Source organism: Hevea brasiliensis, chromosome 14 (assembly GCF_030052815.1).
Source record: "Hevea brasiliensis isolate MT/VB/25A 57/8 chromosome 14, ASM3005281v1, whole genome shotgun sequence".
Lineage (NCBI taxonomy): Eukaryota > Viridiplantae > Streptophyta > Magnoliopsida > Malpighiales > Euphorbiaceae > Hevea > Hevea brasiliensis.
This window is the reverse complement of record NC_079506.1, coordinates 86,901,637-87,036,592: the sequence shown is the minus strand read 5'-3', so window position 1 is coordinate 87,036,592 and position 134,956 is coordinate 86,901,637. Positions and strand designations below refer to the sequence as shown.

The 134,956-nt window shown below is 31.6% G+C and overlaps 13 protein-coding genes and 2 long non-coding RNA genes across 30 annotated transcripts; 7 read left to right on the top strand and 8 right to left on the bottom strand.

Moving 5' to 3' along the window:
* The first annotated feature begins 12,911 nt into the window (after window positions 1-12,911).
* Window positions 12,912-18,275, top strand: LOC110640941 (uncharacterized). The gene is made up of 4 exons (XM_021792499.2): window positions 12,912-13,505; window positions 13,671-13,786; window positions 16,108-16,351; window positions 16,693-18,275. Exons 1-4 carry the CDS (start codon window positions 13,140-13,142, stop codon window positions 18,043-18,045), a joined length of 2,079 nt encoding a protein of 692 aa, XP_021648191.2. The 5' UTR covers window positions 12,912-13,139; the 3' UTR covers window positions 18,046-18,275.
* Window positions 18,276-27,431: 9,156 nt separating this feature from the next.
* Window positions 27,432-31,998, top strand: LOC110640939 (coronatine-insensitive protein 1). Its single transcript, XM_021792497.2, has 3 exons — window positions 27,432-28,542; window positions 29,762-30,233; window positions 30,839-31,998. The coding sequence occupies exons 1-3, from the start codon at window positions 28,043-28,045 to the stop codon at window positions 31,658-31,660; spliced, it is 1,794 nt and encodes a 597-aa protein (XP_021648189.2). The 5' UTR covers window positions 27,432-28,042; the 3' UTR covers window positions 31,661-31,998.
* Window positions 31,999-37,277: 5,279 nt separating this feature from the next.
* On the bottom strand, window positions 37,278-39,028 carry LOC110640966 (transcription factor DIVARICATA). The gene is made up of 2 exons (XM_021792547.2): window positions 38,120-39,028; window positions 37,278-37,976 (listed from the first exon to the last, which is right to left on the bottom strand). Exons 1-2 carry the CDS (start codon window positions 38,500-38,502, stop codon window positions 37,508-37,510), a joined length of 852 nt encoding a protein of 283 aa, XP_021648239.2. The 5' UTR covers window positions 38,503-39,028; the 3' UTR covers window positions 37,278-37,507.
* Window positions 39,029-44,839: 5,811 nt separating this feature from the next.
* On the top strand, window positions 44,840-53,275 carry LOC131172581 (uncharacterized). Its single transcript, XR_009143108.1, has 4 exons — window positions 44,840-44,975; window positions 51,824-51,886; window positions 52,327-52,384; window positions 52,958-53,275. It is a non-coding gene; the product is annotated as an uncharacterized LOC131172581 (long non-coding RNA).
* A 6,735-nt stretch (window positions 53,276-60,010) lies between these two features.
* On the bottom strand, window positions 60,011-64,501 carry LOC110640958 (laccase-4-like). Its single transcript, XM_058133694.1, has 6 exons — window positions 64,409-64,501; window positions 62,997-63,148; window positions 62,020-62,264; window positions 61,784-61,912; window positions 60,760-61,680; window positions 60,011-60,238 (listed from the first exon to the last, which is right to left on the bottom strand). The coding sequence occupies exons 1-6, from the start codon at window positions 64,499-64,501 to the stop codon at window positions 60,108-60,110; spliced, it is 1,671 nt and encodes a 556-aa protein (XP_057989677.1). The 3' UTR covers window positions 60,011-60,107.
* Window positions 64,502-70,209: 5,708 nt separating this feature from the next.
* Window positions 70,210-72,997, bottom strand: LOC110640952 (sedoheptulose-1,7-bisphosphatase, chloroplastic). The gene is made up of 8 exons (XM_021792516.2): window positions 72,795-72,997; window positions 72,375-72,494; window positions 72,104-72,289; window positions 71,578-71,659; window positions 71,262-71,483; window positions 70,936-71,036; window positions 70,757-70,828; window positions 70,210-70,664 (listed from the first exon to the last, which is right to left on the bottom strand). The coding sequence occupies exons 1-8, from the start codon at window positions 72,894-72,896 to the stop codon at window positions 70,380-70,382; spliced, it is 1,170 nt and encodes a 389-aa protein (XP_021648208.2). The 5' UTR covers window positions 72,897-72,997; the 3' UTR covers window positions 70,210-70,379.
* Window positions 72,998-74,131: 1,134 nt separating this feature from the next.
* LOC110640951 (uncharacterized) lies at window positions 74,132-79,862 on the bottom strand. Its single transcript, XM_021792515.2, has 10 exons — window positions 79,581-79,862; window positions 79,349-79,483; window positions 78,297-78,512; window positions 77,970-78,152; window positions 77,442-77,663; window positions 76,829-76,945; window positions 76,597-76,740; window positions 75,232-75,333; window positions 75,002-75,070; window positions 74,132-74,814 (listed from the first exon to the last, which is right to left on the bottom strand). The coding sequence occupies exons 1-10, from the start codon at window positions 79,794-79,796 to the stop codon at window positions 74,581-74,583; spliced, it is 1,638 nt and encodes a 545-aa protein (XP_021648207.2). The 5' UTR covers window positions 79,797-79,862; the 3' UTR covers window positions 74,132-74,580.
* Window positions 79,863-81,336: 1,474 nt separating this feature from the next.
* On the top strand, window positions 81,337-85,865 carry LOC110640959 (uncharacterized protein At2g39920). Of its 9 annotated transcripts, none has more exons than XM_021792526.2 (7): window positions 81,337-81,473; window positions 81,567-81,693; window positions 82,307-82,394; window positions 82,479-82,636; window positions 83,138-83,585; window positions 84,318-84,518; window positions 85,452-85,865. In XM_021792526.2, the coding sequence occupies exons 4-7, from the start codon at window positions 82,567-82,569 to the stop codon at window positions 85,663-85,665; spliced, it is 933 nt and encodes a 310-aa protein (XP_021648218.2). In that variant the 5' UTR covers window positions 81,337-81,473; window positions 81,567-81,693; window positions 82,307-82,394; window positions 82,479-82,566; the 3' UTR covers window positions 85,666-85,865. The 9 variants fall into 9 exon arrangements, with proteins under 9 accessions (XP_021648218.2, XP_057989676.1, XP_021648217.2 ...); XM_058133693.1 differs by adding an exon at window positions 82,749-83,007 and having other exon boundaries at window positions 81,340-81,693; XM_021792525.2 differs by adding an exon at window positions 82,094-82,176 and having other exon boundaries at window positions 81,342-81,693.
* A 243-nt stretch (window positions 85,866-86,108) lies between these two features.
* LOC110640940 (uncharacterized protein At2g39910) lies at window positions 86,109-90,498 on the bottom strand. Its single transcript, XM_021792498.2, has 8 exons — window positions 90,377-90,498; window positions 89,754-90,294; window positions 89,563-89,649; window positions 88,734-88,924; window positions 87,894-88,089; window positions 87,355-87,419; window positions 86,787-86,888; window positions 86,109-86,684 (listed from the first exon to the last, which is right to left on the bottom strand). The coding sequence occupies exons 1-8, from the start codon at window positions 90,415-90,417 to the stop codon at window positions 86,585-86,587; spliced, it is 1,323 nt and encodes a 440-aa protein (XP_021648190.2). The 5' UTR covers window positions 90,418-90,498; the 3' UTR covers window positions 86,109-86,584.
* Window positions 90,499-93,895: 3,397 nt separating this feature from the next.
* On the top strand, window positions 93,896-98,832 carry LOC110640965 (LIM domain-containing protein WLIM2b). Of its 4 annotated transcripts, none has more exons than XM_021792546.2 (6): window positions 93,896-94,462; window positions 94,887-95,085; window positions 95,742-95,841; window positions 95,940-95,974; window positions 96,098-96,187; window positions 98,385-98,832. In XM_021792546.2, exons 2-6 carry the CDS (start codon window positions 94,951-94,953, stop codon window positions 98,592-98,594), a joined length of 570 nt encoding a protein of 189 aa, XP_021648238.2. In that variant the 5' UTR covers window positions 93,896-94,462; window positions 94,887-94,950; the 3' UTR covers window positions 98,595-98,832. The 4 variants fall into 4 exon arrangements, with proteins under 4 accessions (XP_021648238.2, XP_021648237.2, XP_057989671.1 ...); XM_021792545.2 differs by having other exon boundaries at window positions 94,884-95,085; XM_058133688.1 differs by lacking the exon at window positions 93,896-94,462 and adding an exon at window positions 94,659-94,696 and having other exon boundaries at window positions 94,884-95,085.
* A 1,103-nt stretch (window positions 98,833-99,935) lies between these two features.
* LOC110640947 (uncharacterized) lies at window positions 99,936-102,244 on the bottom strand. Of its 4 annotated transcripts, none has more exons than XM_021792512.2 (3): window positions 102,099-102,244; window positions 101,313-101,561; window positions 99,936-100,378 (listed from the first exon to the last, which is right to left on the bottom strand). In XM_021792512.2, exon 2 carries the CDS (start codon window positions 101,554-101,556, stop codon window positions 101,323-101,325), a length of 234 nt encoding a protein of 77 aa, XP_021648204.2. In that variant the 5' UTR covers window positions 101,557-101,561; window positions 102,099-102,244; the 3' UTR covers window positions 99,936-100,378; window positions 101,313-101,322. The 4 variants fall into 4 exon arrangements, with proteins under 4 accessions (XP_021648204.2, XP_021648200.2, XP_021648201.2 ...); XM_021792508.2 differs by lacking the exon at window positions 99,936-100,378 and adding an exon at window positions 100,531-100,896; XM_021792509.2 differs by lacking the exon at window positions 99,936-100,378 and adding an exon at window positions 100,531-100,885.
* Window positions 102,245-102,307: 63 nt separating this feature from the next.
* Window positions 102,308-107,373, top strand: LOC110640946 (syntaxin-81). 2 transcript variants are annotated; one of them, XM_021792504.2, is made up of 9 exons: window positions 102,308-102,433; window positions 102,600-102,714; window positions 102,845-102,933; window positions 103,298-103,381; window positions 103,549-103,653; window positions 104,208-104,351; window positions 105,145-105,387; window positions 105,511-105,642; window positions 106,913-107,373. In XM_021792504.2, exons 3-9 carry the CDS (start codon window positions 102,856-102,858, stop codon window positions 107,054-107,056), a joined length of 930 nt encoding a protein of 309 aa, XP_021648196.2. In that variant the 5' UTR covers window positions 102,308-102,433; window positions 102,600-102,714; window positions 102,845-102,855; the 3' UTR covers window positions 107,057-107,373. The 2 variants fall into 2 exon arrangements, with proteins under 2 accessions (XP_021648196.2, XP_021648198.2); XM_021792506.2 differs by having other exon boundaries at window positions 102,823-102,933.
* Window positions 107,374-107,452: 79 nt separating this feature from the next.
* Window positions 107,453-111,847, bottom strand: LOC110640945 (O-fucosyltransferase 19). Its single transcript, XM_058133686.1, has 8 exons — window positions 111,159-111,847; window positions 110,298-110,370; window positions 110,122-110,192; window positions 109,242-109,330; window positions 109,034-109,166; window positions 108,707-108,939; window positions 108,111-108,587; window positions 107,453-108,006 (listed from the first exon to the last, which is right to left on the bottom strand). Exons 1-8 carry the CDS (start codon window positions 111,621-111,623, stop codon window positions 107,778-107,780), a joined length of 1,770 nt encoding a protein of 589 aa, XP_057989669.1. The 5' UTR covers window positions 111,624-111,847; the 3' UTR covers window positions 107,453-107,777.
* Window positions 111,848-116,457: 4,610 nt separating this feature from the next.
* Window positions 116,458-118,310, top strand: LOC110640938 (60S ribosomal protein L35a-1). Its single transcript, XM_021792496.2, has 5 exons — window positions 116,458-116,584; window positions 116,721-116,756; window positions 117,523-117,751; window positions 117,843-117,885; window positions 118,075-118,310. Exons 1-4 carry the CDS (start codon window positions 116,553-116,555, stop codon window positions 117,882-117,884), a joined length of 339 nt encoding a protein of 112 aa, XP_021648188.1. The 5' UTR covers window positions 116,458-116,552; the 3' UTR covers window position 117,885; window positions 118,075-118,310.
* Window positions 118,311-129,000: 10,690 nt separating this feature from the next.
* Window positions 129,001-130,381, bottom strand: LOC131172577 (uncharacterized). Its single transcript, XR_009143096.1, has 3 exons — window positions 130,296-130,381; window positions 129,793-129,850; window positions 129,001-129,220 (listed from the first exon to the last, which is right to left on the bottom strand). It is a non-coding gene; the product is annotated as an uncharacterized LOC131172577 (long non-coding RNA).
* Window positions 130,382-134,956: the final 4,575 nt, after the last annotated feature.

Genomic DNA, 134,956 nt, shown 5'->3' with positions numbered 1-134,956 from the left:
ACTCTGAACTGAAATCGCCCTAGTTGGGTTAGTAGTTTAATGGTAGAAAATGTCAAAGTGAGGGAACAGATTGGTTTAAGGGGAAATATGATAAATAGAAACAGGAATGAGGGGAGAAAAATAATTTGCAAAATTGAAATTATAATTTGAAAAACAAAAATCTAATTGTAAATTTGCAATTGAAAAATGACAGCCAACAAACGTTTTCTTTCCCACTCTTTTCTTTTCCTTGGTATAAAAACTGTTATTTTTCCCGGCTCTCTCCATATTCTGTTAAAAAAAGAAAATAATAAATTACAATTTAATCCTAAGATTTATTGAAATTTATAATTTAATTTTTATAATTTTAAAAATTATTTATTTAAGCCTTATATTTTGAAAAGCTAACATTTTAATAATTCAATCATTTAATCATTGCCATCAAAATTACGGTTAAATTACCGTTAGTGACAAAGAATATACATGAATGCCCACTTCTCTACTCTTCTTCCTCCTCTTCCCCTTCTTTCAAGCCCTTGCTCGTTTGGCCACAATCCACCATTATCAAGCTCATTTTGGCCAGATTCTGGCAAGTTCTTGCACCCATTTTGCTACTCTTTCATTCCGACCTCTACAGCCCCGAATGCAGCTCCTATCTTCCTTGCCTAGCTCCTTCGATGCCTATACTTCCAGTAGCTACTCATAATACATAGAACCCAACCTCTATTTCACCCAAAATCTCAATCTCACAGTTCCCCCATATCTTGGTGGCTCATTCTGGTTCAAACCCACCTCCCTCGAATCCCAACAAGCGCAACGCCATGCTACACCCACCTCACTCTGGTTCAAACCCATAGTGATTTAACCGTAAAATGCCACACAAATGCTAGAGGCTCACTCTGGTTCAGACTCATCTTCCTTGAATCCATTGTTGTCCAATACCCTCCCAAATAAAGAAACAGAAATGGTAAAACACAGAGACCCAGCAATTAGCATGATTATAGGAGATTTGTGTAGCATAATTACAGCAATTAGCATGATTATAGGAGATTTGTGTAGCATAATTATAGCAATTATTATTCTTATCCAAATTAGTTCATATTTTCATGTATAAATAGATGTAATATCTCTGTAAATGAGACACAGACAAATACACAATCTTTTTCTTCATTACTTGTATTCTTTCTTCTAACATGGTATCAGAGCCATAAAACTTTTATTTCTAGTTTTTGGGGTCTCTCTGCTCTCTCTACAACCTGTTCTGGTTCATTCTTTCATACCTATTATTATACCATTTTTTTTTCTCCTCATCTTGTTATCAATGGAGAAATCTGATATTTCAAGACCTATTGCAACAGTTCTAACTGGTTCCAACTATAATCTTTGGGTTCAAGGAATGAAAAGTTTTTTGATAGGTCGTAAGCTTTGGCGTATTGTTACCGGAGATATCATCGCTACCGACAAGAGAGAACGATGAAACCGATGCAAAATTTGTCGACCGTCTTGAGGATTGGGATAGTAAAAATAATCAGATAATCACCTGGTTTTGCAATACCTCTGTCTCATCCATCCACATCCAGTTTGCTAATTATGACTCTGCAAAAGAAATCTGGGATTTTTTGGCTAATCGATATCAGACCACTGGACTTGCCCACTATTATCAGTTGTGGACTACTCTTCATAATCTGAAACAAGAAGCAGGTCAATCTGTGAATGATTTTCTTGCCCAGATCCAACCTATTTGGGATCAAATATCTCAGGCCAAAATCAGTGAAGATCATCTTCATCTCATTCAAGTTCTAATGGCTCTTCGATCACAATATGAGGCCGTTCGAGCGTCCCTGCTACATCGAAATCCACTCCCATCATTGGAAACTGCTATTCAAGATATTATTTTTGAAGAGACTCGTCTCAGTTTGGATAAAACTCCTCAATTTGAAGCTGCTCTTGCAACTACTCGATCCTCACATCAGAAATCTGGCAATCAACTCTGTAAGAATTGTAATCAAATTGGTCATGCTTTTGCATATTGTCCTACTATAAAATGCAAATATTGTCATGGTTACGGTCATATTCTTGAACATTGTCCCACACGTCCTCCAAGACCAAAAGGAGGGCAGTCTAAATTCAAGAATATCTCAAAGCCTGGATCTTCCTCTGTCACTGCTGTTACTGCTACTGAGGGCTCTACTGCCATCACCATGAGTGATCTTGAGGCACTATTCAAACGGGTTCTCTCAGCTATTTTTTGGGTCTTGAAGTTTCTCAAAATTCTGATGGCTATTATCTATCTCAAGCCAAGTATGCATCCGACTTACTTTCTCGGCAGCATCATCGATAGCAAAACAAAGATCAACCCCATTGGAGTTCAATTGCAAACTTACACCTCTTGATGGCACTCCTCTTGATGATCCTACTTTATATCGATGACTTGTCGAGTCTTGTTTATCTCACGATTTACTCGACCGATATTTCATATCTTTTTCATCCGTCACCCGCTTTATGTCTGCTCCTCGCTCAACTCATTTCTCTGCAGTACTTCGAATCCTTCGTTATATCAAAGGCACTCTTTTTCATGGTTTGCACTTTTTCGCTACCTCCTCCCTAGTATTATCTGGCTACTCTGATGCTGATTGGGCTGGTGATCTGACAGATCGTCGCTCTACAACTGGTTATTGTTTCTTCTTGGGTAATTCTCTTATCTCTTGGCGTAGCAAAAAGCAAACTGTTGTTCTAGCACAGAATCTGAATATCGTGCTCTTGCTGATGCTACATCTGAATTACTTTAGTTACGGTGGTTATTAACTGATTTGGGTGTCACTCATTCTTCTGCCACAATGCTTCATTGCGATAATAGAAGTGCCATACAGATTTCTCATAATGATGTATTTCATGAGCGTACCAAACACATCGAAATTGATTGTCATTTTGTACGTCATCATGTTGCTCATGGCACCATATGTTTGATTCCTGTCTCCTCTGTCAGCCAAACCGCTGATATATTCACCAAAACGCATCCTCCCGCTCGCTTTCAGGATTTCTTAAGCAAACTCAAGTTGGCACCTGTGCTACCACCTTGAGTTTGAGGGGGGTGTTAGCATAATTACAGCAATTAGCATGATTATAGGAGATTTGTGTAGCATAATTACAGCAATTAGCATGATTATAGGAGATTTGTGTAGCATAATTATAGCAATTATTATTCTTATCCAAATTAGTTCATATTTTCATGTATAAATAGATGTAATATCTCTGTAAATGAGACACAGACAAATACACAATCTTTTTCTTCATTACTTGTATTCTTTCTTCTAACAATCATGAAGAACGCAGAGAAGCTGGTCAAGAGGAACATGAAATGAAACAACGCCTCTCACGATGCTTCATACGTATGGAAGGCCTATCTTCTAGCCTTGATTCCATGGAAATCGTAGAGCTTGCCGCACTTTTACACGATATAGGTGACTATAAATAATTGAGTGACCCACCTGAAGAGCAAATTGTTGAGATGTTTTTAGAGGAAGAGGGAGTGAATGAAATGAAGAAGATGAAGATCTTAGCAATCATCAGGGTTTTGGCAATACAAATCTTTAATTAAATAATAATAATAATAATAATAATAATAATAATAATAATAATAAAGGGCATTGATTATAGATGAGATGGGCACCATGTTCTCAAAAAATGGAGATTGTTGTATGGGTTTCGTCTGCATGGGGTCTCTACTGGAGATACCGGTAAGGGTGGATGAATTTGAGGGTATTAAAAAAAAAAGTTATGTTAGACTAATTGAAATTCAGTTTCAGTGATTTAGATCATGTTCAATATTAGCCGTTTTAGGGCCTGTTTAATTTAACTATCAAATACAATTGATAGCTGCTAGCTAACAGGTGTTACGGGCCTGTCTAATTTAACTGTTAAATACAATTGATAGCTGCTAGCTAATAGGTGTTACTGATAGCTGATAGCTGATTTATATTAAACGTTTGCTAAAACTATATTTAGTTACTATGAAATAAATATGAAATAAATAATAAGAGTATATATTATATAATCTATTTTATTATTTAAATAAATATAAAATTATAAATTTATTATATTATATTATATTATTTATTATTAAATTAAATATAAAAGTATTAAATTAATATATTATATTATTTATTATATTATTAAAATAAATATATAATTATTAATCTATCATATAATATTATTTATTTTATTATTGAAATTAGAAAATAATTATTTAAAAAAATTAAATAACTTTAAAATTATAAATAAAATAATAAAGTAATTATTATTGTTAATAAAAAAATCTATAATTAATTTTAAGTATTTAAATATAAATAAATATTTTATATTTTATGTTATTAATAAAAAAATATTTTAACAAAATTGAAATACGTTAATTAAAGTGTTAAAATTATAAATAAAAAATATAAAAGTATTAATAATATTAATTTTCAAGTTAAATAAAAAAGAATAATATGGTCAAAATAAAAAATAAAACCAAATCAGCTATCAGCTGATGAGAAACAGCTCTAAAAATAGAGCTGATACAAACTGCAGTTGATAGGTATCATATCAGTTGCCTATCAGCTATCAGCTTTATTTTTTTAAGTTTGCCAAGCACTCTAGTTCATCTGTTTGGGTGTCTATTAGCTATCAGCTGCATCCAACAGGTAAACCAAATACCTCCTTAGTAGTCATTAACTATTTTAGTAGCTATCGGCTGTTTTACTAGCTGTTAGTAATTAGTGGTTAGCTGTTCATATAACTATTTAAAATAAAAATGTTTGGCAAGTTAAATGTAATTATAGTAATAAAATTTTGTTAGCTCTAGTTAAAAGGCTTTCTAATTAAAATTAAGAGGCCTAGTTTTTCATTAATCACTCATTCAACATCTAAACACCAGTATAAATACTATGTCATTGAATAGTATAAATAAAAAGAGTAATGTTTTAACCCTAATCAAAATACTAAATGCTAACTTAAAACTATTATTGAATAAGACCTTAATTATATTTCTAATGGTAGGGACTAAATTGTTGAATGACTAAAATATCAAAAACTAAATAAATGATTTGTAAAAATAGAGATTAAATTGTACACAAAGTTAAAACCCTAAAATGGTGCAGAAACAAAGGTGTAACTCTGTTCATGGAATCCAAGATTCTAATGTCATTTGGACTCATGATTTCGATGAAGTGGTCACTATTGCAAACAATTATTTCCAGAATATTTACTCGTCTTCTAACCCTCAAAATTTTAGTTCTATTATAGCAGGGCTCCAGCCTCAAATCACTAATGCTCTGAATGATGATCTCATCAAGCCTATAACCAGAGAGGAAATTCAACGAGCAATTTTTTCTATCAATCCCACTAAAGCACTACGGATAGATGGTATCATCGCCTTTCCAAAAATTTTGGACATTGTAAGAGATGAAGTGTGTGCGACAATCCAGGACTTCTTTCAACATGGTGTGATGCCCAGGGCCTTTAACCATACATTTATCTCTTTAATTTCGAAAATTCAGTAGGTAAAGTCGATGAAAGACTTGCGGCCAATTGGTTTGTATATTGTCTTCTATAAAATTATTGCAAAGATCTTAACTAACAGAATGCAACCAATTATGCCTTTAATCATTGACAATGAACAAAGTGCATTTATGAAAGGGTGTTTAATTTTTGATAACATCCTTTTATGTCATGAAGTCACGCATCACCTTAAGACTAGAAACAGATCCAAAAGGTATGACATGGCTCTCAAACTCGATATCAGCGAAGCCTATGAATGTGTTGAATGGTTTTACATTTATCACATCATGCAAAAATTTGGTTTTCACTCTACTTGGATTCACTGGATCATATCATGCATTTTAACAGTATCTTACACACTTCAGCTAAATGGGCATCGAGTAAGCTTTTTCCAACCTTCCAAAGGGTTGAGACAAGGGGATCCCCCCTCCCCTTACCTCTTTTTGATTTGTGTAGAGGGTTTCTCATTTATGTTACAGAATGTTAACCTTCAAGGCACCTCCATAGCAAGGCACAACCCAACGGTGACACACCTCATGTTTGCTGACGACTCTATAATCCTTTCTAAGGCAACTATTAGGGAAGCTCAGACGATCAAGAATGTGCTCCGCATCTATTCTCAAGCTAGCGGCCAATATGTCAATTATGCCAAATCTTCCTTATTTTTCAGTTGAAACACACCTCAACATATTATAAAAATTATCGCTCATCATCTGGGAGTGCTCAATATTGGAGGTCTTGACAAATTCTTGGGGTTACCTACTATTGTTACAAAATCTAAGCAATAAACCTTTCCTTCCCTTTTAGATAAGATTCAACACAAATTACTAGTATGGAAAGAACAAACTTTATCCCAAGGGGGTAAGGAAATATTGATCAAATCAAGTGCTACAACCATCCCAGTCTACACCATGGCGTGCTTTAAGCTACACCTCTCCCTTTGTCAATAAATTAATTGTTTAATTTCCAACTTTTGGTGGGGTTAGTCAAATGATGAGAAATGATAACATTGGATTTCATGGAGCAAGTTATGTTATGCAAAATCTTCTAGAGGCTTAGGGTTCCGATATCTTAAAAGCTTTAACCAAGCTTTGCTAGCTAAGCAATGTTGGAAAATTCTGAACATTCCAAATTCCCTTATCTCTCGAGTGATTAAAGGCAAATATTTTCATGCTTCCTCTTTACTTGAGGCGGATGTTGGTGGGAACCCATGTTGGGGCTGGAGGACCCTCCTTTGGGGAAAAGAATTGCTTTTAAAAGGATTGAGATGGCAGGTTAATAATGGGAGATCAATTTTATGCAAAGAGGAGCTGTGGATTCCCAAGTTTTTTCCAGACCATCCAAGAATTACAGGGAATCCCAATCCTCAAATTAATTTGCTTTTCCCAACTCATTTATAGAAATAACTTCTGCTGGAATGTGTTAGCTATCAAAGACGTATTTCATGAGGAAATGATCACAAATATATTAGCTATCTCTATAAGCATTATTGATAGAGAGGATCATCTCTTATGGCATGTCACTCAAAATGGCTCTTATATTGTCAAGTCTGGATATCACTTGGCAAATCATTTCAAACTTGTTAAGTAAGTTGAAGCATCAACAGGACTAGAACCAAACGCTCAGGTCAACTTGAATTCCTTTTGGTGAAGCTTATGGAAATTCACCTACCTCCAAAGTTAAGTATCTTCTTGTGGCGACTCCTTAAAGAATGCCTACCTTCCAAAACCCTCTTGAAAACAAGGTTTCATGATGTTTCATATAATGTGCTTATTGTGGGGATAAAGAAACCTTGAAGCATATTTTCTTCTCATGCCCAAAGGCAATTGAGGTTTGGTTATATTCCACTTTAAGACTGCAGTCATCTCTTCTTAGGGGACTCAAAATTATATACTGCTGAACTAATCTATGCTAGACTAATTTATATTTCCCTTTTCATAACAATCCTCAAGGCAAAAACTTTGATTTCCTAGCTCATGTTCATTATGCGGCAGCTATGGAAAAATAGGAATCGACAAGTTTTCAATGAATAACTTCCTTTTTTTCAACAGGTGTTATTAGCAACATCCTCTCACTTTGATGAATTTTCTAATGCTCAGGGCAGACCGCATCAAGTGGAAGCTTTTTCGAGTTAACCAATCCTGGTCTTCTCTTTCCACTGGCATAATTAAGGTAAATTTTGATGCTGGCACCAATTCTTCGAAAGGAATGGGTTCTATTGCTGCAATTGCTCGCGATCATGCTAGTCATCCTAATCTTGGTCTTGTAAAAGAATTATGGGAAGTTTAGACCCCCTTATCCTAGAGAGCCTTGCATGTAGAGAGGCTATCTTGCTTGCAAAGAGTAAAGAATTCCAGCGCATCATTAATGAAGGTGACTCCCACACTGTGATTAACTATCATAATGGTGCTTCAGTCCTCAGGAGATTCAAGGCATTGTACATGATATTTTATCCTTTGCTAAATCTTTCCTCTTCAACAAATTTCATTTTATTGGAGGGGAGTGGAATGGAGCAGCCCATGCTTTAGCAGTAAAGGCCATTAAGGATGAGTCTTTCATTTTGAACCCTTTAGAGCAATACTACTTTATAATTTCTACCTTACCTTCTTGAGGCTTTGAATGAAATCATCTTTTTAAAAAAAAAAAAAAATGTGATGGCAACTATGATTTATAAAGTGTTTGACATCTCATGGAAAAATTCCTCATTGAAAAGGACAAATATTACATCAGAATGTGATGATCAAATGATATTATTTTTTTAAATAATAATTCATGGCTAATCCACCTTTCAACTTGTAAAATTAATTCAATTTTTTTAATAATCAAATTATGCGATGGAGATTAATTGTTTCTTACCTATATATTTGTATTCATACGTTTACTTTTGCTTTGGTGCTTAGATAGGTCCCAAATATGGGATTTAAGAATATGCCATTGCTATCTCTATTTGCTTCCAATTTTTTTTTTCAAAGTGCTTCCAATTTAATTAAGGCTTAAAATTCAATTTACTTTATATTTATGGGAGAAATTTAATTTATTTTATTTTTAATTTTAATTAATTTAATTTAAAATTTTTAATTAAAGTTTAATTTAATTAAAAAATTAAAGAAATCAAAATATTTAATATTATAATTAAAAAATTATATTTCTTAACTTTTAATTTAAATTTAAAAATTTTGGCCTCTAAATTTTAATTTTTAAATTTATACCGAAACTTAAGCAGACCGACCTCTATTTCACCCAAAATCTAAATCTCACAGTTCCCCCATATCTTGGTCGCTCATTCTTGTTCAGACCCAGCTCCCTCGAATCCCAACAAATGCAATGCCATGCCTGACCCACCTCACTTTGGTTCAGACCTATAGTGATTAAACCGTAAAACGCCACGCAAATGCCAGAGCCTCACTCTGGTTCAGACTCATCTCTCTCGAATCCATTGTTGTCCAATACCCTCCCAAATAAAGAAACAGAAATGGCAAAACACAGAGACCATGAAGAACGCAGAAAAGCTGGTGGAGAGAAACATGAAAGGAAACAAAGCCTCTCATGATGATGCATCGTCCGTATGGAGGATCAGGGATCTTGATTTCTCCCTCGCCTGTGAGGAAGGCCTATCTTTTAGCCCTGATTCTATGAAAATCATAGAGCTTGCCGCACTTCTACATGATATAGGTAACTACAAATACTTGAGAGACCCACCTGAAGCAAATTGTTAAGATATTTTTGGAGGAAGAGGGTGTGGATGAAATAAAGAAGATGAAGATAGGGGAAATGGAAATTTTGGCAATACAAATCAATAATTAAAAAAAAATTAATAATAAAGGGCATTGATTACAGATGAGATGGGCACCATGTTCTCTGACAATGGAGATTGCTGGATGGGTTTCGTCCGCATGAGGTCTTTGCTGGAGATACAGTAGAGGTGGATGAAATCGAGGGTATTTTGGGTATTTTAAAGAAATTAGGTTAGACTAATTGAAATTCAGTTTCACTAACAATGATTTAGGTCCTGTACAGCCACATTAGCTATTTAAATAGTTATTAATTATTTTAATAATTAATAATTATTTTATTAATTATTTATATAATTATTTAAAATAAAAATATTTAATAAATTAAATATAAATATAATAATTAAATTTTATTGATTTTAATTAAAATATTAAAAATTAAAAAATTTAATTTTTTATAAATTTTTCTTTAATTTTTAAATATTATTATAAATATTATATTATTAAATAATATAAATAAAAATAATATTTTAATTTTAATTAAAATATTAAATATTAACTTAAAATTATTATTGAATAAGACTTGATGAAAATTAAATTATTAATTATTAAAATATTAAAAATTAAATAAATGAATAAAAATAGAGATTAAATTGTACACAAAGTTTAAAACCCTAAAAAGAATGATGGCAACTATGATTTGCAGTGTGTTTGACACCTCGTGGAAAAATTCCTCACTGATAAGGACAAACATTATATCCGAATGTGATGATGAAATGATATTAATTTATTTTTTAATAATAATTTATGGCTAATATGAAACCCATAAATTAATTTAATTTTTTTAATAATCAAATTATGTGATGGAGACTAATTGTTCCTCACCCATCAATTTTCATTCAGAATCTCTATGTTTGAAAGTTGAGGTTTTCTTTTCCTTTGGTCCTTAGGTAGGTCCCAAATATGGAATTTAAGAATATGCCTTTGCTTCCCAATTCAATTGAGTCTTAAAATTATAGACAATTTTAATTTAATTTAATTTATTTTTAAATTTTCATCTAATTTAATTTAAAATTTTTAATTTAAATTAAATTTGGCTAAAAAATAAAAAAAATTAAACTTCTTAATTTTTTAGTATCAACAAATCAAAAAATTTAATTTTAAAATTAATAAATTGAATTTCTTATTTTTTATTTAAATTAAAAAAATTTAAAAATAAATTTTAATTTTTAAATTAATATTTTTAAATTAATTTAAACAAAAATTAAAAATAAAATAAATTAAACTTTTCATATATATACGAACACTAAATTAACTATTTAACTATTACATTAATCATACATTCTCTCCCTCTCCATCCAGTACAGAAAGCACTTGTCAAGGGACCCACACACATAAATAATTTCAATTGTACAGAAAAGATGGGCCCACACAAGAGATATTTGTTGTAAGGCTCTGTTTGAGAGAGAGGAAAATAGAGGAGAGAAACTTTGGAAGATAAATTGAGAACCCATCGTTGTGGATGTGAATAAGCAGGGATGATAATGAATTGGGTTTTTGTGGATATCTGATTAGATTAAATTTTAATATGATGAATTTGAGTAGTATATAATTGAGTTTAGAATGAATTTAAATTTAAAATTTAATATCTGAGTCGAGTTTGAATCGTGTTTAAGTTTTATATATTGTATATCTGTTTGTTAACTGAATTTATTTATATAAATATTTAATTAAATATAAAATATATATATATAAATTATTAATAAAAATAATTTTTTATAAAAATTATTAATTAAATATATAAAATTAAAATATATTCAAGTATTTTTTAGATAATAATAATCGAATTTGAAACAATTTCAAATTGTTGATAATAAATTTTAATCGGATTTGGGATGAGTTTGGGTTTTAACTTTTGAGAATATTAATAGAGTTTGGGTTCAGGTAGGGTGATTTTCACATGTACCTTACCCATTACCATCTCTATAAATGAGCCAATTATTTGTGAATTACTCAATTTCAACTAAAAGAAATATTTAAAACTAATTCAATTAACATTGAATTAAGTATAAATTTGTTTAATTAATTTAACGAGCTAAAATTAAATATTATAACTTATAAATTTAATCCAATTTGTTTAAAACTATATTTTTATATATATTAACATTAGAATTAAAAATATTAATTAATTTATAATTTAAACTTATTTAAACTTAAATTTGAAAATCTTAATTTTTAATTATAATTATTAAGCTTTAATATTTGATGTACTTCATCGATTTAAGTTCAAGTTTTTAAAAAAATTAAACTTAATTAAATCAAATTAATTTTAAATTTTATAATTAAACCGAACTCAAATTAACATAGTATTGATGGTTTCGATTCAATTAAACCATTATCTATGATCCATTTTTCTCTATTTCTAAATAAAGCAAGGCCTCGTTTGACTGTGGATAAATAGATTAAAAAAGTAAACTTGTTCAAAGGTGTTAAAAATTTTCTTATTTGGTTTGTATTTGATATTGCCATGATTCTTTGAATTATCAAAGATGAACATTGAATTTTCAAATTATCTAAAACAAAGAACATGAAAAGATTTAGTGGTTATTTAATAGCCCCTCTGACTAATACAAATCAATACTAATACTTTGAGATTGTTTCTTATTTCCTAAAATACTTAGGGGATATTTGGTTCACATGTTAGGTACAACTGATAGTTAATAGATACCCAAACAGATGAATTAAAATATTTGATAAACTTCAAAAAATAAAATTGATAGCTTATAAGTAATTGATCGATTATATCAGCTCTATTTTTTAAGTTGTTTATCGTCAGCTGATAGCTGATTTGATTTTATTTATTATTTTGATCGTATTATTTTTTTTATTTAATTAAAAAATTAGTATGATTAATATTTTTATTTATAATTTTAATATTTTAATTAACATATTTTAATTTTATTAAAATATTTTTTTTATTAATAACATAAAATATAAAATATTAATTTATCTCTAAAAACTTAAAATTAATTATAATTTTTTTTTAATAATAATAATTACCTTATTATTCTATCTATATTTTTTAAAAAAAATTAATTATTTTTTTATTTTAATGATAAAATAAATAATATAATATAATAAATTAATAATTATATATTTATTTTAATAATAAAATAAATTATATAATATATATTTTATTAATTATTTTATGTATAAATAATAATAATTAAATATAATTTTATTAAATACTAAATATAAATTAATTATTATTAATTGACTATCACCGATCAACCGTTATCGATTATATTTAATAATTTAGCTAAATGTCATTAATTAGCAAAACTTACTGCGATTGGCCTAAATCCACCTTCCTTTTATTTTAAACACAAAAATACAAATTTTGCACTTTGGTGCCTCCGCCCTTAACCTTCCCTCCCACTGCGCACGTTAGCATCCACTCCAAAGTCGGCTACCCTGCTGAGGTGTCCGCCTTAAACTTCCAGTGGAAGTGGGCCCCTCATGTTTTGTGTAGACCCCACTATGCGGAAGCTGACGTGGCTCTGTGCAATGACCGAACCCGGACTTGAATGCCAATGCGCAAAATTAGACTTAAACCACCTCTTTCGGGTCCGCTATGTATCATATAACAAACCCTGCGTATTCTTATCTTCCTATTTTTAAGCACAGCCGCCTGCTGCTTCTCTGTATTTGATATATTCTCTTTATTCTCTCTTTCTTCTTGCTAAATATCACTCCGATTCAGAAGAATTCTTTTTCATTTCTTAAAGATTGAGATTCGAACATTTCTACTTTTCATCTTTTTACGATAATTTGGAGTTTCAGGGTAACGAATTTCAATCTGTTTTGTTGAATTTTGAGAGATTTTTTGCCATGGGGAACTATAGAAAGCAAGAATTCTGTGACGATCGAGCGGAGCGATCCAACGGCGACGATTTCCAGGATTCATCGTCCGTTTCTAGCGGTGTTGAGACCTCCACGGTTGGATCTGTTGCCGTTTCGCCTGAAAGGAGCGAGATTGGGTTGACGGAGCGGTTGGCGGATATTCTAGTGGAAGATGGTGAAGGAGATCTGCTACTCCAACAGAGCGATCGTGAAGATAGGGTTTTGCAGTGGTTACAGGCTTTGGATATGCAGGTCATGGGGGCTTGTAGAGCCGATGAGAGGTTAAAGCCGTTGTTGAAGCAGAATGCTTCTAGTGGGATGGCCGAAGATCGCCTTTTGGCCCATCTGAGTCAGGTATATATTTAATTTTACTATGCTTTGAAATCAGAAGCTTGTTTTTCTGGTTCTGTAGTGATAAATTTGTCATTTTTATATTATGTTTAAATTTATTTTGGCATGATTTGATGTATTGAAGATGGCTGATAGGTCTTATTTTTATTTTTTGTGTTTTATGATCAGCACTTCGAGCCATCAGAAGTTGGCATACTTGCTAGATGTTTCTGTATACCTCTGGTTTCAATTCGTGTTGGCAAGATTAGCAAACGAGGGACCCTACTTTGTCCTACTGCCTCAAGGTAATTGAGGTTTATTTGGATGGTCATGGCCTGTTTGCTCGCCAGTTTATTTGTTTACGTGCATTTATGTATTTTTGTTATTGGATTCGGACATGCATGAATAAGAGTTATAAGTATTGGGATGTGACTGGGGCCTTGGGGAGAGTTATACTCTACATTTATTTGTATGATCTCAATTATTTAACTTGTTTGATTGCATTTTTGGTTCTTTGTTTTTGTATGTGACCAGACTGGCATAATTATATGTTCCTAGGCAGTGGCTGATCCAGAAAAATTTTTAATGGTGTCAACATACAAAAATTATAACAAAATACTATTAAAAAATGTTCTTACAATTGTATATGATAAGGTCTAATACTTTGAAAATTATTAAGAATTAAATTTATGAGGGAGTGTGTGTGTGTGTGTGTGTGTGTGTGTGTGTGTGTGTGTGTGTGTGTGTGTGTGTGTGTGTGTAATTTAATAATGGAATCTATGAGGGTCAATTTCGACACATATACATTTTTCTAAAAAAGAGGGGTACATCTGCCACTGATCCTAGGGTGTCAGGCAACATACGCACAATTTTTTGCTTCTTTCACTGTACAATCTAAGTTGATTCATTTATATGATCTCATTCAAATAATGTTTTAAAGAGTTATGATTCCAATATTCTATGCAGGCAGCTGATTAGATTATATATGATGTTAGTGATGTTCTGATTTTTTGCAGTATATCACCCATGTTAATGTACCTGTAAGTTTGAAGATATTTGTATCAGATATAGGGTGTCCCTTGATTTTTTTGTGAAGATCAGTTCTGTTTGTGTTTTATTGCTTGTGCGATACTGTATTTTCATAATATGTTTTGTGCTTTTAATACTATTATTATTGTTCTCTATTATCATCTAACTTGAAATCAATTTGTAAAATTTTTTGTACTTGTTCTTTGAACTTATTTTGGATTTCATGAAAAGATGCAAATTTGTTTGATGGATTCAATATACTTGTTTCTTATAATTGTGGCTTCTACATCCTCTTTTATAGCTTGGGGTTGCATTATCGTGCCAGGAGACGTCGTAAAGATTGGTCAACTGGTTTTTCCTTGGTCATGAACTGAAATGGTTTTGTTACCTCTCATATTAGTTGTTTAGAGGGGTTTCCTACCGAATTGATGTGACCTTTTTCTGCTAGTGAACACTACTGGTGGAAAGTGTATATATTCTGTCGTTCATGAATAGTAGAGATTGCAGGATTCTATGTTTTAGCTTTATAACGGTGATAATGTTCATGCTTCCAAGTAAAAATATCTTTTGACTTGTAGGTAAAGTGGGCGTATTCTATTATGATCTCTGAATTATGAGGAAGTAAAGGTAGTTTCATCTCCTACATTATGTGATTATATAAATTGCTGTTGTTTTTTGAATTGATAGGATAATTTTAAAACTTAAGTAGGAACTGGGTGTAAAGGGTCTTTCTTTGTATCTGAAATGATGAGTTCTTGCTATATTCTACGTTCTTTATGGTTTCAGTTGTGTACTTTTTCATATCATGCCATTATATTCTTTAATACATGTTATTCGTCTTTTCTAACCTTGTTCTGTGGTTATGAATTTGTTTATATGTTTGGGGACTTTTCATAAGGATCAATATCATGAGAAATGGCTGAATTTGACACTGGCCATCACTTTTGCCAATGTATTAGGCCTAAGAGCCTCTATGTAGAACTAAAGTTTTGTTTTTTTAAATTACAAAACATAATTAAAGATGAAATAGGGTGAAGTCAGGATCTTAGGCCTAATACTCAACTCTAGTTCATACTTTATACAGTTAGTGTGCTGTAGATGTTAAAAATGATATCTAGGAAAAGGCTAAAATTGTTTGCTTATCTAATACTGTTATGACTTTGGTTATTAGACATGCTTTTAGTTGAAGACTTGGAAAGTTGGAGTAATTGAGAAGATTTGCACTGGACAGGTGTTAGCTCTAGGTTCTGTGTCCCATCATCAAGTTTTGTGTGTTCCCTTGGTTGGCACTTATATTGATTTACTAATTTATTTATTTGCATTGTCTTTTACTGTTTATTATATTGACAATTTCAGCTGCTCTTGGTTTTTGATAAGATGTATGGTAATTTTCTGGGGAATGTTAGGCTCCATAATATAAATCGAGCCACAATAGGGATAGTGCATTTGAAAATACTGTTATTTGTGACTTCATCTTTGGTTCTGTTTCCTGTTGCTTGCTTTTTGGTTCAATTTTTTCTTTGTAATGCTTTTCAGTTTTGCTATTCAATACTTCTAAAGTAATTTATGCTTACGCTTTTTTCCTGAATTGTTGCAGGGGAAATTTAAATCTTACAATGCTGCCGACGTCTGATTTGCGTCTCTCATTCATTGGAGATAATGGTAACACGGAAAGACTATTCACCCTAAGCAGTAAACCACTTAGTCCTGCTGTCACAGTTGAGGAGATCTTAGCAGACAGTTCTGGGCGATCTTTCCTTATAAAGATAGCAGATGGTAGAGATTATTACTTCTGGTGCTCAGAGAAGTCGAAGCTCTTGGGTATTGAATTGATTGCCAAGGTATGATTGAAGATCAATCATGCATGTACTTAACATGCATAGTGGTTCATGAGAAATTAATTTGGCATTGTAACTTCTAATGTTTAGTTGCTAAATGCTGCAAAGTAATTGAAATATCATTTACATTGTTCATTGTCAAGGAAATGACAATCAAATATAATTTTCTGATTCACATGAATCTGAACTGATTACCTTTTTTTTTTCCCTCTTTCTTAATATCATTGCTAGTAGGTGAAGCATGTTTTTCTTTCATTTTCCCCGCTTTTTGTTATGAAAATTATTGGTGGGATTGTTTGTTGATATTATTTCTGATGAAGGTTTTGTTTTCCTCAAAATCATAGATGAAAGATGTACTCGAGAGGAGACCATCTATTGCAGTATTAACTGGAATTAGCAACTCACGACTTGATTGCTTTGCAATTCACCTCCGCTCCTATCTTCTAGGAAGTAACACCCGAGAAAGTGTAGCATGCATACCTGCCTCTTCGTCAGGCATCAATCTTGACCTCTCTGATGCAACGTCTTCCCTATCTTCCAAGTCTCGGCGTTCCCGACCCATTGGCAGCCAGGCTATGAAAGCAAATTCATCTTATCAGGAAAGCCTCAGTCCAAGATCAAGTTCTTTCAAAGAGGGCCTGTCTAGAAGTTTGTCTTCTTTAAAATGTGCTGCTGCCAGAGAAAAGTTAAAGCGTCGCGGGGATAGCCACTTCTCATCTGTTGACAACCTGATGATTGCATTGCCGCGTGATAACGATGCATCAAGCTCTAATCAGTCTGATAATGAAGAACTGCATGCAATTAAGAGTTGCCCTATGGTGCCATCAAGTTTTATTGAATCCCTGGGGAAATTGGCCATCTCCCCAACTCCAAGTTCAGTATTCCATGTAACTTCCTCAAGTCCACCTCTTGTCTCTCCTTACTATTGTTGGTGCCCCCAAGGTCCATCAACTATGCAGTATCCTTCAGCTTCTCCACAACTCACTACCTCATCAATCGAATCCCCCTTGCTTCCACCACTTTCTTCATTATTGTCAGCTGCCAGGTCCTCCAGTCTTTTAACTCCAACACCACCTCTCAGTCTGTCTGATGTTCCCTCGATAGATTTTCCTCCTTTGCTGCCAGACCCAATGCTTCGATTGCCAATGCCCGGTTCTAAGCAGATCCCAACCTTCACCCCATTGATGTGCGATCCAATTGTTCATATCCCAGTAATTGATGTTTGCTCATCGGGTCAAGGTTACCTGGTGAGTGCTGGTCCTACTATGTCGAGCGCTATTTCCCCACTGCACCAAAAACTCGTCAACTCATTGATTCCTGAAACTGATTCCGTGGTAGAGAAGGGTGCAAGAGAGACTCTGCGACTACTCATTAGTAGTTCAACCCAAGGTAACCCTCAGTTGATGGATGTCTTCCCTGTAGCATTGACCAATGCTGATGAGAAAAAAGGCATACATGTGACTGGAAGCCGTGGACTATATGGTGGCTCCAGCGATGTAGAAGCTATTGCGAATAGCATGGCCACTATTAGCTTGGTTTCTTTGTCCGAGGGCATTGTAAGACATGGTGATGCAAACGTAGTGGGCAGTTGTGACGATTTTGACAGTGTGTTGGGAGGTAGACCTAGTGATCTGGATGGGCCATGTTCCGATGATGATAAAACTCGGGATCCGATTACAAAAGAAGGGAACAGTTGATGCGGTACCTATTTTGGGTTTTCGTTTGGCTTCGTAGATCCTTTTATGTTTCTAAAAAGAAAATTGTAGATATGTAGCTGCAGCCTTGGCTTTTTGAAATGTAATTAGTGCAAATTTTGCCATTTGTTGGGCATTTGTTAATGTTTATTCCTTCATTTTTCCAGTTCTTGATAGTATGAACCTGGTTATATGTTTTTGGTTGTGTAATATACAGGTGTACTTGCTAAGCATTTCGCCCTGTATCTGTTTTTAAGGTTTCTTGGTTACTTTTGTTTTAGCATTCTATTTTGATGAATACTACTTTGGTTAATCGTACAGAATGCGTCTTCTTCTCTCTCAAAGAAAAAATAATAAAAATGGAGGGTGAATTACTGTTTAATTTCTGAACATCGGGTTTTATTTTTTCAATCCTTTCAGTGGGATTTTACATTGTTTTTATTTTTTTACAATATTTGATGAGTTTTTAAATATTTAAAATACAGTGCAAGACAATATTGTCGAAATTTTTTTTATCATTCAAAAAAAAAAAAAAAGCCAATTACTTATTCTTTCTTTAAATTATTTATGAATAAAAATATCTGTTTGACTATATTTATATTTTTCCTATTGTAAAAAATATTTAATTTTATTTATATGCTTATTTATGAATTACCAAATTATATTAAAAAAATTCTTAGTATAACAGCATCAATAATAAGGATAAATTATAGTGATATAAGTTAAAATTTTCATTTTCAAAATTATTTATTTTTCATTTCATCTATTAATGGGTACTTTAATCAATGTAAATGTGGAAGAATCAAATAAGAGAATATTCTTTGTTTTTAAAATATCTTCATTGTCTTTACTATTTTCTTCTCTCCTCTCTCTTTTGTTGTCTCAAGGAACGCATGAAAGCAAATTACTTCATCACTTGAGGGTAATAATCAAAAGCAAATTAATCATATATATAATTTCAATTTGTTGGGTACCATGAACTTGATTTTATCTTTGTCTAGAAAGTTAATTTCTCGAATCTAGTTTTGCTATAAATTATTAAGTATAATTTGAATTTTATATAAAAATAAAAATAATCATTTTGAAATTAAATATTTATATCAAAATTTATATAAATTAATTAAATTACACATATAATTAGGAGTGTAGCTATTATAAACTCAATTTTATATAAAAATAAATTTAATAATTATTAAATTTAAAATTTAAATTTAAATTTATGTATATATTATATATTTTTTAATTAATTTCACATGTATTTTAATGTAAATAATCTAATGGTGAATTAAGGTTTGTTTTGTTGAGGGATTAGTTAATTGTACATAAATATTAATAGTTAGATGTCCACTAGCCTATGGCGTGAAGAAGAGTTGATTTGGAAAATGAAATGCCAACCTCATTATTTATTATTTGATTAGCTATTGTTAGAAACAATTGTTAGGATAGTACAAGTGGGTCTCTTACAATGCTTATCCCAATTTCAAGTTAATTGAATATAAATGAATATTTTATTTGTCATATCATTTCAATTATTTCTAATAAAATATTAATTTTAAAATATTCAAAATTTCATAATATATTAAAGTTATTTAAAAAAAAAATTATCATGATTTAAAGCTCTTACTTTTTATAATATAAAGCAGCTATTCAACCATTAAAAAAAAAAAAACTGTTTAAATGAAAAGATTTCAATATATTCTATTGTGATAAGATCATTCCCATCTTATTTTATTCATTAGATTTTAAAGAAATTTATATTATAAAATAGATTACTAAGGAGCATTTTTCATCATCGAGTGATGTGTGTCTGCCTTGGAAAATAAAAATCCAAAGCTTTTCTAACTATAACACTCTATTTGAAATATGATGATTTTATATTATATGGTATAATTACTTTACGTGCTTGAAAAGATTGTCTTTAAAAATGACGGCTTGAGGTTGTAAACTATCATTTTACTACAACTTCTTAAACCACTAAATTAGTGATTTAGTATGTTTGGATTTTTTTTTTCTATTTTATCCTTATATAATATATAAAATTTTAATTATATAACTTTAATATTATATATTTATAAGGCATGTTTAATAATTAATTTAAAAAAATAAAATGTGTATTTAATTATTATTATAATAACATTATTTTTAAATTAATATTTTGTTTAAATAAATATTTTAAGTTATTAATATATTTAAAACAATAAAAAAAGATATTTTAATAATTTTTATATTTATAATAAGAAAAAGTTATTAAACCATAATGTACCATATAATCTTTTCAAACATGTTGATAATAAAAACTATATCATATAATATATATTATATGATACGATACATTAATAAATCACATTATACTCAAAGGTAAAGAATCATTATGTGGTGGAGCCCTCCACGTATAGACCCAGAGTGAACTGATGATTCAAAATTATATATTGATTATGAATAGTATATATATGGCTTATATAAATTAATTCATCTTAATAAAATTATCATGATTTTATTAAAAAATAAATTTTGTCACTGAAATATATATATATATATATATATGCATGTCTGCTAGAAGAAAAAAAAGTATTTCATTTTTTATTAGGTTTATCTTTAATCAAATAAAAAATATATCTAATTAATTAAATGATCTATGAAAATTGATAAATGATACAAAATGTTATATATATTATTTTAAAAAAAATTAATTTGATTAAAATTAGAAAAAAAAAAAAGGGGAATTGGACATAACATTGGAAATTTTTTGGAGTTGGATGTGGACGTTACATTATTCCCTATGCTGTAGCCTAAAGAGGTTTTGTTTTGTTGTTTTGTGAAAACATAAAATGTCAGCCAACTCATTTATTGCTTTGGCCCAGTTCTTTATTTTTTTTTTGGAGCCCAGTTCTTGATTGGGGCCCATAACTTTCACTTATTGCATTTTTTTTAAATATTTTATTATATCTTATTTTTAATATATTATATGCTTTTTTTTTTAATTTAACTTCTAATAGGTATTTAAAATAAATAAATTTTAACCTATGATAATTCAAGGGTATCTTATGATATTTTATAAAATTTTCTTTTTTAACTGTTTCCTTTTAAAAAAATTTGTCATTAGTAAATGTTTTTATGGGCAATTTTGTACATGTACTCAAAAAATCAAAGCTAATAAGTGTAAGTATAAAACTTCTAAAATCTTTAGTTTATTGTCAATATTTTTTTATTTATCAGATTTTTTAATATATAAATGTAAACTTTTCTTGTAATTACTATCTACTAATAAGCCGTACATGCTCAGATTAGACGGATTCATTGTATTTCATCAAAATAAATCGATAAAGTCAATTTTAATAGTATTCAAATCAAAACTAATCAATTAAATTATAAAATTATATATATTCAATTTTCATGTTAAATAAGTTGGATTTAGTTTCACAATTTTTGCTTCTTCTAACCCTTTTCAGATTTTTATAATTCAATTCTTATTGAGGCTTTTATATATATATATATATAATAAACATTTATTATGTTAACTCCAAACCCAACCCAAAATTTTGATTTATAATTATTTTTAAATTATAATTAATATTTAAATATATAAAATTTTTCGATTTAAATTGATTCAGATTGATCAATTTTACGGTTTCTTTATACACCCCTACTGTCTACTACAATTAAAATAACACCCTTAGAGCAAAATTTTTTTTTAAGAACTAGCAATTGTAGGTGCCAAAAGTCCCTTAATGATATGTGAGGATAATTACTAGGATCATGAATTTCAAATTCAAAAATTTATTCAATTGAAAAAAAAAAATAATATTCAATATTTAATATAATAAGTTTAGTTGATAATAATGAGAGTTCATTACCAATAATTTATAAAATTTAAAACGCATTAAATTAAAGTAGGAAAGTAATTATTAATAAGTGATGAATTAGTGGGATGAAATTAATATTTAGGTTAACTTTATTTATAAGGTCAGGATTTGAATCTTGGGGGCGGGTTTTACCTGAACATCACTATTGATTGAGAGTGAAAAATTATGTAGATAAAATAAAAAAAAAGTACAAGAGTGAATATTAAGATATGTGAGCTTGGCATGGTGTTTCAAGGTTCCAGATAGAAAGAGGTTTTCTGGACAGTCCGCTAGCATGGTTGCCTTTTAGCCAACCCAAGGCTATATCAGACTGAAACGCCCTGGACCTTGGAGTTTCACGCCTCCTTTCCCTGCCGTAAGCACTGTTACTGATGAGCTTGTTGTCTTCGAGGTTTAACGAAAGTTTGAGGTCTTTGTTTCCTTTCTTGAAAGCTAGTTGCTTCTGGTTTTCTTACTCAATCTTTGCATCAGATCGTAACCTTAGAAGGCTTGATGTTGCTGCTTTGGTGTCTCGGTTGATTTCATCTGCATGTTTGCTTTCAAACCACTGGCGATGCTTTTAGGTGCTTAGGGCGGTTTTGATTTCTGTATGCCTAAGGGTGCTAGGTGGTTCTGCAGGGTTTAAATTTAGATGGGTTTAGGTTGGATTTAATTTTAAGCCTCGATTCATTGTTTTAATCCCTTACACTCTTGTCCTTTTGGGCATTGGTAATACAATATCTCCATGTTTAAAAAAAAAAAATATTAAGGTCATTAAATAATTGGTTTAATTCATATATATATATATATATATATATATATATATATATATATATTGCAAAGGACAAATTCCCTGGTTCACCAACCATGTTTGCTTTCAAATTAAGTTGAAAAAATATCAGGAGTATAAGATCTTAAGTTAAAGGGTGACCTCTTTTTTAATTTTTTTTTAAATTAATTTTTAAGTAACAATAGAAATCTTCATACAGTCTCATAAAAGTGGACATAAAGCACCTTTACTTTTTTTTTTTTTTTTTTAAATCAAGAGCACCTGTGCCTTTTGTATTGAATTGAAAAGAAAGTTTGAATAAAAATGTTTCAGCAGAATCCACCATTCATGATTACATGTCTTCACATTGATAAGACTTTTTTTTTTCTTAATTAATCAAAATCCCTTTTTTGTTTTTTTTTTAAATTCAAATTTTAAATTTATCAAAATTAAAATAAATAAAATACTCTTCAATTTCAATCCCCCTAAATCTTAAATTAAAATTATTAAGATAAATTTAAACCAAATTGATAATATTCTCTAACCCCTTGTTTGGATGATAGTTTATCATAATTTTATATTATATGGTTACTTATTTTTATTATAAAGTAAATTATTTTATTATAAAAATAAAATAATTTAACAAAATTTTGTAATTTATCTCATGTAATTTTTGTAAACTAATATTTTTTTGATAAAATTATTAATTACAAAAAATTTATTAACTTAACAAAAAAATTAAAATTATATGATATAGTTATACTTATTGTTTATTTAGATTATTCCCTAAAAATAATAGTTTTGAGTTATAAAATGATGGTTTCATAATTATTATTTTATCATAGATTTTCAAATCACCAAATCGATAATTTGAGATAATTTTAAATTTTTATATTTTCATTTTTTACATAATTATTTATATATTTAAAAAAATAATAAATATATTTTAGCAACCTCTATATTTATTTTATCAAATCATAAAATTTACCATGTTATTAAATCATCCTATACAATATTATTTTTTCAATATGTTAAAGATTAAAATCAAATAATATGATGTGATTCATAAATAAATTATATTGTACTTAATTCAAATGGGTGTAAAAATAATAATAATAATAATAATAATAATAATAATAATAATAATAATAATAATAGACATTTCATTTTTAATTTATTTGCATTATTAAACATAAAGTATATTTAGGTAATGTCAAAAGGAAGAAAGATGTGATTAGAAAGGAGGGCATATTTGTAAAAAATTATAAGACTACGTGAGGTGATGATTTTGTAGACAAGATACACATTGTGTGTTAAATTGCAATTTGTTAATGGTTAGTGATGGGTTCCACCATATATATTCCTTCATCATCAATCCTATGAAAAAGATTATCTTTGTCAAAATTATAAATCCACGCTTTCAAGTTTTATTATAATTTATTATTTTTATAGTCAGCTTAATTTCTTTATTTTAATGAGAATTTAATAATTTTTCATGAATTTATCTATTTTTAATGAGAGTGTTTTATTTATTCTCAAAAGTGTTTTCTTTTATTTTTGTGAAAATTCTTTGACTTTATTTAATTCACAAAATGACATAAAATATAAAGTTAATAGAATATCTACTTCATATTAATTCAATTTTCTTAATTATTAAACAATTTTTAACTAATAAATTTAAATTAATTTATATTAAACTTACATTTCAAAATAAATAATGATTATTATCGAAATTTTTTTATACTCATTACTATTATTAAAAATAAATATGAATGTACATATATTTTATTTATTTATTTATTTATTAAAAATATACATACACACATGATATAGAGTAGATATATACTTTTTTATAAAATTATAATAATTTTATTAAAACATAGTAAATTTTATATCTGACGCATATTATTTATAATTAACGTAAAATCTCAAAATATTAGCTCAGTCATTTAAAAGCAGATATATATTTCATTAAATAGACTTAATTATTTTTTAATTAGTTAAGAATACACACGAGATATGGAAGGCACATTTTATAATATTTTAATTATATATATATATATTAATAATCTAAAAAAATAAAAATTATTTGAATGATTCTTTTAATTTTAAACATTTAAATTAAAACGCTAAAAAATAAAAATATTTAGATTATTATTGTAATTAATCTTATTATTATTATTAATAAATTAAAAAAATACTCCTTTTCACATTAAAAATACCATATTATTTCATAATTGGTAGGTTAAGTTTTTGAAATGAGCTATTTTTCAAGCTTTTTTATAATTAAAAAAATATTTATTATAAGAAATAAAATATGTAATTTGAAAAATTGAAAATAGATAATGGATTCTCTATGTTTAACATCAGCATCCAATAATATTTAAGGAGTGATATTAATAAGAAAGGTCCCGTCACCACAACGTGAGGATTAAATTGCTCCACGGCAGGTCCTTATAGACACTAGATCATAGGCGTACACCCATCCTATGACTTACACCTGTCACTCGCGATCAGATAACTGCCGATAACAGTCTTGCCACAGCTTACCCATTTTTTTTGTAACTATATATTTTATTTTTCTTTTTTATTGCGTAATTTACTATTTTATTACTAAAACAAAATTTTTGAAATTAAATTGCTACTCATGTGAAATTTAAAACTGAAAAAATGGCATATAAAAATAAATTATTAATTAAATAATAATGTTTGAAAGATTATTACAGATTGAAATTATATAATTTAATATATAATAAATATAATCTATATATCTTTATTTTATATTTTTATAAATACAAATTTATAAAAGTTGATATTAAAAGTTAATAATTTTTTAGAAGTATAAATAATTTAATATTACAAGAATATAGTGAAGATCTCAAAAGAAAAATAAGCATTAGAAAAAAAAATATCAAAAATTAAAAAAATGATTTTATTTTTTTATTATTTATTGACATCAATATAATATTTAAAATAATATTTCTAAACATATACTTATTATTATATTTGCTGTTATGAGCAACTTCTTCTTAATCTTACGCGGTCTTTTTTAATTATTATTATTATACTGTAAATATATTATATTATTATATTTTATGAAAGAATATTAAAAAAATAATTAATAATCATTTAAAATTAAAATTTTAACAAATATATAATTATTCAAAATTTTAATATAAACTTAAAATAAATTTAACATAATTAAGTAAAAATTTTATCATCAGCAAAATTTTATATTACAATTTTATAAACATAAAATGTATAAAATAAATAATAAATTATAAATTTAAAATAAAATAATAAATAATCACATAACACATGAACAAAATGAATAATTTCAAAAATTTATATCAAGTTATGATTTTATTTGTACCTTTAAAGTTTTTTATATTTATTTATATTTTTTAATTAATTAATTTAATTTGTAATTCAAAATCAAAACTTTAAAATTTTGAAGGCAATTTCAATATTATTTTATTTAATTTATATATTTTCATTTATATAATAATTACATTCTTTTTACAAAATGAAGGTAAAATTTTCTTAAAATATTTTCAAATTTTCTTATTTAATTCAAAAAAATTTAGCAATCAATTTTAATACATTTATATATAGTCCATTTCTTCAATTTTATTGAAATTTAGAAGCAAATTAGGCTAAGTCAATGTTAGCAACTATATGAAGAAAATAGCTTATTTAACTTCATTAGTAAAAGTGACATGCAAACTCACATATTGATTAATCTCCTCTTTCATGTCTATTATCAATTTTTCTAAATAAGTTCAACAATTTAATATTAATCTCAAATTGTAAATAAATTTCATATTTAGAGACTACGTCAATTAAATTATTTTTATTTATTTATAATTATATAAATATGAAAGAATAATTAAAAATTAAATTAATATTTATTAATAATTTTATTACCCTAAAATAATTTTATTGGCTTGATATACAAACAACATGATAGATTAAATAAACTTAAAAATTTCTAAATAATAAAAGTTGAGATTTTATTTATTAATTTTTATATTATTATATATTTACATTTTATAATTTTAAGTTTCAATAGATCTATAAATATGATGGTGAATTTTTTTTTTATATTAGTGTATTTATTATCACTTTATTTACTTAAAACAGTTTTTACATTAATGTTAGTGGATTTAGTGATAATTATTGATATGTAAAGTAGAAAATATTTATCTTTTTTAACATCTTTCACTCTGAAATTATATCTCAACTCATTATATTTTTAAAAAATTGGATAAAATAAAATAAAATAAAAAATTATTATAAAATTATACATAAATAAAATGATAATATAAAAAAATATAAAGTAAGATAAAAGAAATTATAAAGTTAAAAAAAAATTATAAAGTAAAATTTTAAAAATTTCATGAAATAAACATGATAAATATGAAAGCACAAGTAAAGGGAAAAAAAAGAAAATCACAAGAAAATTATAAAAAAACGAGAATTTTTTTTTTTTTATAATTATTATCAATTTAAAAGACTCAACTTGCTATTTTTTTTATTATTTTACAATTATAATCTACTACAGTCAGCAGCACCAACAGCAAAACATAAACGTCTTATAAAACGGCGCCACATCATGAGAAGCACGAAAGAAAATTTGAAGAAAAATGGAATAAAATAATTATATTATTGCTGTGTTTTAATTGGTTTAAGTACGACATTTTTGTCGTTTTGTCTTTATCATTTCATCGCTCTTGCACTCTCTCTCTCTCTCTCTCTCTCTCTCTTCATAATATTAGTAGACACACACTTTAATTAGGTTTCTCTTCTTTCATCCATAAATCCCACTGATTACGAAAAATAGAAAGAAAAAAAAAAAAAAACTGTTTAAACCGTCGCCGTTGGATTTCTCTCCGCTCCATCTCCGCCCTCTCCAATCTTCTTCTGCTCACTTGAAAATTTGCTTCGATGGTTGGTTGTGGTGGCCGTCGATTAATCTCGAGTGCTCGATCTGATGCTCAAGTGTCGATCCGATTGCCTCGATTTACGAGCCGCTACAGCTTGAATCCTGGTCGACTTCATCGTGCTGGGTCTAGATATCGCCGCTTTTACTTTTTTTAAAGAAACGTTTCTTCTGTGGTTCCTATGATATATCCTTCTTTGTTTTTTCTTAATCCATGGCGAGCGAGGTAGCTTTAGCGGTTTTGGTATAGTTTGATGAGTTAAGTTTCGTATTTTTGAGCTTTTTTTTTTTGTTTATTAAATTAGTAGAGAAGCTTCAAATCCGTGAAACAGATTTGTAGGAAGCTGAGATTTTGAAAGTTTTGATCGATCAGTTTCGATAAGAGTAGCTTGAATTCTGTAAATTTATAGTCAACTATTTTGTTTGCTTTCTTTTACTTGTTGAGTGATGGAAGAGGAGAATCAGAGCAATAAAAGCAGCAGAATAAGTTGCAGTAGCGGCATGTCCGACGTAGTTTTGGGTTGCGTGATGCCGTATATCCATGACCCACGGGACCGCGACGCCGTTTCACTCGTTTGCCGCCGCTGGTATGAGCTTGATGCCCTGACACGAAAGCATATAACCATAGCTTTATGCTATACGACGAGCCCAGATCGGCTTCGACGTCGCTTCAAGCACCTCGAATCCTTGAAACTGAAAGGGAAGCCCAGGGCTGCTATGTTTAACTTGATACCAGAGGACTGGGGAGGGTTCGTCACTCCCTGGGTTAATGAAATTGCCGAATCGTTTAATTGCTTGAAATCACTTCACTTTAGACGCATGATTGTGAAGGATTCGGATCTGGAGCTTCTCGCTAAGTCTCGCGGCCGGGTACTACAGGTCTTGAAGATTGAGAAGTGTTCTGGGTTCTCTACTGATGGACTTTTACACGTGGGTCGCCTCTGCAGGTACTGATTTTTGCTTATAGTTTTGTGACAAATGTTGGGTCTTACCTAAAATTAGTTTAGGAGATTTATCAGTTTGCTTTTCATTTTTGATCTTTTGGGATTTTTCTTTCAAATTTTGTAATAAATCTATTTGGATTGTTTTTTTTGCTTAATTCTTTCGTTAATTTTTTCAAGTTTTTTATTATTTTATTTGATATGGTGTGCGTATGTTAGATTTTTGGTGAGAGATATCTTAACCATTGAAAGGAATTTTGGTTTTCTATTGCTTATGGGAAGAGCGAACTGATGCACCTTATAGTTTGCTTTATATCTCTACTCTTTGGGATTATTTTCTTTTCAGCTTTAAAATCTTATTGGATAATCTTTTGCCTTTTTGTCCAAGCTTCAATGTCTTCATGTGCCACATGGGTATGTATTTTTTGTTTTAGCATCTTTAGTTGGTTTCTAGTTTTGTTTCCTTTCATTTGATGTTAAGGTGTGTGAATTGCATCTATTTATATTTCAAATGTTTTCTTCATTTCTTGGGGAAAAGTATCATAGATGACCGCTATATTAATTTCTGCAGCTATAATATTTGTTCCATATCTTGTGAAGAAAATATCTTGGTTTACTGTTTAGGACGTCATGAGAGTAACTCTTTTACAATTTTAAATGAAATCTATCTGCTTTAGAATTGATGCTCTTATGACCTCATTGTGTTTGGTTGATGTCTTCTTTGCTCAGATTTTGTGAATCTGGTCTGGCTTGTTTTTTCAGGTGTATAAAGTAGAAAAATAAATTTGGACCAGATAGGTCGATAGGTAGAATACAAGTTGCATATCCTGGTCCCTGCTACTTCCTTCCCCAAAAATGCCTGCACCTTAGTTAAGTTATTAGTCATAAAATTATGGGTTGGATATGGTTTTTTTTTTTTTTTTGGGGGGAAAAATACTGGATATATTCAACATTTCCCCATGGTCCAGGACTCCTAAGCTTGGTCTGGTTATGGAATTTTGTTCCAGTTGCATTTCTCTTATGTTAATATGGTCACTCATCCATCATGCCTTAAATCTGATCCAAAATAAAGGCATTTCCCACTTTCCTGCAGCTTGACATTCATTTCACTTGATCTTGGTTATTTCTCCATCCTTTCCCTGTCTCTCCTTAATTCTAGCAGGTTAGCAGTCATAATATAATGATTTAGCTGCTGTTTGTTGACTATTATTATGTGTTTCCCCAGGCAATTGAGAACATTATTTTTGGAAGAGAGCTCAATTCTTGAGAAAGATGGTGACTGGCTGCACGAGATTGCCTTGAATAATACTGTTCTTGAGACTTTAAATTTTTACATGACAGACCTCAACACAGTCAGATTTGAAGACCTTGAGCTCATAGCCAAAAACTGCCGCAATTTAGTCTCTGTCAAGATTAGTGATTGTGAAATTTTGGATCTTGTTGGTTTCTTTAATGCTGCAGTTGCTCTAGAAGAATTTTGTGGGGGTTCCTTCAATGATGTACCAGACAGGTACTCTGCTGTGTCATTCCCCCGAAAATTGTGTCGTTTGGGTCTAACCTATATGGGGAAAAATGAAATGCCAATAGTGTTCCCTTTTGCATCCCTGCTCAAAAAGTTGGATCTCCTCTATGCATTGCTTGATACAGAGGACCATTGTCTTCTAATTCAAAAATGCTGCAACTTAGAAGTTCTTGAGGTATGACAGCAAACTCGATTCTTCACTAATATGGAATTGTTATAATTCTGTTTTTATTATTTGTTTCTATTGTGTCTGTTTTGTTTCCCCATTTATTTGAGTTCTATAAAGTGTAGATACCCCTAGGGTTATCTCTTCCCACTTGGACAGGTGTATATGTTTTTTTTTTTTTTGTACTTTTTGATTCTCATTAACTGTTTCTTATTTATTCATGATATATGTATTTACTACTTGATAACTCCTTTTACTTTCTCTGTTTTTCTTCTTAAAATAAAAATTTCCATCTTGATTTCTTGATTTGCTGATTTATTTTCAAATAGTGCATGATCCCCAGAATTTTACCTTGTATTTGTGTTACTTAGCTATGCGGCTTAGGTTAGCTCTCGGCTCTTGAGGCATTAAATATCTTAGGTTAGCTCTCGGCTCTTGAGGCATTAAATATCTTTTGTTAATTTACAAGAAAGAGAACTTTGAATAACTGTGCTTGTTTGTTTAGGAAACTAAGGGGTACCTGTGCTTGTTTGTTTGTGGAACTTTATATGGATTATGACTATAGTTTAAGAATAACCTTTATTCTTTTCTTATTTTTCTATTAATATTGACAGACGAGAAATGTTATTGGAGATCGAGGTTTGGAAGTTCTTGCTTCAAGTTGTAAGCGACTAAAGAGGCTTAGGATTGAGCGCGGTGCTGATGAGCAGGGAATGGAGGATGAAGAAGGTGTAGTTTCACAGAGAGGATTAATTGCTTTGGCTCAGGGCTGTCTAGAACTGGAATACATGGCTGTTTATGTCTCAGACATCACAAATGCTGCTCTAGAACATATTGGCACTCACTTGAGGAAATTGAATGATTTTCGACTGGTCTTACTCGACCGAGAAGAGAGGATAACAGACCTACCACTTGACAGAGGAGTTCAATCTCTATTGATGCAACGAAAACTCAGAAGGTTTGCTCTGTATCTTCGACCAGGGGGATTGACTGATGAGGGTCTTGGTTATATTGGGCAGCACAGTAAAAATGTGAGATGGATGCTTTTGGGTTATGTTGGGGAGTCTGATGAAGGGCTTTTGGCATTTTCTAAAGGGTGTCCTAGTCTTCAAAAACTAGAAATGAGGGGCTGTTGCTTCACTGAGGGTGCACTGGCCAAAGCTGTGATGCAACTGACTTCATTGAGGTATTTGTGGGTGCAAGGTTATAGAGCATCATCTACTCGGGGTCGCGATCTTCTAGCAATGGCTCGCCCCTTTTGGAACATTGAGTTGATTCCTCCTAGAAAGGTTGTGATGGTTAATCAGGTCGGAGAGGATGTTGTGGTTGAGCAGCCAGCCCATATACTTGCATATTACTCCCTAGCTGGACCAAGAACAGATTTTCCAAACACTGTTGTCCCCTTGGATAGTTGCCGCATAGAGAGCTGTAAATGATGATGCGTCTCTCTTTCTTTTCCCAGTGATGCACGGTTTGTAAATTTATCATCTTTTTCCTTTTCCATTTGGGTAAGAGGGTTTCAGTTCTAAAGAGGGTTTCAGTTCTAATTATATTTCTGGACATTTGTCCTGTAATAAGCTTGCATTTTCTCTGTAATTTGAAACCATTTGAAACTCTTGGTGCGTTGCGTTATTGTTCTCTTGTTAATAGGGCCAATTAGCAGAAGATTTAATGGTTTGGAGGTTTGTACTTTTGTCTTCGCGATTCAATGTTGTTGGAAATTGTTGTTACCATGATCTGAAACTTGGAATGCAATGCCTCCGAGTTTAATTCACTTGCTGTGTTTCACTTCCGCTGAAAGCTCTATTGGATTTTGACTCGCAATCATAAATCATTGCTGTTATGAAGGATCTCTTTTCTCCTTTTTCTCGTCTTATATAATTCTTAAGCCTTAATAAGCATAAGCGTATGAGAAGTTAATTTTTATATAAAATACATTTTTATTTTATTTTTTAGAAAATAAATTTTCTGAAAATGTATTTTCTTGAAAGTAATGAAATAAGGCCTTAATAAAGGTTTCGAGTCAATTTAAGAAAAAATAAATTAAATGATTTATCTTCTTTGATTTTAACTTAATTTCAATTCAATTTTGGTTTAACTTGAATTTTGATTAAATTTAGTCATCAGTTTTTTATTTTTATTCTTATATTTAAAAAAAAAAGTTTTGATTTAAAATAACATTAATCAATTTAAAATTATTTTAATGATTTAAATAAATAAATAAGCCATTTAAAGTAGATGAATATTTTTCAAAATTCAATTGATTGCTTGCTAAACAATTTATCCCATTAGAAAAATAGTCAGAAAATCGTGAAATGAATTTATTATTGAATTTTACATTACATCCGTGAAAATATAACAATACTTAATCATCAAATAATTTTTTTTTTTTCTAATAATTTTAGAGAGAGGTGGTTGTGCGTAAATGGATAAGCAGATGGTGATAGTTGTGGTTAAGATAGTGGCTCATTATTACATTGCCCTCCATCATTTAAAGTGCTTGAAAAAGTTTTTTTTTTTTTAATATATATATAAAATAAAATAAATATATATTATTTCATATTTTCGATATTATCTTCATCCACATACATGTGTCTGGGGGAAATTTCAACACATTTACATTTAACTTAAATTTTATTTTATTTTCATAAATAAAATTTTAAAATATAAATATCTCATAAATTTTAGTTGTATTAAAAAATTTAATAAAAATCTAATAAATAGAGTAATAATTATTATGCTATACAGCAGAAAGTAATATATATATATATTTTTTATAATAAATAGGTGAGATAGAAAGAATTGGAGATTGAGACTCAAACTTTACTTTGTAATTGGAGATTGAGACTCAAACTTTACTTTGTCAACTAAATATTATATTTTCGATTATAAATCAAATTAGATTAGGCTATAATGTTTTGCATCATTTTAATTAAAAATTAACCAGTTTTAAATAATTACAATAAATGTTGTATTCTATTTTTGGAGGATTGCGAGCCACATTCAACATATGCACAATAGATACTGGGAAAAAGACTAAACCATCCCATTCTTCCATAAATTTTAATTTTTTTTTCCTCCAATCTCAATGTAAAAGCAGAGCTTCTTGTTGTTAGACCCTGGAATCAAGCTGATAGCTTGATCCTGGAGAAGAAAAGGCCAAGATATACAAAAGCTGAGGTTTATGGTTTGCCCCTTCTTCTCACTCTCAAAGATGGACTTGGAATTTGTGATAATTGGGTGAATTGTTATTATTTCTATGCACATGATTGAGGGAATTTTGATTCCAAAACAAAAAGTCTTTATTGGAGATTAGAAGGATAAGTCTACACAGTGTTGTGCCAATAGAATATTCAATAGCACAAAGGAACATAACTTATGAGACACATTCCAGGGGAAATGTTAATTGCTTCTGGCAATGATTTTTTGTTGGGTTGGGGGGGTGGTTTGGTGGTCCTATACTTGATTGGTCTATTGGAAGCCAGACCAAATTATCATCTGATGAGTTGGCAAAAAGGACATCCACAATTATGGCATCCTATTACACCTGGTCATTATCACCTTTCACTTCAGAAAAGAACAATGTTGCCTTGTTCTTGGAGAAGGCAATGGGTATTATTGGTTTTGCAAATTTAAGAAATGAATAGCAGAGATGCAAGTTGGGTGTGTTCATAGCAGTTTATTGGTGGTAAAGGAAGTTACAATCTTTAATGAGGTTACTCGTACTTGAACCTCAGATATGAGTTATTTCCAGGATGTCATATCTCCAGTAGAATCGTGGAAGATTTCAATGGTTGACAGAATTGATGAGGGAGTCATCTTTCAGGGTTCATTGCCGTTAGAATATGACGGATATGGGCTAGTCAAAAGGATGGACCATTTTATGCAATGACAGATGACAATTGAGCTTGACAAGGTTTTAGCCCAGTTGATAATTGGGCCTTACAAGGTTCCAGCCTGAGGACAAACCAAACTATTTTAGTAATGGGGAGTCTGCAATGTTAACCCAGGGGCTCGTAAATTTCAATAATTTTCACTGTTCGAAAGAGTGCATCGATTAACTATGAACTGCAGAACTGAAATGGTGATCTCTTCTTTCTCTCAGGAGTGATTTGAAGTATATCTGAAGTTGATTTCTGTACCCTGTCATGGAAATCTGATACTTGGCTTGGTCTCATTCTTGAGATTTTTGAGCAAGTCAGTATCATTTTCAATGCCTTTTCCTTCAGAATTTGAATTGTTTAATGGTGGAAACATGGGAATTTGATTTGACTGATGACATGGATGTAATGGTGAGAGAATTTTACTAAGAAATGTTGGCACTATCAGAAGCGGTGTAAATGGACTTGGCACTTTAAAGTGCACAAGGACATTAGTTCATTTCATCAAAGCCTAGTCCTGCACATGATGCCACTAGAATTTAGGGAACCTATTTATAAGTGGAAAATAGACTAGTACTTCATTTAACTTATTGATTGAAAAAATGACTTATTAAAAGCCACAAGTAAGGATTACAATTTATTTATTTATTTTAAAATTATTTTTTAATTAAATAAAAAATTATATTATCTTAATAATTTTTAAAAATATCAATACCATCTTCATTTTAACAATTATATCACTCAATTACATGGCCTTATTCGATAACAATTTTTAACGTAGAATTAAGTGTTTTGACTATTGTCAAAATATCATATTTTTTATTTATATTATTCAGTAATATAATATTTATATTAATATTTAGAGACTGAGACTGAGGTAGCGATTTATAAAAAGTTACTCTTCCTAGCGTTTTGACTAAAATCAATAAGATTATATTACTATTTTACATTTAACACATAATTCAATTATTATTTTTATCAAACACTTCTCTTTTAAATTATTATGTAAACAGTTAGTCACTAACAGAACAGTTTAAAATAGTTAGCAATTATTAAAATAACTAATATTGTTGAATAGACCCTATATCATTTTTTATCATTTTGATAAATTAAATTTATTTTAAGTATCTTTTAACTAAACACTTAAACTATTTAAAAATTAATTTTGAATAATTTTACCAAACAATTAACTATTAATTTTTAAGTTAATTTAAGAGTTAAAAAATATATTTTAAGTTGAAAGTTAAAAATAAAATAAAAAAAATTAAAAATAAGTAGTTAAATCAAACACCTTCTTACTAGCCCTATTTCATCTCCTTTTTGCAATCAAATAATAGAAGTAATTAATTAAAATTATACATCCACATGGAGAAAAATTAGCAGTAAAGATTTGGGATTTTCATTAGGATTCTTGAATTTGAATTTTGCTGAGCTATTCTGATGTATCAAAATAAATAAATTGGGAACACATCTTTGAAATAATATGAAGAATTTATGAACCATTGTATGAGTAGATCATCATTGGTCTTTTCTTTTCCATAGAATATATCTGCTCGGACCCTAAACTCTATTTTTTCTCTCTGTTTAATAAGTCTTCTCAGTTGAGAGTTGAGCAGTAAGCGACTCAAAGCACTTTCAAACATCATGGGTTAGCCTTATTGTTGGATTATAATTAGAATTAAGTGGGGATGAGTGCTTTCTCATGTAACTTGCAGAAAGGCTGCTCCTTTAGAGGAAATTATTATAAAGTTGGTAGTTTTGTCATGTACTGGCAAAAGCTTAATGAAAGTAATATCATACTGTTCATTATTGCTTTGGAGCTTTTATAAGCTCCAATGTGTGGTTTGGAAAGTGATATTTTATGCAAAGTGACGTTGGGTGGGCACTAGGCTTTTCATTTGATTGTTTTATTTAGCAGGCAACTATGGTGTAGCAGAACCCACAATAGCAATGTAAAGAAAAACAAGAACAGTAACAGCATATTAGGAATCATATTTTTTTCCTTTCACATGTGGAATTGCCAATCTTTTTGATAATGATTATCAATATAGCCTTCTAGAGAACTCCAATACTAGTAAGAAACTTGGCAGTTGGAGACCAAGGAAGGGAAGGGAGATAGGGTTTCTAATAATATCATGAACATGATCTTATCTGGTTTCCATTTTATAAAAAATTTCAATAATACCATTATCCAATTCACATTGTCCCTCTTTTTATCAGCAAATTAGTGCTGCATTTTGTAGAATCAGCTGTGATGAGAAACAGTACATTTTCTTTTTGATGGAGATTACAAGAGTGTCTATCTTGCTCTTCCTTTCAGAACATAAATTTCTTCATATTGAAGATAGATTCCCATTAGTTTCTTTACATATTATAGTCACATATTATAGTCAAAGTAAGAAGCTTTTGCTACTGGGTTAACGGTTCAGTGGTCTGAGTATCATCTCAGGCAGTTCCTTGCCACATATGCTGAAAATCTATGAACAGTTGCCAGTAAAATGAAGAATAAAAAAAAAGAAGCATTGATGCTTGTAGATACTAGCAAAAGAAAGCTACCATATGCTGGTGAAACAGTCTAGCCTCCATTGACAATTGGGGGTTGGCAGAAAGAGAAATACCAAGAAAAGAAGAGAAAATGGATTGGTTAAGGAAAAAGATGATTGCACAGAAAATCTAAAAACATGGATTTCAAGAAGGCATGTGACTGCTCTCAAATTAAGTGGAATGCAAACTCAGATGCTACTAAGTGATACTGATCATCGATCTTTTGGTATTGAAATGCTTAAAGCTAAGAATAGCTCAATGGGTCTGATATGATGAGAAAAAAGCAAGCAATCAGATACCCTGGAATTTCAGAAATAGTGCAGGGTGAGTCAGCTTCTAACTTGGCCACATCGACTCGTGACGTGGCTAGTTCTATGTCATGTAAAACCATGAGTTGTGCTTTTAGATCACAACCCTTTTGAAACATGCACTAAAATTTTGTACCTAATCAATAGATTCTTTTACTGTTCTTGAAGCATAAGCCTAAGAATTGCTGAGAGCTTTTGCACCGGACCTTATGATCATCAAGATTTGGTCTAAATCAAAGTGGAAAAAAGGATTGAAAGAATTCATGGAACAGGATAAAACTTGTCTCAGAATCTGATAAATAAATCAATAGGCACTGGAGTTTCTTGATGCAGATTTTATTATAGCCAACAACTCTAGACTGGGATTTCTTGCTCATACAACAGTCTTACAGTTCAATTTCTTCATCTGGGCATACAAATTTGAGACGTCTCATGATTTAAATCCCTGTTATGTTCAGAAACCATGACTTCCACAACCCATTTAACAAAATACAGAACTACGGCAAAAGCACTAACATTCAGATTCCTTCGAACACAAGGACAAGCCTCATCATCCATGAATTTGATGTCTCTGGAAAACCAAGTTATGTGGGTTGATATGGGCACCAGCATACCGATTTTGCTCCTGAAGTTTAAGGCCATTGGAAGCAATATCACTGGGAGATGACACAAACAAGTTGCCAAGAGTTGCATCAAACACCATAATTGATCCATGCTTTGACTGGCTCCAATCAATTAACATTTCCTGCATACCAATGGGGTTTTGTGACAGAAGGGTATTAGACTGGTCTGGTGAGGGAGGTTTATTACTGTCTGCTGGAGTAGTATTAGTGAGATTGACGGTTGTGATGTCATGGATGCTTGGTCTTCTCTTGTCTTTAGCTCCAGAAAGTTGCTGCCTTATAAAATACTTCTGTGCATGGCTTGCAACTTGAGTTGGAGTCTTAGAAACTACGAAATTCCTGGAAATATTCCTCCAATCCCCTTTCCCATGCTTTAGAAGCCCCAAAAGAAACCGCCTGCAATTCATCATCATCAAGCAGTGCAGATTATAAGATCAAGAAGACATGAAAATTAATTACCAAACCTTGAAACTTCATATCAAAAGAAGAAAATCTGAAAAACAACCGGTTTTAAAATATAAATTTACAAATGAATTCACCTGTGCTCATCTTCTGTCCATGGCACACCTTTCTTCCTCTCCTGATCACCATTTTTAGTAGCCAAAGGCTTCTTTCTATATGCATCAAAATTGCGATTTTCAATCCAATCCAAAGTGAAAGGTGAGCTAAGGTAACCAGGAATAGCCACCTTCCCTGCTTCTATGTTACAAACATCCTCTTCTAGCTCCCTGTATTGCTTGATCACATCAACAACTGTCTTCCCTGGGATCATAGCCGCCACTTTTGTCCATCTATCAGGCTCATGCTCATCATATATTGCCAAAGCCCTCTCAAATTCTTTGTTCTCCTCTCTAGTCCACTCTGTGCTTTGGCTAAACCAATTGGAATTGGACATGTACAAAGATGGATATGGAGTTTCCATGCCTGTGAGTACTTACAGGTTCATATTGGAGTACAGAGGAAGAGAAACAGAAAGTATATGCAAAGAGTGAGGTTTTCAGAAAATTTTTTTATGCTCTTTTTCTTCTCTTCTTAGCAGCATAAAACTTAGAATCTAATAAAGACCCACCTTTTACGAATCCAAGGGAATCTTGAAAAGAGAAAAAGAAATCTGATTTTCACACCTAGGAATAAGACCTGATATTGAAAGAAGCAAAACCCAGATGGGTGAGAATCTCCCAACTGATATTTTATAGCCAAGAAATTGTAACACTTGGAAATGTGAATGTAAAAATATGATAAACAGGAGAAAACAGTGAAAATTCACTTGTTTATTGGTTTCTTTAAAAGGAGAATAAAGAAGAGGTTAGTTGAGCGAGGATCAAAAGAGATAATGAATCAAAACTACGAATAATTCAAGTTTCGGGGCGTTGCAAGTTGAAGGGAGATAGAGAAGCTAAAGAGGAAAGGGTATCTGAGAGGCGGCTGCTTGATATTGGAGGATGCACTAGTGAGACTGTTTACCCTTATTATAAAGGAAGAGGCATAACAGATTTTTATTTTATTCATTTAAATTATTATAACTATTGATTAATTATTTTTGTTTTTCTGACTTAATTAATTAATTAAACGGTTTTTTTAAAAAAAATTTGTCATTGAAATTTAGCTTATATTACTTAATCATAATTTGAATTTCATTTGCATATTGTTTTGCATTTGCATATTGTGTAAATATGGTATAATTGGATAGAAATGTAAAAAATTAAGATTTTAATTATCTTCATCTTTTCTTTAAAAAATTTAAAGTATACGTGAAATTTTGTTTTGAGAATGAAACTAATTTTACAAAAATAAGTTTATGTATGTTTAGCTTTTTAATCCTCTCAACACTTGGTCAATAAAAATACAGCCAAAGCGTCAAAAAAAAAGTCAAGTCTTTATGCAAATTATTAATTTTAATTAATTCTTTTTTTTGTTAATTTTGACTTAATTTTAAATTTTAGTACTTATTTTGGTCGGCTTTAAAATTGGAGATTTTAAGTGTTAATGTGGTAACTGACATGATAAAATATTATTATTTTATATATTATTATTAACATGACATAAATTTTGATAATTATAGTTATTTGATTAATTTTGATCTAATTTAGTAAAAAAATTAATATTTATATAGCATAATATAATAAAAAATAAAATTTCTTCTATCTTCTCTCATATTTTCTTAAAATGTATTTAAATAATTTATTTATGAAAATAGATAAAATTTTATTATATATTTAAGAATTACAAATTTATGTAAATATAACAATAATCATTAGTTTGGCGGACACATATGTATATATATATATATGGGAAAATTTCAAAAAAATATTATGTGATTTCACTTTTTGACATATGAGGAGCTGCGATTTAATTTTTATTAATTTAATACCCTATGTTTTTTTTTTCATTAGTAAATATGATTAAAATTATTAGATATCGTTAAATGATGGTGATGTCACAATACATAGCAATAAATGGAAAATATGGTGCTTACTAGGGTTGAGCACAATACGGTTCAAACCGAAAAACTAAACCGAACCGATTCAATTCGGTTCAATCGGTTCGGTTTTAAAAGTTAATCGGTTCGATTCGGTTTTAATTTATAAAAATTTCGGTTATTTCGGTTCGGTTCGGTTCGGTTTTGAAGAGAAAAAACCGAACCGAACCGAATAGTGATTTATATAGTCAAATCGAACTAAATCGAACCGAATCGATTTTTGAATTAATTTATTTTTATGGAAAATTTATGAATTATATTTAATTATATATATATTAATTATTTAATTTCATTGATTAATGGTTATTAGGTTCAAACCAAAGTTAAAATTAGACCAAATAACTTGAAAATCAAGTCTAAATTAAAAAATCAATCAAAAATCAAACTGATCGGTTTAAACCGAACCAAACCGAATTAAAGCGGTTCGGTTTGATTTGATTTTTCACTAATTTCGGTTCGGTTCGGTTTCTAAAATTGGCGGTTCGGTTTTGATAATTTAATTCGGTTCGGTTCGATTCGGTTTGAACCGATTGCTCACCCCTAGTGCTTACTAGCATCCACATGGCACTTATGTGGTGAACACGTGGCATTGATATATTGCCAATTCAACGTCACGTGTTCACGATATCAATATTATTTAATAATAACTAATAGTTTAGACCACATTTGTAATTAGAAAAAAATACATAGTATTAAATTGATAAAAATTAAACTACGGTCCCTCATATGTTAAAAAGCAAAATCACATTGTATTTTTTTATACTTTTTCTTACATATTAATAATCAACATATAAGTAGATGTGTATATGTATTATAAGATGATTGTGGGTGGGAGAAGAGACAGGGAGAGAGGTGGATGAAGGGAGAGGGACAGAGGTCCTTTCTCCTCCTATCAAAATTTACATTACATCAATAATAATATATATAATAATAATATTTTAAGTCATATCACATTAAATATCTAAAATAATAATATTTTAGCACTTCATCCACTATATTATTGCCTAAAATCTCCAATTTTTACATTATTACTTAAAATCTCTAATTCTGAAACCTAATCAAAATAAATACTAAAATTTGAAATTATATCAAAATTAAAAAAAAAAACTAAAATGAATAATTTACGTAAAAGTTTGCTTTTTTGACCGTTAGTCCTAAAAACCTTATTGTATAAATTTTCATATATAGGTGTGGGGATTGGTCCTACAAATTGAGGTTTAACTTTTTTTTTTTTTTTTTTCCTTCAAAACAGTAAGGATAATGTTAATAAAAGTTTTTTTTTTTAGTATTTTAGACATCTTTTATCATATAGTAGTTTTTAACATTTAAGACTGATTTAGAGTATTTGACTTAATTTATAAAAATTAGTTTATAAGTATTTATAAATTAATTTAAATTTATAAGTATTTAAAATTAGAGTAGATAATTTTTGATATTATCTAATTACATGACATGACTTCATACATATTTAAACGAATTTAAATCGAACCTAAATATGTTCAAGTCATAAAAGGGATCAACCTATTTATGATATACTAAAAATAAAGATTTGATTGGATTGATCTATTTAATCTGAAAAGACACGAAATGAATTATTTATTTAAACATATTAATGCATTTATTTTAATCTATTTAAACTTGTTATAAACAATATTATTTACATATTAAAATTACGTAATTTTATTTATATAATATTGATATAAAGTGCTAAATCTTAACCTAAACCAGCTCATATTCAATGCTACAACTTCATTAACAATCTTATGGAAGATGATGGCTATATTCATGACTTGAATATTTATTGTGTTAGTGTAATTATAATTAACTTTTTTGTTAGGATAATGTGTAGATATTTAGTTGACTTTTGGATAATTGAATATTTAGATTGTTTTTAAATTTCGAGGTGATGTTTATATATTTGGATGATATTGCTTAATATGTTATACAGTTAAAATGTGTTATATCATGTGAGATTTATAATGTAATACCCCTAATTTTTAAATTTATTATTTTTAGATAATTATTGATATTTTATTTTATTTGAATTTTAAGAAATTATTTGAAATTTTTCGGATTGTAGAAATCGGGTTCGATTTTCCGAAAATATAAACTTTGATGATTTTTAAAAATTAATTTAAAGACCAAGTGGCAAAACTAAAAATATATTTGGAGTCTACGAATTTTTCTGAGTTTTCTGAAATTTTTTCAAAATTTTTGGACCTCGTTTTCGATCCCAAGGCTGAGTAAAAATTTAAAATTTTGTATTCTGAATCGAACCGGCCGAATCAAACCGGACTGTATCGGACTGGTCGAGTAGGACCGGCTCCTTCTTCCTTTTTCTTCCTTCCGCGTCAGGCCCCGACTGCCTCCTCGCCAGCGCCTCCCCAACTATCTCACTCACGCCGCGCTGGAACACGTGGAATCGTCGCGCTGGCGACGTGGACGCCACGCCGCGCACCGCACCGCTGCGTCTTCCCGATCGAAATTCGGTCGATATGGCCACCGATTGGGCCGGGTCTTGTGTCTAAACCCATCTACTCATCGAGAGCTTTCCATAGACACCAAGAACACCGAAATCTATCGAACATTTGTCCAATTTTTGCCCGGAAAATTTTAGCCCATTTTGATTTTTTGGGCTAGATTTCTCGCAAACCATGAACCCCCACGAGAAAACCGAGAGTACCAGAGTGCTCCAATCGTCGAGAGCTTTGCGGCGATATAAATTTCAAATTTTTCGGACACCATTTTTTGGTGGGTCCCACTGAACTTCGTAGTGTTTTTCTGAGTACTAAATAAGTTTAGAAAATTCCATAAAATTTATATACTAACCCCTGTGTTGTGGGCTTCATGTAGGTATCTTCAATTCGCAGAAATTCGATAGTTGTCCAGGTCTATGAATTTCCGGCCAGACAGACCGGTTATCGAAAAAGTCTCTGAATTGGATCGAGATTTTGGCTACCCCACCATTGTCAGACGTCCCGAGCATGTCCCAGAAGTCGGAATTGGCATAGGTAAACCCGAACCTTACTTTTTCATAATTTTCTAGTACTTAAATGGGATTAAAAATCCATAAAATATTCGTGATAGCTCAGAAAATTATGATTCTTTTTGCAATAGCCTAATAATATTGCTAAGGACCGTGGGGCAAAGTTTTAGAATTTTTAGAGCTTATTTGGGCAGTTTTTGCAAAAATGATTAATTATAAAGACTAAACTGTAAATTTACATATTGTGATTGATGACTGTTTGGATGGGCCCAGGAAGGGCTGTGTGATATGATTGAGTTGTGAGTGTATGGTTGGTGAATATAGAAGTGCGTTTTGAGCCTTTTGCAGGTTGGGTAGGTTCTAGGTATAGAGGAGACTCTGCCGGATTTTCGGCACGACTTAGGACGTATTTGGTCTTTTCTTAATTTGTATTGAGTCAAATTTATTAAATGATTATAATAAAATTGTCAGGTAAGCCGGGACAGCCTTCTTCCTCCGCCCAGCTGCCACAGTGACTGTTGTCAAGTCTGTGAGTAAAATATTAATTTATATGTTTAAGCATGCCCATGCATCACTTATATGTATGTATCTATGTAGTTAAACTCTAGGCACGTTTTATCTTGCATTCATAACTGTTAAAGTGCCATGGATGTTGTTGTGGTAATTTGAAGCAGTGTGCGTGCGTTGGTGTGCGTGTGATTTAGTGTTGACTATGGATAGGACGGGTAGACACGGCTTGAGATCTTCGCTGGGACCCTGTCCTTCGGGTTAGACACGGCTTGAGTTCTTCGCTGGGACCCCGATTTGGTTATTAAGTGGAAGTCCGAGCTAAGTTCTTCGCTGACATAGGTTGGATTTAAGAGAGTTGTATAGGGGATCAACTCCCATATATTATGATTGATATTATTGGGTGTGTGAGTGCTCCAAATTACCTTTTTACTGTTATGATGTGAAAATATTGTTGATGTTGCATTTCACTCTACGGGTGCATTAGTTTTAGATAGTTATAGAGATTATGGTTGAAATTGATCTTTTACTCTCTGAGTCGAACGCTCACTTCTATTCAATATTTTTCTAGGCCACAGGAGAATATTTTTTAAGGTTAACCTGCTTTTCTCCCTCGCAGGTCATTTATTTATTTTTGTATAAACCCGTTAACTCTTAGAATTTTCGCATGTGTTAGAAATAATTATTTAAATTGGGTCTGTAATATATATTGTTTTTTGGACCTGTAAACTTATTATTTTATGCATGTTGATGGATTGGATGAGGGAGTTGAACTCCCATTTATTTTTATGTTGTATGAGTATGTGGAGGGTGAGCTGAGCTCCCTAATTGATTATATAAGGTGTTTATAGGTCGGGTGAGTCAAAAACTCCATGTTGAAAGGTCCATTTTATGGCCGGACTCTGTCCGGTTGAATTCTTGAAATTGAGCCCAAATGGGCCTTAGAGTTGGGTTAAGGAATAGTTAGGCTTACTACGGTCCTCGGGGGCTTTAGGCTGGCCCAGGTCCTAGTGCCGGTCCGGCCCATAGGTTGGGTCGTGACATATAATAACTCATTTATTTAAATGAGTTAAATGTGTCGTGTCGTATTACGTTAATGATCTAATTATTTAAACAAATTATACGAGCCGTGTCGTATAACCTATGTCATAAATATATTGAGTTGAACATTTTGACATGATTAATTAAATAAGTTGTGTTTGGGTTAGCCATTTTTATGTTATACATATAAGTGAACACGATCCATTTATGATCCATAAGCACGAATTGTTATGTTTGTTTATGTAACACCCCTGATTTTTTATATATTATTATTGGGCTTCGTGTAGGTATCCTCAATTCGCGGAAATTCGACAGTTGTCCGGATCTGTGAATTTCCGGCCAGACAGACCAGCTACCGGAAAAGTCTCCGAATTGGATCGAGGTTTTGGCTACCCCACCATTGTCAGGCATCCCGAGCGTTCGAAATCGGAATCGGCAAAGGTAAACCCGAACCTTGCTTTTTCGTAATTTTCTAGTGCTTAAATAGGATTAAAAATCCATAAAATATTCGTGGTAGCTTAGAAAATTACGATTCTTTTTGCAATAGCTTAGTAATATTTCTAAGGACCATGGGCGTAGTTTTATAATTTTTAGAGCTTATTTGAGCGCTTTTTGCAAAAATGATCAATTATAAGGACTAAATTGAAATTTTACATATTGTGATGAATGATTGATTTAATGGGCCTGGGAGGGGTGTGTGACGTGATTGAGTTGTGGATATGTGGATATAGAAGTGTGTTTTAAGCCCTTTTGCGGGTTGGGTAGGTCCTAGGTATAGGGAGACTCACGGATTTTCTACGCAATTAGGACGTATTTGGTCTTTTCCTTGTTTGTATGGAGTCAAATTTATTAAATGATTGTAATAAAATTGTCGTGTGAGCAGATGACCTTCTTCCTCCGCTTGACCTCTCGGTGACCACCGTCAAGTCCGTGAGTAGAATATTAATTTTAATTGTAATTTCGATATTATTATATGTTCAAGATGCCCATGCATCACTTATATGCATATATTTATGTAGTTAAACTCTAGGCACGATTTTTGATGCATTGATAAATGTTAAAGTGCCATGTATGTTGTTGTGGTAATTTGGAGCAGCAGCGTATGCGTTGGCGTGCGTGTGATGTGGTGTGGACTATGGATAGGACGGTAGACACGGCTTGAGTTCTTCATTGGACCGGTCCTTGGTAGACACGCTTGAGTTCTTATTTGGGACCCCGATTTGGTATTTAAGTGGAAGTCCGAAATTGAGTTCTTGGCACCAAAGTTGGATTTAAGAGAGTCAGATAGGGGATCGGCTCCCATATATTATGATTGATGTTACAGGTGCGTGAGTGCTCCAAATTACCTTTTGATGTTATGATGTGAAAATGATGTGGATGTTGCATTTCACTCTACAGGTGCATTAGATTTAGATAGTAATAGAGATTATGGTTAAAATTGATATTTTACTCTCTCGAGTCTAACGCCACTCTGTTCAATATTTTTTCAAAGCACAGGAGGATTTTATTTTTGGTTAACCTGCTTTTCTCCTTCGCAGGTTGTTTATCAATATTTGTGTAATTTTATTTACTCCTAGAATTTCCGCATGTGTTAGAAGTATTTATTTGATTATGGTCTGTAATATTAATATCATGTTGGACCTGTAAACATATAATGATATGTATGTTTGATGGATTGGATGAGGGAGCTGAGCTCCCATTTATTTTTATGAGGATATGAGTATGTGGAGGGTGAGCTGAGCTCCCCAATTGAGTATTTATTATGTTTACAGGTCGGGTGAGTCGAAAACTCCCCGTTGGAAAGTCCATTTTATGGTCGGACTCTGTCCGTTTGGTTTCTTGAAATTGGGCCCAAATGGGCCTTAGAGTTGGGTTAATGAACAGTTAGGCTTACTACGGGCCTCGGGGGCTTTAGGCTGGCCCAGGTCCTAGTGCCGGTCCGGCCCATAGGTTGGGTCGTGACAAATGTGGTATCAGAGCTTAGGCTCCAGATTCTTAGGGAATGTTTGTCTAAAATGTTGGGAAGAGTCTACTAGGAGTCACATGCGGAGTATAGGATTCTGTTTCGTCTTTTCCTGTAATTCTTTGTTTCTAGATTCTACGTTATACCTCGGGAAATATAAGATTACCTCAGTTAGTGTCTTGATTTTCGTGGAGTACACAGAAATGTGAAATAGAGTTAGTAGACATGTGAGATCTATCATGAGGATACGTACTCCAAGAAATGTTATATTTTTGTCAGTATGGGTTTAAATGGTGTGCCCATTTCGTGTAAGACACGAGTACATAAAAGTGAGTCTTAAAAGTACAGTTGCCCTAGATAAGGATGAGGATACCATCATCGGCAACATCGGTAGATGACCCAGTGTAATAAGTTTGTGATAATAGAAGATTCAGGAGAGATAAGAAATTAGGAGACCTAGTCTGTCAGGACGTATCGTAGTAACTATACAATATTCTCGATGTCTGCTCTGTAAGCTGCAGATTACAGTACCGACATGAGATTATTGTGTAGAGCTGCGTGCATCCCCGTGGTGCTCCATAATGAGGGTGTTTGAGATGGCTTCTGTTTTGGTACAGTTATGCCAGAACAGAGTTCTATATTTGCAGAGGAGTTGGGAACTCGCTAAGAGTCTAGAGTTAGAATATTGAAAGGTCACGGTTGGGTGATAACTAGAGTCGATGACTCGATTCCCAAAGATGAGCTAGAGTTTCATAAAGATTTGCCATCAGACCATTGGTTTAGGACTAGTTGCAAAGTAAAGGTGACACTTATAGAGTGAGAATAGTATACCTTGTGTGTATCAGTATGGAATAAAGTACAACTCTACTACCTAGAGAAGGTCGAAACTATGAATTGATGATTTATAGAGCTATGATATGATAAAAGAGTCATTAACTTGACATGGTTCAGGCAAGGTGGTAGATGTAGTACCTTTGTTGCAGCAAGTTAGGATATAGTCCTATCTTTTGTAATGGATCAAGGTTATTACTGATAATGATGACTTATGGAATAGTGTCCCAGATGGGACTGTAGAGTGTGGTAGAGAGTAGTTGGCTCGGGTATCCTGGAGAGGATACAAGTTCCATTATAGGAATCATATATAATCAGATCACGATGGATGTAAATTCTTTGAATTGGATGACGGGTTTGGGTGCCCGAAATCTTAAGTTTTGGAATTGAGTAAACATGGAAAATAATAATAATAATAATAATAATAAAAATAATAATAAATAAAATTACTGCAGAATCAGTTCTCGAGGTAGTAAGGGTATTATGTAAGCTAAAGGATAAGAATAGAGATCATACAATAAAAGTATGACTGTAATTTGCTGAGTTCCTTTCTAATTTCAAATTATTCAAAACAATAGTATAATCTAATTATAATAGTGTTAAGAGTAATAAATTAGCGAAGATAAATCACAGAAGGCCAATGGATAAAGAAAGTGCAGAATGAAAGTTTGGGCAATTGATTGCAGATGCAATATAATCTAAATGCTAGTGGAAGTACTAGCTAGAGTGGTCAAAGGACCAAATCAGTAGCAGGACATATGATAACGCGATAGAGACTCTGAAAGATATAGTTAGCAAATACAGCTATTATGTTAGGAAGAAGAATGGAACCAAGGATAGAATAGTCAAGTTCTATTTTGGGTAAGACAAAGGAAATAAATGAAAGGACAACCTAAAGAGCGCATAATAAAAGGAACAAAGTTAAGATATATGATAGGCTAAGTGTTATTCTTGGCAAGGAGAATGACAAGGATGGAAAACCCAAAATGGGATCACATTAGTGAGAAAAGTGATGGAGGTATGGAATACAATAATAATGAGTAAATGTTAGAAGGTGTGCGATGGTATTGCGGACTACCTAAATAGGTAGAGAAAGAGAAGTTAGTAAGCAGTAAGTTGAATAAAAGTCAGTCTAAGGGATTAAATTAATGACCCTAGATAAGGGTGGAATTAGTGTTGGAAGAATTTATTAGTGAGAGAAATCTTTCAGGAATCAATAAAAGTTAAGGGCACAATAAAAACGATGATAGATATGAATCATAGGTCGAGTATAAGTAAAGTTAATAAATTATAAAATATTATGTCAAGAAGGAAAATGGTACTGCAGAAAGGGTTCATGCAGATGATACCTTATAGGTAGAGCATAATTGTGCTAGGAGATGATGAAATTTGGAGAGAAAGACCAAGAAACTTAGGTGAAACGTTATAATATGACAATCGGGTGTAGTTGAATATAAGAGGATATTTTCTTTCTTTTCAAGTTTAGCTTGTGCTTTTGGTTCTAGAAGGTTATATAAGGAGCAGCGAGTCAAGGAGACCTAGTTATTGAGAGTTTAGTAGGCACAAATTCATACATAATTTCCTGATATGAGAATGACAGTAAGTGCATACCTAGTATTAAGTATGAAAGGACGAACAGAGTAATGACAGGAGTTAAATTGAGTTAGCTACTAAGGCTTGCAACTGTTTTAAACTATGAGCTGGAGGAAGTGCTATTTATGGTTGAGATTCAATAGATGAAATTGTTACTGATGGGTAATTTGAGGTTGAAGTTTAGAAAGCTATGGGCAGTATATATGATTATATTAAGGAGAATAAACACGTGAAGTATCTTGTTTGGAATTAAGGCATGACACATATTTCCTACAGCCATGTTAGTTCAGATGGAACTTATAGTTTATGGGGCTCATATTCATCCAGGATAAGCAATTTCCTACTAAGGCTGATAGGGAATGATAATGTTCTGATAGTTAAGTTGGAAAAAAGGGGATACAAGAAAAAAAAAAAAAAAAAAAAAAATTTCTATGGGTAATTATAAGTGTTACATAAGGTGAAGAATGTGCTGGTAGGAGTAAATCATAGGGTTAGAATTCTTGAAGTAATGAAACTAGTATTCAAGATAAGACTAAGAAATAAAAAGAAAGTTAAAGTTGATGATGGGATAGACATCTTTGAAGGAAAAGGTGTAAGGATGAGATAGGACTAAAATTAAGGAATAAGTACAGCAGGTTGAAATGATACCAACAATACCAAAAATAGGAAAAGGGAAGTTGATAAGATCCAAAGGACAGGAAGAGAGCTCGATAGAGTCAGTTATAATGATGAGGATAAGGAGTGTCTAACCATTGCCCCTGTGTTAACACTACCTATGAGCGGTGAAGGATACACCGTGTCTCGTGGACGCCCAGAGTTGGCCTAGGTGTGTTTTGAGGCGGAATGGAAAAGTAGTGGCTTATGCTTCAAGGCATTGAAGAGGCATGAGCGTAACTATCCCACCCATGATTTGGAAATGGCGGTGTAGTCTTTGCACTAAAAACTGGAGACACTACTGTATGGTGAAGTGTGCGAGATATACACCGACTATAAGAGTTTAAAGTACATCTTCCAACAGAGGATTTAAACTTGAGACAGAGGAGATGGATGGAGCTTCGAAGACTATGATTGCCCCATCCAGTACCACCTGGGAAGGCCAATGTAGTAGCAGATGCTTTAGCGTAAAATCTTACGCGGTTTGGCACATTTCAGAGAAGAGACGTTGATTCAGAGGTACATGAGTTGATGGATCAAGGTTTAATCCTAGATCTTTCGGATGAGGGGTATTGTTGGCTCATTTTTGGTGAGGACAGATTGCGGACAGAGTTAGAGTTTCCCAAAGACAGACCAACAATTGATGAAGATCATAGAAAGAGTACAAAGAAGGTGAAGGTGGTGAGTTCGATTTGCCAATGATGGCGCCCTAGTGCAAGGTTCTAGGATATGTGTGCCCGATGTGGACAACCTCGGAATGAAATCATGCGAGAGGCACACTACACATCGCATGATGTCCACGAGTTCCACCAAGATGTACCATGATGTGAAAGATAGCTACTGGTGGAATGGCATGAAGAGAGACATTGCAGACTTTGTGTCCAAGTGCTTGACTTGTCAGAAGGTGAAGTTTGAACACCAGAGACCGTCAGGGAAGCTGCAAGAGCTCCCTATCCCAGAATGGAAGTGGGAAATGATCACAATGGATTTTGTGACTGGGTTGCCTCGTACCACGCGAGGATATGACTCGATATGGGTAATTGTAGACCGCTTGACCAAATCAGCTCACTTCTTGCCTGTGAAGATTACATATTCTGTGGCACAGTACGCCCGGCTCTACATTCGAGAAATAGTCAGATTGCATGGAGTTCCGCCCATAATATCCGAGGACCCCGATTCACTTCTCGGTTTTGGAGAAAGTTGCAGAGGCACTTGGCACACGCTTGAACTTGATGACGGCTTTCCACCCTCGCATGCACGGACAAATTGAAGGACAATCCAAACATCGGAAGACATGCTTTGCATGAGTGTTTTGGATTTTGGAGGTCAATGGGATGAGCTAGCTTTGGTGGAGTTTGCCTACAACAACGATTATCACTCCAAAGATAGGGATGCCACCCTATGAGGCACTATATGGAAGAAAGTATAGGTCTCCTCTGGTAGGACGGAAATGGGGAAGCGAAGGTGCATGATGTAGACCTAGTGCAAGACACTTGAGATAGTTCCTTTAATCAGGAACGCAAAAACTTTTGAGGCGTAAGAGTTATGTAGACCCAGACGGAGGGATGTGGAGTTTGCAGTAGGCGACTATGTATTCCTGAAGGTTTATCCAATGAAGGGAGTCATGAGGTTTGTAAAGAAGGGCAAGTTGGCACCTCGGTATATTGGACCTTATGAGGTTACGGATAGAGTTGGAGCAGCTTGCTCACGGTTGGAGCTACCACCCAACCTTTCTCACGTTCATCCCGTGTTTCACATCTCTATGCTCAGAAATACATTCCCGATCCTTCTCATGTACTACATCGGATGTAATAGAACTAAAAGAAAACTTGACATTTGAGGAGCAACTTGTAGCCATAGTGGACTACTAAGTGAGACAGCTAAGACCAAAACAGATCCTTATGGTTAAGGTTTTGTGGAGGAGCCAGTCAGTGGAAGAGTGCACTGGAGTCGAGCGGACATGCGTAGCAAGTACCCTTATCTGTTGAATGTGTAATCATGTAATTTATTATGCCTTGTGTAATATTCGATTACGATTTTTCTGTAAGGGGGAGAATGTAACACCCGATTTTTATATATTATTATTGGGCCGTGTAGGTATCCTCAATTCGCGGAAATTCGGCGGTTGTCGGATGCGTGAATTTCCGGCCCGAACTCAGCCACCGGAAAAGTCTCCGAATTGGATCGAGGTTTTGGCTACCCCACCATTGTCAGGCATCCCGAGCGCGTTCCTGAAATCGGAATCGGCAAAGGTAAACCCGAACCTTGCTTTTTCGTAATTTTCTAGTGCTTAAATAGGATTAAAAATCCATAAAATATTCGTGGTAGCTTAGAAAATTACGATTCTTTTTGCAATAGCTTAGTAATATTTCTAAGGACCATGCAAGGTAGTTTTATAATTTTTAGAGCTTATTTGAGCGCTTTTGCAAAAAAGATCAATTATAAGGAATAAATATAAATTTTACATATTGTGATGAATGATTGATTTAATGGGCCCAGGAGGGGCTGTGTGACGTGATTGAGTTGTGGATATGTGGATATAGAAGTGTGTTTTAAGCCCTTTTGCAGGTTGGGTAGGTCCTAGGTATAGGGGAGACTCTGCCGGATTTTCGGCACGAATTAGGACGTATTTGGTCTTTTTCCTTGTTTGTATGGAGTCAAATTTATTAAATGATTGTAATAAAATTGTCAGGTGAGCCGGGACAGCCTTCTTCCTCCGCCCAGCCGCCTCAGTGACCACCGTCAAGTCTGTGAGTAGAATATTAATTTTAATTGTAATTTCGATATTATTATATGTTCAGCATGCCCATGCATCACTTATATGCATATATTTATGTAGTTAAACTCTAGGCACGATTTTTGATGCATTGATAAATGTTAAAGTGCCATGTATGTTGTTGTGGTAATTTGGAGCAGTGTGCGTGCGTTGGCGTGCGTGTGATGTGGTGTGGACTATGGATAGGACGGGTAGACACGGCTTGAGTTCTTCGCTGGGACCCGGTCCTTCGGGGTAGACACGGCTTGAGTTCTTCGCTGGGACCCCGATTTGGTATTTAAGTGGAAGTCCGAGCTGAGTTCTTCGCTGGCACCAGGTTGGATTTAAGAGAGCTGTATAGGGGATCAGCTCCCATATATTATGATTGATGTTACAGGGTGCGTGAGTGCTCCAAATTACCTTTTTGATGTTATGATGTGAAAATGATGTGGATGTTGCATTTCACTCTACAGGGTGCATTAGATTTAGATAGTTATAGAGATTATGGTTAAAATTGATATTTTACTCTCTGAGTCGAACGCTCACTCCTGTTCAATATTTTTTTCAGGCTACAGGAGGATTTTATTTTTGGTTAACCTGCTTTTCTCCTTCGCAGGTTGTTTATCAATATTTGTGTAATTTTATTTACTCCTAGAATTTCCGCATGTGTTAGAAGTATTTATTTGATTATGGTCTGTAATATTATTATCATGTTGGACCTGTAAACATATAATGATATGTATGTTTGATGGATTGGATGAGGGAGCTGAGCTCCCATTTATTTTTATGAGGATATGAGTATGTGGAGGGTGAGCTGAGCTCCCCAATTGAGTATTTATTATGTTTACAGGTCGGGTGAGTCGAAAACTCCCCGTTGGAAAGTCCATTTTATGGTCGGACTCTGTCCGTTTGGTTTCTTGAAATTGGGCCCAAATGGGCCTTAGAGTTGGGTTAATGAACAGTTAGGCTTACTACGGGCCTCGGGGGCTTTAGGCTGGCCCAGGTCCTAGTGCCGGTCCGGCCCATAGGTTGGGTCGTGACAGTTTAAAATTTTAAGCAGTTATATTTTTTGTTGATGTGTTTAGTAAAAAAGTAATTTATAAGTATATTTATTATTAAAATAACTAAAAATAATATGATATGAAATTTTTGGTGAAATTTAAAAATCAAATAAAGATAATATTGTAAAATAGTTGACTAAACTAATTTATAAGTATTAAAATGAAAAATTGGTCCCAACTTATATATATATATATATATATATATATATATATATATATATATATATATATATATATATATATATATATATATATATATATTTCGTTTGCAAGCTTACTCAAAAAATGTTATAAATAAACTTAATATTTAAAGCATATGAGTTGATTTTGATTAATTTATAAGTTAAGACAAATACTTACTTATAATTATGCTGGCAAGTAAAAATACAATATTTTACCTAATGTTAAAATAATTATTTTAAAAACAAATTGTGTATTATTTTAGAGCTATAAAAAAAAAAAACATATATAATTTTATAGAATTGTGATATAATACTTGGATCTTTCACTTACATACTTATGTGCATGGTTTGCAACTTGAGCTGGAGTCTTAGAGACCACAAAATCCCTGTAAATATTCATTCAATCACCTTTTACATGCTTTAGAAGACCCAAAAGAAACCGCCTGCAATTCATCATCATCAAGCTGTGCACAAAACAAGATCAAGAAGACATGAAAATTAATTATCAAACCTTAATATTTTGTGTGAAAGCAAGAAAATCTAGAAAATTGCTGATTTTAAAAAATATAAATTTCTAAACAATTATAAAATGTGAAATGTGAAATATTAAAACAAGAAAATTTAGAAAACAACTGATTCTCAACCCACTCCAAAGTGATTCTATGTCACAGGCATCCTCCTCCATCTCCTTATATTATTTGATGACAGCGAAAACACTCTTCTCTAGGATCATTGCTGCCACTTTTGTCCATCAGGCTCATGCTCATCATATGTTGCTAAACCCCTCTCAAATTCTTTGTTTTCCTCTCTAGTGCACTATGTGCTTTGGCTAAACCAATCGGAATTGGACATGTACAAAGATGAGTATGGGGTTCTCATGCTGCGAGTACTTATATCACACCTTACCTCTCTGTAAGGCATAACATGATCCCGTAGTATACTTAATGAATTACCAAATTTCGCCTACCGATAATCCATTAAAAACACTATAAGGGATTTTAAAACAATTTTACTTCTTTTGAAGGTGGCGAACACTTTTAGTAGAAATTAAAAACTTTTATTTGAAGTTAAACCGCATATCAAATTTTCAATCAACTTAAAGTTTCCATAAATTTTATAAAAATTTCGGTAGAGTGCCGTCTATAATTGGGAAAAACCAGTTCTTCAAAACCTGTGAAAACACTCCCAATAATTTCATTTCTCAACCCCAACCGCCAATATATTCTCAAATCAATACAATTCAACCAAATTTCAATTCAAAATTTATAACTCAATTTTTTTTTCAAAATAATTCGATAAATTCATAAACATTGCATTAAATTAAATTTACCTACACAAGTCTTAATTTACAAAAGGAAAATTAAAAAATAATATTATTACAAACTTTAATATACAACTGCTCATCTAATTACTTAGATACATATGAACAAAAGATTATTTACATAAAGTCAAATTTACAAGGGTATAAATAAATATCCGTACAAAATCTTCAAACAGTGCTCCCCTATTTCTGTAGCAGCTCACTCTGCTGCTATGTCATTTTCCCTATCTGCGACAGCAAAATAAAGTTATCGCTGAGTAAATTTTACTCAGTGGTGCATAATAAAATTTAAAAAGCTGAACATAAACCACTCATTGCCAAATTATAATTTAAATATTACATAATTACATTTCACAATTTTCAAATCACATTTATAACAAATCACAATTTAAATATTTCACAATTTTCATAACTCAATATAACATAAATTTGATCAAACAATGTAATAAACATAGTATTGCCAATTAATAAAACAACTTAGGTCATGACACAAAATTTCCAAACATACCGTGTTGTATATCACGACAAGGCAAACTCACCCCACTAATCGAAATTAATGAGGGAGGTGGCTAGCTAGCTAATGAGCACTCATTCAAACTCACCTCAGATTGGTAAGCCAGAGAGGGAGGAAAATGATCAAATATCAAACTCAACCCCACAAGTGGAGGAGGAACATAGTAAGGGACTGTCATGCCAAATGTGAATAAAAAATAATTTCAAACTATAATGTTCAATTATAATTGATACAATAATCAAACAAACTTTATTTCAAATCTCCATTTCTAAAGTAGGCAACGCACAAATTTTCAAATAAAATTTCTAAGGCCAAAACTAAATTCAAAATCATATTGTTCAAATATTTCATACAAATCAATAAATAATTTTCATTCTAAATTTCCATTGTAAAATAGGCAACACAAAATTCTCGAAATTCATAATGAACAAAACACATTCACAATATATAACAAATCAATTTTCAATGTGAAAACTATAATTTAAAAATTTTTGTGTACAAACCTGATGTGAGTCGCCTCTAGGCCTTGACTCAGTTTGCCTTATCATTTTCCAGGTCTTTTCAGCTAAAACACGTAATTTATAGTGTTTTAGTATCTTCTTTCATAACAAATCCAATAATTTATTTCATACTTATTTAATTATATCTCTACATAGGCCTAAATTGGCATTTTCTAAACTTTGCATTTTGGATTACTATTTATGGTACTATTTCGGTTAAATTATTGACTTTCTTATACTTAATAGGTATGTGAATTCCAATTACACCCACATACCACATTTTGAGTGTCTAATTTGTTGACCTTGGTTGCCATTTCGATTTCTAAGTCTCTTAAGAGAAAATTCAAATTTTCAGTTTTTGTGTCTTATTTTGCATTGTTTCATTAGTCAAATTGCTGTAGAAATTTGCCTAAGTATTTTTCATCAAAGTTGTTTCTTATTGTCTTATCTTTAATTCCATTTTTGAATCACTCCATTTGAAATTTTTTAGCCCAAAATATGGCCATTTAACTAAGGCTGGCCGGATTGGTGTTACCCAGAATTTCTGGGCACCTAATTGGTTCTAGCAGTTTTGGACAACTAAATTTGGGTGGCAATTTCACTTAGTTATGAGCAAAATTTGGGTTTGTGTCCTTCATGAAAGTTGTATTGCTATGTCATACCTTTCCAATGCCACAAAAATCAGGTCATTTGGACCTGTTTAGCTCAAGTTATAGCCATTGTTCATTTGGACATTTTTGTACAGTGGCAATGTGCCAATTCCGGATTTGACCTAATTGTTCACTAACTTAGAGCCACTGTCTAGGTATGATTTCTAAATAAAAATTGTGTCTTTATGCGTTTAATTTCTTTTCCAATTGGTCTCATACCAATTGGGTTAGCAGAATTTCAATTTTGATCCCTGAAAGGGTCAAACTACCATATTGGGACCCTTCACTAATCCGAATTGTATTTTGTTTCTACCAAATTAAACACATCACAAATGGTCCCAATTAACCATTTCTAACCTCAATTAATGTCATTTTCATCAATTGACCATTTTTTCATAATTTTTCTCCCAATTTCAAGAGGTTAAGAACCCTAATTACACAATTATGCAATATAATGTAATCAAAGTTTATAATCAACCTCTATACACTCAATTCAACTTAACTAATACTTCAATTCCATCAAAATTATGAAATTTCAATACCCTTATAGGCTGGCCAAAAATCCCATTCAGTCCCCCAATGATAGTTTTCTTTTGATTTAAAGTAATTTCTAGATTAAGTGAACTAAAAACACAAGTATTAAACTAAAATTTTAATTGAAAGAACTAACCTCAAACTTTGATGCCCAATTCTTCAATTCTCTCTCTTTTCTCCTTCTTTCCTTCTTCAAATTCCTTCTTAAGTTGGCATAACAAGGTTTTATGAAATAATTGTGGGGGAAATTAGGGTTAAGTGAGGCAAATCAAGCTTGAGTTCAAGCTTTAACGGAGGTGGGAGGTGGGTGCTTGGCCGGCCAAAGTGGTGAGGGAGGAAGATAATGATTTTTTTTTTCTTTTTCTTTTTCTTTTTCTTTTTCCTTTATTTTTCCTTGTTTCTTTAATTTAATTCTCTATTCCAAAATTTTCATTTCTCTAATTTTATTGGACAGTTAGGTCAGGAGTCACCTCTAGGGGTGAATTGACCAAATTGCCCTTCGCCGGTTTGATCCAGTTTGTAAGTAATTCGACGTTTCTTCCGGAGCCCTGACCTAATTATTTAACCTACTTATCAGTTGTTTTCTGTGGTTTTCTCTTTTCCACTAGGTTCGCAATAGTCTTTAGGACCGCGGCGTCACATTTTTCTATTCGAAATTTGAGTTAGGACTGACCTCGCAATCACTTCCCGGGAAGGTCATCCATTGCTGTAACCATCAGCTCATTTAACTTTTTATGCTTTATTTTTCTTATTTATACTTCATTATTTGGTACTCATTATTTATTTCCATCTAGAACTTTTCTAGGTATTTTAAACATAATTCTAATCCTCTTAATTATTCAGACCGACACCGATCATCCAAATAGTGTATTTTACCAAGTTATGCAAATAAAAGTGTTACAACTTACAAGTTCATATTGGATGATAGAGTGTTGGGCGGATGTCTATATTTTAATTTTTTTTATTACTTAAAAAAATTCTAAAAATATATATCATTAACTTTTTTAAATTAATTGAGACAATAAAAAATAATATTAAATTATGAAAATACGAGCTCATTAATTTTTTTATTTAATTCAGCTGATAAAAAAATTTAATATTTTGAATTTTGTTATAAATTTTTTGAAATTAAATATGAGAGTTTATTAAATATATATTCATATTTAAACTCAAAACAATAATTGAAATTTTAGGGGGCGCTGGCCCTGCCAACACCTTTGGGTTTGTCATTGTGTATACATATGGCTAGATTGGATAAAAATATAAAGAATTGAGGGTTCAATATTTTTTTATAAAAAACTTAAAGTATATGTGCAATTTTGTTTTGAGAATGCAACTAAGATTACAAAAATAAATTAATGCACTTAAAATGTGATTCCTCTCAACACTTATTTAATAATAACATTATGGTATGTATAACTTTTTCATATATAGGACAGAGAGTGAAAACTACTTTGATTAGGGATTGGTCTAATAAATTGAGTTCGAACTTTTTTTTTCCTTCAAAATAGTAAGGGTAATATTAAAAAAAAATTTTAGTATTCCAGATATCTTTTAATATGCAGTAGTTTTTAACATTTTGGCTGATTTGGAATTGTGATAGGAGGTAAAAAGTACAATATTTTATATGTTGTAAAAAAAATTATTTGAAAAGAAAAAAATTTAATTAGTTTAGAGTTATTAAATTTAATTTTAATTATTTTATTCTATTTTATTTGAGATTTAAACTCGAAACAAATAATTCTAATATTGTTAAATAAAATTTTTTTATTACTTTAAATTAATTTTTAGTACTCTCTCTAATTAAAAAATTAATTAATTTTTTTAATAACAACTCTAACAACATTATTAGATATAACAAAACAAATTTTAAACTTTTTTTTTAATGATAAAAGAGCTTTTTATTTATTTTTAAATTATTTTTATGATAAATGAATCTTTATATTGTTTTGACAATAAATAATTTTAGTTTTTAAAAATAATGAATATATAAACTTAAAAGACTCTAATAGCAATCACAATTTAAGGAGAATAAATCAATTATTCCTAAAATTAGGGTAATTTTTAATCATCATCTTTGAATTTTAGGAGATATTTCATCCTAGTCTCTCAATTCAATTTATTATAAAAAAAATTACAAAATTTTAATTTTCTTACAACAAAAATACCTAAAACAAAAATTTTATGTGAGCTACAACAAAGATTTTTGACATTATTATTATTATTATTATTATTATTATTATTATTATTATTATTATTATTATTATTATTGGTGACAAATGGGTCACATTTTAAGTGAAGATTATTTTGAATTCTAAATTATTTTTAATGAGTTTATATCAATTTATTTTGAATTAGAAAGTAATTTGAGTTATTCATAAGGTTACCATACAACAAGTCATTTTCAACAAAATTTTAAAAATAATTAATTAATTTATTTAATTTTTGAAATTAAAAATTGAGTTGATTGGATTAAATCAAACAAATTAATTTCAAATCAACTCACAGGAATTCTCTTAAATTTATAAATCATTTACATTGAACAAGAATTTAAGCTTTAAGATACAAATGGCCTTGTGAGTTGACCAATCAGGTAAGAGATTGCCACACCAACTTACAAATTTCTGGACAAATGAAATTATTATTAAATATAATGATTTTTTTTTAAATACTTTACAATTGAAAAGGATGAAACAAATTACAAGCATGACTATCTTCTCTGTGTTTTAAACAATTTGGAAAGAAAATTAAAATGGTAAAACATTACTTTCTTCTCCACCTTTATTTACTCATTTTGAGCACATTCCTTTTTTTTTGAGAAATAAATAAATAAATAAAATCTCAAATCTGAGCTGATTATTAGCTTTTTCATTTTTCAACTGAATTTCATCATCAACTATCCCTATCGATATCCCTAACCTTATGCTTTGGTCTCGATGCAGTTTTAGATGGACATCTAGCACTTTGGAAGGTCACTCGGAGGTGGGAGGAGTGACTCATCTGGACTTTTACCATTATCCACCACAAATGCCATCTTCAATCCCCAGGACGTGTGTACTTCCAAATGGCAATGTAGAAACCAAACACCTATAACCACCGCAAAATCATAATATTAAAATAATAATATATGTACTCTTCAAATAAATAATCATTTTTAATGATAAAAAATTTCATATTTAATAATCCTTCTAATAATTATCATTTTTCCTTTTTTTTCTTCTTCATAAAACCTTAAATAGGGTATAATTTGTCAAATATTTTTCACGCATGCGAAGGCAATATGAAGGTGTATGAAGTTGCCATCTCCATGTCAAGATAAGGACTGATTAATATAATACATAAAAATTTAATTATAACTGAATTATAAACTCAAAACACACAAAAAAAAAAAGTTTAATTTCATAAATGTATCACGGATTTAACATTTTATCACTTTAAAGTGATACATTTAATTTTCATTAAAATGGTATTTTGAGTTATTCTTCATTAAACTGTTCTTTAAAGTTCGTTGATGTGGCAAACTCACACTACTGTTTTGATGAAAATGAAATCACTTGCTGATAAAGCTCTAAATTAAATGGTAAAAAAAATGGAGGATTTTGATTTACCTGGGTTGTCTGCCCTGAATCTAATTGCAGTCCATCCCCCAGTCGGAACACTGATAGTATTCCTTTCTACAGGATCGACCAGATTAAATTTCTTTGGATCGTTCTTTGGGTCAAAATTCCCTAGTCCCTTGGCAATAGCAAAGAAATTAAACCCATGCAAATGAATTGGATGGCTCTCAGGTGCTATTATTCCAGTGCCTTGTAATACAACCTGAACTGTAGAATTAAAAGCCAACCTATAAAGTCTAGTTCCATTCGAAGTTGAAATCCCACCAGTAAAATTACCAGTATAGTTAAAAGGAACTGGTAGATTCCCTGGAAAATCATTTGTAAAAATCCCACTAATATTGTAGTAATGTGCTTGGAGTAAAGCAGTGCTTGGCATCACAAAGCTTACATTGTTAATATCTCCCACAGCTTTACTCCCATTAACACAGGTTGGCCAAGAGTTAATTCCAACTCCAATGGTTAAGTACAGGGAATGATCTACTGTTAATGGGACCTTGGCAGGGTACTTCTTCGAGTTCAGGCTTCGAAGATTGTCCATAAATTTTGATGTTTCTGATGTTGCGTTTATTGCAGGAGTAGTAGTCAGGACAGGTGGGGGAAATGCCAAGGTATCCTCGTATCGCAAGAAAGCGATTGCTGTAAGGTTATCAACAGCTACAATGGTGTCCATGAAAGGAGAAACAGCTATTAAGTATTTGCCAGTGGTTTGAAGATCTGTGGTTAGAAGGGCATTTGTGGTCTGGCCTGGACCTATGAATATTGTATCTGTGGTGAAGGGTTTGGTGTAAGAGGCATCAACTTCAACAATAGTGAGATTATGGCCTGCAATTTTTAAAAATAGCTCATCGTTCACTGCTGCATTCACAAGGCGTATCAGGTAGGTCTTGCCAGCTTCAACATGTAAGGTGTACCCTGCAGACGTAGAACAATTCAAAAGAAAAATTGTGAAGTGTTCTAATTTTTTTAACAGTGTTGAAGGTAATTTCAAATGGAGTCATGGGAATATTAGCAGTACCCTGAGACGTACAACCAGGAACTGGTCCTGGATAGCCATTAATAGTGTAAGAATCTGATATATTGGGTGGCAAACCAGTTTGCATAGACTGATTGATCACAGCTTCAGTATCTGCTTTCCACCATTCACCTACCAAATTAACAAAATAAAAAAAATCCCATTGCTGATCCAGGAATTTTATCCTAAGATGATAACATTTCATTGGAAATGTATTGAAATGGGAATTAAAATCTCACCTAATATGATCAGTTTTTCCTTGTAAGGTTTTGGGAATGGGTAAGGAACACCTTTCTTAGGCCAGATGACAATGGCACCATGTATGGTCGCCCTTAGCCAAGAAATATGTGCATGCCAAAGAAGAGTGCCTCTCTGCCCTGTAAGTATGAAATTGTAGAGAAAACTTTGCCCAGGCTGTATTGGGCACTGTGTAATATATGCTGGCCCATCAGACCAGCCCGTTCGCATTTGCCTCATCCCATGCCTGGCCCAAAAAACAATCCATCTATTAAATTAAATCACAATAAAATTTACATAGATGGTGTTGATTTTATCAATATCAATATCATTTTATCATTTTTTTTTTCTTAAAAAAATAAATAAACTATGAATAAAGCGTTTCTCCGGATTGCGATTGGAGAACGACTGTCGACGATGCTGCGAGAGAGTGCGAAGGCATTTGGACGTATGGAATCAGTGTGATCTTTGCATAAGACCTACAAAATCTACAATGCATGTGCTTAGGGACTGCTCTTTCGCGCGTCATGTTGGTTTCCCTAGCACAGACGTAACCAAGTGGCTTTTAATGATGATTTTGATGATCATAGCAATATTTTTGCTACTATTCTTTGTAGAGCTGAGGAATATAACAGGGTTCAGGATCTGTTGTTATCAGCGGGGTCAAATTCCCAGCAACGAGAGGAGGTCTGTATTCATTGGCAGTGTCTTCCTTCAATTGGCTCAAACTGAATAGTACTGATGGTGCTTGGAAAGGTAATGGGGCATGGCTTTCGGTGGAGGGTTATTGCTACCATTCTTTCCTGGTTGCTACATGATACTGGTTATAATATATCCTATGCTTGATATTGTCTGGTGTAATATGTTTTGAGCTCTTAGTGTTTTTTTTTTTTTTTTTTTATCACTAAAAAAAATTGATATGCGATAACAGCTTATGTATTGATACTGAAAAATAAAATAGAGCATGGTTCTTAATTACCAGTGAATGGTGACATTGTATTGGACTTTGTTGATGACCCTGACATTCACATTATCGTCTTCCCTTGCATAAAGAGTTGGACCTGGAAACTTTCCATTGATGGTGACTATGGACTTACTTGAACAAAGCTTTGTTGTGTTCTTCAACACCACCTCCATGCATTAGCCATTAATTAATTCATAAGTGCTTGATCAATTTTCTCGTAATTTTGTATTGAAAAAGAACTTACTGTTCTTAATTGGCTAGCTTTTTAGGTTAATAATGGATTTATTAGTTATAATTATTTGGTAGCTATCAGAAAATGCTCTGTTGTTGAGTTCCTTTTTTTTTTATGATAAGCTAAACTTTTTATTAGATAATAATCAAGGAAAAATTTAACAAAACAAGTCATACTAAAACCTGATCATTAGATCAAAACCTATACAATTAACCTAAGGCTTTTAGTAAAAAAAAACTGGAGACATATGCAAGACCATAACAAAAAAGCAAGAACCTAACAGCAAATAACAGCAAATAAAAAGCAGACAGCAGATACAAAAATATAAGGAAAATAGACCAGCTAATGGAAACCATAAGTCAAATGTTCCTTAGAAATGAAGTCGTCCTTCTTGTTCTAATCAACATCAGAACATGATGACAATTTCTCTTTAACTAGGCCTTATTTGTTTTAAATAAATCATTTCCTAGAAATTTTACCCCTTAAAAAGTAAATTACCTAGTATATGGTAAGTACCTAAGTGAAGAAAAAATAATCTTTCACTTTTCAAGAAGTATACACTTACTTCCAACCAAACAAATCAATTTTTTATACTTTCTCGAAACTTGAAATTTACTAGTTACTTCCCTTTGATCAAACAAGGTCTTTGAAATAAAAGAGATTTAAGGTATGAAATAATTTCAACGTATAATTTGTCTTTCACAAAAACATAAATAAGTTGAAAATTAAACGGTGATAAGGAATAAAAAGTTAAGAAAAATCATTTTAAAAAGGACATGATAAGTCCTTCAAAATAATTAAATTAATAGCATATCTAGTTAATATTTTCTTATTTTTATTACTCTTTAGCCCTTTAATAATTAATGATGTATATTTATTTAAGAGAACACATTATGCTTTTATGCATTCTCTAAATTTTGTATTAAAATGTGTTAAGAAATTAATCAATTATCACTTAATATATAAATACATTAAGAAATTAAAATTGTGTTAAGAAATATATATACCTTATATTTACGTCCAGACTTTGGATTCCATTGAAGTTTTGGTTTTTGCTATAATTTTTTTCCCCATTTTGCATATATAAAATGTAATCCATTATTAAAAGAGGAAATGGCGTGCCCTTCTATAAATATATAAATATATTTATCAATTCCTTCAAAGAAACATGAAATGCATATGGAAAATACTTAACTGTGAAATTATAATGACGAATAGCAGACTCAACCAATGCTGGGAAAAGGAAAATTAGCAGAAAAATTATTGTGGGAAGCCAAGAGAGAGCCATGGTTGAGTTGGTTTCTAGCTCTTTTGTGGACTTGTCTTGTTATTATTATTATGATCATGTTGAAACTCTAATGTATGAGAGATTTATAAAGAGGGAAAAAGAAGGGTTTTGATGCAATGTCATTTTAGGCAGTTAGGTGAATGAAAATTGCACTCATGTTTTCTCTTGATGAGGGCTTAATTTCTTGCATGCTACACAAACGATAGTCATTCTGTTCATTTAGAACTAAGCTACTATGACCTTGTTTCCATTTTCAATTGACTGCAACCCTTCTCTGTCGCTTGAATCTTACAGCCCAGCTGCATATATTTATATTCTCTCTCTCTCTCAACTAAGATATATGGATACATATACCTTGTTTATAAAGCCTTGTATTATACTTTTATATGTAGGAACCCTTGTATATATGTACCATTTAATCCTATTCATCTCCATCAGGAATTAATAAACTCTTATATATATATATATATAATTTGAAGATTCTTAAGGCTTGGGGCCATATTATTGCAAAATAAACAGTTTTATGCACATATAATTATTATAATATACGTGCTATCAACTATAAAATCTACAATCTGTGAACTCTCCGAATTTTAATTCCAATAGATTTTCTTAGAATTTACACTCTTTTGGAATGCAATTGGTAAAATTTACAATACTTATATTGAGCCATACATTTACAAATATTTAATTTGGATCATACAATAAACTTGTAGGATCGAGTTATAATTTAAGCCCAATAAAAATCATATTTGAAATACAAGACATATCATAACAAGTTTCATGCATGCCCCTAACCTGTTCTGTGTGCTTAAAATGAAATTAGTATCAAATGAATCAATTTGATGAAAATAAAAACTCAAAACCTGTGATATAATTTTAGAAAGCACAAAATATTCAAAACTTTTGGATGATATATATCATATCATACATAAAGTAGGTAATTGTTAAATTCGGAGAGAGTATCGGTCAAATTACAATTTAATTCATTTTAATTTGGGCTTATATAAGTTATTAGATTGTTTTACACATCAAAATGACTAGCCAAGTCAATGTTGCAACCCAACCACTTATATATTGCCCTTTTAACACTCCTCCCTCAAGTGCAACCCAGTACGGGCTCAATTATACAGCCTTATGGGCAGGTGAAACCTACAACTTAGTTCAGGCTCTGATACCATGTTAAATTCAAAGAGAGTGTCGGTCAAATTACAATTTAATTCATTAATTCATTTTAATTTAGGCTTATAAAAGTGATTAGATTGCTTTACACATCAAAATAACTAGCCAAGTTAATGTTGTAACCCAAACACTTATATATTGTCCTTTTACTTCATATTATTTCAACGTGGGATTCCAACAGTAATTAATGTAAAATAGGGTAGACATTCATATAAATATTTGCTTCTAAAGGAACATGTTTTGATTTTCTTTAAACCTAGCTAGGCTAGCCATTAGCTTAGTCGAGTAATGTTTTTTTATGAGAAATTATTTCTTACAACGGTTGTATGTATAACAAATAGATTTTAATCATTAATTATGTTGAAACTCGTATAAAATTCACCATAATTAATATGACTATAACAAAATATTATACATACACAATTGTTTTAACCTAAACTTTCTAGTATTTGATAGATGAAAGAAGTTGGAAGTGAAAAGGTAGCACTTAGCAGCCATGCATAGCCATAGGCATTACCTTCAAGAAAAGTATAAAAGCATATATGAGATGGCGATTGCGGTGGTGGGCAATGGTATGCCAAATAATAAACTACAGATTTGTAGTTGATAAATGGTTTTCATATATATTAATATCTTAGCTAGCAGCATTTTAAAATGTTTAAAGCAAAGATCATTAGATATGCCTAACAATTAATTTCCAATCTCTTCCACTTTTGTTTTTCTTTCAAAAACCCCATATTTTCCTTTTCATTATTAGCTTTCTCTACCTCTCTTCTTTCTCTCCTTTTCCCCCTTTGCAAGCATAGACAACACATGATTCCACCATTACCATAAATTTTGTCCAATTTGGTTAGGAATCGAAAACAATGGTCATCTACCTTTATATATACAATGTGTTTTATATTTTTTTTAATGTGAAATTATTGAGTTATGATCATTCTTTTTCATGGTATACAACTTCTATGTTACTCTTTCTATCTCATTTCAAGTGATGTTTTAGAATTTTTTTTTCCATTTTATTTATCATTTTTAAAAATTAAGAAAGCATTAATTTTTTTTAACTTTACCTTTATTTATTATTATTCCAAACGTATTTATCTCTTCTTATCGTCTTTCTATATTTCCAAGTACTAAAGGGTATTTTAGTCAATTAGTAATATTTTTTTATATATAACAATGGGGCTATTCCATTATATCCTTAATCCTTATATAAAAATCTTTAAAAAATACTTAAAATGAGACAGAGGTAGTACACATTAAAAAAATAAAATAAAATTCAAGTCTAGTTGACAAGGATGGAATTCCCTTTTTTAGCATAGAGTAATATTTAGGTAAAATACTCCCAACAAAGACGACTTTAGGATTAAACTTCTAACCATGCAAGTAGGGATAAGCTCCACGCCATTAATCCAACTACTTGTTGGTCAATTATAGTTTTTTCAATTGATATAAACACAATTGAATTTATATTACTTTGTATCAATAAGATCTTTAACAAAAATAAATAACCAATTAATTTTTTTAACTATTTGTGTATTACACACTTTTTTTTTTCACATAATTCTATTAACACATATAGTCCATGCATGATTAAAAATCTATAGATTACATTAATTAGTATGATTATAACAGTAGGCTATGTTGCATTTAAGAGTAGCTTCAGCCTTTCAATTAAAAGAAACTTAAGGAAAAAAAAAAAAACTATTAGCCTTATAAAAACAATAGTACTAATTGATTGTTAATCAGCTCATTTACTTAAATGGAACATTTAATTTCTGGATCAAGAAGAAAACAGAGCTAAAACAGGTGTTCACCGCAACTGTAGGCTCCATACTACATTTTCAATTGCAGTCTCAATACAAGGTTCAAAGGCTCTCCTCTATTATTCTCACTCCCATGAGGGACCCACTTATAAGTCACCATTTTTTTTATGGGGAGTTATTGTTATACATTTAGAGTGACAATTCAATAAAACAGAAATCAACCTGTTCAACAACTAACTTAGGTGCATTCCTTGGAAGAACAATGCTTAAAATACAATCATACATGTTTAAATAATTAAACATGTTTTATATATATATATATCCTTTTCTTCTCTCTTTTGGTGAAGGTAATTTGATTTCTTATTTACTCAACGCAATAGCTGCCTCATAGGTCTGTTTTCTTTATGAAAAGGTCAGTGAATAATGTTTACCATTTATTAGTAACAATATCTCGTTTTGTATTTAATTTTCAGGAGTGGGTCTTGTCCCTCCTGATTTTATTTGGGCAGCTGTTATTTCTAATTAATTATAATAAATTTCTTTTTCAGCTAAAAACAAAAATACAAAAATGCTACATTTTCCAAGTTACTTGAATAGTCTTCAAATTCTAGATCTTCCTTGTATTTTCTTATATTGGATTGCCAGTAAAACTACTTAAATCCACCTCTAGAAAAGCGTTTAAGTAGAGTTAATGAACAAAATTATTCTCCATTAGTATTTTTATGATCTACAAAAGCAATAGCTTTGAAATTTTCTCTAAAGCTGTAAAGCCAAATATTTTGGTTGTCTTAATTGCTTTTGATCATTAATATAAGAATTCAAAGAGGGTATTTTTCTTGACGGTAGTTTTAACGGTAATTGTTGAGTATGATCCCTCCAACATGATGGGCTTCACGGCATGCTGCCAAAGGTAGCCCAAGTCGCCCCTGTTTTTCAAGGGCCAATGACAGTTAAAAAACAAATTAAAATGATGAAAGTCAAAATTTGTACGCGGAAAATTGTTGTCACGTAATTCGATATTGACACACAATTCGGACAGGAAATCCAAATTGAATTTGTATTCCCTCGTAAGAGCTCAACTTTCTCCATGGTTCAAATTCCTGAAGGAAAATCCAAATCACTTCGAAGAAATTTTGAGAGAGAATTTCTATGAATTTTAGGACTTATTTCCTAAATTAACCAATTTCGTGTGCCATTTTATTAACTATTATTGTAGTATTTAATTTGGTGTTTTCCAATAGTAATGTCAAATATACACGTAAATATCCTCTCAATAAGGCATCCATTGTACGCAAAACTTTTTTTGGTGCAGCGTCTATTGCTCCCTCAATCCTATTAATGCAAGATTTGTACAGAAATCCCAGATAGCGTGGAATTGTCCCCATAATCCACAAGTCTTAATGTATTTACAGATACATCTAAGCCTGCATTGCTTGCTTTCATTTTGTAAAACATATGGGATGTGAAGTCCATAGGAACCAACCTCTCTTTAATCCATGACCTTTCACCGACTTGTTGAGGGGATTCCTTCATCTCCTGCTAAGTCAGTGAATCTTTCAACCTTTGGCATCCATTTTGGTATTCTTTTAGTTTCAGAAACTATGGTCCAGACTTTGTCAATAGGTGCATCAACTATGCTTCCTACCGATCCACGCCATTTTGCTTGTGGCCCTTCAAGAGCCTTTATGAGTAATTTACAGTAGATTAGAGTGATCAGATCCACAACCCAGATAAGATCAAGTGATGATCCACTCATGGACCATTCTACTAGAAATGGGAGGTGGAAATGTGCCAGATTTTTCTATATGAAAACAATTGTTTCAATTAGTGCATACCATTTTCAAGATACTTGAATATAAATAAGAGCATGGCATATCATTTTTATCAGTCTCCTGGTTTGGTGTTGAGGACTTCTGTCACAAATTGTGCTGATGAACAATTTAACCTTTCATTGAATGCAAAATCTAGGAAGATATAAAACTGGTTCTGATAAGATATATTCATTGTTTGTTGTGAATGAATCCTATGAAGCAGTGCAAGAATTGGTATGTTCTTGGAAGACAAAAGAATGTGGATAACTGCAACCCAAGGGTTTTCCAATTATTCAGACAGATTCTTCTGAATTTACTTACCAATCTTTCCTCTGTCTCTTCAAAATGAAAAACTAGTGATTAGAGAGTAGATGGATGCTTCTTTTAATCATTGCCTTTGCACTCGATTTGGCATGAATATATAATCACCTAACCTTCCCTTAAATTTGAATTATATTTACTTCAGTCACATATCAGAGAAAAGAATGGCAACGGGACGAGTTGGGGGTGGGGATCGTTCTCTCATTCCCACCTCATAAGAGTTAGGGATCAGGGCGGGGCATTCTCGTAGGAGTGCGAGGTGAGGCAGGACGGGTTTCCTTGCAGGAAATTTTTTTTATTATTTTTTATTTTAATATATTAATATATAATATAAATTTATTAATTAAAAAATAAAATATAACTAGAAATGTAAATTTTACATATTATTTTAATAATATATTTATATATTTTGTTAAAATTATAATATTTAAATATATAAATATATAAAAATAAATTATTTTTATTAAAAAATAATAATATATTACTGTACAGAGCAGGTTGCGGGGTTTTGGGGCGGAGAGAAGGTCTTTACATCCCCGCCCCGCTCAAATTGGGATCGGGACAGGGTTAAGGAAAATTAATCAAGTTCGGATTTGGGAACTTTTGTCATCCTTAATAAGAAAACAAAATATGGATTCCTGCTTGCTTGCCTTCTTATTTTAACACAAATTCAACCATTTAATTCTAAAACTCTCCGTCCGATATAAATGTTTGAGTCACTATCTTACAAAGATTGTATACAAGATAACTTTGCTCAAAGAAAGGAGAGGTTTGCATGGGAAGATAGCTAGAACTGTCACTTTAAGCAGCAGCTCCAACAGGAACTCCCCCAGCCTTGAGTCTTGATTTCCCATATAGAATTTCTTCAAACCGGATAATCTCATTCTTGGATCCATAAGCAACTTGAGTTCTGTCGTCGAGATTTTTTATCTCCTTGTCTAACACAGACTGAACGCCATCACTACTGTAGCCTCCAGCTTTCTCAATCAAGAATCCCAAAGGAGCCACCTCAAATAACAATCTCAACTTGGCTTTGGAAGATGGTGATGTCACATTGGTGAAGATACCCTTCTCTTTTACAATGATCTGCGCATAAAGATATCCCAAATCCTTTCATGCTTAAATAAACATCCAGAACATGTCAAAATTTTAGAATTATATTATAAAGCTCTAATTACCTGATTAACATCTGGAACCATTCCTCCTGTGTATCTCAGGGTGTATTTTTCTTTCACATAGAAGTTGATCAACTGTTGGGTGACCAAATATATGAATCAGAAAGATTTTTATTTTACCAAAAATGAAAATAGAAAATCTCCTCCATCCAATAGAATAGGAAAAAAATTATGAAAGAAACCTTCTCATAGTTAGGGTTGTCAAATGTGGCTCTCAAATTTCCAGGAGAGAATAGTTTTCCTTCACCAACTTCTGTTGTCTCCTTGACAAGTTGCCATTTTCCTGGAAAATGAATCATGTAAACATTCTGAGGAAGATAGAGGAAAGATTTAGGTACCCAATGTCCCATAGTGACCCCAAGTTCAAAGTCTTTCGACAGGGACATGAAATGCTTTTGGACTAGCTAGCAAGATCTCAAGTTCATCAATAATTTGGATGATCATGACAATAACAGAAATTTTCTAATCTCAGAAGCTGAATATTAGAAGTATAATATTGAAAACATACCTTCGTCTAGAAGAAGGAACTCGTGGGTTCCAGGGTAGTCTTTAAGAGCAAGAACATATGTAGTTCTTGGACCATAAACTCCCATCGCTGCTGCAACCTGGTCTCTTCCTGTCACTCCTGTTAGTTTATCTCCTGGCCACACTCCAAAGATGGTGCCCACAGAGAAATTTGTGTCTACAATACTTGAGCCATCAAGTGGATCAAAAGCAACACTAAATCCACCTAACCGTATGACAAGAATCACATTAGTATCTAAAAGCTTATTGATTGCTGATATCAAAATCAGAATCTGAAGCAAAATGTAGAACATGCGGACCTTCAGCTGGGCCTCCCATGTCTTGCAGTTCAGGAACTTCTTCAGAGCAACCATATTTGCAGAAGTGTGAGTAAGTCAAGGCCTACACATCAAACCTGAGACACATTACTTCCACATTCCAATGCAGATTCTGAAAATAATTAAGGAGTCTTTGCAGAAGAGCATTCAGGGAGAAATTGCTCTTGTCTGATTAATACATGAACTCCAAATTTCACATTTAGGTGCAACTTAGCAATGTCAGGAAAATCTGCATGTAAATTGATCAGGAAAGAATTTTGTATATAAAGAGCTAAGAATGAGTCAGAAACCCAGAAAAGACTTCTTTGAACAAAATTCCATAGAAATGAGTTTCCAAAATGAAAAGATTTCACTCATGGATTCAGCGGATAAAGCATACTTTACTGAAGAAGTTCAAACGGCCTATTATGCTTTCTCAGTAAGGAATTTACATTAGAACTCAATTTAGCAATTAGTCAAACACAGATTAAGCAAGAAATAAAAAAAGGTGTAAATAATTTTGTCTAACCTCGAAAAGGAGCTTGTTTGCAATCATATCAACAGCAAGCTGCTCATCTCCAAAGGAATTGACACATGCTGTTCCTCCACAAGAAGCGGTCCTGACCTTGAATGCGATGGTTCTCAATGCCTCTCCCATGCACGTCAACAACCTAACAAGTCCCTTATCTGGGGTTGCCTTTGTCAGGAACTCTTCCTACAATCAAAAAGCCATATAATATAAATTCATTCAGGTTATAACTAAATATAGCCTATGCAAGAAACATATGTATCTAACTCACCAAGCTATCACCAATCTCGCATCTGGTCGCAATGGAAGTATTCTTTATCTTTGAAACTTTGAGGGATGATCTTGGTATTAGCCGCAATGATTCTCCGAACAGTGAGCTAGAGTTCAAACTCTGCCATGTATTTAGACATTCATTTTCAAGTTCAACTTAAATTTGCCTATCCATCCAAAATTGAAATTGTAGCATCATATTGCGTCAAGCTTCTCTATCTCTTAAATATGCAATTCTTATTGTTTAATACTTTACGATTATCATTTACATCTAGCAAGCTTGACATGAAAGTAAACGGGTTCAAGGTAATTGGCTCAGTAATTTGATAGCCTTTGCCTCGTAGTACAGAAAGTCACTCTTTGTTTCCTTGAATGAAGGAAAAATTAAACAAGATTACCAGGCTTTAACTAATTGACATACCCGGAAGGTGAAGGAGGAAGGAGAAGCTAGAACTTTAGCGTGCTGAGAAGAAACACCAGGCAACAAAGCCCCACGAGCACAGCAAGCTATGCCAGTCTCCATGTTTAGTTCAGCTGGTTAATTACTTGAAAGCTTGGCCCTTGCTAGTGGGTATTGGCTTTAGTCTGCTAATGTTTTGTTGGGCAAGGAAACTTGGAATGGATTGTACGTAGGAGCTAGACTAGATAAGCAGTTAACTGTGTAATGCCACGTGGATGGTGATTTCAAGTGGGCAACTGGATGAGGCTAATTACCATCGCTCAAATATTTGTGGCTCTGCTCTCACTCCCATATTTCTGTTGGTTCAAAACATTGCGTTATTGTTTCTTATTGAAGCCATCCTCAGCTATCCAACACTATTGAAAAAAAAAATCTTTGATCTCAACTTTCTACATCTGATCATTAAATTTTATAAAAATTCAATTTAATTATTTTTTTTAATTCTCATAATGAAAGAATTTATTTTTTAATTTAAAAAATTATTTAAAAAAAATAAAAATCAATTATAAATATTCCATTAATTTCTTTTTATAAATAATTTATTTGAAAAGAAACTTATAAAATATAAAACAATTAAATAATTTTGTTAATTTATGCTTTACTTTCTTAAAAAAAAATTTAAAATTTCAATATGTGAATTTTATGTATTTATTATATGAGTTCATCATATAATATATAATATATTTTAAATTTATTTGGGTTTTTAGTCCGAATATTGGAATGCCGGAGCTCACATCCCCATGCTCTATAGCAACTGGTGCCGGTGATACAACAGGCTGGCCAAGGATCGGACTTTCTTACGATTTCGTTTCCCGATGGAGAGTTGCCACATCTACAAATAGAATCCATATTATACATACAACCCAATTCAACTTAGTAGAGGATCAAAGTAGATTGATTTTATTAATAAAAGTCTGGGAAGAACATAATTTGGTAAACTCAAATGTTACAAAAATACAATAATCAACGATAAGTTGTTCATTCTATCATGTTGAATTACATTATATAATGGGGTAATTTCATTAAAACAGAAAAAAAAAAAAAAAAAAAAAAAAAACCTGCAAATGAAGTTTCTTTTGGTTCAATCTGACAATAGCATCACATTTCACTGATGTAATTGCATCATTTACCAATTTGTTTAATCGGCATATGTATTTGTACCTAAACTACCAACATTTTAAAATCAGAATCCAGTCAGCACCAAATAATTTGAAACATGAAACCTTTTACCAGAAATGAGATGGCTATCATGTCCCAACCCCAATAGTTTCAGTCAACAAGGGAAATGACACTGCAAATTGAACCCAAGAATTGAAGAAAAGCTCAATAGGATAATATCATTTACAAAATTTCAGTCCTCGTTCTCCAGAGGGTCACTGTTTGATAAAACAGCAAGAATCTAGGCGTTGCAACCAGAAATCACCAGTAGAGTCCTAAGTGCTGCTACTATTTCTCATAAAAATGTTGAAAGGTTGAAGTCCCTAAAATTATTCCGCTACAGGACCCTACTATGAGAAATAACAGAAGGTAATAACTCTCTAGTAAGGTAGCATATGAGATAATGATCCCTTTCAATAACAAAATAACATTCTTTATGCAGAAAATCTTAAATCCTCTTCTCCTCCCAATTAAAGATCACATTCTACTTGATCATGATCCATGTAGCAGCCTAGTACTCAATCTTATCCTACAACATCTGGCCGGCATACAATGTGGTTATTATCTTGGGCAACTTTTAGCTATCAGTTTATAAAGCTCTCACGCCATTTACTAAATTCATAGTGACATTCACGGATTTACCCAATTCAATAGCTGCTCCAACATAGGTATGGGGTGTTAACTCCAAAAGATAGGATTTTGTTTCTTTTGGCAATGCCAAGCCTTGAATGAACTCTCTTATACTTTCTTTAGCAACAGCCCTTCCTCTTGTTAGCTCTTTTAGCTTCTCATAAGGCTCAGGAACACCATATCGGCGCATTACCTATACAAAATTAGTCAACGGTAAATATGCATGGCAAACATTTTGAAAAAGGAAGCATGAACATTTTGAGTATTGGACGTGGAAAGGTTCATGCTTTGGTTTTAAAAGTGCATCCATCTGACAAAACCAAGAAATAAGTACTTGTTTACAAAAAGAAAAAACAATCAAAAGATTAGAAGGTACATACTGTCTGTATTGGTTCAGCAAGCACTTCCCATGATTGGCTCAGGTCTTCACTCAAGCGACTTTCATTCACCTGAATGAGACACAATCAGAACAGATACCAATCAACATCTTACACAAAAATTTGATTTGACAGTTACTCCTGAATTCTTCTGCATAAATGTAGCACAAAAATAGCTGCTTTCCACAGATCTCCTAGGAAATGAGAAGCATCACATTTATCATATTGCATACCTGAAGCTTCCCTATCCCCTGCAATGCACTTTTGTAGGCAAGAAGAGAATGTCCCAAGCCCTCACCCATATTCCTCAAAACAGTTGAATCAGTCAAGTCACGCTGAAAATAGAATACATGGAAAAAAAATATTATACTAGTCATGACAGAAAAACACCCATTTTGTAAATAGCCAATGCCTATCATCTATATAATGGATACATAAAAATACAGCAGATACCTAAAACCACAGTTTAATAGGCCTGACTACCAGGCTGCAACCAACGGTTCAGGGTTGAGAAAGGAGGTGAACTGGAACCGGACCGGTCCTAAGCGGTTCCAACTGGTTTTGGTCAAGTTCAATGGCTGTCAGTGTTGTCAAGAGAAGCCCAGGCAAAATGCACCTCGCCTAGAAAGCCTCCAAGCGAGGTGCCGCCTAGGCGCCCTGGCAAGGCGTCACAAGGCACCTCACGACAAGAAAAAGGCAAGAAATTTAAAAAAAAAAAAAAAGTTGACAAAGAAAAAAGTTGACCTGATTTCTTTTCAGCTTTTGGCATCCAACGAAGACTAGAAAATTAGGATTTTAAGATTGCATGACATAATGAATGAAACTGAACAATGCATCTAGAATTTTAAATTATATTATGCGCTTTCTGATTTTTGCTTTAACATTTTGTGTATTAGAGGAATGCTTTTGATTTTAAAACTTAAAACATATAATATATTATGCAATATGAATATTCAATTTGACAATTTATTGATTGTGCAATATATTAAACTTTTTTACATTTTATATTTAATTATTTATTATTTTATAATAAATTAGCGTCTCAGTTCACTCAAGCGAATGCCTAGCACCTTAGACAATGGAGGACCTTCTCGCCTTAAGGGCACCTAGCACTTTAAACAACACTGATGGTGGCCCAGTCCAATTCGGTTCATGTTGTGCCTTCCTACATCAGACACATCATCCTTTTTTTATAAAAGCAAAGGTTCAAACCGGAACTAGACCACCGGGTCAAGCTGTTAGCTCAGGCCCTTAAGCTGTTGACCCAGGCCAGTTCCAGGTTTGGCCCCAGTCCGGTTCAAGGGCTGAACTGGCCCCTGGCTGGGTCGACACCTTAAGACCCAACTTATCCAGGAAGAGAATAGAATCATAGGTTTAGTAAGAAAATAGCACTTGCTTACTTCTGAAATCTGTAACTTGTGTTAACATACAGTACAAGACGGCAGCGGCTTCCTATAAGTAGGCTTCTACAACTCTTTTTAATTTTTGAATGTCGTACACAACCATAGAAACTAGAAGCACAACTTGAATAGAATAAGCAGGTATGGAACACACACACACACACACACAAAAAGTTAAGTAAATGAATTATTTCGTACCTGCCAACGTGAAATAGGTAACTTCTCGCTGAGATGAGATAAACCTCCATTGGCTTTACCAAGATTACCTTCACTATTTTCAAAATCAATAGGATTTACTTTGTGAGGCATTGTTGAGGACCCAATCTCACCAGCCTTGGTTATCTGCTTCAAATTGTGAACTGGTAACTTTTACAGCGAGATATAAGCATATAACTATTTAACAGTGCAAATCTGACACCACAATGCCTACCTGCTTAAAGTATGCTAAGGATATGTAGCCCCATATGTCTCTATCAAAATCAATTAATATAGTGTTAAATATCATAATGGCATGAAAAAGCCTTGCCATATAATCATGTGGTTCAATCTGCCAAAAGCATACAGACAGATAGTTAGAAGAACAAATAACGGCATTATTAATTTTGATAACGGCATTATTAATTTTGATAACGGCAAGATTAATTTTGACAATGGCATTATCAAAATCAACCAGTATGATATCATTAAAAAATGAACCAAAATTTCAAAGAAAGAAAATAAGGGAAGAAGAAGACGCAGCAGCAGCTTGCATTAACTCCACCAACAGTCACTCAACAGTTCCCAAAACCAGATACGTTTCATCCACCACTCATTGCAGAAGTTGCAAGTAGTTCCAATGTTTACATTGAAAACCCATAAAAAGATTAAACCCTTAGCAGCATATTTAAGCGTCAATACATTGAAAACGATTGAGCCAGTAACTAAGCATGTTTGGATGCATTAAAATCAAATGATCAACCTGCTAACTGCATCTCTTAGTCTCTATGATATGAAATCAAAGTCTGATAAGATCTCATTAAGAAGAGTAAGCTCAAATGGTGTACCTGAGTGACATATGGATTAAAACACAATCCCAGAGATTCCACAAACTCTTTGGCAATTAGAGGCCAATTGACACCAGGATATGCAATAAGGTGCGCATTGTAATTTCCAACTGCACCAGCAAACTTCCCCTTTATCTTAACTTGAGAAATTTCCTGCCTTTGTTCACTTAACCTGGCAGCAAAAACTGCCATTTCCTTTCCCAAAGTTGTAGGTGAAGCTGGCTATAATCGAATAAAGAATAATGAAGTCATAAATTTATGACTAGTACTATTTCAAATCTATACTACATTAAAGATACTTTCTAAATTATAATAATAATAAAAAAAAGCCAATAATATTGATAGAAAAGAAAAGAAACAAAGTTGAAAAGATAAACCAAGACATAGAAGGACACCTTAGGATAGGTTTGTTAAACAACAATGTGTCTGACATCCTTCTCAAAGTTAGAAGTTCATAGAGAAAATCTTATTGGCTAATGGAAAAACTGCATTCCAATAATCATTCCATCCATGAGAAAGCTCTTTTACCTGTCCATGAGTGCGGGAAAGCATCGGGATGGAAGCATTATCTTCAGCCATGTTGCATATTGCTGTGATCAATTCATCCATTATGGGAAAAATGACCTTGTTCATTGATTCTTGAAGCATTAATGCATGGGCCAGATTGTTGATATCCTCGGATGTGCAAGCAAAATGGAAAAATTCAAGCACCTGCAGTGTAGGAGAGAAAGAAAGAGATTGTTATGCAATCATAAAAATTTCACAGCAATTCTATATTCATGGATTACATCATAATCAGATGGATAGAAGAAAGTTAATTCCCATGTATAAGGCAACTACTGTAATATTTTCAACCTTAGCAATCTCTGGATGTGATTGGCATTTCTTTTTCAAAAAGTACTCCACTGCTTTTACGTCATGGTTTGTCACTTTCTCAATATTTTTAACCTCCAAGGCATCATCCATGCTAAACCCATCAATCAATTCTTGTAAATAAATCTGAGCTTCTTCACTAAAACTGGGAACCTCAGGAACTTCAGGAATTTGGGAGAGTTTCAGCAACCATTTAACCTGAAAGAGGGAATCCAGATTTAACACCGTCCTTAGTTTTGAGAAAATATCAAAACAACAGAATTAAGAAATATAAGCAAATGGAAAATGTTCACCTAGGAAAAGATAAAATTCAAAGAAGATTCCCCGTGAGCACTAGTTCTAGAAACCACCTACGACACCAGAATTGAATAACTTAAATGCCATTACTTGGATAGAAGTAAACTTAAATCAACATATAATTCATGTAACCCAATCTGCTAGAGCCCACAGTGCTACACAACTGTTCATAGACACGACATATAACTGTCCCTTTAGCCAATTGAGCTGCACTGCTGCAGATATACAAGGGTAAGCCTGAAGTTGAGTAATAAAATTGAAACTAATTATCAGCTCACCCTCAATTGTTCAGTCAAAGAAAATATTTATTTTTATTGAAAAACCTAGGATTATTCATCCATTGTGGTACAAAAATATACTCTTTCACAATCCAATTCAACCAGGGACCTTATGCACCTCACTAGTCGATAGCTGGCAACCTTTATCAAGAACTCTCTATCATACCATGAATCGATTAAAGTCAATAGCTTCTTGTACTTGCAAAGCTTAAGCATACATTTCTAGCTATGAATTATGATACCTAACATCAAGACCCCTCAATACCACTCTTAAGTGCAAGCTTCCCAAGATGATCATTACCCCAAATGAAGCACAAAGTTCGTATCTTTCTAATCCGCCAGACAGCCCAAAAGAACAGGCACGAGAAAATACTAAAATTTCATAACAAGCTTACATTAGAAATTACACTAAACAAAATCAAAGTAAATAAGCATTAAAATTCGAAAAAATAAAGGTACCTCAACCAGAACGCGATAATAAATTAGCCCGTATTCACTCAAATGAGGAGACAAGTCCTTCACTTTACCCCAATACCGGCCGTCCAAAGGCGACAACGCCGTCAAATTCGAAAGCTCAAAGTCACGCGCACCCATCTTCACCGAACACAAAATCAACTATCAATATTTAAATTTATAAAAAATTAAGGGGAAAGAAAAAGGAAGAACTAAGGGAAACGGAGTTAATATAGACCTTAGAGATAGACGTAACGGTGTCTTTGAGAGTGGATTTGCAAGAGAAATCTCCGCTAAAAAATGGTGCAGAGAAGCGAAGTGAAGCATTAGAAGGATTACAGAAGCTTGGTTTTTGAAGTAAGGTTGCTGTAAAACATGAGAACTGGGTGATGCTATTAAGAACCCTAGAAGACGAAGAAGAAGCAGAAGCAGCAGCAGCAGTTGTAAACTCCATTAACGAATAAAGAGCAGAGTACAGTTGAGAAGGCTTGAATCTCAAGCGGGGGATTGGTGCTTCCCGGTCTTTTCACTTCTCGCCCTTCTTCAATGATAACCTAATTGGGCCACAAACTCCAATGAATTTTTGGGCATTTGCTAGATTGGGCTTAGAGAAATAGGCCCATTAAAAGCCCATTTATGTTTAAACTTATTATTGGGCCTTTGGCTGCTGGGTTGTTGTAATTGTTATAGTTATTATTATTATTATTATTATTCCATAATCATTTTTATTTGAATAATAATATATTTAATTATAATTTACACATATTCATAAAACGAAGCAACAATTAACTTAAAATATAATTATTTTTTAAAAATTATTTAAAATTTTTAAAAAATATATTTTAAAACTATTTTACATCAAAGTAATATAATATGAATTAATATAAAATAATGTTAATAAATTATATATATAATTAATGTTTTCTTACTGTCTACTAAAATTTATTTATGATAAATATATTTTAATAAAAACTATGTATAAAATAAAATATTTAGATTTCTAATTTTCAATAAAATTTCTTATTAAATATATTTTAGAATGATACAATTGTAAACGAAAAATATATAATTAATAGTAAATTATGAATTAACATTCATTATAATTGTGAATATAATATAATAAACTGATAATCAATCATATTTTCAATAAGTGATGGAATAATTATAATTAACAAAAAAATAAAAAAAATATAAAACCAAAAAATAAAAATTTATACTTGTATGAATATGATAATAAATTAATTTTACAGAAATAATTTAATATATAGACACGATAGATTTAGATATTTAAATGAAAAACTTATCTTAAAATTAATACATATAATTAACATAGTGAGTATTTAATTTAACTTATAAGTGGATCATATAATAAGGAGATTACTATTTAATTTAGTTTACAAGGTAAATAAATTATTTAAAATAGGTCAAAAAATATGAATAATGTATCAATTATTTATGACTTATATGTTTATTTTAAAATTATTTTTAACCAAATAAATATTATATTATTTTAATAATATTTAAAAAATCAATACTATCACATTTTAACAATTATAATACTCAATTATTTTTTTATTATAATAAATTAAATTATTTTTAAATACATTTTAATTAAACACTTAAATTATTTAAAATTAAATTTTAATTAATTTTATCAAATAATTAATTATTTACTTTTAAATTGATTTATAAATTAAAAAATTAAAAATAAATTATCAAATTGAATATCATTTTATTTTCTTAAATTAAATAATTATATAATTTTATATAAATTATGAACTCTATATAGTAAAGTGCATAACTAAAAAGAGATAAATTGAATGGAATGGAAAAATCATATTAAAATTGTGTTCTCACATATTTTTTTCATTTTAGGATAAATTAAAGAAGAAATTCGGTAGATTTAGTTTATTTAATTTAAAATTTAAATAAATCAGAATTTTTATTTTATTTTATTTTATTTTATTTTAGAGAGTACTGAACCCAATAATCTCGGTTAGAAAGTGAATGAAAATGAAAATTCCTGCGGAGGCGCTTGTAAGCTGTCACTCAAATAAGCTGCCTAGCTCTGTCCTTCCACAGTCCACAGAAGGCGGGTGTCTGCTCCAGCGATCCTCGATTAAGGAACCTGGTACCACAAAACCACAACTTGAGCAAAATATCAGGCTTCTCTGTTCATTTAATTTATTATCTCCTCTGAAAAGAAAGAAGAAATTTCCTCTAGGGAGTGACGACAAAAAAGTTGATGGAGAAATAGCTGTCTCTAAGTCATTGCAGATTTGCAGTACTCTTTTGTGTATTTCTTTCTTACCCAGTTCCTGATATCATGACCTCTTTCATGTCTCTCTCAGGTACTCTTTCTTTCTTTTCTTTTTTTTTTTAATTTTTTTTTTACCAGTACTCTTTCTTTCTTGCTCCCGATAATTGTAAGATTGCATCTTTGACTGCAATTGTTCAGTGATGATCGGTTGGCTTTTTATGTTTATTTTACCGGCTGACTTTTGCAGCTTTTTATTAGTCTGCAAATCTTCGTCATTTTTTGTTTCCTCAATACCCTTTTCTGTTGAGTTGGTGTCCCTGCATAGTGTTTTTTTTTTGGTTTTTGGGTTTGTTAATCAATCTGGGCTGATTCTCTGAAATGATTGGCGCCATTTGAACGGTATAAATGGATTCATCATTGCGACATTTGTGGACCCTTTTTCGATTTTTATACTTGTTTGGGTGTATAATTGGCTGATCGGTTGGTGATAGATTGTGAAAGTTGATCGAATTCTTTCCGAGCTAACTAGATCTGGGTCTTGATTGAGCGTTGGATGTTGGATTGGCTTAAATGGGTAACTTTCTATAAGAATTTTAGTGGTTGAAAACTGGAATATGCAGATCTTGGCAAATTAATCATTGAACAGAGTTAAAGAATATAATGGTAACTTAGCCCTTTCTTGTGTGTTTGAATGAATTTGATAGGCAAAAAAGTGGAGAAATATAGTGCTAGTAGCTGCTGGCGTGTTTGATGCGTCAGCTTGGAAGTCTTGAATTTCAATCTCATTAGAAGGTTTGTGCTTTGATTGTTTATGTGAATGATGACATGGCTAAATTTCAGGTGTTGTATTAGTGAATTTAAATTTTGTTCTCTCAGGTTATCCATCTATGAGTTTGGAAGGGAACTGGAGACTTTTATTTGCACCATATTAGTTGAGCTGGTAATTGCTGGTCATATCAAAACAATGTCAGCTTATGCACATCAAGCGGAGAGGGAGTTCTCTGCTCATAGTCTCTCAAGTAGAGGAGGCTCTGGTAAGGACTCCTTTTGTCTATTAATTTTTATATTGATCAGTATGTGTGGTTGTATACATATGCAAACTATATACTTATGCAGACGACTAAAAATCAATACTTCCTATTGTAGATTGTAGAGGTGTGAAGTTGTTGATGAATAGCTAGTGGACATAATTTACAACTCTGAGATTGAAACCTTGAAGATATCATGGCGAAATACATCATCATACAGTTGCTATCACAAGTTTCTTTGTTATATTCAAATGCCAAATTAATTGCAGAAAAATATATAGCATGGTTGTGGGCCTATTAATGGAACATGGTCTATTGTATGTAGTATAACTCAACTGGGTACTGTAGCTATCTTCATTGTACTTCTGCCCCATGAAGTAATTGGTTGCTCCTGATTCATATTGATTTCCCTTTAACATACTGCAAATTATGATCAGAGTACCTTTTCTCAATTTTTCTGTTATAAATCTTATACAATAGTAATTATATTGCATTTCTTTGTTGCAGAGATGGGAAGCCGTTATATGGTAGAGTCAGGGTTCTACATGACTTCTTTTGCTGCAACAATCTTCATTGGTGCTCTTGTAACTGTTGGAGTTGTATTCATCACCCTGCTGATTGCTTTATCAGTAATGTTGCAGTCCTGTGAGAATAGAAGTAAAGGTGTTATTGAGATTCAAAAACCAAATGATGATTACAATTACTGCAAGATTTTTGCTCTGCATGCAGAGCTCAACAACTTGGGACCGGAGGACTTCCCTTCAATTTGCAGGAGTCTTGCTGTTCAGCACATCAAAGAAGGTCAATATGAGAGAGAATTAAACAGTACTAAGCAATTGGTTGAGAAGTACTTTGACAGTGTTGTTCCATTAAATGATGAACTAGATGTGGTATTGATGGACATAGATGACATTCTTCCTTCAAATCCTCAATACGACCATCCCTTGATGTACCAGTAACTTCCTTATTATCTTCGTAATTATGCCTGCCTTTTTATTTCCTCTCATCTTAAGCCAAAGTTGTCAATGTCTTTAACATGTTAGATCATCAACTTATTAGCATTTTCTTAACTTTTACATTGCCCTCCAAAAGTGACTGTTCAAGTTAGCTCATGCTTGTCTAGAAGGCCTACATCTTTCTGTAAATAGTAATTAATAATTATAAGCTTAATGATAGTTGTCAATGCTTTTTGGGGGAGAACAGTTGGTTTGTAAATATTAAATAAAATTGTTGTCCTACAATTTGCAAGCTATAAGCTTCTTGGTTGTGGAAAAAGTAGGATTTTACTATTTTGCAATAAAGGCCTAGTGAAAAATATATTATTTATATGCTTGTGTTAACACTATGTTTGGGAGGAAATTTTCGAGGTAAGGGTTTTTAAAGTAGTAAAGGTTTGTCTGGGAGGAAGGTTTTTTAATGAAGGTAAGATTTTTAGAGGTTTTAAAGCTTCAAAACTCTCACTTTTTCAACCTATCAAATTGGTGGTTTGGGGAGGTTTTGATACTTACCTTTCATTTCCTTAAAAAATTTTCATACACTCCATCCAAACATACTGTAAATTCTGATTTTGCTTAAAAATTTCAAAAATATGGCTTTTCTTGGACATAGTTTACTGTTGTATACCTATTATTATGTGACTCATCATTTTAGAAGAAGGAAAAAATAATCCTCTTGCTGTTTGGTACAGATTGAATCAGTGTGGCTCTAAGTGTTGTTTTGAAGAAGCAAAACATTTGAAGGAAATGATTTTTCTAAGATTATATACAGAGCTTCAAGCTAGAGGGTGGTCTTTTATTTTGTTATCAAGGAAGCCTGATACACTACGAAATGCCTCCATAGATCACCTTATTTCTGCAGGATACAGAGGTTGGTCTTCAGTGATTATGAGGTATTCTTTCTGTGTGCCTCTCTCTCTCTCTCTCTCTCTAGTGAATGATTTCATTATTGGCAAAGTTTGATATTGTAATCATATAGTTTGCCACAAATGTCACAGTTTTTGTTCCTAAATTATTTGTAACATTCTAGTGACAAGAAGGGCTATAGTAATCCTACATTATGGGTTTGATTTATTGAACATGCTGATATTTGCTACACATTCAGAGATGGGGCTAACATATAGTTGAAGCATAAAGAAACTATTGAGTTTGTGCCTCGGCAATGGTTTTCTGACTGGCAATTTAGAAAATTTTCAAGATTTTTTATTGGCAAGCCATTTCAGTTGAGCAGTACCTATGGTTGAAGATTGATAATATTTTATCTAGATATTGTTTTATAATTTTTGGCAAATTTGTTTTAGTTGTGGGTACCTCACATAATTATGCCTGTTTCAAAAAAATTTGATCCACTTTATGGACATTCACATATGGTTTGCCTGTATACCATACCATTTGCTCTCTTTTTGGACTAAGTTAATGCAGCCAAGGAAAAGGGCATTTGAAAATTGTTTCTTTTCACACACACACATATAGGATTCCTTGTATATTTTAATATTCAAGACTTGGAGTCTTTTAATGTATGAAGATTAAAGTTTTGATATCATACTAGGATTTGCTTTGTTTTCCTGTTCCTATACGTCCTAAGTAATAATTAATTAGAGATAATTCTTGATTGTCTTTTTCCTTGTTCTCATCACCAGGTTCATTTCATCCCCTATCCCCAAATACCAAATTCTGAAAGTACAGATAAAAAACAATCATATTTGATTTAATGACTGCCTTTATCTTGCTTGCTAAGTTTGAACTTCTTGTGTACCATTGCTTGCTATGCATATTTGGATAAAAACACCATACTTGTAAGTTGATTATGATTATCATTCTTGCAGATCGGATGATGAAATGGAAATGGATAGTCGTGAATATTTTTTGAGACGAAGGTTGATAATGCAGAGAAAGGGCTTCCGTATCGCATGTGTGATTAGCAGCCAGATGGATGCATTAACAGGCCCCTTTTCAGGACAACGCATTTTTAAGCTTCCTAACCCGATGTGTTATTATTCCAATCATCCGATGGAGAAAATGTATGCACCAAAATTATGATGTTCCTTGTTAGCACCTTGATTTGTTATTCAGTAGTTCTACAGTTTCTCGCTGTAAAGCCTGCTCGGCCTTTATCTGAACTACCTGGGTTCTCCTTAAGTATTTTGTTGTATATAGGTATTGATATCATTGGTTTGATCGAGTTCATCACAATTATCATTCATATTATGTGCTATTAATTTGGATCAGTTTTGTTTGAATTAGTTTTTCCCTAATTCAGTTCAATTTATTCTGCTATAAATTTTGATTTATTCAATTTTTTAGACTGAATCAAACCGACCATTACTCCCATTAGGTCCTATCCCAATTAACCAATTGACTGTTTCGGCCCAAAACCAGCCCTGACCGCCAGCCATGTCAAACTACAGCTGCGTGCTTTTTTCACTGGTTTATTGTTTAACGAGCCAATTGGCTCAGTAGTTTTATCATTTTTTGAAGCAAACTTGGTTAAGAGCCGGTTATATAGATTTTTTCCGCCATTCAACATTAGACATTAAGTCCACCTCAATGAAATGAACTTAGTTTAAAAAATAATGATAAAAATTAGGCCTGAAAAACAACTATACAGATTGTGAACAATGGACTAGCATGTGTTCATAAACCATTCCTAAGATAAGCTATAGCTGTATCAGAAAAGGGGAAAAAATCATAGACAAGGTAAACCAGCATCCCTCACGCTATCTGCAAAAGGAAGAGCAGCTGTTTGCAGCCGTTGCAACCATGCAATCCATATGCCGGGAGTCTTTAGTTGAAGGAAAATTTCTCTGTATTCCTTTAGGAATATGTCTAATGCAAACAAGCAGAGGTTACTTCCTCTTCGATTTCCTCCATAGCTCCATCCCATCAAGACATTCAATACTGTCCAAGCAGATCCACTTTAAGACGATAACTCTGAAAAAGTTCTGCATGGGTGGCAACATTATTCACAATGTCTTTCCCTTAATGAGAAACTAAGAGTCGTCAAATTTGGATCATCCCTGTGCTTGTCCCAGGTTGCTTCAAATTGCAGGCCCTTGCATCTTGGAATTACAGGGCAAAAAGAAATACGTCAATAGAGATAAATCAAAGGGTAGATAGAAACTGAGTGCAGAAAAGTAGGAAAGAAATAAAATGGTCCTTACTGATGAAGCAAGACCAGTATGTCAAGAACATGAGTTCTAATTTCTTCACGAGCTTTTTTCAATGCTGCTTCCTTGTATAGTACAACAAGTTCATCCACCAATCTGAAGTAACGACATGAAGAATGAAATAGAGAGCTAGAAGTAGCTTAATTTCATAGAAAATTATGTTCTTAGACTGTAGATTCAGTTTTGAACAGGAGTCCAGGTTATCATATGCTAAAAGCAAAAATTGATGACAAACTGAAGTGGAAGAAGAAGAAAACAGTTCTGATACATGATTATGGAACTTTTCCATGGAATCTTAAAACTAGTGAGGGTTTTCTAAGAAGAAACATCAAGGAAAATAACTTCTTATCCTTGCAAAAAGTGACTATAAATCATCCGACAGAAAGGCTCAGCAGATTAACACAAAATTTACTTTTAGAAGTAAATTAAGTAAAGCATTGGTCATTCCAAAATGATTTTGTAAATTCTTATGCTTCTGAATTTTATAAAAATAGCATGAAAGCCAAGATTTTCAAATGCCACCTAAAATTATGCAGAGGTAAAACAGTAATATTCGGTTCACCTTTCGATATAAGGTGTGTTCCTTATCCATGTTAACCTTACAATTGTTTGGACCCTTTTAAGAACCTGCACAAAGGGCAAAAATTGATATTGTCATACATCCTCAAAGCAATGTTCATGAAAATTTCAAAATAATTCTGGATCAAAAGTAAACAAATTAATTCAATGAGAAAAAGAAAAAGAGGCAAATTGCATAGTGCTGAACAAAAGCCAACAAAAAGGAAACAAAGCAAGATAGACAAAAAGAACAGAGTTCAACTAAAGGCTTAATGACTATGCACTAATATACAACCAGAAATAAGATGCTATGCAAAAGAACAGGAAAAAAACTAGTAGATGAGAAGCCAAAGCAATATAATATCTTTCCTGCTGTGTTGATAATTATCACTAGGAACCTTTTACTTAAGTGGATTACCTTTGGAATATTTATCTAAGATGAACATTAAAAAGCATACAAGCCATACTAAAATTTATAATACTATGAAGAATCAGAGATTAATAAATAAGAAGCTAAGAACATGCAACTATAACCACTCTTACTAGCAGAACAGTTTCATCGTCATCAGCATGCATCCACTGAAAGAAAAGTGGGAAAATCCGCCTAAAATGAGCTAATAACACAAGACCAACAGCATGGAAAAGCGGTTCTATGAATGTAAGCCATGCAATGCAGCGATCCTTATTTCTTGGTTGGCGCTCCAAGTGACTTAACATCTCATTCAGCATCCTTTCAAACCTGCAGAAAGGGCAAATTACAAAGATGGAATTAAGAACAACCAAAATAACCGCATGATGCAATGTACTTGAAAAACTAGTAAGCAAACTATAGACATGTATGTACAAAAAAGTAAATCCACAGAAGTATAGTTTATCGTATCAGTAGGAACCATTATAGCAGCTAAGAAAGTGCACCCTCCTATTCTAATGAACTTAACATGGGAATGTTACTTTTACACAACTGAGCCAAGGAACTACAATTATCCATTTTTATCATAATGTATATAATTATTGGCAAAAATTGCAAAATCCACTGAGTCATAAATCATTATAGAGGAATTCAGTAAATTCCTTAATTAAACTTTTAGAAAGAAAAATTAAGACTAAGAAAAATATATATCTCCTCCTTTTGCAATCTGCCTATTTCTTATTGGTTCAAACCATAGTCAGAAGTTAATTCACTTCTTAATCTTATCTGCAACCTTCTTGTGAAAAAATGAAAATATTACTATCCATCATTGTATCATTCATGTTTTTTCAGAACTGGTAACTTAACAGCTTTTAGAAAACAATGATAGATGGTAATTCACACGTTAATTATCGGCAAAATCTAACCATGTATAAAACAAAAAAGTACAAAAATTAAGAGGAGAAGATGCATACCATGGACTACGAGGATTACTTCGCTGGATGCAAGTTACAAGAAGTACTGACATCTCAACTACATGATACCATATCTCATCAGCCGAAGCAATATTCTGGCAGCATGCATCAAGAATCACATCCTCATACCAACCAAACTCAGCATCATTCAAATTTTTTGCAAGATGTATGAAACTAATCATGCCTTGCCCCTGAATAATGAAGGGAAAAAAAGGAGTATTACCTAACCATAATACTTAAATTTTTTTAAAATCGTTCTATATCCCCTCGATGTCATTCTTTCCCATTGCCATAGAATCCCAATATAGTTAAAGAGAGGACTTTAAAGAGTGATTGTAATATCAACTATGGGGAAGAGAAATATTTTGAAATGGCATGGAAAAACACATCATGCTTTTAACCAGTGATGAAATCTACTTTCCCTTCAATTCATTGTCTCAATCCAATCCTTTATAAATGTGTCGTATGTTCCCATTCAATTGAGCAGATGCAGAATGGTCACTCTACAACTAAATATAAATCGGCTAAAGCAGAATGCTTATTGCCTGATTCATGAAAATAACACACAAGAAACAAATAAGATATGTTACAATCATATGAGATAATAACTGCTTTCTCCTCAAAACAACAAATAAAGGATAATGTAAAAATCAAATCAGGGGAAAAGAAATCCACATGGTAGGCTCTTGAACTGAAAAATCCATATTATAGAACGTGAACATAATATCAAACAGGTAACAATCTATAGCAATTAAAAGTAATTTAAAACAAACTAAAGACAAGCAATTATGTACTATGAGAGAAGAATTGCATTGAAGCAAATACATACTTTCACCTCTGGTGACCAGTGATCAAGTGCAGTCAACCCACAAGGAATCACCAAATTAGACACTTTTCCCAAATGTGGATAATCAACCTACCAAAATAAATAACTAATGAAGCAGACTTACCAAGAACACCAATTAAATACACTCAAACCATGAAATATCAAAAGGGGAAAAAATCCCAAATCTTTCTAACCTGACTAATAAACCATCTAAACTGATAGGCAGCGACAATGGCAAAACCAACCGGTGCCCGAGCAGAGGCAGCAGACACCTCATCTCCATCAGTATTCTTGTCAATAGAACTCTCCTTAATACTCCCTTTCAACTCAGGCAAAACCTCAGGCATCAACACCACCACCAACCTCTTTTCTTCACTCAACAAACCACAATCCAAACCCAACAATTCACTAACCCTTCTCTCATTTCTATCCCCAAAAACACTCCCGAAATACACCCTCGAAAACTCCTTCAAAACCGCAGTCGCCGTAATCGAAAGTTCATTGGGTATCCACAAAAGCAATTCATGGGTCGAGGTCTGCGAAGAGGACAGTAAAGCACATGCTAAAGCGAAGTCCTTGATTGAATTGTGGAGTTGGGTTTCAGTGATTTCAGGGTTACGCTTGAAGTTTTGTTTAGAGAGAAGAGATTCGAGTATGGATTTGGTAGAGACAGTGGAGCCTTCTGGAGGAGTGTAGTTTAATGCGGAGAGAGAGTCCAGTATGCCATCTGATAACCTGAATTAGAAGAGAGAAAATTCAGTAAAAGAGAGTGGCGTGTGCATAGAATTTACATAGATACAGAGAAGAAAGAGCTTACTGAGTTAGAAGATTATAGAGAACTGCGAGCGAATCTGACATTTTTGGCTCTCAATTGCAACGCCGGGTGATTTTTCATGTTTGAACCATTTTATGATAGCTAAACGACAGTCAACAATATCAAAACGGTGCCGCACACGAATGCCGGGCCAGACCGGCCCACCTAATTAAAAATATATATATTCACATAATTAATTTTGAATAAAGAAAAATAAATAATTAATTACATTGTTTTACTTTTATTTTTTGAGAAGGGTTCTCTGCCGGTTGTTCGCCTAACAAATATTTTATTAAGTCATTTAAAGGAAAACAATTTCTTTTAAAAAAAGTAAATCATTCTATAAACTCGGCGTAAATACTTATTATTAATTTAATATTATAATTAAATAATAAAAAATATTTTAATAAAAAATATTTTTTAAATAATAATTTTTAAAAAAATATTTTTATATATAAATTATTTTTCATAAAATAAACCAACTACTATTTGTATTTCAACATCCTATTATGAATGCTAAATAGGCATTTTCTTGAGAGTGTGACACTATAATCCAGGATCTGTATGCCCTTAGGTTTTAATTGTTTATCTTTTTCCTTTTCTGTCTTTTCTTCCTATTTTTAGCTATGTTAAATGAGGTCGAAAATTCAAATATTTACAAATTTTTGCATTTTAATTAATTTTTTTAATTTTAATCAACCCAACAGATTTTAAATTTTATTCAAAATTGAAATTGAAATTAGGAGAGTGCAATTTTGTTGATGTGATATCATGAGCAATATTTTTTATTTTAAATATGAGAATACCACGCAACCCACTATAAAATAATTAAAAAAAAATTCTTTTTTATCTCTTTCCACTCTTTTTTTTTTAATCTTCTCTTTTCGAAATACAAAAGGAGATTGATTTTTAATTAAGTTTTAATTTTAAATAAAATTTAATTATATTTTTAAAATCTGCTAATTGATCTAAAATTGGAAAATTTTGATTAAAACGCCAAAATTTCTAAAGATTTTAATTTTTTTGACATCATTGGCCCTTTTATTTATGTTAATGCTAAAATATTTTCATGATCATATTTATAAATATTTTCAAATTGTTTATTTAAAAAATTTGAAATGCTGATCAATCATAAAATCAATAATTTTTTCTTTTTTTATAGATTTCTATAATTCAATTCAACTTAATTAAATTTTTATCTCAAAAATTTATTGAGATCGGTTATATAGATTCTCTTTTTCCACTCTAAATAATTTTAGGTTAAATTCTTTTTTTACAAATTTTTATTTTTTAAATTATGTTTGTATAATAATATCATGAGAGTTAAAAGTAAGGGTGTTCATAATTAGGTGACCTTATTCATTCATTTGATTTCTAAAAGTTACTAAATTCGGTTTTTAATTATTTAGGTTCAATTCGTAACTGAACTAATCAAATGAATATTGAAATCTCTTGTGCTGCTTTGGACAATATGTTTCATCACTTCTTCAACCATCAAAAGCATCCATCACCCATGCCCCTAAAGGTAGATCAAGAAGCTGTAAAATCCCCAAAAAAACACAATAATTTACTTATTTAAAAAATAAATAAATTAAATCTAATTTTATCTAAAAATTAATTTAAGAAGAAAATTTTTTTAATTTAATATTTAACATAAAATTTTTATTTCAAGAAATTTTATCTAATTCCTATCTATATAGAATAATTTTTTTTTAATTAATATGAGATCATATTTTAAAAAATATATATATATAACAGCAACGAATTACTTTGATGTAGGAGGGAAAAAAAAAAAAAACGAAAGAAAGAAAGAATGAGCACTGTACAGTAAGATGTCGACCAAATTACTTTACGTGCTTAGAGTTAATGAAAAGCTTGATCTTTTGTTCTTCATCATAGGCTTCAAGTGCATGCTCTTGTCGCTTGCAATTTAAGCATTGGTCAAAACTACAGTGATCCTCCATTTGTCACTCACTGCCATACCCTTTTTCATAGGTATGCTCGATATTAGTTTAATCTCATAAAACAAGTACATAATAGCTCTTAAATTAAATACTCAACTCAAATCAACTAAGTTTTTATCTCAAAAATTTGAGGTCGGCTACATGGATTCGCTTTCTCCACTATAAACGATTTTGGGTTAAATCCTAAAAAATGTGTAATGCTTCTAGGTCATGTTGTACTACTCTCCTCCAAGTCAATTTAGGTCTACCCCTTTTTTTCTTTCTATCCTCTAACCTAATGTGCTCTACTTGTCTAACTGGAGCCTCCGTATGTCTACGCTTCACATGACCAAACCACCTCAATCTCCCTTCTCTCAACTTATCTTCAATTGGCACAACTCCTACATTTTCTCTAATATTCTCATTACGGACTTTATCTAGTCTAGTATGGCCACTCATCCACCTTAATATTCTCATCTCTGCAACTCTTATCTTAAATGCATGCGACTCTTTCAGTGCCCAACACTCACTACCATATAACATAGCCGGTCGTATGACTGTACGGTAAAATTTTCCTTTTAATTTATTGGGAATCTTACGATCACATAAAACTCCCTTGGTACGTCTCTACTTCAACCATCCGGCTTTAATCCTATGACTAACATCCTCCTCACATCCTCCATCCACTTGAAGGACTGAGCCTAGATATTTAAAGTAATTACTTTTGGGCAATATCACTCCATTCAAACTAACTCTCCCTACCATTAGTTTGGCCTTCACTAAACCTGCAATGCATGTATTCTGTCTTCGTTCTACTTAACTTAAAACCCTTTGACTTTAAAGTACTTTTCCAAAGTTCTAGCTTTCTATTGACTCCTTCTCGTGTCTCATCTATCAGAACAATATCATCCGCAAACATCATGCACCAATGAATACTCTCTTGTATATGTTTCATCAGTTCATCTAAAACTAATATAAAAAGGTAAGGGCTTATGGCTGATCCTTGGTGTAATCTAATTTAGTTGCATCCTTTTTTATTAAACTTTTTAATTAGAATTCACATTTAAAACAACACAATTTTGATCGATTATAATTTTTTTTTAAAATTCCTTCAATATTTATTCTTCATTTTATTATAAAAAATATTATGCAATTGCAACATTGTCGATTCTCAACTTTCATAACCTTATCTTAATGGCATTTTTTTTTATAATGTGATTTGGTTTAATTTGCACCATCAATGTATGCAATTTATTCTATATTTAAATATAATAAAATCCATATTTTTAAATAGAATAGATTAGAAAAATAGAATAGATTAGAATATTTTTAAATTTTAATAAAATTATTAAAATTTAAAAATATAATTTTTTTATAAGAACAGATAATTAGTTTTCTATAATTTTTTTATAAGAACAGAAAATTAGTTTTCTTAAAAATTATTTAATTTTTATTTTTCATTAAGATTTGTTAACCGTCATGTTAGTCATTAATTTTAAATTTAATTAGTAATTTTTTTAATTAAGGATAAAATTATAAATTTGTTAAAACTTTAATTTTTTTTTATCATTTTTCTTAAAATGAGATTTTTTTTTTATTCACAAAAATATAATTTCAAGTCTGAGATCAAATCTGATGATTGCATTCAAGGGGCAATACAGAGTACAGAAATACACTTCTCTACGGCTCCGAGTAGGAGAGTGGAGATTTTAGAGAACGGCGAGAATTGAAGGTGTAAAATTCAACCCAAACAAACACAGAAGAACAAAGCCTCGCTATCTTTGAACCAGACAAACACATAGGAATAGAAATTTTGGTTAAGATTGTGGACCCAATTGCCTTCTACGCAACAATACATACATATTTCTCTCTCTCTCTCTCTCTCTCTCTCTCTCTCTCTCATCATCATCCACTTCTCTCCATCCCTTCGCTGCAAAAAGTACACAATCTCCTCTCTTCTTTCTATATATATCACTATACTTCCGTTTTTATTTTGTTCCTTAAAGACAGCTTAAGCCCTCTTCCACTCTCACTTTCATTTCATTAAATTTCCTCCTTTTTTTTGGGTGTCTTTCTCTTTCTTTGACTCCCAAATCGACTGTTTCAGCTCAAGTTTTCTTCTTCTTCTTCTTCTTCTTCCATTTTGGTAAGCACCTTGCTATTGACTTTTTTTTAATCTCATTGTCATGTTTTTTGCTATTTTCGGATCTTAACCCATTTTTGCTTGTGTGTTTTTTACTCCTATTGGATCAGCGAATTGGGATTTAGCTGAGTTGTTTTCATTTTTAAGTGCTTGCATTTTTCTTTCTTTTGGGTTCTCAGATCGGTAGCAAAAATTTTCTCTTGAGGTTTATACTTTATTGGTAATAACACCCAGATGGTAAAGATTGAAAATTTTACTTTCTTCGAGTTCCAAATGATGTCAATTTCAATTTAAAATCCATAACTTTTGATAATTTTCTCTTTTGGTTTTGTAAAATTTGTTGAGCAGTGAAGATTGTTTTAGAGAGAAAAATTTTATAGCAAAACTGATCTGTGTATTTATTTTTTTTACATTTTTTTATTAGTAGGTGATCTTGGTGAGGTAAAAGAGCAGTCAGATCTAAGACGTATACAGATTCTTCAGCAGCGACTATGTCTTTTACTGGCACCCAGCAGAAATGCAAGGCCTGTGAGAAGACTGTATATCCCATGGAACTTCTATCAGCAGACGGTGTTCCGTATCATAAGTCTTGCTTTAAGTGCTTTCACTGCAAAGGCACTTTAAAGGTACTAACATCTTAATCTTTGTCTTAGCTTATTTTTCTGCTTTCTTGTTAATGTAATGGTGAATATGGTTCATATCAACTTTGTCATTCTTCTTATCTTCTTCTATTTAAATAATTATCTATTTATTATTAATTATTTTAACTATATATTATTTAAATATAATTATTTCTAGTGTTATTTAGATATAATTTTTTAAATATATAAATATAAAATAAATAATTTCTTAAATATAAAATTTCAATAGAAAGATCATTTCGTCAAACAAAATAAAACAACACACTCCTAGAACCAAGTCGACCAAGTAGCCTATTAAGCTTTTAGGGTGTTTAATAACATTGATTGCGTGAAAGCACTTGTTGCTTGTTTGTTGAAGATCTCAGCCTATGCCGTTTAGGATGCTAGTGATTCCTGATTACACCTTATTTCTTTTTCTCTTTTATATCTCTATAAACCATTGAGAGATTAACTTGAGGGAGAAAGTTTATCATTGATAAGTGGCATTACCAACATTTGAGTTGATAGCATTTTCCAAGTTTTGGAACCAATATTTTGTTATAGGGAACTGTTCATATTATATACCCAGATTTGACAAGATGATTTATATATAGAGTATCTGTCTTTGAGCTTATTGGATTCTGTGAATCATATGTATTCAGCTAAGCAATTATTCCTCGATGGAGGGTGTACTCTACTGTAAGCCTCACTTTGAGCAGCTGTTCAAGGAGACGGGTAATTTCAACAAAAATTTTCAATCACGTAAGCATCTTACCTTTGCTAGGCTAAATTTTTGTATTCAATTCTAAAATCATTTTTGTTGTAACTTGTTTAATTGCAATTAATTTCATTTTCAACAGCTGCAAAGTCAGCTGAGAAGTTGACTCCTGAGCTGGTAAACATTCACTCAAACACTGAATATGTTTATATATATTTATCTATGATTAGTGTATTTCTGCACATGGGGCTGTGATATGTTGCCTGGAATTTGATTCTCAATAAATTGTTCTGGTTTCAGACAAGGTCACCTAGTAAAGCTGCTGGCATGTTTTCTGGGACGCAAGAAAAGTGTGCCACTTGTGGTAAAACTGCTTATCCACTTGAGAAGGTATGATTGGATGAAGATTTAAGTTCATATTCTATGATATCGTGCATATATTGTTGCCTGAAAGTTTTCACTGCTTCAGAATTCAAGTGCTTTACTTATTATGATTTTCTTCAGTTGATTTAGGCCGTCTCTTGAATTGCTAGCTTATGAAGTCAATACGAATGAAGTTTAACTAAGAAAAATTATTTTAAGACAAAATATTAGGTCTCATTTGAGAAGTCACAATGTTGGTGCGACACGAACATATACAGAGCTAGGCACAATATAACTTAATGCGTAACACCATTATGAGGAGAATTTGATCCCACATATTGATATTGTTAACTTGGTGAGAGGACTATTCATGAATCAATTTTTTTTAAAGAAATTTTTTAAGCAGTTCCTGTTTCTTTCTTTTTTTGGCGTTGTGTACGGGCTGTGTGTTGGTGTGTTGGTGTATATTTGGATGGGCAAGGGAAGAAATGGATTATCAGCTTTCAACAACAGCAACATTGAATAATACATCTCTTAATGACAATAAAAACATGCATATCCTTTATGATGTCAACCCATTGATTAAGGGCTACTCAAATTTAAAACAAAAGCAACAAGAAACAATATGTTAATTTGCTTAGAAGATCTGCAAACTGTTTAAGTTGTTCGACTATTTGGCAGATCAATGCTTTCAGTGTAAGCTCCAGTTCTCTGCCATGATTGGTGGAGGTGTTAATATCAGTCCTTTTCCTAGTAGATTCTTATGGTTCATTTATTTTTTAACATAGATGTAGGCATCCTAGGAAGTAAACTAGATCACAAGTTCCTTATACTTCTGCTAGAATCAGGATTGAATTTTAGTCATAGAATGTAATATGCAGGGAGCAAACCTTGGCACAACAGTAAGGTTGCTCTTCCAGTCACATGCTTGTTCACTGGGGATGCCTTTTGTAGAATGGAATATTTACCCCAAAAACTGCAGTTTGGTATTCCAAAGAATATGAGCAGTCTTTTTTTTTTTGGGTGCATTTAAGAATCTCAGAACTTAGAAGTCATTTTTGTAGTTTACATTGTTTGACTGCATTCAGCAGTCACCTGCATCAAGCCCACAGGAATCACTTCTATTAAACTTTGATTGCAACATATGATGCCTTGAGGAGATTTGCTTGCTTGTGGGTTCAAGTTGCAGCTACTTGTCTCTTACTGGGATTCATCTACCTCCCCACTCTAGGCTTTTAGAAAGTCTGCTTAGGCATTTACCAAGTATTAACTGGTCATCTGTCAAAGATTCCTGAATAGTTTCCTTCAAAGCAAGCATTAATCTGTTACCAAGATGCATTTCTATATTAACGTCCTGTTAATATATCTGTTAGTAAGACAGCTGTGTTTCGCTCTATTTTTTGTTATGTCTTACCATCTGTAAGAGGCTTGAGGGAAATGGATTGTTGAGAGATAGTTATATGTTATTACATTGTTAGTTAAGGGGGATTTCGCTAACTGCAGAAGGATATAAACAATTTACCTTCATCCCCATCTCTCTCTCTCTCTCTCTCTCTCTCTCTCCCTCTCTCTCTCTTTCTCAAATTGTTGTTTGTTTAACACACAGAAATAGTTTGTCCGGAAAATATTTTCTTCAGAAAACATTTCTAAAAAAATCTGAATAATTTTCTATTATTTGGTTATATTATAATAATGAAACCAAATGGAAATCAATTTGTGGCATTTTAATTAGATTAAAAAGGAATTCATTTCCTTCAACAAAGATTACTACGAGGACATTGGATTTACATGGACTCTTTTTGGTTTGAATGTATTTGAATAGAAGAGTAACCACACAAGAAATGGTGAATTCCACCTAGCACTAGCTACCAATGATAACTAATGAAAGCCAATGGCATGCTGCGGTGGTGGTCGATGATGGTGGATTATAGAATCTTTTATGAAATTGTTGCAGTCTGGCAAATGACTTTATTTTTGAAAGCCTTAAAGTCATTTTCCTTGAAAAAGGGAGAGAAAATGGAGAAAATTGCCTTTGATGAAATATTGTTTGTTAATCAACTTTGTTTGTGCACAAAAGTATTGGTGGCATGAAAGAAACGGTGGCTTATCTCAAAATCAAGATATATATTTATTTATTCATCTTTCTAGTGAGTTCCAGTTGTATACCATCTGAAAAATGTAGTTCATAATTGTAATGTGGGTTTGTTCTACCTAAAAACTACAGGTAACAGTGGAGAGCCAGGCCTATCACAAGTCATGTTTCAAATGCTCTCATGGTGGCTGTTCCATATCCCCATCAAATTATGCAGCCCTCGAGGGTGTTTTATATTGCAAACATCATTTCTCCCAACTTTTCAAGGAGAAAGGAAGCTACAATCATCTTATCAAGTCTGCATCAATGAAACGAGCTGCAGCTTCTGTGCCAGATGCCTGAATACCCCGTCCAAAATTTGAAATCTGTGTGTGTTGCTTTACTATTTTTCAGTGTGCTTTCCTTCGGATCCGACTTCCATTATGAGGAATTGGCAAAACTTCGTTTTGCCTCCTTTTTGGTTTTTGGTTCAATTTATTGGGCATATTGTTGTGTTTGATTGATGGATGGGATACACATTCCCACAATTGTAAAATGACCTTTATCTGCAAATGTGGAAGTTACACTACTTCATCTGCCATTTCTGGATTGTCACAAGTGAAGTGTTCATAATTTTATTCATGTTTTTCAGCTTCTAAGAAATGAAAATATCCATTATATATATAAATTTAATTTGATTTTGCTTATAGATGTGTTAGAGAAATGAATCATGTTAATCTTTCTCAATATGTAGCTTTCTTGGTAAACCACAATAATGCAAAGTAATTGAAATTCAGGTGATAGGCTAGGATTTTCTCAAAAATAGACATGTCATTCTTATCTTTGTAATGTCATTACCAAGAGTATATGTTATTAAAAATTCAATTACTGCAAGTCTAGAATTAAGAGAGAGGAAGGACAATTAGAGGGAAGGTCTTTCTAGATAAGATATGGAATGCATTGCAAGAGTCCTTCTCGACAATATTATCTAAGCGCATCAACGATAGTGAGCCGGCAAAATAAAATGAATTGAAACTTAATTAAACTAAACTTCAATTTAGTTTATTTTTAATTTTTTATCTAATTTAACTTAAAAATTTTACAATATTATTATTAAATGATAATCTTTTATATAAAATTCTTATTTATAATTTATTACAATTTATTTAATTATTTTCACTTCATATACATATAAAATACATTTATATATAGGCTTAAAAAATTAGTGCTTCAATTTTATAAGTTAATAGACTAAAGTGAATAATTAAAGAAAATTTTTTCATAATTTTTAATTTTCATATTCATTATAATTATAGTATGTTTTTTGGTATTTTTTTTTTTTTTTACTTTATAGATAGTCTATAGCAATTGAGATAAATGCAATTTTTAACAGTTAATAATAATTAAAATAGATTAAATTTTAAAATTAGATATCGCAATAAAAAAAAATAAGACATAGAAATTGAAAGGTTTTGACCAATTAAAATAAAAAGGAAAAGGAAAAAAAATCTATCAAATTAATTTTGATATCTATATATATCATAAACACTAGATGTTAAATTTATAGATCCTTGTACTTCAATTCCATTAACACTCAAATGTTATGATAGCTTGACGGATACCTCGTAGGTTGCAGCTATCATTACAAATAAGCAAGAAAAATTGCAGATGAAATATGTTGGCTACTAAATAACTATGGGGGAAATGCAAAGGAGATGGAATAGCCTGCCTGATTATAATACTGATCTAATTGTAGGGTCAGCCACGTTTGAATTGTTGGGGTAGGGGAAGGAGACTTGCTGGCTGTCCTCAGGGGATTGTATAATACATTTGTAGATAGCCTCACCCAAAAACTTTGAACAAGTAACATGGCAATGGTTTTGAAAATCTAGCGCCACAATCTACCTACCAATAACAAATTAGTTATCCTGAACCCTTTCAACCCGCAAATACAGATAACCGCTTGAACATAAAGGTGGTAGCAGCCATGTCCAACACCAATCATCATACATTTAGACCTTGGTTGAATCATTGTGTTTCTCAAGTAAAGCCAGTAAAGTTAATTAGCATTAATTGAAGAAGAGAACACCAATGACAACTTTGCCAAAGTTCAACACATGCTGGGTTTTTCAATCGCAGAAAGCTCACTGCACAAAGACAAACACTAACAGAATTAACACATATTCAGAAAGGTGAAGTCCAGGGTTAGCCACAAGCCTAGATGACCACGTCTTAAAAGCAGTAAGTGGCGTCTCATTCAGCCATCAGTAAGGATCGTCCTCACTTCAACACGCAGCAATTATCAAGAAAAATTATACTTCCACTGAATGCTGGCATACATACAAATTTAGGTTATGGCGCAGCAAAGTTTTCATATTTTAGGTCAATTTGTAAAACTTCTAAAAGAATACAAACACCATGTTATAAACTTTTCCCAAACACAAAATATTCTCATCTGCACAACTGATCATGTTTTTAAAGCTAGGGATACAACCTTAAACTCAATAATCATACAAACAAGAATTTCAACTGCCTTCTTTCTTGAATTTTCTATATGCTTTCGCCTTTCCAAAAGAATCTTCTTTTTGCAGACTCCTATAGTCAGAAGCAACTAAATGAACCCAGCAGGTGCAGCAAATAAAGCAAGCATCAAACTGCAAATGCCCTTTTTTTTTATAACAAAGAAACATACATTCATTCAATGTAAGTTAAAATATAGTAGGAAAAAAAAAAGCAACAGCACATTAGATCAAACTAAGGGGAATAAGCTCTCTGATACACAAATATGCATTTGTCCACTCTTGTTTCAAAAGGAAATCAGCCTATTTAAGGGTTGAACTTTGAAGCAAAGGCAATTAAAGATTAGCCAATAAAGGATGAGGAAAGGAAACCCATGAACTAGTTCATTACAAGGTGCAACCCCCTTTCTGTCCATATTTAACATCTTATATTTAACAAACCAGTCCCATTAAATGGGGTTACCCTCTCTGTGTTCCACTAACACTTGACATAATATCCATTCAGACAAAGCATAAGCTATTATTAAGCAGATATAAACACAAACATATGATCATTTATTACCTCAGTGGCATCATCCAGACACTAGCTTTACAGCAATGCAAATGGCATTCAGTATGATAAGAGGAACTCTCATGTACTGGGTTGCATAAATAAGCCCCATAAGCTGCCCCTTGAAAGACTTTGTTCGACCTCCGGATAGCTCAGAGAAGCTCCAACCTCTTGGTGCAAGGAACCGGTCTTCATTTAATATTGCTAGGGCATTTGCAAGAAGAAGACAGCCCTCCAGTAATGTCCACAAACCCATGTTCCCTGCATGATAAGTAACTCCCTAATTACTAACGGGTCGTTCTGTTGCATAACCTCCTGGAAATCAACAAATCTTACATATGATTTAGCAATGTTTTCCTTTCATTTTGATTTAAAACAAGCCACTGTATAAGAAATGCATTTATTAATTATAATCCAAATTGTCTCATAACTAAGTTACATCATTCAAACAGAATCTTCAACAGAATGACCGAACTGAAGCTAGTATCAACGACCCATTTCCATTAAACTGGCATAAAAGAGCAAATCACTAAGCAATTCTGTTTGCATCCAAGGAAAGGACATGAAATTAAAAAGAAATCAGAAATATGCATGAACCATTCAAGTAAAAGATACCCAGTCCAGATTTTCAAGTTTCTGAGCTAAAACTATGATAAACAGATAAAGGAAATCAGATAATGGAGGATTCGAAAATCAGATTTACATTTGCAAGAGAGACATGATTAAAGATGCTATGTTAAAGAAACTATAGGAGAATTAAAGACAAACTTGAAATGAAAGTGATTGGCTATAATCAACCTGCAGGGTTCCTGCTACTTGAATCGCAGAAGCGTTCCTTCCTGGAACCGGAGCAACTGAAGCGGTGAACAAGAACTGAAATCCTGAGTGTTGAAGTTGAAGTCTTTATTTAAGCAACCGTCAGATTCACTTTCCAGCAAAATAGATGGGCTTTTTCTTCTATTCGGGTTGGGCCAACCCATACAATTTGGACCCAGCTCTAGGTTGAACCGAAATAACCAATCCAATCTGACACAGTTCAGTTTCCCCACATCAATTCCAAGCAGAATTTATGAAGCAAAGCTGAGTTTGGTTGTTCCGTGGATCAAAATCCCCACATCAATTCCAAGGATCAGGTACCTTTTTGCTTCTCCTACTTCGTATGTTTCCTTTTTGTTGGGTGATAGTCAACCCATATTTATTTTATGAGCATTGATGTTATGTGTAGTTCGCGTCCTGCTTAATTAGATTTACAAAATAAAATTTTCATGGGCAGTTTGCATTTGCTTGTCCTTACTTTAGATTGAAATTTGGTATATCTTTTGGAGTTCAATTCCTCTGGGTACAAGCAATTCAAAATTAACTTTAGCAGATCTTTGTAAATGAGTTCAACAATTCGGCTTCCGACAATATACAGGTTGGTTTTCTTGTTTGTCTGTGATTTTGCCTTTATTCTCACTTGGGCTGCATAACTTGTTTATTTCTTTTAAATTTTATTTATCTGTGTGTTGGAATGGGCAATCAGTTGTGATGGTCTTTTCTGGTAGATGGTGAAACAATGACAAGAGTCAGAGACAGGACTGAGGACTTTAAAGATGCAGTGAGGAACACTGCTGTTTCTTTGGGGTACAATGAGGTAATCTTTTTTTTTTTTGTCCCTCTTTGAATTCCTTTCAATCCCTAATTTGATATTTTTAAGCTTCCAATTCCAAACTCTGTTGTGTGTGAATTTGCAGATTTTATTATGCTGATTTCTTTTATTGATTATTGCCTATTTGCACTCATCAGACCTCTCCTAACATTTTATTTGTATTTTTGGAAATTAGCTTAGCATACCTTTTTGTGTGTATACATTGGCAAATCATTTGTGGTGATGATCTTATTGGGTGATTACATGTGTGTGTATGGATGTGTGTAAACAGATGTTTGCAATTACCGTAGTGATTTCATAATGTTGTTTCTGATTTCTATTTTTCTGTGCGGTGTGTGTCCTTTGACAGTCCAAATTGGCAGCCATTTTGGCATCTTTCATTATTCATAAACCTCGACAGCACTTACCTTTTACCAAGGCTGCACTAACAACGGTATGTTGCTGTTGCCACAATACCATTCTGACTGCTAGAAGTGATTTGTGGAAATAATAATTGACATGCTGTCTGTGTTTTTTTTCTTTTTTTAGAAAAAGTGCTATTATTTTTATTTTTGAAAGAAATTGTGCAACATTAGTTATATGGATTTTTCTGGTTTTTAGCTCGAAAGCATTGGAACTTTGGAACAGTTTATAATAAAGCATCGGAAAGATTATGTGGATCCCCACCGAACCACTGAACAGGAGAGGGATAGTATTGAACATGAGGTAAGTTCTGGAACATATCTTGTCTGGGCCATTGTATTTGTAAACATCATTGATATACCACATAACAAACAAGTTGTTAATGTTTAATTGAGTTTGATCATATAAGTAAATATTCTTTGTTATGTGACTATTTTTGCTCTCTGACTTGGTTCTTAACTTTTCCAATCCTCTATTGCCTGGAAATGGAATTATCACATTAGCCCCTAATTGGGTGATAGCTTAGGGCATTGAAGTTTCTGGTTTCACATATTACTTGGGTGGATTCTTATAAGCCCAGATTGAATGCAAAAAATGTTTGCTTTGTCCAACCTTTTCTGAAAATATGGGAAGCCAACTATGATAAAATGTGTTCTTGTCATTGTACTGGCCTTTAAACGTTTATATTCTACATTTGCATAATTACTTTCTCTTCAATGGGATTGATCACACATTAATTTCCTAGCAAATTGCTATCTTTTGTCTACTTTAACTGAGTTTATAGTTTTGGTTTGGCCTTTTTGTCCCCTTTTTTTGATATTTGCTTATGCATTTTCTGCTGTGTCAAATTTTCACAGGTTATGGCATTTATCAAAGCATGTAAAGAACAAATTGATCTTCTTAAAAATAGCATAAATGATGAAGATGCAAACACTAAGGGTTGGCTTGGCATCAGAGGCGACAACTCCAATACTGACACTGTAGCACACAAACATGGGGTGGTGAGACTGCTTCTCTTAATTTTTTATTATGCTTATTGATTATATATAAGATATACTGGTGAAGGGCTGGAGTGTTTGCGTGCCTTGGCAAATCATCCCCTTTTTCCTCCCTTTTCCTATGATAACTGAGTATGAATGAAGATTGTTATTTTGTATAGATATGATTCTTCTATGTGTCACTTGTAGTAAGAATAAAATCCAATTATGGACTCTGAATTTTGATAGTAAATTGTAAAATAAGTATAGTAAAATGGATAATTGCTTGAAATAAGTGTTATTGTGAGGTTCAGTTATAACTCATTTGACTAAATTTAGATTAAGATTTGGGCTTCTTCCTTATTGAGAATCATTTAGGCCATCATATGCCTACTGAATTACTGATGTACACATGCATAGAGGAGGGTGAGGCTGCATATTGGAAATCTGTGGCTTGCCATTTTGATGCTGCCTGAAGGGCATTCACACATGGACTAGCCTGGCAAGTATTTGTCTTAACTGGATATTTTACTCCTGAAAATCAGGACTTGGCTTGCCTTAAATGTAACTGGCATATGCAAATGTCCAATAATCCCAGGTTCAATTATGGTTGTTACCTTGATAACTGTATGATTGCTTGTGTACTCGTTATTAATTGAAGGGAATAGCTTGTACTTCTATGTGTTGTCTGACGCAAACCCTCTTCTTTTTCATCATAGTTACTTGTCTTTATTAAAGTCTTTCTTGAGCTAAATTTTATTACAGAAAGGCCTTTTTTGCTGATTTAATTTACTGTTATGCTACTTTGTAACTGCAGGTTTTGATTCTAAGTGAGAAACTCCATTCAGTAACAGCGCAGTTTGATCAACTAAGAGCCATACGGTTCCAAGATGCTATTAATAAAAGGATGCCAAGAAGAAAACCTAACCGGGTTGCAAATTCAAGTTCCGCAGATTCATCTAAAATGAACAATTCAGAGCTTGGGGATACTAATGAAATTCAATCAGAGCCTCTTAGAGTTCAGCAGCAATTATTGGATGATGAAACTCGTGCACTTCAGGTAATCTGCTTATTTGTTGTTTGGTGAGATTTTTGCAACCTTTCTAACATCTGGTCCTCCATAGTTCTCACTTGATCTTTGAGCACCTTGTTGACACTGACTGCTTCTTTATTTGTGATGCAGGTAGAGTTGTCTAGTCTTCTAGATGCAGCTCAACAAACTGAAACTAAAATGGTTGAAATGTCTGCATTGAATCATCTAATGTCCACACATGTTCTACAACAAGCACAGCAGATAGAGCTTCTGTATGAACAGGTCAGGAATTTATCCATCATGGTTATATTTGCTGCTTCTGTTATCTTGCTAGAATTTTTGCAATGCTATTAACCTTATATAAACTATTTATCTTTATTACTTCCTGACTGGAATATCATTGCTCAAGACAATGAATTGTGAGCAGAATGCCATTTTCATTGTAAATCTAGGGCCACAAAGAAATACAAAAAATCGTTCAATGTCATTTAAGTTTCTCTTTTGCCTCTACATCATTGCTTCCTAGCTGTTTGGTTTATATAAAGTAATGTACTAACTTATCATGGACTCAAATTACCAGAGGAGGTATGCAGTCATGTTGCATGAGCGCCTATCTGTTGCTGCATTACCTTAATATGGCAACCATAGCACGATGACAGTAGGACATTTCTACCTCTCGTTTTTGGTATTCAGGAGAACATAAAACGCAGTTATCATGTTACACTGAAAATTTTGAAATTTCTGGCCATGATTTTTGAGCATGTTTGGTAGAATGAAATGGAACATAATGGAATGCAAGAATGCAACAAAACCAAAAAGTCAATAGAAGAATAAACTAGAGATGCATTTCATTACAGTACATTCAAATACTCCATTATGCTCCATTAGATTCTTCAAGTTATCAAGCATGCATTTTGGTGATTATAAGATATGATAAGGCTGTGCGCAAGAAAATTTATTCTTCTTAGTTAAATTTCAGGTCGGATATTTCCTATTTTGGAATGGATGTTTTAGTAATCAGGCTATATTCTGCAACAATTGGTTGAGTTAATCCTATTTAGTTTAGGATTTGAGTAATTTGGTGTCACTAGGAGGGGAATTGTATAAATAGGGTTGTAATGCCCAGTAGCAGCAGATTAAGGCTCTATCTGTTTTTGCATTAATGTTTTAGAATCTCTGGACTGTTTCCAATTTTCTCATTCCTCCTTTTATTTCTTTAAATCAAGTTTCCTTTCGCGCTTGCAAATTATGCTGCTGTTCCAAGATTCTGTTTGTTTAATTCTCCACAATCAGGTTTCAGTACTAAAAAATATTCCTTGTTAAATTCAGGTTTCTAGATCTGAATTTTCTTGATGTTTTAAATCCCTAATCAGTTGAACTTGGGCACATTTCATAGAGTAATTGAAAACCTACTTTACTGGGCGAACAGCTTGTATCTGGTTGTTAATAATTGTTTTTTTTTTTTTTTTTTCTGAGTGTTCAATTTATATGCAATTTATAATCTTTTCTAATTGCCTTCCTTTTTTTGGTTGCTATATATTCCTTACAACAGGCAGTTGAAGCTACAAAGAATGTTGAGCTTGGTAACAAAGAGTTGTCTCAAGCTATACAGCGGAATAGCAGTAGCAGGACCTTTCTCTTGCTTTTTCTGTTTGTACTTACATTTTCAATCCTCTTTCTTGATTGGTATAGTTAGATGGATCATCCTACCATTCCCATATCATGTACACTTAGGCGAGTGCTTAGCTTTGTGGCTTTGATAGATGACGGGAAAAAAACAAAGATAGATTGAAATTTGAGAAAATTGGTTTGGGTTAATAGTTTCTAGTAAATGTTGAAATGGAAAACCTTATTCTTGTTGCTATGAATCTCATTTTGCTGGTCTACATGTATTTTTTCAGTGAACATTTTGTTAAGCTACCCAGTCATTTTGGCTGAGAGGATTGTTTGAGAATTGTGTATGGAGGATGAATGATTGGATTATTTTTCAATTTACTTGAAATTTTCATTGAACATCGATTCTCAGTTAAATTTTCTGTAACAGAAGGAAAGAAGCAGAAAGAGTCACAAACAGTTGAAATTGGATCAGTGATTCAATAAGATCAGCTATCAAACGGTTAAAATTGAATCTGTGAATTAAAGGTACATTTACTTTTTGGTGTTGCAAACAAAGTTGTAATCTCGCTTTCTTTCCTTCTTAGGTTGAGGCTTGAGTTATATTTTTATTGAGTGCTGGCTAGAGCTTCAAAATCAATGTACATAATGTACACTTCTCGACACTCAGTATGCACACCACATCTTGAACAATCTAACCTCCAAAGCAAAACTAAAGAGCACAAAACATTCCTCTAAATTTCTCTGATCATTTGTATTGCACAATCCTATAATCCTCGGTAAAGTTAGATTGGCTATTCATCCTATTTTATCAAGTTTATTGTCTGCAAGATCCTTGGTCTTGACTTGTCACATATACAACCTGGAAAAGGGTTTGCATAAAAATTTTCCTCATGTCTTGGGGATTCTCCAGGCAATCTACGAGTAGGAGCTCCAATTCTATTTCTGTGCAACTTCCTAACTTCAGATGAAAATTTGTTCCAAGATATCATACCATTGTCTAATCTGTCTATCAGTCTTACAAAATTTAATCTGCAAAACATAAAGCAAACATTCATTCAAAAAAAAATAATGCATTTAAGATCAAAAATTGACAAAGATCTGACATTATAGCCAGGTCATATAAGCATACGTACTTGTCGGGGATGATGGTTTTTCGAAAACCTTCAAATCTTCTGTGACCTGTGACTGCCTTGGCCATATTTCCATCATAGCTGTAAATAAAAACATTGCTTTCAACTGCTACAATATAATCCAGGGCTGCAAGTTGATTCTGACAATTTTTGAAAGGTTTCAATTCCTCCTCTGATGCCAGAGTGAAATGAGTGTATATATTTGGATACTTAGCTTCTAGTGCTTTAATCCCATTTTGCCCATAAATTTTCCCTGCAACTATATAAATCTTTGTATCATAAGGAAACCCCATTGCCTCAAGAAACACAGTAATCTCTCTTGGAGTCATAGGGCATAATCCTTCAAGTCTCCTTTGTGTACCATTGATATTTTTTTCCTTCCAATGCTTTACTTTAATCCTCATTCTCCTCAACTCTCTATCCTCAGCTTTTGTAAGATTATGACTGCAGCCTGTAAAAGCAAGCATGTCCTTTTCGTATCTGCAATTGATATTTTTACTAATCAGTAAGACAGACTAACAAAAACCCAGAAACTATATCATCAACTAATGAGCTGTAGCTCAATAGTACTACAACCATCTCCAGTACTGTTAATTTACCTTAGATGAAGAGCTATATATGGCTCACCATTGTTCTTGAGTCTGTCAACTAGTTTCCTTCCCAAATCTTCAATTTCTTTGGTGAATCTTAAAGCTTCATACATTGCTCGACATCGAAGTCGTTGAATCGATGCAGCAACACCATTGTTAGCAAGGCGAGAATCTGAGTGTGTAAATTTAATCACTCTATGCCCTTTTAATAAGGAAACAATGTTCTTCCTGTAATAACTAGGCTGCAAAAATAATCAAATCAACCATTTTAGAGTACAATTATAATAGAATAAACTCAAAAATAATCTGTGAAGTTTCAGGTACAGAAAAGCATACCTTGGACCAAGATACGGGAGGTTTCTGCAATGGCTCTACTGATGCATATTGTTCTGGAACAGACTCCACAACTTCAATATCATCTTTCAAAACTTCAATGAAGTGCTTCCAATCAAAGATGTCTTTAAAATCACTGAATATCAAATTTGTTAAAAATAATTTTATTTTTTACTTGCATAGTAATTAAACCAAAAATTTCTTTACACACCTGGAATCTGTCCAGAAGGAAGAGTTATCCAAAGAAGGAAGAACCAAAGTGGCATTCATAATTTTGACTATAGCAACCATGTCACTTATCTGAAATCCAAAAAATGGAACAAAAAAAAATCATAATTATAATCATCAATTGCTTGATCTTAATCAAATTAGAGACAACAAATTTTAATCCAACTCGTCAATTTGATTTAACTTAAATCCATATGTTATTCGTTTAAATATGCGTAAAATTTGAAATAACTCAAATTTGAATGACCTACAAAAATTAAAGATAAATCTGACGATTTATATGACTTGACTCAAAGCTGGCCCATTTGATTTAATCCGATCAACTTAAATTTTAATTAATAATTAAATAAATAAATTTTTTTAAAATAAATTAAAATTTTGATAAAAATGGTTTGCAATCCATGAAGTTATTCGAATTTAACTCAAAATTTTATTTATATAGCGATATGATGGATAATTCAAATTAACATGTAACTCGAAATAATTTATTAAAAGAAAACCGAAAAACTGTGAAGCGATGTTCGGCAATAATTTTTAAAGTAGTGTTTAATATTTTAATTTAGTTAAAATATTTTTTTTTATATTGTTTGGTGACATAATATTTAAACTAGTTTTTAGAGGGTAAAAGAGTAATTTATGAAAAGTTATCTTCTTAACTTTTAGATGTTAAAGAAGCATTTGAATAGAGTCAATAAGATAATATAATAGTTAATCCAACTATTTTTATCGAACACTTTCACTTTAAATTATTATATAAACAGTTAACCACTAATAGCTAATAAAATAATTGATAACTACTGAAACAGCTAACAGATAGAACAGCTAATATTATCGAACATGTATAAAGTTTAAGGTATGTTTACCCCTGTTTTCATTTGATTCAATCCGCCATTTGCACGAACTAGAACATAGCCATTTGTGGCCTTTGCAATCCCTAAAAATTACTTGAAAGTTACAAAAACCAAGTAAATGGTAGTTAAAGAAAAAAAAAAGTAACAATTTATTAATTAATGGAATGTAAAATAATGCAAATACATACTTTTTTCACTTGTAGATCTGTTAATACATTTGCAGAAGCTGTCACTGTTGGGCTTCTTCCATATTTCTGGATTCTGAGAATGAAATTAAATTGGGTTATCATAATGAAAATAATTTTAAAATGTATTTATTCTACACATAACATTTAGTTTTAATTATTTATTTTGATAAATCTTATGTAAATTTTATCATAATTAATAATTATAATAAATTTACTAAATAATGTATCCTGACAATGACACATCAATTATTGCATCAATTATTAAAAAAAACAACCTTTTAATAACTATTACTATTTAAAATTTATATTAAAAAAACAAAATTAGATGGCTGATCATGTTGCATACCCTACTTGATTGTGTATACAAAGTTGTACACGTTTCTACAACGTGTTACATGTACTTCCCTATTTTTAGCTCCTTTTATCTTGATGTGCTCTTCCATATATAGCCAAATCTCTGCATCTCTTTAATTAGTCATTAAGGCTCCGTTTCTATGGAAAATATTTTCAAAGGAAATGTTTTCTAAGAAAATATTTTAATTATAGTATTAAATTAATAGTATATATTTATATTATATATGTATAAATATTTTTATATTTTAATAAAGTCAATAAAATTTGAAAATTGGCTTTTTCTGTTGCAGTCATTTTATTAACTATTTTCAGATAAAATCCAATTTAAATCAACTTAAAAAGGTTAAAATTATAAAATAAAATCAAAAATAAAAAAAAAGGGAATAATAATTATGTTTATCCTGCAAGATTTTACAATAATGAAAGATATTTAAAAAATCATTATATGCATCACAATTTCTTGGATTATATTCAAGAATGTCCAAGTAGAAGAGTTTTTAGTCTAACCGGTATGATCTGCAGGGATGATGATGATGATGATGATGATGATGATGATGATGGTGATGAAGATGATGAAGACGGTGTCTTCTTGGATTCACGATGTCCATAATTTCTTTCCTTCACAACATTGTTCACAGCTGAATGATCATCCACAACTACTGTTGGGTGAATAATCAAATGAGCTTTCTCCGATTTCTGCAAGTGCAATGTATTTAGCAATGCAACCTTGGAGAACATCGTCAGAAAAGCTAGAACCATCAAGCTCACAAACATCCATCGCCCCAGAATCTTCCCCGGCCGCAACTGTTCCGGCAAGTATTGATGAGCCTTCTTATGCAAGAACGTTCCCTGGTTTCGCACGCACGTGGTTCCTGACGATCCTCCATCTTGTGATTCTATCGACTCTATCACTCGTCTCCTCGTCACGTATGCAGAGCTGGTGCTGCATGAGTTCTCTGAAGAGCCTGACATGGCTAATTAACGATAACCCAGAAAGATAAATGGATAGATAGTGAGATTATGGGATTGTTGTGTGCACTTTCATTGTTAATAATGGGAGCGAAGTAGAAGGCGAAAGAGACTCTTTTGTTCTAATTTAATTAGTGTGAGTTTTGGGGTTTCAATTAAATGTTTAATCAACCATCAATTTGTTAGACAATAAGCACTTCTAATTATATAATTATTAATTAAGCTAGCTTTATTCTGATGGTTAATTTATTGTGAATTTTTGGCCCATGGCAACCCCATTAATCTATTCCTTAATTGTATTTTTATTTCTTATGATCAAGATTTGATTTTTTTAATCTTGCATTATGAAACAAATAGTTGATTATTGAACTACTAATTTAATTGCTAAAAAAATATAAATATGCACCCACGTGTTTAAAACATGTGCATTGCATATATATCAAATAATTTGTAACATATAATTACTTTTATTTCTAAAAATAGAAATAATGCGATGCAAGAAATTAAACTTATTATGCTACGATTCAAATATTTTAATTTTAATAATTTAGATAAATTTTTAAAATTGGGTGTAATATTATTATAAGCTGATCAAATTGGATTAAAAAATAATAATTTATTAATTAAAAATTGTAATTCTCTTTTTTTTCCTCGATATTATTTTTCTCTCTTTATTTATTATTTATTGCATGTGAAATCTCTTTCAAAAGCTGAGAAGATGTTAAAATTAGACTTTTTACACAAATTAATAGTGCATTGACAAAAAAAAAATTAATTAAAATAAATCACTCATAATAAATCTATCTAAATCTTAATAAAATCTAGTGGCTTATGAAAAATACTAATTAAGAGGATATCTAAATTCATATAATAAAAAAAATTATATTAGTAGGAAAAAAATTTCAATTTGAATAGATTTAAAATTTTATGATAATATTAATTATTTTTTATATATAAATTTAACAATTCACAATACGTAAATCAAATAGAATTAAATAGTGAAAATTTTATATATAAAAGTACAATTTCATATTGTAGATATTTTATAAACAATAAATTTAATTACATATTTTTTAATGAATTCATAAGTTTTTTCATTATTCATATTTTATTTTTATTTTTTAAAATAATAATAATTATGATATGCATAATAACATTTGTATTTTAAATATTTATTGTAATATTAATATTTTCTCATGATAAATCTATTTATATTTTTGTGTAGATTGAGTTTTACGAAATGTTGACTTTCTTATTATTCTCAAAATATTATTTTTATTAATAATGAAAAATTTTGTAAATTAAATTAAAAACTATTACTAATATACGTATTAAATAGATTCTAAAAAATTATATAAATATTTCTCTTACCTCAAGCTTTTTTTATAATAGAAAATTTTTCAATCTTTAATTTTAAATACCATAATATATTTTAATAATATATTTTATAAATATAATCGTCCTTTTTCTGTTGTTGGATAAATTTTTATTTTTATATATATATTTGAATTTTTTTAATGAAGCCATGGTGTAGGCTTAGATTGAGAATTACTTCACTTTTGCCCCTCATACTTAATTTGTTACTATAAAATATCTAAATTTTAATAATATTTCACAAAAATTTCTTTATTTCGTAATAGCAGATTTTCAGATTATAAAATTACACTTTTCCTCTTTTCTATTAAAAATAATAAATTACTATTTTTCTTTTTTTTTTTCTCTTTCACTTTTATGATTAAATTAATTAATAATAAAATTATTTTATTTTAATTAAATTTTTTAATAAAATTATCAACTATATATATATTATTTATTATTCATCAAAATTTAATTTGCAACAACCTGAAAATAATAATAAATTTTAAATTTTAAATATTATTTTATTAATATATGATGTCTCATCAATATTTTACTTTGCATATAAAAAACAAAAATAAAATAGTAAATAAGAATTTTATAGATTTTTTATTAAATATTAATTTATTATTAATTTAATTACAAAGCTAAGAAAGAAAATAAATTGATAAAATGATAATTTTATCATTAAGGAGCAGAATCGAAAGATAATTTTATTATTTTTAAAGGGACTTTTATGAAGTAAAATTAAAATTTAAAAATTTTATCATAATAAATTAAAAATAAGAGATGAAAGTAAAACAAACTCTAAAATTAAACAATAATTAGTAAAAAATTATTTTTTTAATTATATAATTATTAATTAAGCTAGCTTTTTTGATAGTTAATTTATGGTGGATGTTTGGTCCATGTCAACCCCATTAATCCAATCCTTAATTTTATTTTTATAATACTAAATTGTTAACTTCCGATAAATCCTTAGTTTTATTTTTATTTCATAAAATCAAGATTTGAAATAAGATTAATATTTAAATTCATCTTAATTTTGATTATTATTATTATCTGAATTCATTTGAACTTATATATTTTAATTAAAGTAAAAAAAAAATTTAAACCCTTGACAATTGTGTTAAATAAATTATTATCAATTTAATTGATCATTTAAATTTCTGTAAATATATTTTTATTAGTAAATTAATTCGAGTAATGAATATCTAATATATAAAATATCAACCCGACTTGAACTCATATAAAAATATTCAACCTATTGCCCTCAAAAAAAAAAAAAAAATAAAGGCAGTGAGGCTGGATCTGGGGAGTTCATATAAGATAAGAAGTAGGCAAGCCAGCTAACTCTACATATATATAAATGCAATGAAAATTAAGTTGTAACAGAAAATTATACATGGAATGAAATAAAGAAAATGATATATCTCTCAAAGTCAGAAGAAACAAAGGGAAATGCGCAATTGCAGTATTATAAAGCTATGGATTCTGATTTCTCACCAACTTAATTCTGTTGGGTTCTCCAATTATTCACTTACCAAACACAATCATCCAAAATAAACATTTAATTACTGATTAATTTATTATCATAACTCTAATTGGCTATTTAGAATTTATCATATGACTGAAATTTAAGTCTTTATCTTAAATTTCATCATTTTAACTTCTGCTGTGGCCCCTCTCCAATTAGTTTTATCCATATAATTAATTAATTTATATAGCTATTATCTATCTTTTAATTTTATAATTCCAATTTATTAGCTCTTAATTCCATAGCTAAGGTTGAATGATATAAAGTTCTGTTTAGTATTGAGATTATGAATTAAAAAAAGCAATTTTCAAAAAAAAAAAATTTAAAAAGTTATTTATTATTTTAAAATTTTTATAATTAAAATATATTAAATTTAATTTTAAATTAATTTTTAACACTCTCTAACTAATATATTTAGAAAAGTATTTTTTTTTAAATTAGTTTTAACAACAATAACATAATAAATAGGCCTAATCCTGACTTTTCAAAAAAAAAATTAATATTATTTAAAAAATTATTTTATTATTTTAAAATTTATTATTAAAATATATTAAATTTAATTTTAAATTAATGTTTAATACCTTCAAATTAATATATTTAGAAAAGTATTTTTTTTAAGAGTAGTTGCACCAATAGTGACAAATGGGCCTAATTATCTGCAATTGAGCTATGTGAATCCCATTTTTAGTGAAATTCAAGTACAGGCCCATCATTAATTGACTTTCTTGGGAAATTAAAATTGGTGTTAACACATATGCCTGACAAAAAGCATTCATAATTGATTCCATTAATGATATATTTACTAATTACAATATAAATTAAAGACGACATCCAAATTTTTTAAATAAAATTTAAGTGTCAATTTATATATTCATAAATACCTTGATGATTAAAAAAAGCTTATTTTTTTATTTTATTCAATATTTTTAATTTTATTAATTTTATCTCAATTATTAAAAGTTATTGTATTATTCAATTTTTTAATTTAAACTTTCAATTCTATTTTATTTTGATATTTATTATGGATTTTAGTCCCGCGAAACAGTGTGTATTGTTTGTATGAATCTTTCTGTCAATGCATTTTATCTTTTTAAAAAAAAAATTTATTAATGAAAATTTTTAATGGGCATAAAACGAGCCCAATTACAGTTATAGTTGGGCTTAGAGTCCACATGTGGCCTATTTGGTATTACAGTTAAAATAATAGTTAAAAATATTACTTTTTTTTAATATATTAATTATAAAGTATTAAAAAATAATTTAAAAATAAATTTTATAAATTTAAATAATAAGAATGCTAAAAAAATAATATAATTTTTTTCTAAATTAATTTTTTTAATAATATTTAAAATAATTTTTTTATTTAGAAAAGTAGTTTAAACCCTATAAATTTAATGCCAAACACGCACTATAACTTTCATAATTTTTCCTGCTCTTTATAAGCAACAGATTCATGGAAATAGGGGTTTAGGTAATTAAGGTAAATTTTATTTCTACATTTATTTGGGATGTCTAATTTAATTAATTTTTTTTATTGAAATTAATTAAAAGGCTTTAATTTAAATTTAATTTTTAATTAATTAATTAATTATAACTAATTAATTTTGATATTTTTTATTTTAATTAATTATGAAAATATAAAAATAATAATTTTATATTTTTAATTTAATTAATTAATTATATTTTAATATTAAAAATAAAGAAAATAATTAAATATTTTAAAAAATGGGTTGAGTTTCAACCGAAAAGGACATGATTGAATTGAGTTTGAGTTGAAATTTATAGGTAACTTGGATAAAAATTTAAATACAAACATCCCAATATTTCAACACCCTTAATAAACTTTTATTTCAAAATAAATAAATAAATAAATTTTTTTAATGGGCCAAGGGGAGCCCAATTACAATGTTTAAATGGGCTTGGAGTACACATGCTCGCCCTATATAAGCTAAGAATTCACCAATTAGGGTTTAGCTATTATTCTCGCAGCTCCTCAAGCGTAGCCACTTTCAGCGAGAGAGAAGAGGGCTTGGCCGAAAATGGTGAAGGGACGCCAAGGAGAGCGAGTCAGGTCTTTCATTGATCTCTCTATCATTTTTATTTCTCTAAAATCTGCGCTCTGAATTTTTTATTTTTGGAGCTCAAATCTCCAGCTATGAACTAATTTTTGCTTTAATTTCTCCTTCCTTTGATCTTTTCGTTTCTAGACTCTACGTCAGAGGGACCATCCTCGGATACAAGAGGTAATAAAGCTTGATCCTTTTTCTGATGAATTATTGGTGTTGTCTCTTTTGGGGATTTCTAGTTTCTGGGTGAGTTTATTTGAAAAAGTAGGAAATTAAATTACTAATCTTTTATTTATTTAGAGCTTGTTCAGTTCATGTTCTTGTGTTAATGAATGAATCGTAAGTGTTAATTAAGATATTAGCCCCAGTTTTAAGATCTGTTTGACATTGCTTTTGGAGCAAACACCTGCTGAAATATAAATATCTTATTTAGAGTGTGTTCAAAATTGGTTTAAAATTAAGTTTAACATGTTTTAGTTATAATAATTTCAAAATAACCAAAAAAAACATTTTTTCGATAGCATCTTTTTTTTTTTTTTTTACGGAGAAGAGTTTTTTTAGTCCTGAACCTCAATGCAAATGGTGCTGTAATCTGTTATACTGTTGTTTCCTCATAGCTTCTACAATTTGTTTGGCTGCCCAGTAAACGGGTAAACTTGCAATCTAAGGTTTTTTTATTTTTTGTGGTTAAGATGGTATTTTAGGGGCAGTTGAATATGTTTTGTTTAGGAGTCTTTCAAACATAAGTACTAAACTGATGTATGCAATATGCATTCGAGTTTGTAGTGCATGTTTGATTGTTTTGAGAACTAGTTTGTGCATTGGAAATTGAACTTTCATTGGAAAGATTTATTGCATTCCCTGTTTTAAATGGACCACATTCTTAGAAATGAAATTGAGGATTTCTCACTTTGCCTGTTTTAAAAATGCTTATTGGTTTTAGGTCCAAGTCAAACCAGTATCCAAACACGTCATTAATCCAGATTGAAGGAGTGAATACCAAGGAAGAGGTTGCCTGGTATGCTGGAAAGCGCATGGCTTATATATACAAGGCCAAGGTAAAGAAGAATGGATCACACTATCGCTGCATTTGGGGCAAGGTCACCAGGCCTCATGGTAACAGCGGTGTTGTACGAGCTAAGTTCAAGTCCAATCTGCCCCCAAAATCAATGGTATTGTAAAAAGAATAGCTGATATTGTTGCTTTGCCATGGCATTTAAGTTTCAGGTTCTCTTATTTAATGAGCTTTATGGATCTCTGCAGGGAGATAGGGTTAGAGTCTTCATGTACCCCAGCAACATATGAGGTACAGTTCAGCCTCTGTCCATATGGTACTTTGGTTGGTTGTGTATATATTGGGACTAGTTAGTTTTGTTACAACTTAATATACTTTGGTCGTTTGTTGTTTCTCATTCCTGCTTTTAGGTTCATTTTTTTTCTATTTTCTTTATTTTGGTTCTGAATCCTGTCACTCTTTGCCCCTTGGCTCTTGCAGTGTCACAAGATGGCAGATTGAGTTCATTGTTGACTTGGAGCGATCTGTGTTACTTGTTTTGTAAGCCAAGTTTAAACTTGTTATGTGCTTTTTAGTTTTGAGAGAGTTATTATTGTTTGTTTAGAAGCTGGATGAACATTATTATTTTTTGCCGCCTTATTAATCTCACTCAGGAATTTTTAAACCTTTGTTGTTTATTGAATGGTCGAGTATATTAGAGTTTTCTTTGAACTAAATTTTTATTCCCATGTCTTGGTTATTTCCTTGGTCTTCACTTCAGTCGAGCTATTTTGCTATCCCATGCTGCTACAGTTTCAATTTATTTTTGGAATTTTGCTTATTGGAGGCTGTTATTTTGTTAATATCCATGATGTATTAGCATGTGTCGAACCAAGCCTCGGTGGGCCTATCACAGGTAATCGGCCATTTGGTAATTAGAAATATCATTTTAGACTCGAGGGTGTCATTTACATGGTATATGAAGGAAGGCCTCATTTTTATATTTCTTCAGGGATGAATGAATGTTCTTAGTTCTGTTTGGCCTGATAAGGATTTGATTTCTTAGTTCTACAGAATTGAATTGGTATACCCATTGTTTGTGAAACTAGAATTTTACAATAATTTAATTTAAATAATATTTTTTTTTTATCAATTTTTATATTTGAAGTAAAGGAATTTATTTTTTTTAATTTAAAAATATTTTTATTTAAGAAAATAAAAATTAAACGTGATTGTGTAAGAATTATATCAGAGTTTGATTAAATATATGGATTCGTTTCATTTGAAGAATTCTCTTTATGAATTATGATAGCGAAGACATTGATTTGGAGTCCACACTTTCCTTTGTGGATTGTTTGGCCGTCTCGGGGCTAAGTTTATTGGCATCTTCGACTGATGATCTTGGGAAATTTATGTAATCCTATGTATGGCTTGATAGATAATTTGTTTTTATCAAAATCATATCAATGTTTTTCTGTGACAATTGGATGTAAAAAATAGAATAAGTATCATTTCAAAGAGGTTTGGTTAAAAAAAAAAACGGAAATATTTTTTATAAAAAACAATAAGTTGGTCTGTAAAGAAAATTTTCAAGCATTTGAATTATGTTTTATTCAATAAATAGACTGTTTGATTTTAGAAGGATCACTGGATTTAATAATATCGATGTTATAATAAATATGGAAAAGTAGGGATCTTACATGGTATTGTCACCTATAATTATTATAAATTATTTAATAATTATTTTTTTTTTAAACAGGAATAGTTAAATTTATCATACTACAATAAATAAATATAATTACAAGATAAATTTAATTATATATATATTTGTTACTTTAAATATTTTTATTATAAATTTTTTTATTAAAAATTTAAGATATTATATTATTTTTGTCACGAGACTCGGATTGGCACTAGGATTTGGATTAGCATAAAGTATTCAAAACTTTCATAAGGTATTAAAAAATCGTAGTAAGTCTAATTATTTTTAGTCTAATTATGAAACTCATAATTATAGTTCAATCTTAAAAAATAAAACGAATAGAGTCCGATTATAAATTAAACTATCTAACGAGGGGTATTTAGCTGGCTTGACCTATAAGCATAAAATATTTTAATTTGGGGAGTTTTGCTTAAATTCATAATCTTTCTTATTTAAGGTAAGTTGTCATCTCATACATTCAAACATACCCACATAATATGTTTACAAGCTTAAAATAATTAAATTACTATAATTCCAATAAGATTATAATACTATTATCTCATGCGGAGTTCTAAGTTGTATATCAAGTAAATGAAATGTAACTAAGCTGCTACTGGTAAATTTACGAAAAAAGAAGCAGGTTATTCACTATTCACAATAAGAGTTCACCTATTACCAAAGGAAAAATAGTTAAACAATTGTGAGTATTCGACTCATGGAATAAGATATTGATTTCAAGTACAATTTCTATAACTATCTAAAGCTAAATACATTCTTATGTATGAAATGCAACAAACATACATATTTACAAACAAATCAAATAATATTCGCACAAAAGATAATTTGGAGCACTCACACACTCGTGTGCCACATCAATATGTATATACATATAAGAATTGATCCCTACACAGCTCTTTTAATTTCAACACATGCCAACGAGATCAACTCAAGTTTGACTTTTTCTTAATAATCCAAATGCGATGATCAATAAGATCAACTAAAAGTTGTACTCGCCCCGACTTATCCACAAACAAGATCGGGTTTCAGTGAGTCAGGCTCCAGCTGCGATTACCAGTTCTACCCATATTCATAATCACACCAGACGCATGTAAACACACGCATATAGCTCCAAATTACTTTATATGTATGTTTGTTGCATTTCATACATACTATAATAAATAAATATTATTATAAGATAAGTTTAATTATATATATATATATATATATATATATATATATATATATATATATATATATATATATATATATATATATATATATATATATATATTTGTTACTTTAAATATTTATATTATAATTTTTTTTATTAAAAAATTAAGAGATAAAAAAATTAAAAAAATAAACTATAAAATATTAATAAAAATTTAAGATATTATATTATTTTTGTCACAACTCGAATTATGAGCTGAACTGACACTAGGAATTGGATTAGCATAAAGTCTCCAAATCTCGTAGTAAGTCTAATTATTTATAGTCCACCTATAAAGCTCATAATTATAGTCCAATTTTAAAAAAATAAATGGACAAAGTTCGACTATAAATTGCACTATCTAACGAGGAATTTTTAACTCGCCCAAACTGTAAGAATAAAATATCTCAATTTAGGGAGCACCACTTACCTTCACAGTACTCAATGCAAATAAATAATTAAATGAGAGTTCAACTCCCTCATTTAAGGTAAGTCCTCATCTCATACATTCATACATACCCACATAATATGTTTACAAGCTTAGAAGAATTAAATTACTACAATACTAATAAAATTACAATACTACTAACACATGCGGAGTTTTAAATTGTATATTAATGAAATGAAATGTAATTAAGCTGTTATTGGTAAATATGAGAAAAAGGAAGTAGGTTATTCACCATCCACAATAAGAGTTCACCTGTCATATGAGGAAAAATAGTTAAACAATAGTGAGCGTTCGACTCATAGAGTAAGATATTGATTTCAAATACAATTTTTATAATTATCTAAACCTAAATATATTCTTATGTATGAAATGTAACAAACACACGTATTTTCGAACAAATCAAACAATATTCGCGCAAAAGATAATTTGAAACACTCACACACCTGTGTGCCACATCAATGTGTATATACATATAGGAGTTGATCCCCTACACAGCTCTTTTAATTTCAACACCTGCTACCGAGATCAACTCAAGCCGAACTTTGTCCTAATAATCCAAATGTGAGAGTCAACGAGATTAAAATAAAATCGTACTCGCCCTGACTTATCCACAAACAAGATCGGGTTTCGATGAGTCAAGCTCCAGCCGCAATTACTCGTCCTACCTATATTCATAATCACATCACACATATGTAAACACACACACAGCTTCAAATTACTTTAAGGCAACATCCACAATAGTCTCATCAAATAAAATATGCAACATAAGGGTGTACCTAGTATTTATTTATATATATATATAAGTGACTATATGAGCATGCATTGAATTTATAATAATAATATTGAAATTATAAATAAAATCAATATCTACTCACAGCTTATTAAAATGTTACTAGGATGGCTGAGAATACGAAAAAGATTGACTCGGATTGCCTAAACAATCATATTCAAGAAATTTATCAATATTAGCTTAAAACAAAGAATGAAAGAGTCTAAGATACCCTAGATTTATGTTAAAAATCTGACAAAGTTTTTCTTGTACCTAAGACCTAACCAAACTGTAAAATAACGTAACTAACACTTCTCAATTCAAAAGGCCTTAAGCCCATAACACAATAACTGTACAATTTCCTTTCTTGACCTATCAAATCAGTTAATTTTCATATAAAATAATTATTTAAAAATTTAAAACATTATAATTTTTATATATTAAAATTAAATATATATATATATAAATTAAAATTATTAATAATCACATGTATTTATATATTAAAAAAAAGGCTTGAGGTGAAGTGCAATGTTCCCTCTCTATATATAAGTATTTAAAGGATATGCTAGCAATTTTTTTTTTACTTTATCTTATGCCCTTAATTTGCCATTATTTTTTAATTTTTATTATTTTATTATTGAAACTCTCTTGAATATCAAAATAAGTTTGAAGGCTATTAATATCATAGTTTATATTTTATTTATTCTTAGAATATATTTAATAAAAAAAATTAAAGCATAAAAGTTATTCTAATATTTTTAATAGTAAAGAAGATTATTGTTAATTTAATTACAAAATTAACATTAACCTTTTAAAAAGTAGGAATATTAATAAGACGAATTAACTTTTTTATTGATCTCGATATCTTAAATGCAATAAATCGTAAAGTGTACTTTTTTATCCTAATAAATATCACGTCATGTCAACCCCACGCGGTGTCTCCTCTTGGGTGCTTTCACGTCTTCTCATTCTTCTTCCTTCCACCGACAGATGTGCTCTTTTATTTTGTAATTTCTCGATTTTGATTCAATTATAATCTCCAATGTTAACATGTGATGCCCCAAAGAAAAATAATTTATAAGTTAATATATAACATATGATAAAAAATTGTACTATAATTTTTTAATTTTAATTAAAAATAAGTTAATTCTCAAGTTATATTTTATGTCAATAAGAAGTTAAATTTTTTATTAAAAATAAAGAATTAAATTGTAATTTTTATCTTAAATTAAGAATTAAATCATAAAATATAATAAAAAATAATGAGAAGAAAGAATCATTATTTTTAGATGAACTTCATTTATATTGTCTCATATACGTATATTTAGGCCCTGAATCTTGTGTGTGATGAAAGTAAAAGGCATGTGCGTGTGATTAGAGAGCTGCAACGAAAGTATGGAAGGAGGAGTCGTCCATGGAGAAATCAATTAAAATGCAATTAAAAATTAGATTATGCTAATTGCTAATTTGAGGGCACTTAGTATATTAATCTTTTTTACTTTTAAGTATTTATATCGAAATCCATAAATTCATTATTTTAACTATAAATATATTTTAATTAATTTTATTTAAATATTTATAAATTTTAAACTCTAAATAATAACTTTGGTGTGAAAAATATTTTTTATAAAAATTATTTTTTAAGAAAATATGAAAATACTTTTCATTATTTGATTATGGTGTTAAACTAACAATATATGTTTATGTTATGCAAAAGTTATTTTTGTAATTTTATAAAATTATTAAAATTTAAATAATAATTTTTTCTTTTAAAAATAGAAAGTTATTTTTTTATTAATGATTTAGTTTTTCTTTTAACTAGAAAAATATTTGTTAACTCATTTTTCTAAATGTTTCAATAAAAAATTAAAAAATACATTTTTAAAAATTATTTTCTATAAAATAAATAGTCTTAGGCTCCATTTGTTTCTTCTAAAATAATTTGTATATGAAAAATATTTTATATATTTTTAAAAATTATTTTTATGAAAATATTTTTTATTTTTTAATTGAAATGTTAAATTAATGGTATGTATTTATATTATATATATTTAAATATTTTTATATTTTAATAAAATTATCAAAATTTATAAAATAGATAATTGAAGTCATTTTTTTTAAACAATAACTTAGTTTTTCCTTTGATAAATATTGAGAATAACTTAATTTTTCCTTTTATTAGGTAAATATTTTTTATTAAATTACTTTTTTAGTGTCTAAATACTAAAAAATAAAAAAAAATATTTTTCTTAAAAAAAATAAAGCCTTAATTTTAAAATTATTCAACTAATTTTTATATAATATAGAGCATAAAATAAATACCATCAATTATATTTTCCAAGTCCCAAAATAATATATTTGTACATTTAATTAATTTATTCCTTTATAGGGAGATGCAATGCATATGCATTAGATCCATTATCAAATTCATTTCCCTTCCAACTTAAAATGAATCTTCTTTAATTGCATGAACACAATTAAATGTAAAATTTGGCTGTTGATTAATTTTATAAAAAAAAATAGTACTTATAATATATATAAAAAAATAGCTCAATAATAAAGTCTATTCAAAATATGGTATTAAAAATTATATTGTTTATGCATGATAATTTTAGTAATATAAATAATTTGCATGACTATATTGAAAAATTATAAAAATATGATATTAAAATAAATAAATGACTAATTTTAATAAATTAAAAGATAATATTTTAAATTTTAAAATTTTAAATATATATAAAATCATTGAATTATAAAAATATCTTCACCATTAGCCCACCACTGGGGTAATTTAAATAGACTGAGTGGATGATTCTTTGCATGACCCAATTATTTTAGATTATAATTATTTTAAAAATAAATTTAAATACTAATCTCTTAAACGCATTGATTATTATAGCCAAGGTCCAATTAATGGAATTTGTAGATGTGGATTCCATCAATTTAATACCAATTTATGGTATGACTGTCATTGTGCCTAATTTTGGACACACCTTTTTATTTGTTTCCTCCTTCACTCTCTAATGGGTACAACCTATAAGCCAGGACCAGGTCCACCTTCACATGCTGCTTTCCTCCCTAACCAGTGACTCCATTTCTTGTTGCTTTCATACTGTGTGTTCTTTTTTTCTAGCAGAGATTGGAGGAGTGTGGTGTGGAGAAAATGCATCAATTTTTTTTTTAAATATACATATATATGAGTTATTTATAGGAATAGACCATCTTTAAAATTAATTACTATTTTAATAAAATTTTTATTTTCATATAATTCAAACTCGCGTATAGTTAATAATCGACGTGGACTTCATCTAAAAGTTAATTTAAGAAGAATAAATTTGTTAAAATTTTAAATTTAACACAGAGTCTTTATCTTAAATTAATGTGGAAAAACACATTTTCTTCACGCTAAAAAACATTTGAAACAAGGCAAATATATCTGTAAATGACAGAAAATGAAGTATAATAAATTCTAATACTATGCAAAAAAAAATAAATGAGCGTAACTCTGCCTAAAAGCTAATTCAAAAAGGAGATTTGTTCAAATTTTTTATTTAAAATAAAATTTTTATCTCAAATTAACGTAAGACAATATGAAAACTTAAATCTGAATCTACCAAATAAGTGATATACTTTCAGCCAATAAATTAAGTCAAGTTCTGATTGCTTTCTTACCAAGTTTTGATTATTATTTTTAGCAAATAATTTTATTGCAATATATGATATAACATATGACGGAATTGGGTTTTTTTTTTAAATAGTTTCAATTAATCATGATTATGATTTAATTTGGAATCAGAATTGAAATTATTGATCAAATTTAAAAGTAAAATCAGTTAAATTTGGATCAATAAAAATTAACCTTAAACTAAATTGTAATCTACTGGTTTGATTTCAAGTTAAAACATTTTTTTATTAAAATATTTTAAAATAATAATTAAATTAAAATTAAATCAAGATACACCATTCGGCGAACTCTTGAATCGAAAGCAACCCGTATTGATCCAAATTCCATAAAAGTCCACTGCTTTCTTTTTTCCTTTTTCCAAATTCCATAAAAGTCCACTCCATCTAAAAGTTAATTTAAAGATAATAAATTTGTTAAAATTTTAAATTTAACACAAAGTCTTTATCTTAAATTAATGCGAAAAAACACATTTTTTTCACGCTAAAAAATATTTGAAGCAAGGCAAATATATCTGTAGATGGCAGAAAATGGAGTAGAATAAATTCTAATACTATGAAAAAGAAAAAAAAAAAGTGGGAATTTTTTTTTCTTTGCATAATAATTTATGATTATATTCTTTGCAAAACCAAATATTAATTTGATTTCCATAAAAGTCCACTGCTTTCTTTTTTCCCTTTTCAAAATGGCTTATGCTTTTAAGGTAAAATAGTAATTCTTAGGCTTAACTTTACTATTTTTTGCAAAACACAAAGAATGAAAATCATTTATGTAATCCAATAATAATTAGAAATAATAATTGCGCATGTAAACAAATATGCAGTGACATGCGTAAATAAATAAAAAAATATATTATTTGGTTTCACATTTTGACACATTAAAATTATAATTTAATTAATGTATTTTAAATTATTTTATGATAATTAATTGTTTGAATTATGTTTGTTAATAAAAGTATAGAATATTAAATTGATAAAAATTAAATTATAATTCTTTATGTGTTAAAACGTAAAATTATATGGTATTTTTTATATTTTTTAAAAATTAAATAAATATATAAATATATTATTTTTTTATTTTCCTTTGCTTTAAAAGAAATGTATACTTATTGTTTAATGTGGATAATATAAAAAAAATTAAACAATTTAAAAAACACAAATGTTTACTTTAATTATTTTCTAAAATAAAGTATGTTTTTTATGGCACTTATAGCAAAATTTTATTCTCAAATACTTAAAAGTTAAAAAGAAATCCAATTTCTTTAAAATTACTCTATATTAAAATATTTAAATCAAAATTCAAAAAGTCAAACTACAACTTTGCTTATAATGTACAAAAAATAAATAAATAATAAATAAATAAATAAACTAACTTACATTGCAAGTTCATTACTTTGTTTTATATGAAAATTTAAAATTTTATAAAATTTTTGTATTTTCTTTTATAAATTTTATGTAGATTAATATCTTATTTTTATAAAATAATCACTTAATAAAATATTATAAAATTGAAGCACTTTAAAAAATAAATGTATATTCAGTTACTCATAATTCTTATAAAAATAGTGTAATAAAATATTTTTTAACTAATAATAATGAAGAGTAATAATATTTTTTTTAATATTTAACTCTATTACTTTTTAAAAATATAAATTTATATTTATTTTTTAAAAATATAATAATATATTTTTAAAATGTAAATATTTTTAATATAAATATATAAAATAAAATATAAAATTTCATTAAATTATAATTTTTAAGAAATATTATTTTATAAAAAATAAAATAAATATAAATTAAAAAAATATATATTTTGCATTTTTAAAATTTTAGTTACTCATTTAATTTATATTTTAAATTAAAAGTATATTTTAAAATAACTATAAACTTACATTAAAAAAACTCACATTTTTTTATTAGGAAAATATTTGTTCACCCATTTTCTTGAATGTCTTAGTAGAAAATTGGAATAATATTTTTAAAAAATATTTTCTATAAAATAAATAGAGTCTTGGGCTCCATTTGCTTGTCTAAAATAATTTGTATATAAAAAAATATTTTTCATATTTTTTAAAAAATATTTTTCATTATTTAATTGGAATGTTAAACTAATAGTATGTATTTATATCATATATGTATAAGTGTTTTTACATTTTAATAAAATTATTAATGTCTATAAAATAGAAAAATGAAAGTAATTTTCCTTAAGAATTACTTAGTTTTTCTGTCACGATTCGATCCCACATGCCGGACCGATACTAGGACCTGAGCTGGCATAAAGCCCCGAGGCCCGTAGTAAGCTTTACTATTTCCTAAATCCATAATCAGGGCCAAAATCTTGAGCTCAACATGCAAATAAATTTAAAATAAAATATTATACTTTTATTCGGGTCAAATCAATATGATAATCATCAGATACTAAAATTATGGAAGCCTAATTCAACATTGATACCACAATTTAAATATCATAAAAATTTTGCATTTATTAAAAACATCAAAACTTAAATTTATGTAGCACCTGACAAGATTATTACTACAGCTAATACAAATGAAGTTTTAGGTTACAATTTTAAAAAATAATAATATAAATAAATAACTGCTAATAAACCTATGAGGAAAGAAACAAGTTATTCTGAAAAAAAAAACCTCCTATAATCTACAAAATATGATGAATAGGAGTGAACGTTCAACTCATAGAGTAAGATATTAATTTTAAATACAATTTTTATAACTATCTAAAGTTAATACATTCCTAAATGATGAAATGCAACACATATCATCGTATTTAGTCAAATTCAAATAACACTCGCACAAAGAATAATTTGTAGCATTCACACACCCATATATCACACATATATATATATATATATATATATAATTTGTAGCATTCACACACCCATATATATATATATATATATATATATATATATATATATATATATATATCAGTTAATTCCCTTTATAACTCTTTTAATCCAACGTCTGCCAGTGAAATTAACTCGAGCCAGACTTTCGCTTAATAATCCAAATGAGGAGGCCAGTGAGATCAATTTGAGTCATGCCTACCCCGACTTATCCATAATAAAGATCGAGTCTCAGCGAGTCAAGCTCCAACCGTGTCTACCAGTCCAACCCATATCCATATACACACCACATGCACACCAACTCACACACGCGGCTCTAAATTATCCTAAGGTGACATCCATCGCAATTTCATCAATTTAAAATATAACACAAGGTGTGCCTAATTTTTAGCTATGTACGTATATTTATATGTGATGTATGAGCATACTTTGAATATATAATAATTTTGAAATTATAAATAAAATCAATATCTACTCACTGATTATTGTAGACTACAGTTGTCACGACCCAACCTATGGGCCGGACCGGCACTAGGACCTGGGCCAGCCTAAAGCCCCTGAGGCCCGTAGTAAGCCTAACTGTTCATTAACCCAATTCTAAGGCCCATTTGGGCCCAATTTCAAGAAACCAAACGAACAGAGTTCGGCCATAAAATGGACTTTCCAACGAGGAGTTTTTGACTCACCCGACCTGTAAACACAATAATACTCAATTGGGGAGCTCAGCTCACTCTCCACATACTCATAGCATCATAAAAGAAATGGGAGCTCAGCTCCCTCATCCAATCCATCAAACAGACATAGAATATTAAGTTTACAGGTCCAACATGATAATAATATTACAGACCAAATTCAAATAAATACTGCTAACACATGCGGAAATTCTAGGAGTAAATAAAATTACACAAATATTGATAAATAACCCGCGAAGTATAAAAGCAGGTTAACCCAGAATAAAATATCCTCCTGTGGCCTGTAAAAATTTTTGAACAAGAGTGAGCGTTCGACTCAGAGAGTAAAATATCAATTTTAACCATAATCCCTATAACTATCTAAAACTAATGCACCCTGTAGAGTGAAATGCAACATCAACAACATTTTCACCTCATAACATCAAAAAGGTAATTTGGAGCACTCACACACCCTGTAGTATCAATCATAACATATGGGAGCTGATCCCCTATACAGCTCTCTTAAATCCAACTTTGGTGCCAATTACTCATTTCGGACTTCCACTTAATAACCAAATCGAGGGTCCCTGAATTACTCAAGCCGTGACTACCCCTCGAAGGATCGGGTCAATGAATTACTCAAGCCGTGACTACCCCGGCCCTATCCATAGTTCACACCACATCACACGCACGCCAACGCACGCACACTGCTCCAAATTACCACAACAACATCCATGGCACATCAACAGTTATGAATGCAACATAAATCGTGCCTAGAGTTTAACTACATAAATATACGCATATAAGTGATGCATGGGCATGCTTGAACATATAATAATATCGAAATTACAATTAAAATTAATATTTTACTCACAGACTTGACGATGGTCACTGAGGCGGCTGGGCGGAGGAAGAAGGCTGTCCCGGCTCACCTGACAATTTTATTACAATCATTTAATAAATTTGACTCAATACAAACAAAGAAAAAGACCAATACGTCCTAAGTCGTGCCGAAAATCCGACAGTCTCCCCTATACCTAGGACCTACCCAACCTGCAAAATGGCTCAAAACACACTTCTATATTCACAATCCATATATCCACAGTTCAATCATATCACACAGCCCCTCCTGGGCCCATCAAATCAGTCATCCATCACAATACACAAAATTTCAATTTAGTCCTTATTATTGATCATTTTTGCAAAAACTGCCCAAACAAGCTCTAAAAATTATAAAACTTTGCCCCGCGGTCCTTAGCAATATTACTAAGCTATTGCAAAAAGAATCGTAATTTTCTAAGCTACCACGAATATTTTATGGATTTTTAATCCTATTTAAGCACTAGAAAATTACGAAAAAGCAAGGTTCGGGTTTACCTTTGCCGATTCCGACTTCGGGGACGCACTCGGGACGTCTGACAATGGGGGGGTAGCCAAAACCTCGGTCCAATTCGGAGACTTTTCCGGTAACGGGTCCGGTTCGCCGGAAATTCACGCATCGGTCAATCGCCGATTTTCCGCGAATTGAGGATACCTACACGAAGCCCATAACACGGGGGTTAGTACATAAATTTTTCAGAATTTTCTAAGCTCATTTAATGCTCGGAAAAACACTGCGAAATTCCGTGGGACCCACCGAAAAACGGTGTCAGAAAAATTCGAAATTTATGTCGTTGCGAAGCTCTCGACGAGTGGAGCGTGCTGGTAGCCTCGGTTTTCTCGTGGGATTCACGGTTTTCGAGAAATCTAGCCCAAAAGTTGAAATGGGCTAAAAATTTCCCGAGCAAAAATTGGACAAACCGCTCGATAGATTTCGGCGTTCTTGGTGTCTATGGAAAGCTCTCGCCGAGTAGATGATTTTAGAGACAAGACCCGGTCCAATTGGTGGCCGGATCGGCCGGATTTTGGCCGGAGAAGCCAAAACGCCGCGCGCGCAGGGGAGGGGCATTTGTACACGTTTCCGGCCGTTTGGGGCGGCGGCCGGTGGGATACCGGGAGGCAGGCCAGTGGGGACGCAGGGAGGCAGCGGCCAGGGGAGGAGGAGAGAGAAAAGAGAGAGAAAAGGGAGAGGGAACGTCGCGCGCGGGAGGAAGAAAAAGGGAATAAGACCGGTCCGATTCGACCGGTCCGATCCGGTCCGGTTCGATTCGGCCGGTTCGATTCGAAATACAAAATTTTGAATTTTTACTCTGCCTCGGGACCAAAAACGAGGTCCAAAAATTTCGAAAAAATTCTAGAAAAATTCAGAAAAATACGTAGACTCCAAATATATTTTTAGTTTTGCCACGTGGTCTTTAAATAAATTTTTAAAATTTATCAAAGTTTATATTTTCGGAAAATCAAACCCGATTTTTTTAAAAATCCGAAAAATCTCAAAAAAAAAATTTCCTAAAATTTAAATAAAATTAAAATACCAAAATGCTCATAAAAATTAAAATTTTAGGGTGTTACATTCTTCCCCCCTTACAGGAAATTCGTCCTCGAATTTTACACAAGGCAGAATAAAGCACATGATTATACATTGAACAGATAGGGGTACTTGCTACGCATGTCCCGTTCTGACTCCCAGGTGCACTCTTCCACTGACTGGCTCCTCCACAAAACCTTAACCATAGGGATCTGTTTGGATCTTAGCTGTCTTACTTGGTAGTCCACTATGGCTACAGGTTGCTCCTCAAATGTCAAGTTCCCTTTTAGCTCTATCACATCCGGCTGCAGTACATGAGAAGGATCGGGAATGTATTTCCTGAGCATGGAGATGTGAAACACGGGATGAACGTGAGAAAGGTTGGGTGGTAGCTCCAACCGGTAGGCAACTGCTCCAACTCTATCCGTAACCTCAAAAGGTCCAATATACCGAGGTGCCAACTTGCCATTCTATCCAAATCTCTTGACTCCCTTCATTGTAGAAACCTTCGAAATACATAGTCGCCTTTGCAAACTCCACATCCCTTCGCCCTGGGTGCATAACTCTTACGCCATCTTGAAAGCTGTTTTCAGTCGTTCCCTGATTAAAGGAACTACCTCTGAAGTGTACTGCACTAGGTCTACATCATGCACCTTCGCTTCCCCCATTTCTGTCCAACACAGAGGAGACCTACACTTTCTCCCATATAATGCCTCATAGGGTGCCATCCCTATGCTGGAGTGATAACTGTTATTGTAGGCAAACTCCACCAAAGCTAGCTGCTCATCCCATTGACCTCCAAAATCCAAGACACTCATGCGAAGCATGTCTTCCAGTGTTTGGATTGTCCTTTCGGACTGTCCGTCTGTCTGAGGGTGGAAAGCCGTACTGAAGTTCAACTGTGTGCCAAGTGCCTCCTGCAACTTTCTCCAAAATCGAGAAGTGAACTGGGGCCCTCTGTCAGATATTATGGAAGCCGGAACTCCATGCAATCTGACTATTTCTCGAATGTAGAGCCGGGCATACTGTGCCACAGAGTATGTAGTTTTTACAGGTATGAAGTGAGCTGATTTGGTCAAGCGGTCTACAATTACCCATATCGAATCATATCCTCGTGTGGTACGAGGCAACCCAGTCACAAAATCCATAGTGATCATTTCCCACTTCCATTCTGGGATAGGGAGCTCTTGCAGCTTCCCTGACGGTCTCTGGTGTTCAAACTTCACCTTCTGACAAGTCAAGCACTTGGACACAAAGTCTGCTATGTCTCTCTTCATGCCATTCCACCAATAGCTATCCTTCACATCATGGTACATCTTGGTGGAACCTGGGTGGACACTGTACAGTGTGTAGTGTGCCTCTCGCATGATTTCATTCCTGAGGTTGTCTACATCGGGCACACATATCCTAGAACCTTGTACTAGGGCACCATCATTGGCAAATCCAAACTCACCACCTTCACCTTCTTTGTACTCTTTCTATGATCTTCATCAATTGTTGGTCTCGTGGCCGGGAAACTCTAACTCTGTCCCTCAAGTCTGGCCTCACTGAAAAGTGAGCCAACAATACCCCCTCATCTGAAAGATCTAGGATTAAACCTTGATCCATCAACTCATGTACCTCCTGAATCAATGGTCTCTTCTCTACTGAAATGTGCGCCAAACTACCAGAAGATTTTCTGCTCAAGGCATCTGCCACAACATTGGCCTTTCCAGGGTGGTACTGGATGGTGCAATCATAGTCTTTCAGAAGCTCCATCCATCTCCTCTGTCTCAAGTTCAAGTCCTTCTGTTGGAAGATGTACTTCAAACTCTTATGGTCGGTGTATATCTCGCACACTTCACCATACAGGTAGTGTCTCCAGATTTTTAGTGCAAAGACTACAGCCACCATTTCCAAATCATGGGTGGGGTAGTTCTGCTCATGCCTCTTCAGCTGCCTTGAAGCATAAGCCACTACCTTTCCATTCTGTATCAAGACACACCCTAGGCCAACTCTGGAGGCGTCACAATACAGTGTATCCTTCACCACTCACGAGTAGTGTCAACACAGGGCGGTGGTTAGACACTCCTTAAGCTTCGAAACTCACCTCACGATCATCTGTCCAAATGAATGGAACATTCTTCCCGGTCAACTTAGTTAGGGAGCCGCTATCTGAAGAAATCTTGTACAAAACGCCTATAGTAGCCACTAAACCTAAAAAGCTGCGCACCTCGGTGGTATTGTAGGCCTAAGCCAATCGATTCTGACTTCAATTTTCTTGGGATCCACTTGAATGCCGCCACCGGAAACCACGTGTCCCAAGAATGAGATGCTTTCTAGCCAAAATTCACATTTTGAAAATTTGGCATATAGCCGTGCTCCTCAACGCGTCCGCAACACCATCCTCAAGTGCCACACGTGTTCTTCCTCGGTCCGAGAGTATACGAGAATGTCATCTATGAATACGATGACAAACGGTCCAAAAATGGCTTGAACACCTGTTCATCAAGTCCATGAAGGCTGCTGGTGCATTAGTGAGTCCAAAAGACATCACCAAGAACTCATAATGACCATATCTTGTCCTGAAAGCCGTTTTGGACACGTTCTCATTCCTGATTCTCAACTGATGGTAGCCTGATCGCAAGTCTATCTTGGAAAAGAATCTAGCTCCTTGGAGCTGATCAAACAGATCATCGATCCGAGGAAGTGGATACTTGTTCTTCACTGTCACCTTGTTCAGCTGTCTGTAGTCAATGCACAACCTCAATGACCTATCCTTCTTTCTCACAAATAGAACAGGAGCACCCCAGGGCGAAGTACTCGGACGTATGAAACCCTTGTCCAAAAGCTCCTGTAGTTGCTCCTTTAACTCTTTCAATTCTGCTGGTGCCATCCTGTAAGGTGGCATTGATATGGGGTTTGTACCCAGAACAACATCAATGCAGAACTCTATTCCCCTTTCTGGTGGCAACCCTGGAAGCTCCTCTGGGAAGACATCCATAAATTCTCTGACAACAGGAACATTTCCCATGCTGACACCTTCTACAGATGTATCTCTCACCAATGCCAAATACCTTTGGCATCCACGCCTCAACATTTTTCTGGCACTAATTGCTGACACCAAGTTATATGGAGCTACGCTTCTGTCACCATCAAAGCTAAACTCTTCCACACCAGGTATGTGGAAATACACCTTTTTGTTCCTGCAGTCTAAAGTGGCATAGTGAGTTGCCAACCAATCCATCCCCAAAATTACATCAAAGTCCATTACTGGTAGAGGAACCAAGTCTGCTGGGAGGATCTTTCTATCCACTAATACTGGGCTACCCGGAAAAACCATATCTACATCTATGTTGTCACTAAGTGGGGTGGCTACCGACAAAGGGCATTCTAAAGTTGTAGGGTTTCTACCCAACCTCATGGCAAACACAGGAGAGACAAATGAGTGCGTAGCACCCGGATCTATCAAAACACGAGCCTCATAAGAACAGACCAGAAGAATACCTGCCACAACTGCATTTGAAGCTTGAGCATCCTGGTGGGTCAGGGTGAAAACTCGAGCTTGACCCCTACCCTGAGTGGCGTAACCACGACATCGACTTCTACCTCCCGACCGCCTCCAAATCCACGCCCCTTGTCCTCGGCCTGT

What these genes read in the sequence shown, in the direction of transcription:
- LOC110640952 (XM_021792516.2), bottom strand. Translation starts at nt 72,896, where the DNA reads ATGGAGACTGGCATAGCTTGCTGTGCTCGTGGGGCTTTGTTGCCTGGT. An exon ending in GTTCCTTCTTCTAGACGAAG is followed by an intron (nt 71,037 to 71,261) that starts GTATGTTTTCAA and finishes TTCATTTTCCAG; the next exon opens with GAAAATGGCAACTTGTCAAG. An exon ending in TGGTTCCAGATGTTAATCAG is followed by an intron (nt 70,665 to 70,756) that starts GTAATTAGAGCT and finishes CTTTATGCGCAG; the next exon opens with ATCATTGTAAAAGAGAAGGG.
- LOC110640940 (XM_021792498.2), bottom strand. Translation starts at nt 90,417, where the DNA reads ATGTCAGATTCGCTCGCAGTTCTCTATAATCTTCTAACTCA. An exon ending in ACGATGAAACTGTTCTGCTA is followed by an intron (nt 87,420 to 87,893) that starts GTAAGAGTGGTT and finishes CCCTTTGTGCAG; the next exon opens with GTTCTTAAAAGGGTCCAAAC. An exon ending in AACACACCTTATATCGAAAG is followed by an intron (nt 86,889 to 87,354) that starts GTGAACCGAATA and finishes TCGTTACTTCAG; the next exon opens with ATTGGTGGATGAACTTGTTG.
- LOC110640939 (XM_021792497.2), top strand. Translation starts at nt 28,043, where the DNA reads ATGGAAGAGGAGAATCAGAGCAATAAAAGCAGCAGAATAAGTTGCAGT. An exon ending in CACGTGGGTCGCCTCTGCAG is followed by an intron (nt 28,543 to 29,761) that starts GTACTGATTTTT and finishes GTGTTTCCCCAG; the next exon opens with GCAATTGAGAACATTATTTT. An exon ending in GCAACTTAGAAGTTCTTGAG is followed by an intron (nt 30,234 to 30,838) that starts GTATGACAGCAA and finishes TAATATTGACAG; the next exon opens with ACGAGAAATGTTATTGGAGA.
- LOC110640941 (XM_021792499.2), top strand. Translation starts at nt 13,140, where the DNA reads ATGGGGAACTATAGAAAGCAAGAATTCTGTGACGATCGAGCGGAGCGA. An exon ending in TTTTGGCCCATCTGAGTCAG is followed by an intron (nt 13,506 to 13,670) that starts GTATATATTTAA and finishes TTTTATGATCAG; the next exon opens with CACTTCGAGCCATCAGAAGT. An exon ending in GTATTGAATTGATTGCCAAG is followed by an intron (nt 16,352 to 16,692) that starts GTATGATTGAAG and finishes TCAAAATCATAG; the next exon opens with ATGAAAGATGTACTCGAGAG.
- LOC110640938 (XM_021792496.2), top strand. Translation starts at nt 116,553, where the DNA reads ATGGTGAAGGGACGCCAAGGAGAGCGAGTCAG. An exon ending in CGCCAAGGAGAGCGAGTCAG is followed by an intron (nt 116,585 to 116,720) that starts GTCTTTCATTGA and finishes TTTCGTTTCTAG; the next exon opens with ACTCTACGTCAGAGGGACCA. An exon ending in ACCATCCTCGGATACAAGAG is followed by an intron (nt 116,757 to 117,522) that starts GTAATAAAGCTT and finishes TATTGGTTTTAG; the next exon opens with GTCCAAGTCAAACCAGTATC.
- LOC110640951 (XM_021792515.2), bottom strand. Translation starts at nt 79,796, where the DNA reads ATGGAGTTTACAACTGCTGCTGCTGCTTCTGCTTCTTCTTCGTCTTCT. An exon ending in CACATCCAGAGATTGCTAAG is followed by an intron (nt 78,153 to 78,296) that starts GTTGAAAATATT and finishes CCTACACTGCAG; the next exon opens with GTGCTTGAATTTTTCCATTT. An exon ending in TTAATCCATATGTCACTCAG is followed by an intron (nt 76,946 to 77,441) that starts GTACACCATTTG and finishes TGCTTTTGGCAG; the next exon opens with ATTGAACCACATGATTATAT.
- LOC110640958 (XM_058133694.1), bottom strand. Translation starts at nt 64,501, where the DNA reads ATGGCTCTCTCTTGGCTTCCCACAATAATTTTTCTGCTAATTTTCCTT. An exon ending in GGAAAAACTGATCATATTAG is followed by an intron (nt 61,913 to 62,019) that starts GTGAGATTTTAA and finishes TTAATTTGGTAG; the next exon opens with GTGAATGGTGGAAAGCAGAT. An exon ending in ATTCAGGGCAGACAACCCAG is followed by an intron (nt 60,239 to 60,759) that starts GTAAATCAAAAT and finishes CGGTGGTTATAG; the next exon opens with GTGTTTGGTTTCTACATTGC.
- LOC110640965 (XM_021792546.2), top strand. Translation starts at nt 94,951, where the DNA reads ATGTCTTTTACTGGCACCCAGCAGAAATGCAAGGCCTGTGAGAAGACT. An exon ending in ACTGCAAAGGCACTTTAAAG is followed by an intron (nt 95,086 to 95,741) that starts GTACTAACATCT and finishes ATATGTATTCAG; the next exon opens with CTAAGCAATTATTCCTCGAT. An exon ending in AGAAGTTGACTCCTGAGCTG is followed by an intron (nt 95,975 to 96,097) that starts GTAAACATTCAC and finishes TTCTGGTTTCAG; the next exon opens with ACAAGGTCACCTAGTAAAGC.
- LOC110640966 (XM_021792547.2), bottom strand. Translation starts at nt 38,502, where the DNA reads ATGGAAACTCCATATCCATCTTTGTACATGTCCAATTCCAATTGGTTT. An exon ending in TGGACAGAAGATGAGCACAG is followed by an intron (nt 37,977 to 38,119) that starts GTGAATTCATTT and finishes GATGAATTGCAG; the next exon opens with GCGGTTTCTTTTGGGGCTTC.
- LOC110640946 (XM_021792504.2), top strand. Translation starts at nt 102,856, where the DNA reads ATGACAAGAGTCAGAGACAGGACTGAGGACTTTAAAGATGCAGTGAGG. An exon ending in GGGATAGTATTGAACATGAG is followed by an intron (nt 103,654 to 104,207) that starts GTAAGTTCTGGA and finishes AAATTTTCACAG; the next exon opens with GTTATGGCATTTATCAAAGC. An exon ending in ATGAAACTCGTGCACTTCAG is followed by an intron (nt 105,388 to 105,510) that starts GTAATCTGCTTA and finishes TTTGTGATGCAG; the next exon opens with GTAGAGTTGTCTAGTCTTCT.
- LOC110640945 (XM_058133686.1), bottom strand. Translation starts at nt 111,623, where the DNA reads ATGTCAGGCTCTTCAGAGAACTCATGCAGCACCAGCTCTGCATACGTG. An exon ending in CATCCCTGCAGATCATACCG is followed by an intron (nt 110,371 to 111,158) that starts GTTAGACTAAAA and finishes TTTCATTCTCAG; the next exon opens with AATCCAGAAATATGGAAGAA. An exon ending in AAAACCATCATCCCCGACAA is followed by an intron (nt 108,007 to 108,110) that starts GTACGTATGCTT and finishes TATGTTTTGCAG; the next exon opens with ATTAAATTTTGTAAGACTGA.
- LOC110640959 (XM_021792526.2), top strand. Translation starts at nt 82,567, where the DNA reads ATGTCAGCTTATGCACATCAAGCGGAGAGGGAGTTCTCTGCTCATAGT. An exon ending in CTCAAGTAGAGGAGGCTCTG is followed by an intron (nt 82,637 to 83,137) that starts GTAAGGACTCCT and finishes TCTTTGTTGCAG; the next exon opens with AGATGGGAAGCCGTTATATG. An exon ending in GACCATCCCTTGATGTACCA is followed by an intron (nt 83,586 to 84,317) that starts GTAACTTCCTTA and finishes TGTTTGGTACAG; the next exon opens with ATTGAATCAGTGTGGCTCTA.
- LOC110640947 (XM_021792512.2), bottom strand. Translation starts at nt 101,556, where the DNA reads ATGGGTTTGTGGACATTACTGGAGGGCTGTCTTCTTCTTGCAAATGCC.